The sequence below is a fragment of the Pholis gunnellus genome, assembly GCF_910591455.1.
Source record: "Pholis gunnellus genome assembly, chromosome: 3".
Lineage (NCBI taxonomy): Eukaryota > Metazoa > Chordata > Actinopteri > Perciformes > Pholidae > Pholis > Pholis gunnellus.
This window is the reverse complement of record NC_136529.1, coordinates 16180117-16293146: the sequence shown is the minus strand read 5'-3', so window position 1 is coordinate 16293146 and position 113030 is coordinate 16180117. Positions and strand designations below refer to the sequence as shown.

The window sequence follows — 113030 nt, the reverse complement described above, 5'->3', positions numbered from 1 at the left end:
AAAGAAGGTCATCGATGTCTCGCTTCACTATCTCTCCCTCCTTTTCTCTCCTCTCTCTGTTGCCCCTGTCATCTCTACTGGATGATCCCTCGCTCTCTCTTCCACCCCGGCTGTCTTTCTGTCCTTCGTCACGGGTTGCTGTGTTCCATTTCTTTTATATATTTCTTTTACTCCATCCTGCTCCGTGTTGAACTCGACTCCTCTGGTCTGATTTTATTTGTTCGAGATTCACAGTCCACAGAAAGAAGTATTTGTTAACTGTGAAAGTAAAAGCTGTGAGACAGCTACAGTACAAGAAAGACAAGGGTCCCAGACCAGCCCAGGTTTGTGACTCAGTCCCAGGGAATAAGACATGCTTGCAGCCACCAGACAGAGTTGCCAGATCCATCTCCTGTCATCGTTTAGAGAGGCTGTGACCTCTGAGCAGTGAGAGGATCACCGCTGCTAAATCATTCACAACTCCTTTTTTTTATGTGGGAATGTGAGGGTGTGGGCAGGTGTCTGGACAATTTGGTGGGTTTAAATGAACTGTTGACTGTTTTCACAGCCGTTATCTGGGTTGACAGAAGGCTGCATCTCCTGACAGGTTCTCGCAAATGAATATCAGATTAAATTCTACTATATCACCTCCGGACATCTTATTACAAATCCATCTACAACTGTGGCTGGGTGTAATACAGTGCAAGGTTGGGTGTGCAGTTCACTTTTCTGAAATGATAGGGGAAGTCAATGTTCTGTGAACGAATGTGACCCTGTAAATGTCCATGAACTAAGGAGTCTTCAGTCATGCTAGCAGCTCCGTGAGGCTGTACTCAGGCACAGAGTCCTGCACCGGGGCCACATATCCCGCACATGAGCATGTGTAATGGGTAGAAGATACACTGACATTAATTCTTGGGCATGGGTAAAAATAAACTAAATACTGGCATTAGTTTTCTCTCTGGAGAAATCAGAAGTTATATCAAGCACCTGTGTTTTTTGTGGTCGGGTCCGGATTTTAGTAGCAGGCTGGTTCCAGTACTAAGCTTTGCGAGTGCTGGCGGGTGTGGGTTTGCAAAACTGGACTCGTGCATGACTCACTAACAAGCACATCTTTGAGCTAAATGTTGATGCTAGAATGAAACATCCTCACAATGACATGGTAACACTCCCATCCATATTTGCGGAGCGAGTCCTTTTGTCATCGTTTCTTTTTCTCAATCTTCGCAAGATGCTTTTCATTTTATTTAGTTTTTGTCGTGTTCGTTTTGCACATCCCAGCCATCAGTTGAAATGACACCCAGTACTAGGGGGTCATTTTTTATGGATCCTCATCTTCACTTGCTAAGTGTCTGTTGATATTAGGGATGCAAAAAATAAATTAAAAAGCCTTGCTCAATTATAAATATGAACACATAATGCACTCACGTTGTACATTATCATCATACCTGCTGTAATGTTTTCAGATAGATTTGCACTACAGCCCTTTATACCTCATATCCTTCTCACAGTGCTCTTGTCTCTAAACAGTGATGTGTCAGACCTGCTAACACATACACTGCACACGCATCTCATCACAGTATCATTTCCTTTTTGATTCCTAATCAACAGTGATGGTTTTTGTGCTGTTCTGAGTAACACTTGTAGTGTAAAAAATGAGTGTTATTTCTTGCACTTTTTGGAACTATTATAAAAACTTGTAGCACAATAATGAGGACTATACAATAATGATTATCATAATTATTCTGTCAGGTATTATTTAAGTGTTTCAACTGCATGACATAACAGCATGTGTGTGATGCTCTTCAGCTCTATTCTGGGGCCTCATTACAGAAAAGGAAGTCACTCGTAGCAAAACCTCGAAGTGCATTTGTGATCTGTACGACCACTGGCAGAGCCCCATGCCTCCTTGTTGTAGCATGTCGATCAAATTCAAAATGAATCGCCTTAGCAGTGATATATATAGCCATTAATACATTCCTAATACAATTTTTGTCCTAAAATGGGATTTATTTTCCCTAGATGCAATCAGGAAACACATGTGTTACCAAAAATCCTAAATGTCATCTTAAACTGAGATAAGATAGGGTTTCAGACTTGGGAAGTTTCTGTAATGATGCCCCTGGAGGTTTTCTTATCAGGAAATTGAAACCCCAATCTTTTTCCCGTGGACCAAAAATGAAAACAACTTCGTTATTTAAGTTGTCAGAAGACAGCACAAACTCACTTTTGTTTGTTTAACAATGCCACAGATTCAATACATGACATTTGCAATTTTGCTTCACATCTGTTCCAGACCTGGGTGCGTGTCTCGTTCATCCGGTGCGGTCTCGCTCTGTGTTTCCCATGTTGGAGAGATTCAGAACACAGATTTCCTGGTGGGAGCAGCAGGTTTTTGGGACAGACAAGAGCTTTGATTAATGTTAAGTGGAGGATTTCTGACACAGTTGCTCAATAGGGATTCGGGAGCTACATTTGATCCACGAGTAATGCACTGTACATGGTACTCTTATTCTGTCTCTCTTTCTGTTCACACCGGATTTCCTTCAGCTTAACATGTCACAGCTTATATAGTCACAAACATTACTGATATGTCCGAAGAAGAGGAGGAGCAGACTTTTAAGTAAGCTTTTCAGTATTTTTTTTAAAATAATGTTAAACAGCCATATGTCTATGGCAAAACATCTAATTACAGAGTACCAATACGGATATGAATTGCAGTGATAAATCATTATTTACCGATGTGAGAGGGCTTACTTAACCTTGAAGTGCTGGCAGAATTAAAATGTGGATTTTCAGGGGGAAAACCCACTCAGTATGCTCAACCATGCCGTGGAAGAAGAGCAAGACGCAAGTGCGGGGGGGGGGGGGTAAAAAGGACTGCAAGAGCTGAAGATGGAGATGCAAGTAAAAACGGCAGGAAAGGGAACAGGTGCAGAGAACAACACACAGAAAGACAACAAATTCAGAGACGAGTGGTGTGCTGAGAATCGGTGGAGAAGTAAGTCAGGAGGAGATAAAGGGATGAGATGGAATCAGCAGCTGGGAGGTAAGGGACAGGTAGAGGAGGGATAGTGTGGGGTGGAGGGGAGGAGGGAGGAGAAAACGGGAGAGGGGAGAGGGGAGAGTGGGTGTGCAGAGCACAAGACAGATGACAAATTGTGATTAATAGATGGGGTCCGGGGCAGCAGTGTGGAGCGCAACTCATTAATAGAGAGAATTAGAGAGGCTGTGCAACTCAATCTGCACACTGTCACTCGCAATCAAGGACTATAATCAGATCTGCACATAGAGGTAGATGTACAAGAGGAGGGGGTTCGTGCACATACACACTTTCTTTCCTGCTCTTAAGAGGAATGTCCATAGTAGCATTCAATCCCAGGACCTTAACTATCCTGAACATTTAACCCTGACCAAAACCCAATCATGATTATGGTCTTAACCTTAAACTGAACTTTAAACTGGCTCTTTAAGGAGGTGAGCATTCTCAAAAAGCTATCTCACTGTGGAAATGTCCATAATTAAACATTTAAAACCAAGAACACATTGTTGAATGATGAAGACAATACGGAGGTACCTTATAATGCCTGCTGGATATGAATAAATAAAATATGAATAAAAAAAAACCTCTGACAATGTTGAAGTGAATTCATGAATATATCAGAAATTAAGTTTGGATCTCAGTGGCTAAATTTACTTTTTCAAATCTGCGCCTTGATAGTGATTTTGAACATCATTGTTCTTGGTAATTGTTACAATAAATAGTCAGATGAAGTAAATAACAATATGTGCTTGTATATTTTCTTTCCCCTCCTCATAGAAACGGTGGTATCAGTGGGTCTACAATGCAATAGTCATCCAAACTAAATGAGGAAACAGGTTGTATTGATTGTACCTTGTGGTTAGATTCTTTTGTCAACTACATGACGTCAGACATTGGTTTGTGCAGCTGATAATGTGGCTTTGACTGACAAGAGCCTTGGGAGGCAATAGATATGCTCTGAATACCGAAAAAAGAACGTCTAAGTACGTACGTTTTGTAACAAAAGTAAGGTAAAATAAGTCAAGTTGACTGTTATTTTTGTATTTATTTATTTTTGAGCCATCCACCCACCCACCCCGTTTACTTAGAGGCCGCTCTGCTCACCATTACTCATGATTACATAGGTTATATACAAATTATAATGCATTACTTTCCCCTCGCTCTCATTACTTTCACTTTAGCAGCAGTGTTCTGATTGATCTGAAATTTTCTTTTTTCAGACTCTTTTGGAAGACCAGACAGGAGACCACTACAATATTACACCCTGCTGGAAATAAAGGCATGAATGTGTTCCTCTAAATCTTGCTGGACATAAGACATATAATTGTTGCTATTTGTTTTACCTTGATGTGACTGCTAAAGCTCAGAACACCAATATTTCTAACGTATAACTATAAGCATTGATATGATGAGTCAAAGAGACCATAGTTACTTGGAGAGCTAAATCTGTGTGTTGTCTGTGTAGTATTTGACCTAGCGGTAGCATGCAGGTTATATAACAGCGGCACGAAAAATCTCCACAGGTCATGGTGATCCGCGATTGAGATTACAGTCTCTCAAGAAGTATTTTATGGTCTACACCAGGGGTCCCCAAACTTTTTCCTGTGAGGGCCACATCACTGAACATATCGTTTGACCTAGGGCCCGATCATGGGGGGGGGGGGGGGGGGGGGGGGGTGTGCTACTCGCGTGCCACTCGCAGGTGAGCGACCGTTGCATCGTGCACGCGGATCGGGGCGGAACACAATACAAGCTCCCGTCTCTTCTACTTCTTCTACTCTTCTACTTCTACAGGGTGCGCGCATGACAGCTCTCATCTCGTTCGCCCCCTGGTGGTTGGCTGATTAAAATTCGATTAATTGTGCAGACTGAAAAAAAATCATAATGCGTCTCTGGTATTGTTCAGGGGGCCGGACCAAATGTGGAGGCGGGCCGCATCCGGCCCGCGGGCCGTAGTTTGGGGACCCCTGGTCTACACTATTAAAGGCTCCACTAACATCAAGCAGCACCAAAACTGAAGATTAACCTGAGTCTGTATACGGACACCTTAATTGGTGGAATTAGGATGCAAACATCGCTCTCCTGTCTTAAAGTAACACACTTAACCATCCTCTTTGACTTCCACACTAACAGTCCCACGAAACATGGTGTGGAGAAATGTTTCTATATCCCTTGCCTCGAGGATACACTATAGGGGACATTATATTTGCTGACGAACAAGTTACAGTGGGTCTTCATCGTAAGAGATGTTATAACAATGTCACTTTACCTTCCTGACGCACAGCAGGAGTTATTTTTTTGCACAGACACAAAAGGGTCCATGTCAGGTAAACGTAAAGATAGGTCGCATTTAAAGAAACATCTGGTGAGAACAGTCTCGCAGAAAAATTACTCTTTACACTGGGTAGATGTACGCACACTTTAAACAATCCCATGTCCCACTGTATACAATGTGATGCTATGACCCCTGCATTTCCATTACCCTCGCTGCCTCTCCATTCTCCGTCCTTCTCAGGCTCTTGTTCTGTCATTGTTGCTCGCTCTCTGACCTGTGAGATTGCAGGTCAGGTTAAGCCCTTTCCACAGCCACTTACTTGGCTCACCCAGCGAGATTTGTGTCTCACTGGGTTGATAGCGCCTCCACCTTAAATGAGCTGGTTAATACCATGGTAACCTCTTTGATCACATGCTGACTCTCTGCTCAAGTCTTGATTGGTTTTACTGATTGTTCGAAGCAAAGAGAGTGACTGTCCTGCTGATAAATAACATCTGTCCAGCCTTATCTATGTTATCATGCTGCTGTCTGGAAAACCAGAGTTTTGAATGACTTGGAATGACTCATTCCAACATGTGGAACCTGTTTTTAATGACCATAAATCCAGTAACACAGGAACCTATTGGCCTGCAGAGACCTGAGTTCAAACTGCCGTGTTGGGAAGCTTCAGCAAAGACACGTAACTCTCACCAGCTCCTGGAGTGCTGTTATGGAGTGCTGTTATGGAACAGAGGACAATTTCACCCAAGAGGATATTATGTTTACAATAATGCATAATTGTGATAAAGAATGTATTTATTAAAATCATGCATCAACTTGATATTGTGCCACCAAAGTTTCATATGTGGGTATTGAGAAAAACTGAGAACATCTTCTGAAGACCGTGAGATGCATTTGAAAGCTTTGGAAAGTTTTTCTTGACAAAAAATGATAATAAATCAAAAAAATACTGCAGTCTCTAAAGTGTGTTTTGAATTTCTTGTACTGTCATATATACTGTATATATATATAAATGCTTCCTAAATACCTATATATATATATATATATATATATATATATATACATATATACACACAGATCAATATTTCTAGTACATATAGGGACGTGTACTATATATATACATGTAGCATTTGAATTGTACTTTTCCACTGGTATATATGTACCTTTTAGAGATACAATAAATTGTTCTGTCTGTCTCCTGTTTGATCAGATATCTTCGCATTAAAAAGAGTTTTGCCTCTTGTGGATACACTAGTGTGGTCTATTATCGTTTCAGGTATTCGTGAAATACATTTGAGATTTTGGACTGTATAAATACAATTTACTTTACTTTAAAGGCACTACTGTGATATTACATACGGAGAAAACATCAAACAAAACAGAATTTTACTCACCTGGAAAAATTGAATCTTCTGTTACAGCGTTTGACTTCTATTGTTCTCCTGCTCTGGCTTATTGACAGGGTCGAGTCAGCTGACGTTAGTGTTAACTAAAGCAGCCATGTCCCAACTGAGCCTTGACCCGGTAACCCACTGTTCTTCAGATCTGTTGCTGCCGGAAAGCCTTTATATAAATCAAATCTCTACAGCTTAGACACATGCGGGTCAGAAACGAGATATCAGAGTCAAGGACATGGAAAGAGATGTAACAGATAACTTTGATAATAACCAATTATGAAGTCATATCCATCAGATAAAATTCAGTATTGTACAAATCAAATGAAAAGATCAAACTATTTCTTCCTGTAAACCTGAGCTCTAATTAAACACAGAAGAGGATGACATATTATAGACAAGAACATGATATCATATATCACGAGGAAACAGAGTCAGACAGACATTATCGCTTCACAGCTGATATATTCATCGGCTTAGTTAATATTTCATGGGCTCTAAAAACCTCATTCTCTCTAAATTGTCCTCCCTTCTTGGCAATAATAATTTAAATGCAGGGAGCCTCTCAGTGTGCCACCCATGTGTCAGAGCTCACATGTAAATTATATGAGTATGTGTGCACATATATATGCATATAGGCACTCACACGCATGCCATAAAGGCACATAAAGAAGCACAGCCAGGCATATAGTGGATGTAAGCAAGCAGAGATACCGTAATAGCACATGTGCGTCAATGCAAACAATTATTTTGCTTCTATGATTTGCCAATTTTGCAAAATATAGAAACCACACAGCTTCCTGCTTTCTGGCAAGCAATAGTTATTTTCTTTCTCCAAATGCAAATGTGACCAGTGGCTTGGCATCTGCCTGAGGGCTCAGTCGGCTGACAGTATGCATTCTGGGGAGTGATCTATTGATCCATATTCAATATCTGCTTCACTCTCCTGCTCAGTAAAGTTGGGAGATGAATAAATAAGGAGCAAGACTGACAGTATGCAAGCACTTGTGCCTTAGAGGACAGGGGGAGTTGCTTAAATTGGGGCCTGAGACTAAATGCCCCCAGACCATTATGTCTTTATAAAATGTGAGCACTATATTTCAGGACAACTGTGTTTATAACGTCAAGTGTGGTCCAACAGAAAAGAAATACCTGCTGTATAACAGGCATTAGCATTCCAAAACATAAAAAACAATGCCCAATTTGAGAATGTATTACTTAATAAATGCTACTAATGTAAATTCAGAGAGTGAGAGAAAGGAAGAGAAGAAGAACAGGAGGAGGAAGAGAAGGAGAGGGGGTTGTCAGCAGCGATACATCTTTCATCTCTAACGAGGTCTGAAAGCTAGAAACACAGACATGACAACAACCCTGAGAACACCACTCTTCTCCTTTCACCTTCTCCTTTTCACTTCAACATCCTTCGTGATGAGTGTCAGTCTCACCTCTGTAGCCTACGTTTTGTACCCACACTTCAGTCTCTTAACACCTGCTGTTCGGCCAAACATGGCTCCACAAGAAGCTCCATATCTGATTCATACTTAAAAATCTTTATTTGGCCAAGCAGATGCAGTTCTACGTAGAGTAGTGTGTGGTCTGTTGTCTGGAGCATGGCCCTCATAAAGGATGGATAAGGCAATCCCAACATACATTTTAGAAAAACGCTATTAAAAAAGATTATCCATGTATTACAGTAATTGACCGGTGTAATGCCAAACACTGACACTATATGATTATAATAGCTGTTTTGGGTTCTAACTGTGGTGTAAATAAATCTTTAGTACAAAAAACGTAAAGGTTTGATTAAACTATTAAGCAAATATAGTCATTTTGATTTGTGAAAAGGTCACATGCAGGATAGGAGGGTGAATCACAGTGTGTGTGTGTGTGTGTGTGTGTGTGTGTGTGTGTGTGTGTGTGTGTGTGTGTGTGTGTGTGTGTGTGTGTGCCTGCGTGTGCGTGTGTGTGTGTGTGTGTGTTACGAAGAGAGGGCGGGGGAGCAGTAGTAGGCAGATGCTGAGAGGAGAGACGCAGGACGGAAAATACAACAAGTGAGTGAACTGTTGCACTGCAAATTAAGTCGCTCTGCAGCGGGATTTCTGAAGGGCGAAAGTCTGTAAAAGTAACTCGTTAGAATGTGTGATTTAATTTGAAAGAGCGCTACGCGACTTTGAATTGTAGCCAATCATTAATACTCTTTTTTTAAATTTTATTCACTCCGTGTCTGCTCAGATTGCCTGTGAGCGCTGCTTTTGAGTATTTTGGACGGTGCGCTCCGGCCACCATGCAGGAGTCCTGGATGAGATGCTGCAAGTTTAAATATTAGTGTGAGTTTGAGTCTGTAGCGCAGCGCAACTTCACCCGATGCGACAGTGAAAGCGCTCAGTCTCGGAAGGATTTCGTTCCGGTGTCCTGGACCAGTTTTCCTGCGGCGTTTCCATCTGAACCCGCACCATGAAAAAACACTGAGAACCGCGTAGAAAAGGAAGAACTAGGTAAGCTGATTCGAGTTTTATAAAAGTTTGCTGGTGATATCCTAATTTCCTCTTGCTCTGATTAAATTGATTGCCGTATACAATTAAAGAGACTATTTTTATTAAAAGGGAAATAAAGCCTATATTTGAATATGTTTGCTGTAAAGTCAAGTTTGTAGACCATAATATACAGTAGTAGGCCTGTAATAATAACAACAGTCGACCCCAGTTCGTTTGATTATGATATCACGGTTTCCTATATCTTTTTTTTAATCAGTAATGACAAATATGTTTAAATTAAATACTCATAGTAAAGCTTTGTAATTCCTCTGTATCATGTATTACATTTTTCATTTTATTTATGTTGCTGAATATTAATTTAGATATTCATTAATTACAAAATGAATTTGTTAAATATTTCTTACATTTTCTGATAAAAGTTGATATGTGTTATAGCAAAGAGGTTTTCATTTTGTTAGTGTTTGCATAATTATATGAGTCTGTGTGTGTGTTCTTTCCCTTCTAGATGGTCTCCTGTGCTAAAATTGTCTCTGCTTCATCCAAGATGCCTTTAAAACAAGTTTCCACATTCAATGCAATTTGGCCTGCCCTCCTCTTAGCATTTGCCTTTTTATGACCTGTAACACATTTGGAGCTACTTTGAATGAAGGAGTAGACTGCTGAGATAAATCTAATCCAGGCTCCTACAACAAAAAACAGAGCAGAGATTTAGCAGTTTACTTGTTCTTCTCTTCTCATTCCTCGACAGAAAAGTAAAGCGCCCTTCCCCATATGTGGTGGGTGAGATGAGCTCCAGTGGGAATACTGTAGACCCCACCTGACAGCTCTCTGCCTGATCAACTGTAAGCTTCTCATCAGAGCCTCTACAGGAGCTGGGTAAAACAAAGGTTGCCTAAAATCAACATCTCAACGGTGATGCTCATTTTTGAAAACATATTTAAATACATTTATGTTCTTTTTGTCTCGCTAAATAATATATTATCTTTAGATAGGTTGACAGCCCTCTGACATTGTGAACCAGAAGAAACTGAATAAAAAGGATACAAAACAAATGTTCTGAATACCAAGAAATGGAAAAACCTATTTGTCATTCTCCCCCCTGATTTTCTCCCGTCTGAGACTTGCCTGTCCCACTCCTAGAAGAGTCCCCCGTATCTCTGCCCCGCACAATCACACATTTCTCTCCTCCACCTTCTCAACCCAGTAGTTACTCTATTCAGCCTTCAGCCTGGCCGGCACAACCGTTCCAGCGAAGGGGGAGGAGGACTTCCTCACGCTGGCCGCCTCCCGACTCAGCCGCAAGAAACGTGTCATCGGGGCTGGAGTCGGCGTGGCCATGGTCTTGGTCCTGCTGGTGGCCATTCCCCTATTGGTCCACACCACCAAGGGGGGAGGGTCCGGAGGAGGGGGCACGCACTTCGAGATGCTTGGGAGCTGCAAGATGGTGTGTGACACTTTCACCCCCCCACAGGGAGAGCTGACAGCCGTCTCCCCTCAGCCCCCAGACTTCTCAAACCGCAGGGGTAAACAGGGGTTCAGAGGGAACCCTGGACTTCCTGGTCCTCCAGGTCCTAAAGGGCCCCCCGGAGAGCCCGGCAAGCCCGGCCCACCTGGTCCACCTGGGCCCGGACCTGGAGGCTACGGCCCATCCTTCTACAGTCCCAAAATCGCCTTCTACGCAGGCCTCCGGAAACAACACGAAGGGAGTGAAATACTCAAGTTTGATGATGTTGTGACCAACGTAGGGAACTACTACGAACCGAGCACCGGCAAGTTCACTTGCCCTCTGCCTGGCATCTACTACTTCACCTACCACGTCCTGATGAGAGGAGGTGACGGGACGAGCATGTGGGCTGACCTGAAGAAGAACGGACAGGTGAGTGTGTCTGTGAGTCGTTTGTGTGTATGAAGTGTCCCTCTGATATTGTCATCTGAAACTTTCACCTTTTGAGACAAACTCTCAGTCTGCAGATGTTAACCAAACAAAATGTGCGAAAACCCTTTTCTACAAACATGCACCGAGTGATTGAGTATCACCCTGTGCCACCAACAGCAGTGGACTCAATTACAGCAACTCTTTTAAAACGCAGGGACGACACATATAATATATATATATTATAGTTCAGTCTTCTGAACTGATACTTCCAAAACAGATATAAAACACAAAAGTCACAAAAATAAAACAGTTTTCTAATTTTTCTTTATTTGAACATGGACAATGCACAAGGAACATTAACCTTTTAAAAAGATGAATTTGAATCAACACACACATTTTGACCTCTGCATTCAACCCATCCTCAGCATTCGGAGTAGTGGGCTTCTGTAAAGCAACTTGGGCTTCAGTGTCTTGTTCAAGAACTCTTGGAAAGGAGGAGGCGGAGATCGAAACTCCCCCGTATTTTTTTAACATCTGAGCATTGAGAGCATCATTTGGATGTTTCAGACAAAGAACATTTTAAAGCAAAGTTTCCACAAAACATATCAAAAAGAATCAAAATTCTGTTTTAATTGAGTAGAATTCAAATGAAATGACTCGTGCTGTATCTCACCTCTTGTGTAGAGAAGATCTATCAACCCTCTAATAATACAATTTAATCTGAAAACATTAAAAAAACTTTTTGTTTTCTCAAAGTTGTTAATTTACTTTGGAGGACAAAGAAGAGGAAACAAATGCAGGATGAAAGTAGAAACAGAGATGGGACTAAGAACAACTTACCAAGGAAAACGTAAACTGTAATCAATTGTACAACTTGCACACAAAGGCAGAGAGAGAGAGAGAGAGAGAGAGAGAGAGAGAGAGAGAGAGAGAGAGAGAGAGAGAGAGAGAGAGAGAGAGAGAGTGACAGCCTAGCGATCAAGAGGATAACAATCCTCCATGTCTCAGTGGAACAAAGCTAAAATGCAACAGCTGGCTACTGTCCTCTGAGGAACTCTGACTTTAACACTAATAAATAAACAAGTACAAATGCCTGGCACAAAGCCTTGAATGCTTCCATCTGGAGATCCGTGACAAGCTTGAAGTGCTAAGCCCTCACTCTGTTGAGGAGCCCTGATTCTGACATGTGTGCTGCAGAACAGAAGAGTGACGTCCTGGGGATTACCAGAGAAGAAAGAACATGCTTTGCATTGTTACAAGTCAGACGGCTGAGTGTTTGATGGTACAACAGTCTTTTCTCACAGAATTTACACGGTACATGAACGGACAGCAATTTGCTTCTGAGCAGACCATCAACCCGCTGGGCTGCTGTTCACTGATCTTTCTTTTACGTCTTAGAAGATTTTAGATACAGTGAGTGGGCCAGTACGAATTCAAGTTTTTTTTTTAAAAAGTCCACAGTTTGGACACTGGATATTGCAGTTTGTTGGAGAAAGTATTTTCCATTAGAGTACTCTGGTCTTTGTTATGTGAAAAAACATTTTTTGGTTTTCTTCAATTTTTGAATGCCGACTGTCCTGCAGTCTTCATCACTGGCTCCTGCTAACCCTGGTGTTGGTGTATGGAAAGCTGCAGCCAGACACATGCCATCGTCTGCCGGTTCTTATCACCTGCCATTGATGAGCTTCCAGAGTCCAAGGTGATAACAGTCCGGAATCCAAAGATATTAAGATACTGTACATTTGAAAAGTTGGAAAAAGAGAATGTGAAAACTAAATGAAACAACTAATCAATTTCCATAGTTGTTACATGTGGAACACTTCCAGCAAGGCTGCACAATCCACTGCATCTCTGCATCAAATCACACAGATGTGCCAGCTTTTTAAATCTAAATTATGGTGCAATAGTTCATGAGAAAACTGGGAAAATGTTCAAGATTTTTTACTTTGCAATGATATACATTTCTTTTCAAATTAATTGGCTGTTCCTCGACCCGTGAGTTTACCAGATTGGAAACTGGAAATTGTATATTCTTGAAATATTCTGCAAACTAAAATACTGTAGGAGCAAACAGCTACGGTTAAATAATAAAATGTCAGGTTCAAAATGAGATATTCTACTACTTTGGTTTTATAGACTTCCCAAATACACACATTATTGTATTATAGATCTTTTTTGTGCCTGATCAAGTCCATACAAACAGTTATTTCAAATTGTCATCGATTTGACAGGATGTGCACAAAGTGGAGAGTGAAGAGGACAGACAGTTAAATGCCAGATATAATTGGGGGACTTGGTTTGTTGCGTGCCTTCACAGACATTGTCATTCCTGTCTTCACTTGCTGATAAATCTTTCATAGCCTTTAGATGAGATCTTCTCCCCTCCACCTGTGCCCCTCCTTTTACACACACACGCACACGCACACGCACACGCACACACACACACACACACACACACACACACACACACACACACACACACACACACACACACACACACACACACACACACACACACACACACACACACACAAACTTTTACCGTCCACACTGGCTATTGACTCCTTCCCCATTAATTATCTTTTCCATCAACTAAATTATTTAACCCAATTCAGTGCTGATCTTGCCCTCACAGTTTTATTGCACCTGATGTTTTTTCAGTGAATAGACAAGTGCTCCTCTGAACCAGATAGGTCAATGAGGAAAACCTTGAGAATAGCACAGGAAAAGTTTGTCAATTTAGAGATGCGAACATTTTAAACAATTATTCATTAAAGTAAGTAGGTTACCCAACTGCAAAAGTAATTAATTACATTACTCATTAAATTATAATTTCATTAATCTGCAAAAGCCTCCACTGCTACATCTCATATTCTGTATTGACACATGTAGAAACAGAAAATCTGATATGTTTGTAGCAACTGGCTTATGTGTTTGAGGTTTGTATTCATCATCAACAGCTAGCTTAACGTTAGCCTAACACTACTCGTTAATTAAAGTACTGAAACACGCTTTTTGCGTTACTGCCAAACACAGCTAAACACATTATATCTTGTTTGTTTTTTGTACAAAAATCAAAGTGTAAAGATGATCATTTACCTTTAACACGGGAATTATGTATAAGCTAAGCTAAGCTATCATGTTGCTGGCTCCACAGCTAGGCCTTCATATTTACCATACAGAAATTACAGCAACATTGAAAAGGAAATAAAAAAGAAATACAAATAAGCATATTTCCCAAAATGTCAAACTATTCCTTTAAAACTCGGTATGGCAGTCGATAGTGTGTTTCGCAGCATGGGTGTATGAGTGTAGGTGCATGTGTATGTGTGTATGTATAACAATTGTCAGACTGAGATGCTTTGTGTTAATCAATGTCTTGTCAAAGGGAGCTGAGAATAAGACACATCCCGAGGAGAGATCACTGCAGGGACAGGCAGGAGACAAGTGGGCTGACAGAGAGATGGATGGATATTCACAGGAGAGTGGACATAGGAGGATGAGAGAATATAGGCAACATGAGAGTGTCCTATGTCCTCTGGTGAAGGGAGGAGTTGAGGGGATGGGATAAGACTGACATATATGAAACAAATCAGACTCACGTTGCCAGCTGTTGGCTAAAGAAACGTGTAGCTGATGTGCAAGTTTGCACCAAGTTTGCAGAGATGAATCACTCAATGCAAGGAATCTTCTTCACTCATCGTGTCCCATAACTCATCAAAAGATTGGTGTTGAAGTAGATGACCTTTTCAATGGATATATAATTCACCACCAATATGTACTTTGCCCTTTACAGCGATGAGCATGGATAGGGAGTATGAATATTTATAGCTGGTCCAATATGGGAGAGACTGGGCTGGTCAGTCGCTCGGTCTGTGGTGCCTGCGCACACACACACACACACACACACACACACACCCTATAGTTTTGATGACATCAGTAGTAGCATTTCATCATCTCATCTGCTATTGACTTCATTATGTGGCAGTGGGATTAGGTTGGATCTGACTTGGAAGATGGGACTGGTGGACAAAGCAGTGCCTTGTTAAAGCCCAACACAGTGGCTCAGCCTTAAAAATGTGAGGTGTAAACGTCAGAAGGAAAGATGAATTCAAAGTGGAGCGTAAAGCTTTGGAGTCAAGGTTTGGATTTAGCAGGCAAATGGCTACTTTTAAGATGGCTCTCAAGCGACAAGCAGCACAAACAATGCAGAAACTGATAATGTTATGTGTGTAGAGTACATAAACATGTAGGATCCGAAAGCTAATTAAAAATGTTAATATATCACTTAAAAGTTGTGGTGATGACAAGCTTGGGCTCAATTAGAGGAAATGAGCGGCTCGCCTCCAGTAGGTATAGGTGTGATGTGGCTTCTGTGACAGGTAGAAGTGTCAGACAAGGTGTCAACATGGGCCTCATGTGGCACTTCATTGGACTTGTTTCTTTTTGCCTTTATTTTGTGTGTTGTGTGTTGGTAGAGTAATCATTAATTAAGACACATTTTCTGTGCGGTACATTGCTTTAATATTAGACACAATTATGATGGGGAACATTTTGTGTTAAAGGATAATGGTCCACCCCTTTACACAGCATTTCTTTAAGAGAAAACAGAATGGGTCCTCTCATGTACCCTGCATTTTGCCCTTGTTTCCTCTTCTTGTCTTTTCCTCTAAAAACACACACACATTTATGCGCATGTTCATGCACACGGCTATTATTTGACGACCTGTTTCTGTTATAATGGCTGAGGCCATTATATTCTGCCGACGAAAACGACTTGGCTGGTTGTTACTGTGTTTTGTCGTGTCTTTGTTGTGCTTTCCCTTTTGCCTCCCCATTATACCATTATTTCCTCCTCATCAGGGAAGCAGGATTTCATTTCTTTCATAAACAGCAGTGTTTGATAGTAGCAGAGCTGACATGAATGAAGGCAAAATGCATATTGGATAACCATTTTTAAGTATATCAGAATTAGAGGGATATTAACTTCTTTAAATTACCTTCTGTTTGTGTATCTGTGCACATACCTTTTTTAAAACACACAGAGTTGATAAGAGACAGTAAACAATATATCATAAAGGAATACTAAAATGTAACTCCAGGGCTGAGGCTTTGCGTCTAGCTGGTGCTCTGCAGGTAGACCATCCACAGAACCCATTCATATCCAATTAAGGCATCTCCTCTACCCTCAAAGGTTTCAGTCTAGAGCCAATTAGAGACTTTTTAATCAACATCTTGACACCTTGGGTCTTGAGTGTCATGGCAAAATATTAACATTTAGTATGCCAATTAGTGTGAGTCTGCAGTGCAGCAGAAGGGTTACACGTCGACCTGCATAATAGAAACAGGATACCTCGGGCTGGTACACATGGGCGGAGGACGAGAGAACACAGCGGCTTTAACAAAAAGGGCCATTTCAATTGTCCTTCTTCTATCTCCCAGTTCACCCTTAGAGGTCCCTCAGGTAAGTTTAAGAGACCCGTCTCAATCGCCTCGCTCCGCTCTGAGAGGTCTGTACATCACAGTGAATGAATCCTGTCAGTTTTATTACCAGAGGATCAAGGCATCACTGCAAAACAAAACAAAAATTGAAAAAAATAACACATTACATGGACCACCCCCCCCCCCCCCCCCCCCCCCCTCCGCTCTGAAGCAGGCATGCTTGATCAGTTTGTTATCCAACAGGCTCCCTCCCCATCACTCAAAGCCCCCCTATACATTGGCTTCCTGTGAATCCTGTGCTTTAGACTGTTAAAAGTGCATGCAGCTTGCCACCCGTCTGTGTGTCCTTATCCAAATGTCTGCTTTCACTTACTCTTTTTCACGACGCATCCTTCTTTTCTCCTTACCAGACGCCCTCCTTCCATCAAGAGACAAAGCTGAGACATAAACATTATGAACACAAACTTTGGGTCAATACACATACAAATGTTGAAAATCTTTGGCCACATAAATTTGAAATACAGTATGTCAGCCCTTAAATATGTCACATAAATCAGAAGATCACATCTGAAAATGTAGATTTTATTGAGCATTTAGTAGTGTCTGTGAATTATTTCTATGCTGTCAATTTCCTCTCTCTCGCTCTCTCTCGCTCTCTCTCGCTCTCTCGTCCACCTTCCTCAGTGTCGCTCTCTCCCCATTTAATGTTGCCCCCTAATGAAAAGTGGAGGCAGCGTAATCTTCTCTATTGTCCCGCGGGTCTCCCTTCTCCCCAACAGCAGCAGATCAAGTCAGAACAGCGTTGAGCCAACAGACAGAAATTCACTCCCTTGTCGCTATCAATCTCCGCCAATGTTGACAATAATCCTGATTTGCCTTTCCCTCTTGTTTCCAAAGCCCCGGTGCCTCCTGTGCACTTTAAGAAAACAGGGTTTCACTGTGATTGTAGCTGACAGCCGAAACTGCAGATACATCTGTGCTGGTTTTAGTGTCACAAAGCTCTGCAATGTCAACAGCTCGGGCTCGGTTCAAGAAAATATATTCCACAGTGATGGAGGAAGTATTTAGATCCTTAAAGAAAATACAACAATGTAACAATATCAGTTCACTTTAGTCTTCAATCCAAATCTAAAAAGCACAGATCTCAGTCTTGTACACTTAGAAATAACAAGTATGACCTTAAAGTAAGCACCTTTAAAATAATGGTTAAATTTACCTAGTTTTTTTTCAAAGCAATTGGTTTCCTCAAATTTAAAAAAAAATTAAGATCAGTTTGTCAGATTTGACAGTGACTGCAGTGTATTGTATCACGGTTAAAGTTTGCACAGAAAAATGGCCCCTGTGAATGATATATTACTAATAATCATTAGAGTCTCAATACTGATGCATAAATGCATAAAAAACATTTTACTTTTGTAGCTGGTTGAGGTGGAGCTAGTTTTACCTTATTTACTACAGGTAGTTTAATCTGTATCAGTGATATATCTGAAAAATACTTGTAACTACATCTGTCAGATAAATGTACTGTAGTATACAATCAAAAAACAGTGTGTAGCAAAATGTTTTACTGCAGCACAGTACTTGATTAAATGTGCTAGTTATTGATTGTCCAATTTACAACACTTAAATAACACTCTTTACATATATATATTTCTTTGCAAATTGTCCTTATTTTTGATTTTGTTTAGCTGAATACAACTCAGATGACTGATTTATGATTCATATTCCTTTGTGGCAATGATATGCCACTGTCTTCAAAATATGTGGATAAAATGTGTTAACTGGATTACTATATGGAGGAGAATGCAACCCTGAATTAATCATGAACATAACACATTAAATGTCAGCATCTCGAGTCTAAGTTAACCTACGTGTCTCATAAGGAAGTCAACCATATAAAGCCATAAATAACATTGTGGCCTTTTGGCAGGCAAATATAATTAGCTGATGTTCATGTTTAAAAGGCATTTCAGTGAGGTGGTGTGAATATCACTGCTGAAAATTATATATAACTCTTAAACATGAGTGACACAGGCAGAACCCAGCAGTCCCTTTAATGTGCTGCATGTAGTTTAATCACTAGGATAATAGGATGGATTGTAATAATGTTGTCCATGCACATACAGAGATGAATACCAGTTTTAATTGTAATCTTATACTGTATTCCTAAGTTACAGCAGCCTGGCAGCCTCTAACTGCTGAATTTACCGTCAGGGGAATCCTGCCGCTCAACCATGTAGACAGATGTTGGACGTACAAGATGTCAGATTCTCTTTACTGTTATATTTCTCCTAAACCCTATTAGGTCTCCTCAGGGGAGGTGTTCAGTCCCTTCAGAGAAAAACAGTCCAACAGTATAAAATAACAAAATGTCTCATATACTACGTGGTTTTTCTCAGGTGTTCACTTGAGATTCATAAAAAAACAAAGAGAGACAGAGAGAGAGAGAGAGAGAGAGAGGGAGAGGGAGAGAAAGAGAGGTTGGTGGAGTGTGTGTGTGTGTGTGTTATCCTGACCTCCTGCTAGTGTTTCATGGGCCCATTTGACCACTGTAGCCTATCCTGTGCCCCCATTTATTGTGATTGTATGGAGTTATTGAGGAGTCGGACCTATTAGGCAGGGAGCTGCCATGGCTATCCGACTACCAATTACTGTAGCCTGCAGCCATGTATAGCCCGCCCTGACACATCTGGAGGTAGAGAGGGGCAAGGGATATACTGCGAGGGGAGGAGGGGAAGAAGCCAGGGGGGGAGGGGGGGTCCTCAGGAGACCTGCCACAGCAGCACGCCGTTAATCAATCCGATTTAGACCGGACAGGGACACACTTAGTCGCTGCTCCCGCCAACACTGCCATGGCGGGGGAGAGAAAATGTGTGCGTGACCTGCATCTAATTAGAGTATAAGGACACAAAAAGATGGATAGATGGGTCCAGAATGAAGAGATAGCGATGGGGTAGCGAATGGGAGAGAGGAGATCGAAGGGGCGTGAGGTGTAGGGAGAGACAACAATTAATGGCGTGATGTGAGTTGAATTAAAACAAAGGAAATGTATCGATTAATTTCTGTCTCGAGGAGGGGGATAAAAGTGTTCACCTTCGCTACATTGAAGAAATGGTTGCATGGAGAAATAAATTGAGTTGAATTGATGAAATGGGTGGAAAAAAACGTATCATTTGATGGACGATGGGGAGAGACGGATAGTTTAGTCTTATTTGATTTGTGTAAGTGATGACAAGAGAGTCAGGGTAGCTTAATGACTGGTGGAGATGATGGAACAGTCGGAGCCGAAGACAAGGATGGAGTGAGGGCATCATATTTGCATTCATTAATATGTTTGTGGTTGTGCACTTGATTTTCCTCTATTAAATGGATCTTCTGCTTGAATAGTTGGTGACTTACCCAATGAAAAAAATTGGAATTCAACAGAAACCTCTAAATAATGAAAACGGCTGCCCTATTCGCCATAAAAACAGCTCTTTATCCACATTGAAAGGAAGAAAAGACAATTCTTTGAGTTCGAAACATGAAATTACATTTAGCAACTGTGTGGGTTGTTGCAGGTGTATGACTTCATCCAGATCATAATGAAACCTCTCCTCAATAGCAACATGTAAAGAAGCATTATGATCTTGGAATATGCAGTCATAGTTAGATCTGTGTTCAGCGGTTTCGTATTAATGTTGACTGCTATGTAAACATGTACAGTAATCGTCAGATGTAATGACTTCCACTCAAATGGCTGCTCTTGCCATTGCAGACCCAGCATCATGTTTAATCAGACATCCACACACATAAACCTGTCTAGATGTAGATAAAAGAGTGAAGAATGACTCTCCAGACCGTATTACTTTTTTAAAATTGTGTCAGGCTCCAGGTTCTGTTGTCTTCACACCAGCTAATGCATCTTTAGCCGGTTGGTTTTGACTATCAGCAATTTCTGGATGGCAGACATTAATGCCAGTTTTATGAAGCTCATAATGACAAGCTCTTGTTGTAACTGTGTTATAGGGGTGTTGATTACATTGTTTGGTAATTTCGAGGCTGCGGTGTTGTCCAACTGTCTTTGTCCTTGTCCATGCATTTTGTCCATGTTTAGCATTATATACAGCATTCAATATTTCAGTTTCCTTGTGTTTCTTTGGTGACTTTTGTAAACCTATATTATAATATATATTTGTTAACCTGTTTGACAAATAAGGTGCTAATTAGAATTTAACTCCAGCATTATTTTTAGACACAAACAGGAATGAATGCTAATGTTGTTCCGTCTACTGGATGTGTGTGAAATAGGCAACTGTTTGCTATCAAGTTAAGCACACCAACTTAAAAGGTGAAAATATGCCTCCCTTGCAAAGCTGAATACCTGTGACATAATATTAGCTAATGGCATTGATTACCAATTGTTGTAGTTCAGCTGCAACAAACCAATGTCCATATATCAGCAGCAGCCAGTATGTGTGTGTCTGCACATTCATCGTGTTCGCTGTAATTGCTCGACAATTGAACTGGTCCTCCCTGATGCAATCCTTGCAATCCCTCTCAGCCTCTTCTCTGCAACAGGTGGATCAGGTGTGGGAGCAACAATCCTCTGGAAAAATTGATAGCGGCTAAGAAAGCATGTGCTCTCAGATGGAGGTTTTAGGCCAAAGATCACTGCACATCTCATCTATCTACCCAGTGGACAGGAAAGCATCTGTACTGATGACATTACACCAAGATCACAGAAGGAAACAGGAAATAAAATGGCACAGGTTACATCCAGATAACGTGAGCAGACTGGTTTAGGGTGAGATACTGTGATAAGATGAAATATATAAACCCAATAAATCATCCGCCTATAACAACAACAAAAAACACTGGATTGTCAGTTTCGATTAGAATTATCCGTATTAATCAACCTAGATTAGATCACTGGATTACATAATATTTGCGTTATTCCCGTTGAACACAGACAGTCATATTTCTGCTATGACTTTTCCCTCAACCCAGTAATTAACATTTAGATGGCTGTGGTGAATATTCCTCCATTGCAGGTGATGATTAGTGTTTTAAGTGTTTTAAGAGCAGAGAGGCTTGTGGGAGCAGAGGCTTGTAGAGGCGCATGGATGAGACTAATAAATTGGTTTCCCCCAATGAAAGATTGGCAACTAATCAGTGAAAATTGTTCATCTTAAACATACAGTACCACATATACATGAAAGCAATCAGAAAAAAATTTGATTGTAGTTCTTATTATTAAGTCAATGAACTTTATTGACATAAATGTTCTAAAGCAATGTTAAAGTAAAGAAGAATACATAAAATATAAAATGCCTCAACAGTGTTTCTAAAGTGTGTAGTATGTAGTGGGCATGCTGTGTTATTTTTCCTTGAATAGTTATTACACATTTTTTTAGTGATGAAGTTAAAACATGCTGGTCCAAGCATCAGCATCTGAGCAAAAGAGTACCATATTTTTGTCAGATATCTATAATGAGAGTGGCAGGTGTTCAGTTTGAGCCACTTTTCAGAGCGTTTCTTAAAATACGTTGTTTAATAAAAATGATATCACCACCCCAAATTTAAAATTCTAAACACTGCTCCACATTCCTCCTCTGTCCAACTTTTTCCAACCTCTTTCTCTCTCCAGTCTAGCAGTTTTGTAAAATATGCAGAGGTTCTAACTGGATGCGAAATTGCCATCTGAGTTGCATCTCCAGGGACCTTTGCTATAAAAATCCCTCCCTAATCTCTTCAATAAAGGCTAAAAATGCCCAAGATATATAAATATAGCAGAATATGTTAACTATAAGAAGCTTCAACAAAGACCACAAAACACTTCCTTGATGGTATTTCCTTATTTCTTTCCATCTTTGCATCCGATCGACATCTTTTTTTTTTTGTCCCTGTTTCAGGTGAGGGCCAGTGCAATCGCTCAAGATGCAGATCAGAACTACGACTATGCCTCCAACAGTGTCATCCTGCACCTGGATGTCGGGGATGAAGTGTGCGTACAGCTCGACGGGGGAAAAGTCCACGGCGGAAACACCAACAAATACAGCACCTTCTCTGGCTTCCTCATATACCCTGACTGACAGTATACTCACATTTATATATTCTCTCTCTGTAATCAAGCAAAAAGTTTCCTTTCCTGTCTTCATCTAACACCACCATTCCTCCTTAATGTCATTTGTCATTTCAATACCGTTCAGTACACAAACATGTAATTACACGATCACAGTTAACAAATAGAGAAATTGTGTAATAATGAATAAAGTATAGTATATATTACCAGTTAACATTCACTTCTGACACACACTAGTGTAATCATTATTCTGTGCCATGTACAGTGTGTGTAAGCGTGACAAAAAAAACATGCATACATTGGCTACACACAAAGGCGAGCTCACATGAATCGAACTTCTCCTATCAGTTGTTACACTGAGACCAGATGACCATTTCAGCCACCGGTCTGAAATGGCCTGACATGATCTCTGAATGTAGACTGTAAATCAAAGTGTGTGAACTTGGCTGCAGCCTCTCGCCTTCACTGTGAGATGGATTTCCAGATGAGAAAAGTCATGAATATATTGATCGTAGCTGATAATACAGCCAACACCATAAACATAAAGTGTGTTGTATGTTTGTGTTGATGGCCGTGTGCGAGCATACGTGTGTGTTTACCCTTCTGCTTGTGTTAAAGCATGAAAGCATCACGTTGCTGTTAGTTTCACTTGCACATTCTCCAGCTCCTGTTAAGGGAGGGGCTGTCAAGTTGTTGGTAACAGTCCCTTAACACACACGGTATATCGATACTGAGGTTTAGCTTTGAGATTTTCCCTGAGCCAGAGCTCACGGCAGAGCCTCATCATGTCCCGCTAATGAGCTGAGGCTTCCTCTACAGCCTGTTCAGTCACTCTTGCATCTGGCATCCATAGTTTGCTCTACACGCTTGTTTGCTTTCTTGCAGAGAGTTGGATGAGAAAATGTAAACTCTTTGATATCCGTCTGTTCCCTATAACGCTACGGCCAACAGCTGCTTAGCTTGTAGCATAAGGGCAGGGTCATACCAGAAAAGGAGTTGTACGGTGTGTTGTCCGACCACGCTGGCAATTAAGTGTTTATATCAATCAACAGAATGGTTACACTGGAAGGCTGAGTGTGTGTGTGACGATACGGAGAGACGACTGTTCGTTCTAAACAACAATGTCGGCTCCTGAACTGGTTAGCGTAGATGCTACAATAGCATCATATTTATCAAAACTGGTGAGAATTTATTTATTGAAAGAAGAGCAAAGAATGACTTTGCCGGCCTTTCTCGATTCTCTCGTTTTCGCTCTTCTGCCAGATGGTTGGTCCAATCACCTGCCACGTATTTCTTTGAAAGTGCCTGCCCTTTTTCACAGTTTCCAACAATGGCTTCTCAGATGGTTCTGTGTAAAAAAACATCCAGCGGATCGAATATGTTGTCGTATGGACAGAGCAAGGCTACAGTAGCTGTATCCCCATTTCCAGTCTTTGTGCTAAGCTAAGCTAACAGGCTGCTGGCTGGAGCTTCATAATTACTGAACAGATAAGAGAGTGGCATTGATTTTTTTCATCTAACTCTCTGCATGAAAACAAATAAGCATATCTCACAAAGTGTCAAACTTTTCCTTTAATTTTACTGTGAATATACCCGTGTGAAGATGTTTTTCAAATGCAGGTGACTGTTGTTGTAGGTTTTCTGTGCCTTACACTATCCTTTTCATTTTTATGCATGAGGTACTTGTTGAATCCAGGCGATACGAACAAGCTGATACAAACAGCAATCTGACGACCATTTAAAAAAATATAGATGCTAACTTAGGACGTTCATCTTTGTATGTAACATGAATGTAACTCTGCTGTGAATAAAATCCCCCAAAATGGAGAGCAAGGTTCATTCGGTATGGTGGGAAACATGAGGGAACGAACAACAGAAGCATGTACGGTTCAAACGTTGCATTCAGAATAAATTATAAATATGTTGATGTAACCAAATTAATATATTTAACAATTCTATTTTTTTCATGATATAATGCTTTGACGAATACAATATAATACTCCTTTGAGCACATCTGTTGTAGTTTTAGTGCCATGGAAAGAGTTTCATATTGGCCCAACAAGTGACACAGATCCAACTTTGCAGCCTGGTAGCATGACTGTACCCCGATGAGATTTGGATGTAAACCTTTCTGATCATTCTTGTACTGTGATTGAAAAGCCTTCTCGACGTTGTGTAGTAGTACACAAACATTCCTCCTCTGTGTCATGCTGCATTCTACTGTGTGTGTTTTCTGGCGCTGTTACCTTCGTTCACGAGCAGTGTGGATTCACTGTTGTCACTGTACTTTGCAAGCTGAGTTATGTGTATTTGTTATGTATAAAATCAGCATTTTCTCTGCCCTTGAAGACCATGAAACACAATAAAATGAAAAGAGAATTCAGGATTATTTTGCCGTCGCTAAATAAAACCACTGCTTTCTTTCTTCTTTGTTCTCTTCAAGAACTCAGCAGCTGACATGTTGTGATAAGTTCTCACTGCTCAGGGTGTTTATTTTTTATTGCAAAGATTTCAAGATTTTATCAGCATTTGTCAAATTTATCTGAGGTTCAAATATGAAAACAGCTGACAAATATATTACAGTATTTCCAACAAGAGCAGACAATAAACCTACCTGCCATGTCTTTTTTTTCCTCCATTGATAAAGAATAATATGGTAAACTATCTGACTTTGTGGACATTATTTCATAATTGTTGTTATTTTTTAATAAGGTTTGTGCTCATTTTTTTTCTTTTTTTATGTCAAACTGAATGCTAGAATTACATACATAAAGTAAAAATATACACTTCATGTGCTTCAGATACATGATTCAAATATAATGTTCTAAATATAATTTAGTATATTTTGTGGCCAGCTAAACTTATACATATATCGATGTACAGTATAAATGTCAGTAAACCCAGAAAATGAAGATGTACGATGTCTAACAACTTCTGGCGTCGATACGAATACAGACATTTTTGTCAAATAAGAAGCTAGAAAGTAAATGTGTTTGTTTGCATTTTTTTGCACTAATTAGTCAATAATTAAAGATCTGGTGGAGTTGAGAGAGTCTGTGAAGTTCTACAGATGCACTCAAAAGTGTTGACAGTACGGTTTTACTAACGTGAGTACAGTCTCAGATACATAAAGCTTAGCACTCGGGGCCATAACATATTTCGGGAGAACGTGACTTCGTCCTTTTGACACTTTGTGTGTTGGATCTGATGTAGCTCGCTTTAGAGAAGTAGCTGCCATATAAACATTGACACCACCTCTCTGTTTCAGGTGGTACGGCTGCATTTGTTCCCTGTGCTGTTGTCCCTTTTTAGCTCTGCAGAGGTGTGCTGCATTGTTCAACGAGCTCAACTTATCCTCATACAAATGTTCGGATGCACCTGGACTAAGAATGAAGGAAGTGCTTATTAATTAAAAGCTCCTGGTCCAGCAGCAGAAGGGAGAGGCCTCTGGCGTGGGGACTTCTGGGCTTGCTGCCTCTAAACCTAGGATTTTGAATTGTCTTGTTTGTATATTTTCATGCCAATAAATCCAATGGATCTGATTGTTTTAACGGTGTCTTCTGCGGTTTAGTTGGGTCAGTGGTGGAGTTTTGTTCGCCCCAAAGGGGCTGCCCAAGGGTGGGGAGTAAAATACAGCAACGCCTTTATTAGCGAGTCCACAATTAAAGGTTTGGTTTTCTGAATTGTAGCTTCGAGAAGGGTTGAAGACAAACACTAATTGGACAAATTCTTGTTGCAATATCTGCGTTCAGACAGAATTACAGCGGCAGCAGCTTGTTTTAAGGTAGCTTTCCCATTAAAATACTTGCTTTTCACCTGCTGCTGCTTCTACCCTCTGCAAAGCCACCCAGTGAAAATGAAACACTGCCTGAATGGAGTTCTCACCTCACCAGAATAAAACAAGCAGATGGATCTTTAATTAAAGGTGAGACGTATTCCTATTCTGGAGCAGGAAGTTCTTGCTGGTGCAAATGAGAGGTTGGGAGATGTCGTACTGGTTGGGTTGTGTCTCAGCAGAGTGTCCAGCCTCCACCCCCACCACCACCACCCCTGCCCTCTGAGTCCCACTGCTCCCTCCTCGCAGATTCCAGCGTTAAGTTAATTGGACAGGGAGAGAGGGCTGAGGAGGGAAGCGTTCAGCCCCATTAGCAATCCCTCTGTGGAAGGCTGAGCCGAGAGGATCACAGACTCACAAATAGGAGGATTAAAATAATCAATAGGCTTCACTCTCTCTCCTTCAGCGCAGACGGGTGCACCACACACAACACACACACACACACACACACACACAGACAGCAAATACAAACACACAGGTTGCCTGAGGAATACTAGTTCAAGAAGCACTACTCTCTTCAATGTTGTCTCTGGACTTTCACAAATTAGCCTGGGTCATGTAAGATTCATACACACACACACACACACACACACACACACACACACACACACACACACACACACACACACACTCACACTCACACACACACACACACACACATATTATCTGTTAATGAAGGTTAATTTGAGCCTCTGACTAACTGAGAACCAGTAAAAAGGTCAAAGACATGAAAGCAGTCCGTTGGTTTATATATATATATTTTCCATTTTTTTCTGATCTCTCATGTCTGCTGAATTCTTTTGCTGGATCAACTCATTATGAGGGTACATGGATAACAAAAACTTGCTGTAGTCGTATGATATAATGAATACAGGCTCGGGACTGCTTGTATTTAGGAATTTGTTGTCATATATATTAATATATTTCATTAATATTCTCAATGGGAGCTTTTTTTTGCTTACAGGATTCAGTTAGGATTATAATTATTTGTTTGTTTATATTACTATAATATCAAGTCTGTGATAGAGCACGCATTAGAGGCTGTCACTCCCTTTATCCGTGCAGGTATTGGAAATTACTTTTATGTGTTTTAATATGAATGTATATATTTTTTTACAAAGGTATCTTTTAAATAACATTTTAGATACAAGTGAAAAAAAGTTAAATATGTATTTTGTGTAGCAGAACGATTCATTTTTAGTCTTTCTCATCCTGTTACTCATTTCCCTAAAGACAAAGGGAGGTATAGAACAAGTGCCACACCGTGACTCTCCTCAATTAATCAAAGTAAAATAAATTGGATCAAAATAATTAAATGCATTAATAATAATAAAGAGATAAATAAAATAAGTAGCAAGACAGAATTGTAAAATCCACTTAATATCTTTTAAAGAGAACACTTTATAGTTCAGGTCTCATACAATCAAAATAATGAATTGATTGAAGGCCGAGTGGACGGTACCTCATTCACATGAATACAAATCAAACAGATTATTAGTAAAATGTTGTATTTGTAAATACAATGTGTGCATCCACTGCCACTGAATCACAACCTGATCCTTTAAAACTTATTTTATTATTTCGGTCTTATTTCAATAGTGCAGAATGTATGTTTTCTTTCTTTCTTTTTATTCAAGATTTACAAGTAATAGCTTTATTGGGTCATTTAAATGTTGCAGTCTATTCGAGAAAGTTACAACTAATCAACCATCACTCTCAGCGAGGAAACACAAAGTTACATCTCATCATACTCGTCATGCTTCATACTCAAAATATTCTTTCGGTTGCCACTTACAGTATCCACTAGTGCTGTGAGGTGCATCCAATACCTGTTGATTCTGTAAATTGTTTCATTTTTCAAATGTGTACAGACGCAGCGAGATCTAACGATTTGTTAAATGATATGGATTATAGGCTTTTGTATTTCATTTTTACGAGTTTTAAAATAAGTGTAAACGGAGGCATACAAAAAATGTCCTTATTATTTAATACATAGACCACAGAGAGTGTATTCTGCTTTTCATCTCTTTTAAAATTCCATTTTATTAAATAGGACCTATTATAATACTGCCCACCAGCAGTATTATAGAATTATGTCCACCTCCAAAATGTAAGTACTGCTAACAGGTTGATAATAATGATGATCCAATACTATGGTATGATACAGACAGGAGCCATTCTGCATGATGAGTAGCCTGCTTTTAGTCATGATACTTTAATTAGTAGTGTAGTATTTTTATAATGAGATTTTTAATTATTCTTCTCCACCATGGTGCATGCCGCTGCTTTTCAAATCTCTCACAGCATGCAGAAGTATTATATTTAAAAATCTTTCCCTACATGAGTGCGCAACCTGCTGTACATTGATTGTTATTACGCTCGCCATCAGCTGTAGTACCAGACTTTGGCCGTTGGGCGGCAGGCGACGTTGACTAGTAGTCTGCAGTCAAAGATGGCGGTGCGGAAGAAAGACGGCGGCCCGAATGTAAAATATTTCGAAGCGTCTGATACCGTTTCTCAGTTTGATAATGTCCGCGTCTGGCTGGGAAAGAATTACAAAAAGGTACTGACCGCATGTTTTGTATCCGTGCACGCGGAGCTGTGATTTTTCCCCCCTAAAATGCGGGTACTTACCTATTGGGCAGCGGCAGTGACAAAGAGAGGAGGGAGGGTGCTGCTGAGCGTCCAGCTGTTTGATTCACTCGAGCCGGGGATACAAAAGGATGCTGAGCCAACAGCTGCAACAGATGCAGCCGCTAAAAGCGGCATCCCGATACGTTATTGTAGCTCAACCGATTCAAAAGCAGCACACAATGAGTCCTGCGAGGATGATAGTATGCAAAAGAGGTGACTCTAGCCGGCCAAGCAGCTAGCTAGCTAGTTAGCTAATCGGCTAACGGTAATGCAGCCCAGATCCAGATGTTGGCTGTGTGGCGCGCGCTGACTGAAGCCATGGCCTGTCTGGAATAACATAGACACATTGATTTAACCAAATAACTGCATAATTTCTTTAAGAGCTCGACAACAATAATGATGAAATTAACTATATTCACCATTTAATTCCCATATCACATGTTACATAACATGATTAATAAAGAAGATGCTCCCTCCAGCTTTTTGACATAACTGAGCCGTCAGCAACTATCGGCACACACTAGTTAACTGTTATCTGTCCTCCCTGTGGCTCAGCACTCATTGCCTCTCTGTGTTGATGTCCTCTCAGTACATCCAGGCCGAGCCCCCCACCAACAAGTCTCTGTCCAGCCTGGTGGTCCAGCTGCTCCAGTTCCAGGAGGAGGTGTTCGGTCGACATGTCAGCAACCCTCCGCTCACCAAGCTGCCAGTATGTCTCCTTTATCTGTCATTCACACACACACACACACACACACTTGACTTCACCCCACAGGCATTTTAAACTGTTTTGCGTCTGCAGATGAAGTGTTTTCTGGACTTCAAGTCAGGAGGGGCTCTCTGCCACATCCTGGCTTCTGCCTACAAGTTCAAGAGTGACCAGGGATGGTAAGACTTTCTTTTTAGCTGGAATAAATGTTTACTAAACAAACAAACTGACAATGTACTGTGCTACGTGAGTGCTCTGTACATAGTTAGATTTTGGCTTTGTTGCCGTTTCGTGTGTAACTCCAGTCTAATTTCCTGGTAGGCGCAGGTTTGACTTCCAGAATCCGTCGAGGATGGACCGAAATGTGGAGATGTTCATGACCATTGAGAAGTCTTTAGTGCAAGTGAGTTTGCCACCGAGCTTTTCTCTACGTATGTTTGTAACGCACATTACCTGGACAACCAAAATGCAATCGTAAATGTTTTCAGTTCTATGTTTTGAGGCGTAATAGCCGTGTTTATAGTCCTTTCACGTCACTCACTTTTACAACATTCCCACAATTTGCCACGATTAAAATGGTTGTTTTTAAGAAATCAAGTGTGAGCTCCAGCAGGAGTCAGTTGATTCAAATTTGTGAAGTGTCTGAGAATCAGGCTGCCTGAGCTTTACAGCCATGTGACTTGAGCAGTAATCCTTCTTAATTATTCGTGCAGTTACACTACAAGATCATTCAGCTCCCTTAACCTGGAGAGCTCAACAGCACTGACGCTGAGTTTTAATGGAGATTATATGATATTAAATATGTAGATTGTATATAGATTTCCTGACTATTTGAATTTTGATTTTCACTAATTCACACATCTGCTGCATTTCTTTTAATTTCAGAACAACTGCCTGAGTAGGCCAGTCATCTACCTGAGCTCTGACATAGAGCCAAAGCTGCTTGGGAAACTAAAAGACATCATAAAAAGACATCAGGTGTGTATTTTGTTTTGTTAAAAGTCTCAGTACTACATACAGAAAACACACTCAAAACATATAACCATTTGTTTGTTGCAATCTAAAATAAAACAATATTTCCTCGTGACTTTATCTGCGGCAGGGCTCAGTAACTGAGGACAAGGCCTCCAGCTCCCATGTTGTTGTTCCTATTCCCACCAACCTGGAGGAAGGTGAGGCTTCAGATGTGGTGTTAAACACAGTTTATTGTTTTTATTGTGAATTCTGCTGCAATGAATACATCTGTGCTGATTTCCTTTTCTTTGTGGTCCAGAGGAGTGGGTGCGTCCAGTGATGAAGAGAGATAAGCAAGTGCTGCTCCACTGGGGATATTTTCCTGACAGGTTGGTGCTGAGTTTACAGAGATATGAACACCATTCAACGTTTTACACTTAAATAGAAACATTTTACACTTAACTGTGGATGTATAACACTGTAGAGTGGATCTGCCGATCTCTCTTCAAGCTTACGGTACACCATGGTCTGCCTGAGTTGTTTTTACAAGCCCAAACTTGTAATCTTTTCCCCCTGCCTTGACCTTTGACCTCGTTCCTCTCGCCACTTAGTTATGATACCTGGATCCAAGCCAGTGAGATTGAGGCTGCTGTGGAGGATCCTCCCAGCCCAGAAAAGCCTAGAAAGGTATTTATTTTCTAGTTTGTTGTCTCTCTGTTTTCATGTCATCCATTCCCAATTTTTTTAAATCTGTGTTCTTTATCCTCTCTTAATTTTAACATTCTTAATAAATCCTTTTTTAACATCTGGTTACATACCCCCTAAGTTTAATTAAACATATTTCGCACTGTTAAACTACACCAAATATACAGTATATATATTTGCTGTATTGACTTGTTCCTGCCCTTAATTGAGCCTAAATGACACTTAAGAGTGAGTAACATATTCAAATCAAATATGCTGTTTTTAATGGGTGCATGAGTATTTATGGAAGTTTATTTGATGTCTCAGCCTTTTCTTTATTATACAAACCTGTCAGGGGACTGTAGAGTGTACATAGAGCTGATAGCTCCCTAGTTTGGAAACATAACATAAATTGGCACTTGAAGCCACCGTGCTTACTCTGGCACTTGGCTGAACCATGAATTAAAGGCAGCGTCAGTAGCTCTTATTGAGTCTTCAGAGCATCAACCGCTCAAGGCGCTCAGCACTCACTAGGACATGATAGTCAGAGCAGTGAAGCATTCAAACGTTTGGAGCTGTTTTCACACACACACATCAGCACACTGTGTTAGTTTGCCATCCAGTCACTCTGTTTACTCACAGTCAGAAATGTCGACCACAACTTCAAGATGACTTGATTAAGATTAACCGCATTTGTCTTCATTCAGTGACTGCTCCTTTGGGGTAGTTAAGTCTCTGTAGAATTGTTTTTACGTAAACATTAATCCTTTAACGTTTCCATTGAACTCTTAACAGATTTATTTTCTTTTTAATCCAGCCATTATTGCCCAAATATAATAAAGTTTCAGCCACAAAACCGACATAGGATCCAGAAAGCACCTCCACTAATGTTCCCAGCAGCAGTACTTTTGCTGTGGGTATCCTCAAGATTTAGTGTTTTAATTACATTTCTAGACATGGCATTTTAATCCATGTGTACAAGGTAACATTGTGCCATGTTGAATGACGGATGTGGCTGAAAAGTGTAAAACTATGGAATAAGTTGGTGACATTTCACTCACGGAACGCTCTCTGTTTACAGGTCCATGCCAAGTGGATTTTAGACCTGGACCAGTATAACGAGTGGATGAACGAGGAGGACTATGAAGTGGGCGAGGGCTGCCCTAAGAGGAAGAGGATCTCAGCCAAGACCCTGACAGATGAGGTGACCACTCCTGATGAGCGGAGGGACAAGAAGCCCGGCAGTGCCAAGAAGAGGAAGAGGTCGCCGTCGCCATCCCCCACCCCTCCGCCTCAGGAGAGCAAGAAGAAGAATACCAAAAAAGGGTTGGTAACCAGGCGTGTCTTGATGCAATGATGTCACACTCATCAGCTGTCAGAACCAGTTGTGTCAGAGACATTATGCAGTATTGTAAAATAATGTATTTTGTGTACGTGTGTCTGCGTGGACAGGCCAACGACCCCGTACACCAAGTCTAAACGGGGCCAAAGGGAGGAGGAGCAGGAGGATCCTAGTAAAGACTTGGATGAAGCGTCACCTGTTCCAGCGTCGGAAGAGGGAAACCCACCGAAAACAAGTACACAAATGTTCAAAATATACATAAATAAAACCATATATGATCATAGAATAACCCTCTGTTGTAGTTGTTGTCTGTTACTGGCTGACGTTATACTTTCTTTTTGCAGATAACACCAAGAAGGACTCTGATTCAACTCCAGTCAAGGGAGGAACAGATATGGGTGAGCTTGAAAGTTTTGTGTGTGTCACCTCCATCATGGCCACTTATACCTACTTTTACAAGGAAATGTCCCTTTTCTGTGCAAACAGTGGAAAAGCAACAGGGATCCACTGACGTTTGTTTCAGCAATTTAATCGTGGATCTGGGTTTTTCCCATATTATAACACATTGTTTTTTACAGGACTGTTTGCTCTCACAGCATGGAGGAAAAGTGTGCATTTCAAGCTGTGAATAAGTCCTCTATTCTTTTTGAGTTCATTTTGTGTTAAGTGAATGTCATGTGTCTCTCTGCCCTTGTTTTATATTCACTTACCATTCTTTTGCGATTGGAACAGACGAGCAGGAGGATGAGTCCATGGAAACAACAGGCAAGGTAAGCTAGTTTGTAAAACTGCAGGAAAGTGTGGGGGCAGTGAGCGCAGTAAACCCATACATCAACATGAGCGTGTGTTTAAACAGGAGGAGGAGGAAGGCTCTGCTAGTGTGAAGGGTGAACCGGTGAAAGGCTCGGACCTTCACGAGGACAATGTGACCGAGCAAACTCATCACATTATCATACCGAGCTACGCTGCCTGGTTTGACTACAACAGGTAAGAAAACAATGTTTTAAGTAATCTGATTCCAGATGTTACTGGTGTATTTATAGTGAAAAGTGAGATATGGATGACATGAAAACCAGCATAGTCTCAGCTCTAGAGAGCACATGACAGGAGATGCAACTCAAAAGGTCGAAGTGAGTCATTCATACGTATTTCCGCTGCGAGTCCTCATAATGTCGTAATTGTTTCCCCCCCAGTGTTCATGCCATTGAGCGCAGAGCCCTGCCAGAGTTTTTCAATGGGAAGAACAAATCCAAAACCCCAGAGATGTGAGTATTTGATCTGTACACAAAACAAGATTAGATGTTTTTATGACAGGTTTTATCTGAAGTGTTTATCTGACACACATTTCAAAAAGCAGTCACATATGATACAACAGTATGCACCTCCTTCTTTCAGTTACCTGGCGTACAGGAACTTCATGATTGACACCTACCGGCTGAACCCTCAGGAATATCTGACGTCCACGGCCTGTCGCAGGAACCTGGCAGGAGACGTGTGTGCGATCATGAGGTAGGTTGGAGGCTGAATGTGAATATTTCTACTCAATCCAGAGTTTGTCTGTATATAGACAGTCGCTTGTTGTACACTCTGTGCTTCTTCTGCTGCAGAGTGCACGCCTTCCTGGAGCAGTGGGGCCTGATCAATTACCAGGTTGACTCTGAGAGCCGACCCACACCCATGGGCCCCCCACCCACTTCTCACTTCCACGTCCTGGCAGACACTCCGTCCAGTCTGGTGCCCCTGCAGCCCAAGACGTCCCAGGTCCACATACACTCTCACACACAAACACAAATACAAACATGCACGCACATGCTGTGGGTTGTTTTACACGTGTCCTGTCATTGTGCACCTGTAGACCCCTGCTACCCAGCAGATGATGTCCTTCCCAGATAAAGTGAAGGAGAAACCAGCAGATCTGCAAAACTTTGGGTTGAGGACTGACATGTACAGCAAGAAGACTTGTTCTGCAAAGGTACGCGTCCATGAAAATGCATGAAGGAAGGATTATTTTTAGTACATTTACAATAATTTCCCATATTAACAAAGTGGTGGTGATATTTGTGCACAGAGCAAGAGCACAGCGAGCTCTATGAGGGAGTGGGCGGAGCAAGAAACACTACTACTACTTGAGGTACAAATTAACCTTAAAATCAATTGTGTGAAAATAAGAAAGTAGAAATGCGAAGCTAAATGTAGTCCCCACTTCTCTCAGGGGTTGGAGATGTACAAGGACGACTGGAACAAGGTTTCAGAACATGTGGGCAGCCGTACGCAGGATGAGTGCATCCTGCACTTCCTGCGGCTGCCCATTGAAGACCCTTACTTAGAGGAAAACACGTCGTCCCTGGGACCACTAGCCTACCAGCCCGTACCTTTCAGCCAGGCAGGAAACCCTGTCATGAGCACAGTGGCCTTCCTCGCCTCTGTCGTCGACCCACGCGTTGCCTCGGCTGCAGCCAAATCTGCTCTGGGTGAGAAGGAGCTTGTTTTGAATTGAATTTACTGAATGTTTTGATTTTGAATTGAAATATCCCTGGTCCCTTATTGATTACTGTTTAGTAACCGATGACCTCGATCTGTCTCTCTCCCTCTTAGCGGAGTTTTCTCGTATGAAGGAGGAGGTTCCTGCAGCGCTTGTTGAGGCTCACGTGCGGCGGGTGGAGGAGGCAGCGAGGGTCAGTGGCCGACACGACCCGCTGTACGGCTTGGAGGGTAGTGGCATCGCAGGCACCGGCTTGGAGGAGGGAGACAGACCTGGTAGGAGGGACACACACACATGCAGCATGCAGAATTGTACGGCTGTAGCCAATCAAAGAAAATCTTGCTGCTCTTTCCTCTAGATTAACTCAATGGCCACAGTGCACTGTGCGCTCTACCTGGTAGCCTAAATCAATTGTAAATAAAAATATGAAGCTATAGCCTCATTATTTTATACTTAGCACCTGCCCATATTTATATGGTTTCCATGGAGTGACTTGTCTTCTCTCTAGATGAAAGCAGTGATGAAAGTAAGAGTGAGAGCCAACCAGGTGAAGAGAAGAGGGAGGCCAAGGTAGGATACGTGTTCGATATAACGTCATATTTCTGTTTTGTGAGTTCCGCTGATGAACTGCTGCGAAGCTCATCGTGTCTTGTTTGCTTTCCCATACAGGACAGCAAAGATGGAGCGACTGAGGAAGAGGAGAAACAGGCAGAGAATGGGAAGAAGGAAGAAGAAAGAGGAAGAGAAGCAGAAGGAGAGAGGGAGACGGAGAAAACGGAGTCAGAGATTGGTATGAAAATGCATCTCAGTCAGAAAGAGGAAATGGAGTGTTCTTGACAAAGGAAAAAAAAAGAAATACGCTTTTTTTTGTTCTCAAAGGTGATGGGGAGAAGGCGAAGGACGGAAAAGAGGGCACAGAGGAAGGACAAAGAGAAGCAGAGAGTGAAGGGGAGAGGAAGGCGAAGGTGGAGCGCGACGTTGGAGAGGGGAACCTTGCCACTGCTGCTGCGTCTGCACTCGCTGCTGCTGCAGTCAAAGCCAAGGTAAAGTTCATTATTACTGTATCCTTCATCACCTTTCTATGCCTCCGCGTCTGCAACAGCCATGGCATCACGTTCTTGTGTTGCCTCTCTGTCCGTCTGTGTGTACCTCCTTCTGTCTGTCCCATTCTTGTGAACGCAATATCTCAGGAACTCCTGAAGGGAAATTCTTCAAATTTGGCACAAACGTCCACTTGGACCCACGGATGAAATTATTAGAATTCGGTGGTCAAAGGTCACTATGAACTCACAGAGCACGTGTTTAACCATAATGCAAGAATTCATTATTTTATTACTTTATTTATGACATACTATACTTTGACTTGTTTTGCATCTTTTATGGCATTTATACTTTGAACTTTTTAGCATACTATTCTATGAGTTTTCATGAAAATGTTGACACCCTGTACTTTTTCTTTTTTTATATACTAAACTATGAATTATTTATGATCTGGCTTTTTTACATACAATACTATGACTTATGGTTTTTGTATAACATGCTTTACTGTGACTTTTTAAATTAATTTTTTATGACATACTATACTAAGACCTTTTATTGATGATTTTGTTTTTACATATTCTACTATGACTCACATTTCACATATTGATGACATATAATATTGATGATATGAAATACTTTTTCATGACAAAATATACTATGGCTTTTGTATTTACAATTTTTATGACATACATAATAATGACTTTTTATCCCATTTTCTGACATACTGTACTATGATCTGTTAATTACTTTTTATGCCTTTAATGTTTTATTCGACATACTATACTATTACTTTTTTATGACATTCTTGTATTTTTTTATACATGTTTTTTTGCATGACATACAATACAACGACATTCTTATGACACTTTTTTATGACATACTATACTATGACTTACTATGAATTATTTATGACTTTTTATAAAACACTTTACTATTATTTTTTTATGACATACTTAACACTGATTCTATGCTAATTATGACAATTTCAACAAATTTCTAATTGGATAAAATGATGAAGTGATGTCATTTATTACAGACAGATGTAAACTGCATGGCGGAGGCGTACAACTATGAAGCTGTGATTTTAGTTTTTCTAACTTTCCCATTTTGTTTAATCTAAGTTTCTCCTTCACTTTCTTCGTAGCACCTGGCTGCAGTTGAAGAGAGGAAGATTAAATCTCTCGTGGCTCTGCTGGTGGAGACCCAAATGAAGAAGCTGGAGATTAAACTGCGACACTTTGAAGAACTGGAAACCATAATGGACAGAGAGAGGGAGGCCGTAAGTTAAGGATTCTGGGATATGTAGTATAGAGACTAATTACAGTACAATACCTCTAACCTTTTTACTTTTTGTGTTTGTAGTTGGAGTACCAGCGTCAGCAGCTGCTGGCTGACCGTCAGTCCTTCCACATGGAACAGTTGAAGTATGCCGAGATGAGGGCCCGCCAGCAGCACTTCCAGCAGATTCAGCACCAGCAGCACAGCCAGGCCGCGGGCCCTCATGCCAACCAGGCCGCCCCAGCACCAGCCCCAGCACCCCCGACCGCAAGTCAGCAGGCTCCCAACACACCAGCGCCGCAGCCGGCCCCCAGTCCCGCGCCTCCAGCCTCAGCTTCTGCCCCGGCCCCTGAGTCCCAACCCCCTCAGGGTGCTCACACCTCGCCCCCCTGCCCCCCAGGTGCAACCCCAGCTCCCCACTCAAGCTCCAGCTCCAGCACTACTCCTGTACTCCATGGTGAGTTCAATGTTTGAGCAATATTTTGAACACACGTTTTTAAATACATATGATATTCATTATTTTAGTATATTTGTCTGCTCTCTCATCCCTATTTTTTTTAACTTAGATCTGTATAGCCATTACCATGTATTTGAATAAATACATTTTGGGATGGATGACAATATATAATATACTAAATTCTCAACACATACACTATTAAAGGCTGTGAATTATTTGTCCTGTTAACTTCACTCGAGTATTCAAAACAAGGAGATCATTTTTTGCAAATGTGTCAAAAAGTCATTACATTTTCCGGCTCCTCGCCTGTTTCCCCCCTTACAGAGCCCACCCCCCCTCTTCCTGGGGAAACACTCCACCCCTCAGCTCCAGTCCCAACTCCACAGTGAGAGAATCATACACAGCCTGAGAATCCGAATGACTCTGACCACTTGCCGGTATCATCTGAAATGAAGAAGTCATAAACCGAAGAAGAACACATTTTACATGTTCCGCTCTTTTATTTGTTTGGGTTTTTTTCCAACAGGACAACTGATGCAAGAAAGAAAACATGATAACGTATAAATCGAACCAGCTCTACTTTAACTCTCTGTTGAAGATGATGTCCTTTTTAAATTTAATCTGCCTATGAAGAAAATGTAGTTTCAAACAGAAGCTGTTCGTCCTGTGCGGTCGATTGGACAGCAACATAGCAAGCTTAACACCAGAGTGAACTCAGAGGGTCTCACCAACATGCTGCCAGTCAAGGAAAGAAGAGAAAAGACTCATCTCGCGTTTTCAGTGTTTTGGCAATTGTTGCATTTATTTTCCGCAACAGTTTGACACAGCTTGTGAAGTTGGTGCTTTACAATCTCTCCAGAGTTCCCCCCCCTTGTACTGTAGGTACTAATTACAATATATGTAAGACAAAAATGCACTTTTAAAATGTTTCCCAAGGTCTAATTGAAAGACTCGAAGCATCGATGAAATTTAACTTTAGCACTTATATCATCCTTTTGTTGTCTTAAATACTTTTTCATGCTGAAGGTTTTGAAAACTTGATTGGAAATGTTACTTTTTCCGCTCTATTTGTATTTGTTTTACATGGACAAACAGTCGCTCTACAGGGTCTGGCCTGGACGTCACATGTCTAAAACCAACATCTCTCTCCAGAGAAATGTCTGTAATGAATGAAAACAAACCAGAAGCCAGTTAGAAATACAGTTTGGATGCAGTTTGAGACATTGTACTGTAAAATGGATTTTTTGTTACAAACACATCTCGTGTCGCCCTGTAATGATAACATTTGAAAGTTCTGACAGCATGAAGTTATCATCCTGAGAAGACCTCTTTCAATATATCTTAATAATGTCCCTCCTTTGGACAGCACTTAAGGAACAACATGTCTGCGAGGAGCTTCATGTTTTTCACATCTGGATGAACGAAAGCATCCAGGAGTTTGAGAGGAATGTAGTTTTGTTCAAAAGGAATGATTGAAAGTCTGGCAACGATAAGTATACCAGTGACCGCATGAGTGTTTTATTATCATTTTAACTTTGTGTTAATTGCTCAACCAAAATGTTTTATAATCATGTTTATCTCACATTTATTCAGTGAGCTGTATTGAGGTTGCTTGGGAAATTAAGAAGATTTTTTTAGCGGCTTGTTTTTCGCTGGTGCATTTCAAGTTACACATGGAAGAAATGTGAAGCCTGTCAAAAAACAAGGGAGCTCGCACCTTAAACAGCTGACGATGGAGAATTGTGTCCTTAATATCTGCAACAATATCCTCACTTTTTATCCTATCAATTTTTATATTTTTTACTTTCTGTTTTTCCATATCCTTTCTTTGATATGTCAACATTGTAACTGTATATTATTACATTTGTATCTTATATTTACCCTCTCCACTGTTGTGTATGAATCAGGCAGGTTTGTTGGAACTGTCTTGAGATGTGACTGTGAGCATTTGTGTACGTGAACGCATGCCATTAAGATCTGTAAACAACATTACCGTTCAGTTTTATTTCCAGTGCCATTTGTCGTGTGTCAGAGTTTGAAGAATGGAAAAAAAAACAGGCTTCCTTCTGCACACGACACGTCAGTGTCAGGAATTATAATCCAGTCAGAAGGTGAAACTTTACAGTTAATGTCCGTCAAGCCAGTATTGCAGACCTCACCATAGTTGTGAGCGTGAATGGACTTCTTTTATCTGTGTTATTACTACATTGTGTGGATTTTGTGATATGAAATAAGTGTATGTTCAGTTTCTGTATGTTTTTCACTATGCTGAAGGTAGCAGCTATTGCATTGATTATTATACCGTAGAATCAATTTTTCCTCAGTAAATCATCACATTCTGACTGACAGTTACTCTGGCAGTTTGTATTTAACAAAAGTGCATAACAAAAGGGGTTCAGGTTTTAATTACAAAATGTTGGGGAAAAAAATAAAGATGTGAAGAGGAAGTCATTGTGTGGAGTAGTTTGTTTTATTATTATTATGAATAATTTAGCATTTTAAATTCATCTTGTATGTGTAAAGTCTGCGCCGTTTGTTTACGTTTTCTATGAAGATGCAATTTTTAAATGTCACAAAGAAAGTCATAAAAATGTCATAAAAAAGTACATCATTAAAAGTCATTAACAATTAGAACCATCCCAAGAGATGGTTCATAAGAGATATTATGTATGAGACATTGAAATGAAATATGCACTATGCTTTGTAATGCGATTGCCGATGTGTAATATCGATGCCCTTTAAAGACATTTGAAGACACGGAGACTGAAAGACACTTTGGAAACTAGGATTTTTATTTAATACTGTTAGATGAAACATGTCAGATGATCATATCCATCCAAACAAAAAACATAAACAACAAAAGCTGTTGACAACAAGACTGATGGGTTAATTAAGATGCAATAGGTGAAATCATCAAGGGAACCTTACTACAGAGAGTACCTGCGAGGCTGAAGAATGTTTGTAAAAATGAGATGAAAGGGTTTCTTCACATTACACTGAATAGGCACTTTCGAAATAAATTGAAGATGTCCAAAAAAAAAGAAGAGAAAGGAGACTTGTTGGAGGTAGGATGACGTGGATGGAAGAGTAAGACGAGACAAACAATATAAAAATATTCAGGAATTAAATTAAAGCTGGAAGTGCGTTTCTGAAATCCTCAACCGCTCATCACCATCCGGACGAGTTCTGTCACAAGAGAAACACAGAGAAACACATCAGCATCAAATCTGAAAGCAGTCAGACAAAAGCTGGAAATAACGTTCAACATTTGTCTGTGGGGATGACATTTGTCGTGTACGGCGATATTCTTTTGTTGTAACGAGTTGTTATTGTACATCGAGGCTGTTTTTTCTACTTTATTAAAGAGAGATTAAACAATCCCCTTGGTGTGATTGACGTTCCACCACTTATTATAAATAATACAGAGATATGTTTGTACGACCATTACCTTCTCTTCCAAAGTCCCTGTGATTGCATTACGAATTGAAATTAAATATAGAAGTTTTCTTAGAATTACTGGTATTTGGATCCCAGTAAAATGCATTTACTGTGTTGTCACCTTGTGTAGGCCTGGTGTCTTGTGTTTTTTATGTGACAACATCAGTGCTTGGAGTAAAGCATTTCTCTTTCTTGAACGTGGAGCTCTTCAGCACTAATATTCTGTCATTTGGTGTTGTATTTGTGACAACTGTTGGTCTTGTTATATATCATGCATTTTGCTTGAAATGAACTTCACCCCTTGTAGTTCGCTATTACACCTGAGAATTGTTACCTGCCATCTGACTCTCTGACTACAAACTTCTTTTTAGAAGTCACATTTTAGATTAATCAGATGACACATCATTTCTTTGATTCCTTTATTCCCTAATTGTTCATACGTGTGTTCTATGTGATTCCTTTTTTTTGCTATTATTGAGGATTTGTGGTGCTCCTACGACGGCCGCGTAGTTGTGCCACATTTCCTACTTACTCAGCTTGCACGAAGCAGACAGGTTCACTCCTAATATAAACTTTATACAATTCCCAAAATGCTGTGCAGTGTTTTTTAAGGTCTTGTTATTACATTTCAATATACGCACTATGTATCGGGACATACTGAATCTTTTTCCGACATACTAAATTGTATGGTAGTACGGGTATTGGAACGTACCAATAGAGTCATCTGAGTGCATCTGTCCACACACTGGGCAGTCTTACCTTCATAGTTAATGCAGCCATTGGCGTCTTCGTGTCCCGCTAAAAGAGTTTCCACCTCCTCCTCCGTCATTTTTTCACCTGGCACAAACAAAGATGAATTAAAACCGTAACCATATAAAGGATTCTCTGAGAGGAGACAGCACGCTTACATTGTTCTTGGTACAGGAAAGTGCCTGAAGGGATTTTACTTTGCATGACAAGACGTACACCAGCTGAACTAGATAAGGTTTACTGACAATTCTTTGTGTTTTGCAGGTTTTTGTTGACTTGCCTAGTGTAGTGAGAACATGACGCAGCTCTGCTCCCATCACTGTGCCGTTTCCCTCCTTGTCAAAGACCCGCAGACCTTCTACGATATCCTCAAAGGAACCCTGGTCTTTGCTCTTAGCAATGGCCTGAAGCATGGGCAGGAACTGTTCAAAATCCAACATCTTATAGTTCATCTCTGAAAGGCAATCAGTGACAAATAGTTTACATTCTAAACACCCCCGACACAGTTAGAAAAAGGGTCAATGGAAGTACAAATGCAGTTTTCACAATACCAGAGCTTTCTTCTGAATGCTCATTTATTAATGTACTAAATTATCAGTATTAAAAGAAATGCTGTGTACTGTATGCTCATGTCTGTGCCCCGAACAAGTCACAAAAGGCGTTTCAGCCCATACTGATGCTCTGGTGTTGTAATAAGGGGTTAGAATCAAGGCAACGATAAAGTAGGTTGAATCGGTCTGGTATAGTTGCAGCTGGTGAATCAGAGGCTTGCCTTCTAACTTGGGGTTTCCCAGGACCTTGAGCACCTCAGCATTGACAGGGTTCTGTCCAAGGGCCCGCATAACATCCCCACACTGGCTGTAGGTGATCTTCCCCTCACCCGTCCGGTCAAACAAAAGGAAGGCCTCCTTGAACTCTGATATGGAGACAGAGAGGTAGAACTCATTCAGCTGTACAGCATATAAATAAACTCCAACGTCGGAGACACGAGCAAACACACATATGCATAACACCATGCTTATAACGCTACAGATACAACCGTATGTGTGTACCTTTATTGAATACAGTTGTTTGTGTAGAAGAACAGCTGATACCACAAGTTGTTTTGACATTAGATACAGAGAGTCTCTGCATTTTCCCAGTTGCAACATCCCGACACTGCTGTGTTGGCGCATTTTCGCAAACACTTATCTTAATTACTGTGGTTTATTGATTACGTATTCACCCCACAAATAACACATAATGGCTCTCCGCTACCTGATATTACATGTTAGCAGCTTTTAATATTCGGTTTTCTGGTTTTGGGTATTACTTGGTATCAGCTCAGAAACATACCGTACTCTCATCGCCTACAACAACGGTGTTAGTTGGTGGTTGTTGTTGGAGCAAACTGTTAAACAACACCACCCAGTAGCTATGGTCCTACATCAATGTGTACTATTTGTTCTGACAAACCGCTTTAGTGAGTGCCACAAAAGAATAGTTTAAGTGATATTTGCCTTTAAGTAAGCCAGAAAAATGACGTTTAGGCCAACCCCCGATCCACACATTGCTCTGCTAAAACACAACCTGTCAGCATCAGCATGCAAAAACACAAAGATGCTTCATTAGATTACATGTTTTTTTGCAGGTTAGTACAGCATTCTGTGGCACTACTCGTGATGAATTCAAGTAGTATTTGTTCGGTGTAAGTCGTGACAGCCATTGAGCCTCACACACACTTATAAAGTGTCCAGTGTGTGTTGAGCTCAGTCTGTCAGTTACCTGAAGGAGTGCAGCGCTTTGCAGAGACAACAGTCGAGCTACAGGGTCAGAGTGACGAATTTATGAAGCTGTAACGTCATTTAAAATATGAAGGCGATGATATGTGGCTGTATAACCGGAACCGTTAAAAGGATAAAAATCCCTTTTGGTCATCAGACGTTAACGTTGACTCACCCATGATCTGGTCCTCTGTGAAGTCAGACTGCTTGAGGCGGGGGTTAAAGCGGCACAAGGGGAACAACAGACCGGCGTTAGTGTAATGTGCAAATGCTTCAAGTTAATCCTCCATTAATGCTACCGTACAGTAAAGAAAGGGATTGTGGCTAAAGGCTTAACGTTAGAATGAGTGAAGCAGGCCAGGAGAGATACGCAGCTAGCTGAACGTTGACTTAACGTTATAGTGGTTTTCACAATCAATGAATTAAGGACGACGTTGTCCTGGAGTACACATCTTTTAACAGCAGTTGTGTTTTTATAAATCAGCCCGGAGTAATACATTTACTCACCATGTCGGTTTTGAGGTCGTTGGATGAGAGACGGGCGAGGGTCTCGTATCTTCTCTAAGCTAATGAGGAGGACACCGGCTAGCTGTCGGTCATCAGCGCATCTGATGACGTCACTGCACAACAGCCAATCATATGCCCGGGTTTAAGGGATGCAGTTACACATATATATACAGTATATATACATAGATACAGTATGTGTAACTGCATAGATATATATGGTATGTTGTATGGTTGTAGATAATTACAATGCCCTTATTATGGGGAAAAATTGCTTTATAAAATTGCAGATACAAATGTTGATGCGGTGTCGTGATTAAACTTAATGTTTACCTTATTGTTCATATGACACTAATCAAAGTTACTGTGAGGAACCTTTAACTGGTTATTTAAGTCTTAATTTAATACTTTTGTTTCTGTATGACCTACATAACGGGAGGCCACTAATGACCATCTGCAAGAAGATGCGCCATTTTTTTATAGTTATTCTTAATGCTAGTCATCAATGCCACCAGGTTGCACGTGAGAACCAGAACCAGGACTGGTCGGGGCAGACTGTCAGACCCTGCTGCAGTAAAATTGAAGCTTTTCTAAAAAGGGACAGTGGAACTCGGAAACACTTTTGTCCTCAAGGACAACTAAAAACCACCACAAAATGAAGCTTCCTTATAATAGTTTTAACGAGAAAGTTTAAAACTGGCACACCATACTACAAAGTTGGCTGACCTCTGCATTACATCATGCAAAAAGTGAAAAATACATTATATTTAGTACTTTGTTAATGGTCACATGATGCGGTATGATTCAGCCATGATGTAAAACTAGAGAGAGGAGAGCATCGTCTGATAGTGCTGGGTCTTGTGTTCCAAAAGTTTGCAGCTCTAATGGAGAAAGCTGACCAGAGAGATTCAGTGGACCTGTGCTGTACTACACACTGACCTTTGGTAGATGCTCGTTGGTCTGAGGTATTCTGAGTCAAGTGTGGAAAAATCAGTAGTCAGAAGCAAGTCAGTGGGTTACCTGATTAAGAGGATGTTCATGTGGATCTTATATTTAAAAGTACTGAGAAGCATAAACAAATGAATATGGACTAAGATTTACAGGATAAAAACTGAAAAAGGATTTATTGTTGATTTGGTAATTTCATCAGGCACCAGTGCTGGTAGACCTACATATTCTGCTTTCACATGTACAATGACACTTTGTGACTGTCTGAAAGTTCAACAATAAATGGGTAGTTGAATTTCATCTTAACATTAAATAAAGACACATGACAAATTCTTTTGGATGAATGATTACCCTCCCTTCATTTAGCTTCTTCACTGTCTGTCTCGCCACACTGAAATCGGACAAAGTCCAGCACTTGAGCCTGTTGACCTCTGAGGAACTGTGCAACGGTCCTGCTGGGGTCTCCCAAGAAGGTCTGAGGCAGCAGACGTGTCTCACTTTCACCACAAGGCAGGTCATCCATGTTGCCCAGGGACACAGGGGCCTCTCCCACGATATGCTGTCCCAGCTTACGTCCCAGAACTTCCCATTCTCCCTTCTCTCCGGCCTGAAATACGACCAGGGCGCCGTACCGACCCATGGCCACCTCAGTCTGGCCACGCACACCACCGTGTACATACGAGCCAATGTGCCACTCAGCTGGGACATCCACCATCACCGCCCGCCTCACTGACATGTTCTCACCGAGGCGACCTGAGAGGAAAGAGGGGAAACATGTTTTAATGAACTGATTTCTGGCTTTTGAGGGCCCCTTCTCTGCGTCTCCATTGACAGAGGGCATAAAAAAATGTTGTCATGCGTCGCAGGGACAACATGCAGCAAAAGGCCGCAGATGTATTATTTATTCAGGAACAGTAGCTGCGATATGCCTGGGCTATACAAAGACAATATAAATCCCCAACAATAATCGTGCAACACATTCATAAAGAATAAATCTTAAAATGCTGGTTGAAGGAGCGCAGGAGGGACATGTGTTTTAAACTAAAACAACAGTGTTTTAGAGATTAATTGAACTGTGTAATTAATGGAAGAAACTTCCAGAAATGTTCATACTGACCAATCGTGACAGCCACCCGATCAGAAAGTGAAGCTCCTTCATCCACACCGAGTTTGTTTAACTCATCACCTGCCAGGACACTCTAGAAACAAATGTAGTATGTGAGCAGAATCAAAGCAGAGCAAAGGACACAACACTGGTGCGTCCTGACATCCCGAGTGTTGTATTCAGTGGTATGCATGCAGTCATATATTCCTTCTCATCAGCATCCACCTCCTGAAGACTTGTATACATTAAGAACCATTGCAGTTCTGTCTAGATAATTATGTCAAATCACTGATGACAGAAACAAAATCATTTCTGTTAATGTAGTTTTATTTCCTATTATGTAGCAACATTATATTAATATAAAGCCACATCAGTATATCCGTCCTCAATGTTTACCTTAACATAGCCTGTCTTGCTTTGGGTTTTCTTACGGTGGTGAGCCATGGTGGCAAATGCCACATCCTTAACCAGCTGTTGGAACTTCTCATTACGGGCAACAAAGTCTGTCTCACAGTTAACCTGCAGAAAAAACACAAGAGGAAACACAACAGATATTGCTGAATGCCACATCCAACAAAACAAGAAAAGGATCAACTTCAGTGATTGTGCTGGTAATTAACCGCTGTATCGCTGGCCTTACCTCCACCATAACTGCAGCTGTATCTTGAATAAACAGGCCAACCAGTCCCTCTTTGGCTTTGCGACCCTGCAGCTTGTTCGCTTTGCTCCAGCCCTCCTTCTGGGCCTGCTCATTCAGCCAGGTCTCTGCCTGAATGATTGCAAATGACATCAACAACACAGTCGCACAGCTAGTTGTGCCAGTAGTCACCATATAGATATAATGTTGTCGCACACGTGTGTTGTGAGTGCAGGTTGGGATTGAGAGGGGGGGGGGGGGTTAGGTTACCTGTGCTATGTCATTGTCAAACTTCTCCAGTGCTTTCTTGCAGTTAATGAAAGTGTAGCCGGTGTTTTTCCTCAGTTTCATCAGGAGAGCTTTCTCAGCTGCCAGAAGCCGACAGCCTGTGTGTAACGACTGTACATGCTGGCAAATACTGATCTGAGGAAGACAGAAGGTGTAACACACAGTGACTATACAACTTCCGAAAGCCCAGTGACCTAGGCCTACTCTGTCTTTAGTAGACAGTCACATATACATCTTTAAGTCAACAAATGCCATTTTTAGAAAACATATTCTACAGAGATATATAGCCACAATGACGTTCAACCATGCATGAAATAGAACCGAAACTGGCCCAGTAACGTTGAGCTGGTGAATCAGAAAGTGAGGAAGCTAACTAACACGCCAGCTTATGACAGCTCGAGCTCCAGGTAAAATGATAAAAACATGACCAAGTGTAAAGCTCAATGTACTCACCTTTGCAAAGTCTCTCGTGACTGTTCTGAATAAAAAGGTTAACGACATCTTTAAACCCCGTAAACGCGAACTGACTTATAAAAGCTCAGCATGTCATTGAAGTTCACGCTGTGTAAGGAAGCCGAGGAGGGACAAAATTATTCTTCGTAGAGTCTCGTATTACTGCGCAGCGCCCTCCACAGTTTGGGAGAAGCCTACAGTTGTTTAACGTCCTGCCCTATTCTGAACCTCACAGTACTGCAATGGTACGCTAGATGTTGATATTCTCAGTAGTCTTATGTAACTAATTAGGCTACAGTTAATCCAATATTGTTCTTTTTACAGTTCAATTTTGAGGTTCTTGAATATTTCCATTTAGTGGTATTTTATACTTAATTATCTTAATTAATATTTCTGTTTATTATGTAATATTCTGTATATTGTATTTTATATTATATTGACAAGTTATCAAGCAAAGTCTGAACCACAGTTAATGTAGACATCTGCAACATGATAACCTAGAACCGAGATCTTAATATTTGTTGTGTATTATAGAATCTTTTATAAATTAACTTTATCTTACAACAGTGATATTGGTAAACCTAAATAATATTCAAAACGGCATGGATGGTGTCCCCCTTTCTCCACCGTTTCTGACTCACTAACCTAATCTGTAAAGTGTTTGGGGGAAATTCAATTTTCAGTTTCATCCATTGTTATTTGAGACAATAGTGAGTGAAATTGCACTGACAGAAAGGCAGCTCTTCCCAAGAGAAACTGCATTACTGTTGTTATACTACTGTTAGCTCTCTTATTGTTTAAAAACAGAAAATCAATTGTCAAGTGCTTTGACATTGTCTATTTGACAGCACCTGAAAGCCTCAGAATATAATAGGCCTATACATTTCACTGTATACTCTACAGTTTGCATTACTTTAAGAGCCTATATGCATCGTTGATGTCTGGTTATTTACCGTGTGAGCAATTGACCTCAACATGACATGGGACGCTGAAGCGGGTGAGCTATTTTGAGTGTTCTGAGCTTGCAAAAATCCTGTGAAATACAGCATCTGGTCACTCTGGTCGGGGACATAAGAATTCTCATGTGTAGACGTATTTTTTAAATCAAAATTTAATTTTGTATTGGACAACATAGCTTTAAAATGCAAAAGGCTAAAAGAAACATTTAGCTTAACAGTTTCAATGTAACAGGAATTATAATAAAAAATAGTTAGAAATCTAAGATAACTGTCACTATCACAGCTCACATAAAACCTTGATATATTGAGACATTAAAGCACTGCATCTGTGCTAAGCAGGTGTGTAGTTTCACAGAGATGAGATACAGCAGACCAAAAGTTTATTTACACTTAAAAAAAAAATCTTTATAAGAGGTTCTGTTCTACAACATATCAATCACTAATCCTTTACAAATGGTCATTACCATTATGAACAATAGCTTTTAAAAAAATGTAAATGTCACACCTGACGACACATTTTATCCACTAGACACGATCATGGTGAAGTGATTGACCTCCTGACTTATGGGCTGGTTCAGTGCGAGTGTTACGTTTGGATTGGTCACGTGAAACTTGCTATAAAAGGAGGACCATGATAGGTCAGCTCACTTTGTTTTCAGGTTGCAGCTGAGCCAAGATGAAGGTCATTGCTGTCTTGGCACTTTGGGTAACCCTGTTCCACCAGGGATACAGCTGTAAGATATCTATTTCTGCTCCATTAACACCATAACCCATTATTACAGGTTTATGTATAACCATGTAATACATTTACAAGTAGGACTGTCATTAAGAAACTAATCTGTCCTGTTGATTCTCAGACTCATGTCAGGGTCGGTGTGGTCATGGAACAAACAATAATTTGTCCTGTCAGTGTCACTCTTCCTGTGAGGACTTCAGTGACTGTTGTTCTGACTACGTTGAACTATGTAAAGGTAAGTGACAAAAGCTTATTTTATAAATAATCCATAACACATCGCAGACTTCCGAAGAACTATATCACAAGTCTGTTTCTTTACCTTCTAGCTGGAGCCACATCTTGTGAAGGCAGATGTGGTGAGAAATACAACAGTCAGAACGAGTGCCACTGCAACTCCAAGTGTGCCCAGCACAAAAACTGCTGCAGCAACTACGCAGACCTCTGTAACAGTAAGACTAACCACGTGTTGCCTATAGCTGTTCTAGCCACACAGTATATCACAACTGATAGCTAGTTTCTAGCTGTTTGTGTTCCCTGAGCAGCTCCTCCACTTATGACACCTGGTCACTTTCCCAGGGTGGACACTGAATCTAATCAGCCCACTGCTACTGCACTGGAGATCAGTTTCTCAATCAGACATCTGAGTTGTCAGCAGTTCTGCCAGAAAGAGATTAGCCGTCAATACTTCTCAGAAAGTTTAATTTGTATAACAGAAAAGTCCAAAAATAAATACAAACAGCTTCAGAATCAAAGAGGTCAAATTATCTAATATTTCACAAAAAGCAAAGATTACAGAAAAGTCCAAAAATAAATACAAATCATGGTTCAGAACTTTTCTTTCTCCAATTAATCATCTCAGGACCCCTCAGATTTATCTTGTGACCCTTTGTAGGGGCCTGACCCCTAGGTTGGGAACCACTGGACTATTACCTAACTGTACATGAAGTACTTTAAATGAGCCCCACTTCTACCAGCTACAACGGCAAAATACTTACGGATTAATGCATGTTAGGTATCTCTTAAGGTACATTTTGTTGATAATAATTACTTGAGTAGAGTTTTAAATGAAGACATTTTACTCGTAATGGAGTATTTTTACATTGTGGTATTGGTATTTTTACTTAATTAAAGGATCTGAATACTTCCTCCATCAGTGGTGGCTTGAGTGACCCACCTCTCTTTATCAAATCTTCTTTCAGTTTTTGACCAGCAGGTGTCGCTGGTGTGCTATAAAACTCTGATCTTAACTTAACCTGCTCCCTTCTTCTACAGTAATAATACCAAGTGGTAGAGGAAGTACTAAGATCCTCTACTTAGATAAAAGTAGTATTAGTGTTGTATAAATATATTCCATTACAAGACTTACTTTCAAAAAATTACTCAAGGAGTAGTACATAAGTATTACCAACACAAACTATTGTATACACTGTAGGGATGTTTACTAATACATGTATAATAATCTATTGTATCTTAAAACAATATTCCCCATTAAATGTATCTACTGATTACGGTCTGTTTGTAGTTTATGTGAAATCTTAATTTGAAAAAACGGCCCGCTTGATTAAAATCTGGGATGTAATACCCCATCACATATTTATGCTCATTGGACTTTGGGTCTAACCCTCCACCGTAAATCCCATTGTTAAAACTTTAACTAATAGCTATAGAATAAGTGTAAGTACAGTAGTATACTCTGAAATGTTGTAGAGTAGAAGTAAAGCATAAAACGGAAGTAAGTTGAATAATAATTAATAACTTTCCACCACACTGTGCTATAGAAATGCAGAAATCACTGTTCCAGGTTAACAACACTAACATGATGGGGCATGTCATCCCCGTCTCTTTTATCTAATAAAAAGGCAGAATTAACACTAACATGATAAAGTTATTATCTGTGTGTGTTTGTGACGTTCTGCAGGTGACGGAGGAGGTGGAGATGGAGGTAGTGAGATCACTGATGCTCAGATCAAGGCTCTCTCTGAGACGCTCTTTGCTCTGGATTCAAACAAGGCCTCAGCCTCAGAGTTGATCATTGAGCCTCAGGCTCTGGTGCCCAGCTATGAGACGGGCTACAAAGACGATCTGTCCTCTAAACCGTGAGGAGACGATCTTATTAGCACAGCGCTCTCTTCTTCTTGATCTTGATGTAAAGTATTTATCCCCTGTTTTTGTGTCATTTTGTGTTTGTGCTTCCAGCTTGTTCCGATACCTGAATGAGAAGGCTCTGTTCTCCAGACCCACCTACGCTGCTCTCATTGCTGTGCTGGACAACTACAACAGGATGACTGGACAGACAGAGGACTTCAGTGCTCAGCAGCTGGCTGAGCAGGAAACCTTCCTCAAGGAGACCATGTCCAACACTGAGCTGGGCAGAGAGCTGTTTGCGTTCCTCTACACCAAGGGTAACTAGGTCCACATGTAATAGTACACATCCACATTCAGCTCTGTTCACCTATTAATGCTGCTGTAGCGAAATGATGTCCCCTTGTGGGATTATAAAGTCTATCTATCAAAGTTAATACTAAAAGACTTAGGCTATAATGTTGCCATGGGGACAGTGAGTTAGCTGTGGGCTACAATTTGATCCCAGTTTATTTTTTATAATATATATATCAACTTAAATTGTATTTATTGACATGACTACATACAATACAATGTTGCCAAAGCATTACATGTTGCTGTCATATTGGCACCATTTAAAATATGCCAAATTAGCTATTAGCAGTTTCTGTTTGCAGTGTACACATGGATGTGAAGACAACTATTAAAAGATTACTTTGATTGTGATTTGAAGTGTGATGAAAGTTTTACAGTTAATCATTTTTCAATGATTTCTAATCATGTATGGGTGTGCATTTGGGATTGATATGCCTGTTTAGAACGGGCCGAATACTTGGCCTGTGGTGTTGCGGCTCATACAAACAATTACACACACAACACTACACTTCCTTGAGTCCTCAGCAATACACGTGCATTGACACTGTGGAAATGCAGTCTTACTCACGGGGGAAAGAAACGCCCAGGTCGCAAAACCTGGCTGAAATACACTCAATTCAGTTCTGCTTCCAGTTGTCTGATCGTGTTGACTCCAGGGAAGGCAGTAACGTTACTATATCCACTCTCCAGCAGCAACAGGAAGTGCAGTACATTTAAGTCAGGCCGACGACAAGCTTTCATTTTTCAATGTTGACACCTCTCGTGTCCAAATTGTACCAAATTCAACACATAATTCCTGTGGGTCCCCAGCAATACAACTGCCAAGTGTAAAGTAGATCGAATGAACGGTTGTCGAGATATGCAAATACCCATATAAACAGACAGACAGACAGTGATTCCTTGTTGGATGTTATTTTGTATTTTAAGGCGTCTATGCGTCAGAGAAAGAGTTCATTCAGGACCTGAAGATGATGTGGTTTGGTCTGTACTCGCGCAACAACAACAGGAAGGACTCCAGCGGCTTTGAACACATCTTTGCAGGTTTGGACGGAGCAGATTTCTTTCAAACACCACAGATGTTTTACAGATTTTCTTTGTGATTATTTAAAAAAAACGCCTTCCGTCATAGGAGAGGTCAAAGGAGGAAAGGTGTCTGGTTTCCACAACTGGATCCAGTTTTACCTTCTCGAGAAAAGAGGAAAGCTGAACTACTACAGCCACAGCTTCAATGGGCCCGTAAGCATCACAATGTAGACCTCAATATGTTGATTTAAACTGTGACGTGTTCGGCACTCCCTTCACTTTCCCTCTTTCCTTCTTTTCACCTGCTTTCAGTGGACTTCCTACCCTGATGTCATTGGGATGCAGTTCATGTGGGAGGGCTACTTCAAGCAGGTCGGTTCTGCAGTCATTGGCTGCAGTCCTGAATTCGACTTTGCCTTGTACAGCCTTTGCTACATCACTCGCCCTGGAGAACAGTGAGTTTACCTACATGTCCTGTGATGTTTTCCAGCATGTGATTTTTTCCGATTCACATTTTCTCTTGTCCATCCAGGTGTCGTCTGAGCCTGGGAGGGAAGGAGCTCATTATCCAAACTTACACATGGGACAATTCTTCCTATGGTGGTGGAAAGAAGTACATCGGCTCTGCCTTTCCTGCAACCCCCAGAAACTGAGGCTGCCATCTAATAAAACATAAGCCACTCACAGAGGAGTCCGTTTGTGTTTCATTACTCGTGGTGCAAACACTTCATAGTAATATCCCCAGTAAGAGGTATTCATCAATGTAATTAAACGTATCAAATGTAAAAATATGTGCTGACATAAATGTATCGCAACAGCTTATATTTTCACTCTTAAAATGTTTCTATAAATCAGGAATAAAATGGACAAACAATATATATCTTCACATATTGTTTCCTTTCATAAGTGGCTCACTCTGACACATGCATATCCACTTGCATAAAGAAAACAGTAAAGCAGACAGTCGATTAATCTGCAGTGTAACCTCTCGTGAACAGTCTTACAGACCAAGAGAATGTGGTGTTCTCCCAGGGGCACGATCAAACTGTGCCTAATGGGGCAAGAAATGGGCGTTTACACACCCTGAGCTAGCACAATACTGACACCAACCCTTCAGTAGTGAGAGCATGTGTGCATCTGACACAATTGCTTATTGTCTTGTATAACAGCTAAACAAAAAAACAAAATGCAGTCTTTAGCAGTATGAACTATAGAAACAAAAAGACATTAACGGATCCTGTTCTGCTTGACCTGCTTCAAACAGTAGCCACCAGCTAAACCTGTTCTTATCAGCTGTCCATAAAGCTGTGTGTATAACTCCCCAGTGTGGGGTTAAGAGTGTGTGTGTGTGTGTGTGTCCGTCCAGCTGGGATGGGGGTTGATTTTACTCTTTCACTCATCTAGGGTGACTAACAGGATGAATTCTGGTCTGCCGACAGAACAGGGGGACACACTTGCTGCCCTGTTTGAAGAAAGTATTACAGGAGATGGATCTGCCACTGATCCCATTGTCCACCAGTCTGTGTGCATTCATGCAAAACAAGAGCACAAGACCAGTCGGCTCGCAGGAAAAATGCGGCCTTCAGCGATTTATCTGATTTGGGCCTCACATGCAGTCAAAGTGTTGCAGCAACAATAAAGTTAGCCCAGGGAAGAATTTCGCCCGAGCATATTACATTTTCTGAGCTGGTGACTCTAGAAATTAGAAGAGTAAATCTTCTCTCTTTTCACACTGCCTTCCTTTCAAGACCCCGGTGGAATCAAATTAAACCACAGTGGGGCAAATAAAAGAAAAAAAAGATTCAATTGTTTCTTTTGTCAGTCACACAACTTCATAATCGAATTATAGCTGGCCACCCGCCAGCGTGTCCTCGCATCTCCCCCAAATGGGCTTCTCCTGGCAGATCTCATGGGCCACCTGACTTTTGTTTTGTAATTATATTATCCCGCTCTCCCTTTAGCGTGTTGTGGCTAATGGCTGCGCGGGCTAGCCCAGCTGCACATGCAGAAACAAAGCTGCTTATGGGGCCAGACAATGGACCCGTGGAAAAAGGGACGCCTGAAGGCGGTCAACCAATGAGCACGCACAACAGGGGGCCAACAGAGGGTTTAGGGAAGGGTTAAGGGGGTTTAGGGGTTCAGGCAGAGGGGGTGGCTATTTTACCCAGTAGTGGGGTCCATCAATGAGATGGTTCGTAGGAGGACACATGGTCAACATCACCCCCGTCTCCTCAGGGTCGGTGCTGGGCTGGAGGGAGGTTCAAGTTTTGGCTTAAATGCCGGCCATTTCTAAAGTTGATGGGGGACCATGAAATACAGAGCAACGTTCATTCTCTAGAGTTTTGTGTGTGCTTTCCAAACAATTTGATGACCGTATTATCATTTGAAGTGGATACACACACGCAGAGTGAGAGATACAATCTTGATCCATTGAAATCACCATGTCATAGTATCGCTGCAATTAAAATATATCCAAGGCTGCTGATATTATTGGAAGAAGAAAATTATTTGAATTACTTCGGTATGCAATCTACCCACTTCCCTAAATATGAACTACACAAACACACACTGACATACACTCACTCCTTATGCTGTGGCGTTGACATCTCTCAGAGGACTTCCAGTATGACAGATGGACAAGGCCCATTTACCCCCACTGTCACAAACAGATACACTGGGGATTCATGGGAAGGTCTTGTTTGTGTGTGTACTGGAGTGAAGTTTTATCCGTCCTTCATATTATGATTATAATAAACTCGATTCCCATCTCACGAACATACCTTGTTAAGGTGAGGCAGTGTCCTCTGAGCAATGTGAACATACTGAGTGAGCTGAGCAGCCAGTGGAGGATATATGAGCATCTGAGCCACAGAAAAATAAGAGATGTGTTTCAGAGAAGGCCATCTGCAACAGAGCTTCATCATGTGAGGTCAGCACTGAGGGACCTGGGGACACATGGCATACATACAGTATTACACTTGAGCACCACTTGTGGAAGATGAAGACTGGGTGATATATAGAGTAAGTGGGTCAAACTGAAAAGAAAGATGATGTAGGTGGAAGAGCAGTTTTGTCATGACAGATGTTGTATTTAGCAGGTTGGGGTGCAACTCACACCCCTAAGACAAAATAAAATACAAAGTCTAATTTATTTTGGTATCACAGTGTTATGAGTGTACGCAACGGGGACACAAGGCCTCAGCTATCATATTCCCCTGCTAGTCCCACTCTTGGGATGCCCGAGGCCCGGCTCGGCTATTCCCATTTCAGGCTGCAGGTGTGGAATAGGAAAGGCAGAGACCCGCAGGGAGGAGCAGTGGGGAAGGTGGTCGACCTGGGAATGAACGGAGAATGAGAAGAACACTGGGCGTGCAGATTACCTCGGAACCTAACTCAAGCCTCTCTGTTTGAGCATAAGGTGCTCTGTTTCTAAATCATGCAAACTATCTGCCTCCCTGTTCCCTGGTCAGCGAGGGTCAACAAGATATCCTGTTGTTGCTCACTTCTTTGTCACAGAACTTTAGTGTGGTTCAGGGACAGATTGACCAAAATTATGATTCAGAATTTAATGTATCCTTACACTTGAATTAGTGTGTGTGTGTGTGTGTATGCCAAATCTACAACCTAAATTAAGTTTATTATTTTAGGCAAATGTAATAGATAATAGTTGAATGGTCCACTGACACAAGCCTTATGGTTGTGGCTTAACAAGTAAACTAAGAAGGACATGGGATTATTCTACTAAGAAGTATAAATTAGGCCTGTTAAGACACAGTTATCTTTAGTACACAGTCCATACACAGTATTCCCCTTTTGAATACTTTGTAAGTATACGTTTCTCAAATGAGAGCAATGTCATAGCGATAGACAATCCTCACATCCACCGTTGTTAAACTGCTCCAAAACATGAGAATCTTTCACATATTGTTTAATCCTTGACTGGTTGTTTAGGCCCCTGCTGAATGTTACAAGAGCCAACACTCCACACACGTTTTCTTTCTTGGTCAGTACAAAGCCTCAGATATTATTGATGTGTTTGTGTGAATGAGATGTGTTTCAGTTGGCAATTTGATCAACAAGTGCAAGTTTAAAGTTTGATTTGATGATCAAATTATCCGATAAGCCTTTAAAGCCTTTGACAAATCAACCTTTGGTACTTTTGGCATATGTAAAATATAAAGAAAATCAAAAACATATACATACATCATTATATCAGGATGATACAGCTATTTGCCTTTTGTGGTGGAATGTAACCAAGTACATAAGTACACTTCAAAAAGGGAAAACTTCAACATTTTTACATATCAAAGTGTATTTACAGGTTTTAGGGAATATTACTGTTTATGTGAAAAAAGTTGTATAAACCCCTTTGTGGCTGCAAAGAGAGCTGTCTGATAAATGGACTTAAGTGATGTCACTTGAGTCAGCATCAGTTGCGGCTTCATGATTGAAACATTAAAAAAAATCCGGGGGTGTGGATTTAGAAAGAAATGATCTAACCTCTGACCTGCCCCTCATGGTCTGACAGTATTGTAGGACTGCAATGCTAATCGGCGGAGTACTCTAATAAGTTGAGTATTTACATTTTATGCAACTCTATACTTCTACTCCACTTTATTTCAGATATATACATGTACTTTTTACTCCACTATATTTGGCAGCTGTAGTGTAAATACAACAGTATTCTAAAAAGGTCTTTTAACCAAAAACGATGGCATCACCATTTCCAGTTAGCACCGTTATTCACGGTTATTGTGCAGATTCAGATTTGAGACCTTAAGATCAGTATATAAATGTTTTTAAATTCTAATAATCCATAATAACATTATAGTATTAAAGAGTGAATTAGCATATAAATTACGTTTACTTTTGATATGCCTACTTATTGAACATTGAAGCAGGGACACTGCTGATACTGTAGCTGCACACCTCATGTGACCAAACTTACCCCGTCTGGTCAGAGCTGCCTCTTGGGCGAGATGAACTTGTTCAACAGCCTGTCTCCGCAGTGCAGAGGGATGGATGGCTGGAATAGGGGATGGAGCAAACACCTGCTCACACGCAACTTCAAGCTGTCACATACAGTTAGGCTCAGCCGACTGAGCGCGTCTCTCCTCCGTTCAATGCAACCGTGCGGCGGATTTGGCGGCCGCCCTCGCAAAGCAACAAAGGCCCGGGCCTCTCCTGTTTGTCTGGAGAGTTTCTGTGAGCTTATGCACATCTCCCTGACCCCACCCCCGCCCGCGACGAGTGGAGCTTCAGGGGCTTGAGCCACGGGCCGGCCACGCGCGAGCTCAAGCGCGTCAACGGAAATCGGATGGGGGAGAGAGGAGGAGCTTTAACGCGGAGGTTAAAACCCAGAGCCCCCGCAGAGTGACCCACACTGAGACTCTGTGGGACAGCTCTGCACCGGGAGACACCACACACAGACACTTCACCGCTGTTTGACAGTAGACAGAGAGACCAAACTGTGAAATAAAATTATAATCTGCCAACTTCCTGAGGAGGTCCCGGGACACATCAACACTGGTATGTTTCAAAGACGTTTTCAAAAATTGTTTAAGTAATTTATGGCGCCTGGAAGAGTTTATAGGACTCGTTTGTGTGTGTATCAGCTATATGTTTTCAGTATTCCTAGGATTTTCAACTAAAACACCACAAGTCAACAGGCATTGGCTGAATCCGATGAAAACATACTTAGAGAAGGCTTATTCTTATACGCTTTAGTAGACATTTCGCAAATAGCAGTTCAAGCACGCAATTTTGAGGCGAGGCATTAATATTTCTGCGTTTGGAAATGTCTGATTTCGATTCAATCTCAGTCGTCTGTCACTGATCTGGGACCGTCGATGTTTCATTTAATCCCATGGTCGTCGCTTCATCCACGGAGAAAATCCTGCGATGCCCCAGATTGAAGTCCTGCAGTGACTTTATCTCGCTGGGGGCATTATCAGTTCACAAGTTGACCAGGATTAACCAGAGAGAGGGGGGAGAAACTGAATAAAAACACATAATGTATGTATGAAAATGCAAAGAGGCATCATTCAAAGGTAGCCTATACAGCACTAGTTTAATTTGTCTCCATGCGCATTCCTGTGCCGGTCGATCACTCAGCACCAAAACCTGTGTCAAGAGGGAACTGTCCGGTGCTGAAACAGTTTGAGGACTGCTGAGAGAGAGTCACGGTTTACAAAATACTTATTATTATTACTACTATAGTTATCATTGGTGGATGAGATTACACTCACTGGCTCAGGATAAATCCTTTACAGAGTCATATAGCCAGAACTTTAGAAATACCAAAGTCCCCTGAAGCTGATGCATACAAATATGACCGACACCAAAAAGAAGGATTTTAAACGTTCCTTTTATTTTTATTTTTATAAATTCGTATTCCTCCAACTGTTAACTATATTTTCTGTAAATTTGAATTGCTTACTCGAAGGACAATGTGAGGTGTAGGAATACAAAATCCTTCATTTTTTATTTCCCTCAAAGTAATCACATTTAAACTCTAGTCTTAAAATACTGAAATCTTTACAAAACGATGTTTATGTTTTAATTTTATGTAAGTATCCTGTTTGTTGCACACAAAGAAATCTAATTCCCAGAAAAAAAAATAATGAGGACTTGACCTCAGTGTTCTCACAGCTGTATCTCTCCTGATCCTTTGCCTTGTCATAATTCTTTATCACAAACAAGTCAGGACAGAGAAACTATTCAGCCAACTGATTTATGAACAGCATCCTGAATAATACCAATCATTCTGCCTGGTGTTAACCTGACATTGTGGTAGTTTTCCACATAATTCTAGCATTACTGGCTACAGCAGTCATAGACAGCATCAAGAATTTACAGTTGTTTTAGTCTAGTGGTCTATTCTTCAGAAGTGGACAAAGTATGATATCCTTTAACTAAAAGTATAGCTGCAATATTTTAATGCATCATTGTTTGGTTGTAGTTAGGTGAGTTGGTAATTTAACGTATTGTATGACAACACATATTTTATAAAGTTGTCATTATGTATCAAGAATCTAAAGATACGCAGTAGCTTGTAGGTGAGAAAAGAACAATATTTTCCTCTTTTAAGTAATGGAGTAGAATAAAATAGAAATACATAAGTAAAGTGCAAATAACTGCCATTCTTTTGCTGTGGTTGTAAGTGTTGATTGAATGTTTTCTTTTTTATTGCATATGTGTTTGACAAAGATGTTGTCTTGTTTCTAGAGTACCATGATGATTAAACCATATGTGAGACAAGGCGAGGGGGAGGAGGCCGTCAGCCCTCTGCAGTGGATGGATGGAGACATGAGCTCACCTGACGGAGACGCATCAGTCTCATCACACGGCTACAGAGATGATGGAGTGAACCAACAGGACAGGGAGATGGGGAGTGAGGATGCACAGGAGGACGAGGAGGACGAGGAGGAGGGACAGGAGGATGAAAACGAGTCCAAGCGACGCGGGCCCAAGAAAAAGCGGATGACAAAGGCCCGGCAGGAGCGATTCCGTGCGAGACGTGTAAAGGCTAATGCAAGGGAGCGTTCGCGTATGCACGGTCTAAATGATGCGCTGGAGAGCCTGCGAACCATCATGCCATGTCACTCCAAAACACAGAAACTGTCTAAGATCGAGACGTTACGGCTGGCCCGCAACTACATCTGCGCTCTGTCCGAGGCCCTGGAGGGGGGCCTCTCCACAGAGAGCAGGGCCTTCATGGAGACACTGTGTAAGGGCCTCTCACAGCCCACCAGCAACCTGTTGGCTGGCTGCTTGCAGCTGGGACCAGCCTCTGGCGCTGGGATGAGGCCCGAGGACAGACACAGAGTCCGGCCAGCCCCTGCTCCTCTCGGTGGCGTGGTGAGCTACTCCTCTCCAGGACTGCCAAGTCCGCCGTATGGCACTTTTGACTCTGCTCACCTGCTTCACCTGAGGGCCATGAAAGGAGGAGCGTACGAGAATCACTCGCCAAATGAGTATAATGCCGGAGGAGTAGGGACCCCTCCGTACGATGGCCCCCCTACACCACCTCTGAGCATCAGCAGTAACCTGATGCCCAAACAGGAGCCTTCACCTCACTACCCACCCTCTCACCACTACTCCCCCTCCCCTGTGGACCAGGGCCTGTATCAGACTCAGACCGGCTATAACGGACACTTAGAGGGGCCCTATGACTCCTACCATCCACAGCACATGCCCCCCCGACAGATAACCTCCGTCTACAGAGACTAAGACGGGTCAGGAGAGTGGACTCTGTTTCACCCATCAATTCAACCTGCTCGTCTTCACTCTTTGATCCTTCATGAACACTGACTGAAGGATCGGTCTCTCCCAGTAGACAGTCTGCTCGTAGAGGAACTGTAGAAAAAACCAGATGTCCTGTTACTGTGATACAAGCACTTCTAATTTAGCTTTCGTAACATCAGATATTCTACATAAATTAAAGGTATTTTTTATTTATTCTCTAATTTAATACAGTGTATATGGACTTTGTTCTGATGTGCAGGTGTGTGTCTGGTTTTCCTTTTGTACATATTTATGGCCAAAACCTCTCTTTGTTTGCTACTTACACTGTTTATCTCCTATATTACTTTTGTGTCCTTTTCTTTGTTTATTACAGTATTTCATGTTTGGCACTCATGCACAACATATTCAGAGGTAGATTTTCCTTACGCTATGTGGTTGATCTTTGGAAGCTGTTGTCTACAGAAGGAGGATGTTTTGATCAAACAAAGGTCAAGAAGCAAAAATGTCATTCTCAGGTTAATATTATGAAAAGTAATGTATAATTTTCAACAAATTTTCATTTGGATTCAATGTCTTTTTTCTTCGTCTTTTTCATTTGTGATGTCTTTTGGAAAATGTGATGTTATTAAAATATTTTCAAAGTCAATCAGTCCATGGATGTTGTGTTTACTTTCCAACAGACAGACAGACAGACAGACGGATAGATGGATAGATGGATAGATGGATAGATGCATAGATATATATATCTATATATATATATATATATATATATATATATATATATATATATATATATATATATATAGATATATATATATATATATAGATAGATAGATAGACAGACAGACAGACAGACAGACAGACAGACAGACAGACAGACAGACAGACTCATATAACAAAATCAATTCATTATCACCAGAGCGAGCGACTTTCTTTCTCATTTTTCTGCACAGATCTCTGTGGTTTAGCTTCACTAATCCGTTGGCCGTCTTTTAATGAAAGGGTGGATGTGCGAGGCAGGATTGTAAGATAAAGATTTATGATTAACATGGCTGCCCGGCCATGCAGGAGTTCTTCTTCACTGAGACAGGGACAGCATAATCCTGTCCTGACATCCACTCAGACCACAACTTAACACTCACACATGTAATAAACACATGTCTGTACATTTACACCGTTGACCTTTCATATATATACTGTACACATACATTCAGGAACATAAAAAATGTGTAATACTGTATCTAGATAAAGATTTATTTGGTTGGAGATACCCGACTTGAATCTGATAATTGAAAAGTAATAGAAAAACATTAACTGATAAAAGGTTGAAAAGAGAAAATTATAGAGCAACTGACTGAGAATAAAATATAAAAAAGATAGGTAACTGTCGAAGTGGAGACAACAATGAAAAAAATACCAAAGATCTGATCTAAGAGCAGCCACTTGTGTTGATTCTTGGTCCAGGCTGGTCAGTTTGAGGACCACCCACTGAGAGGTCAGTTAGAGGGGGTCACAAGGTCACACTGGGTCATGGCTCAATGGTGGGAATGGGTCATGGTCGCCAGTTGAATCATCTTTCTTCTGGTCAACTCATCTTCCGGTTTAGTTCTGGACAAACCGTTCACCCCAGCTTTCCATTTAGAACAGTGAGTGTTTGGTAAGTATGATGTTAGAGGTTGTATTATGGATGAAATGTTCATAATCCTGATAAACATGCCGACGAACATCCCACGCTTGACCTGCGCTGAGAGAAATATATCACTTTGTTTTCACAAGGATTAGTATAAGCCTGTGTGTGTTTGTAGTGCATTTGCACTAGAAACCAGGGGAACCAGGGACTAACCTTGTAGGGGAAGGATGAATAACAAAAACAGGGCATCTCTCTGCTCTTTGATGGCACACACTATCCTCAGACAGGACGTCTGACCCTGGATATGTGAGATATTCCTTATTTATCCACATGATAGATGATAGACCGTTGATAGACCAATGTTTTATGGGAGAAAAAAGATTTGCCATTTCAAAAGGCCACTTTTTCCCCCAAGACAAACAAAGGTCTGAATTCGCCCTTTTTGACCCTTGACCCCTCTGACTGTGACTCAAGATGATCGAAATGAGCCCATGATGGCAGCAGAGATGTTTCATGTGCTACTACTATCTCACTTCTGTAAAAGCCATTTTTAATCTCAGCGAGGCACATTCCTTGTTCAAGGAACCTTTTGGTAATATCTTATTTTACAGGTCCATCATTTTCAAATAATTTGCTAAACAAATTCTAATTAGTTTCCTGGCATTTTGGTGCTAATCATACAGTAGGAAAAATAAAGATAATGTTCAAGTGTAACTAAGTCTTTTAGTCAGTGCACAGGTCATCTGAACATACACACATGTTACATTTAGCTACAGCTATACATACAATTCAAGATGTATGGAGAATAAAGTTTCCAATAATAAATTCACAGTTACTTGGGCTTCAATGAGAACTTCTTTCAAGGAAATGTATATGTTTCCTATAAGCGTTACTTAGCTCTGGGAAATTATGAACCCATAAAATAAAGCATTAAATCGTTTTTTCTTTCATATTGCAGCTTCTTACAACCTGATTATTATCTGCAAGTCAACTACATAACATATTTCCAGTGTATGTGTTGGATATGTATGTTTGTGTGCATAATGCGTCTGTGAAACACACAGAAAAACATTGTGCGTGCACGGCTGCCTTATTTGGGATAAAACAGTATTAAGCAGCTGATCGGAGCTCAGTGTCTGAATGGTTGCATTAACTCACTAATCCTGAAGGGAGAGGGGCAGTCGGGGCAGCAGCTCATCATCTCCTCTGCAGCACAACAGTACGCAGCTATTGTGCACTTAGTCCACAACAAAGCATCCGATGGAGCTAAAGACTCACTCAGGGACTAAGAAAAGTATCTTAATTCAAAGGAAATGCAGGAAAAAGTAACATCCTCTCCTGTTTATGCTCAAGAGGAGAGCTTTGACTATCGCAGATGCATTTGTTAGTAACTGCTCTATGAATGAGGAGAGTAGAATAACACTGCCACCAAGTGGTGAAAGCTTTTTGTGAAATAGAATCATCAGCTGGATGAGAGATGAGCATTTGGCCACTAAGTGTCACTGTTACACAACCGGCTGTAACTGTGAAGTCTGACTGAGGCCTTCTTCTAACACGATCCTTCACTGCTTGGCTTTTCTGAACTTGATGTGTGATTGAAATTCAGTTATCAGTTAAACACAATCTGCTGGAAAAACCTAACAGCCTCTTTAGTGTTCAAATTAAACATTTGACATTTAATTTGCATGAGGTAGAAACGAAATAAAAACGGAAAACATTATGTGAAATTTCATCTGCTAAACACAGCGTGCTGGCAGAGTGAGTGAGGAGTGGGAATAAAATTAACCTATTTACATGTAAACTGGTTGATGGAGTGTGTTTGGATCAGAATAATCAGGCTAATGAAGGTACCTGGGGACTCGGTTCAATCAGAAATCTGCATGCTGTCCTCTCTATCCAGCTAGCGATCATATAAAGCTCTGTTATTATTTACCGTGAAAGGACATGGAAAAGGATTAATCAAGGAAATCTGACTGATTAAATCTTCAAAGGCGGCACTGAAGAGCAAGGGCTAATAGGAAAGAGGGATGTGGTCGGTGCTTTTATCCTTGAGGTGGAAAACAACCAAGAACAAAAGCAGACAGTGCTCTGCATGACTGCTGGCAAAGTGGGCTGAAAAGGAGCCAAAAGCAATGTTGGAATACAACACAACCGGCTCTATTTGAAGTATAACTTTTATTTGGGCTAAATCTCATTGTTTGATCAATTGAATTTGTTTTTTTTGTGATATATGCCTTTATAGATAATGAGACAAGTGATTCTGGGTTTTCTGCAAAATCTAGAATCAACCACACAATTGTATTAGTTGCATCATAAATGACGAGAAAAACTAAATATCTCAATATTAATTTTCCAATTTATGAAAAAATGTGTGGGCAATCAAGTACTATAGTATATATTTAGTATGAATTTATCTCATTTATACTTCAACTCCACTATGAGTGTGAAACCCTTTGATGCTTTTACACTATTTCTCTGACAGCTATAGATATTGATCTTACTAATAGTAATTTAACTTACAAAACAGATGAACATGTTCTAGTGTCTCAAGTTCATGAACAAGAAAAGAAGTGCAAGTACAGGAGGGAGATCATACAACAAGTTGGATAATGAAAGGCAAAAATGTCAGATCCGTCCTTATTTTTCCAAAAACGTGTACAATAACCAAAAATACATTTCTATGATAATGTCAGGAAAATATAGCTTTTTCTTGATTGATCTGTATCTCTTAAATAACAATTCTGGGTTAATATTTGTAATGACGGTCAGTACTTCTAGGGAAGACAGTAAAGTATATACATGTATATAATGTAATGTAATGTATAATGATGAACCAGTTCCTGATCTTCTAAAGCAAGTGAATGAGAATAGAAATCCTGTCTGTCTCAATGTATAATATATCAATATATGGATTCATAATTATCTGAGACAAATGCCAATAGGGCAAAAAAAACATGTGAACTGAGAGTGGTAAAAAATGTAACTGCATTGTTGTGTCCCACTGTAGTTTAATTAGCTGGTTGAATGAGTTGTTTCGTCATCCAAACAGCGCCACATGTTGAGGGGACCGGAGAACACATAAACATTGATGAGCCATTTATCACAGACAGAGGAAGAGGAAAGCAACATCCTGCATTTCTCTGCCGGATGTAATGGTGAGTGTTCTTGTACAAATTGTATTGCAGAGAGAGAGAGAGAGAGAGAGAGAGAGAGAGAGAGAGAGAGAGAGAGAGAACGGTTTAGAGAAGAGCGACCCTGAGGGGGAGGAATCAGTGTGTGTGTGTGTGTGTGTGTGTGTGTGTGTGTGTGTGTGTGTGTGTGTGTGTGTGTGTGTGTGTGTGTGTGTGTAACTGTATCCCCCTGGTGAAATGTGCTTACTGCTCCAGTTTGCTGTCCTTCCTCACTGTCCCTTAACCTAACCCCTGCACGGCATGTTGCCAGAGGGTGTTTGTGTGTGTCCATAATATGCAAATGAAATAAAAGTGAAGGCGTCTGCCTCAAATTAGACGAGGTTATGAGTTTACATGGACATCTCTTTCTCTCTCAGAAGTGTCACAGAGGGATCCTGCCAAGCCAAGCTTTTACTGCTAGCATTAAACACAGTTTTTTTTTTTTTTTACTCATTTACACAAGAGCACTTCACATAGCCTACTGAATGCCATTAAGATGTTCATATAGCTTTAATGGCCTGTACTTAACCCCACAGTTATCCACCATATTCTGTAAGGTGAGTTGTAAATTGCAGGAGGCAGAGTAGAGTTGACTTCTTCTTCACAGGACTTTTAGCAATATCAGAACTAGGCTGACATTTACTCGACATTGCGCCCTGCGTCAGTCTCACCTCAAGCTTCGGCTCCAGCTCCTCCACCTAATACTCTCCTGCCTCCGTGAAACAACCCGTGTAAGCACATTTATGATATCCCATCTGAATTTATACTTACTGGCAGCGGAGTGGAATCGACGTGCTAGCACACAGGAGGCCAACGGTATCATGTTTGTGGATTTAGTGTGACTGTGTTCATCTCACAGCCATCCACATTTTAATTTCGTCATCCAAACTATTCCAGCACTTCACTTTGGGTGATGACATGCGTAATTGGGGACTGAGAGGCTGAGAGTGTTTTGGATCAGCGTTTTAAAGAACTTACCTTCTGATGTTTGACGCTTTTCTCTGTGCGATGTCACTGTAGAAAAGGAACTGCATCTAGAGGCTGTTAAAACAAGTTGGGGGTATATGACTGAGTGCATTTTCATTTCATTTTTTATTACCAGCAATAATAAAGGAAAATGTAAAATGAAAGGAGTTCATTAGAGTCTTATAATAGTGGGCAGAATGTAAAATGTCAAATGACTGTGTAAGGAAAGAGGTGTCACTCTAAGTGAGATAATTATCACCCAACTCTGCAGTTCCCCTCCTCAACTCTACGGCGCATTTATGTCTTTAAGCTCAATGTTTTGATTTTACAGCCTAAAACTTTACTGTTTTGATTGACTCTTGCCACTTTCCTAGGCGTCATTTTCATCCTCAGCAGGCTGCTGTTTTTACCGTTCACTACCTGCCCAGGAACCACAGTGGAAATGTAAAGTCAGCGACTAGATGGTGAACTAAGTGGAGCATTGAGCAGCTACAGAGCCAGATATTTCCCCCAGGAGATGGTTGAGACAAAAACAGAGCTAATAGACGGTGAATATTGGACTTTACGGTTGCTCAGATGTGTAAAAAAATTGGGTTGAAGAAATTGATATATATGCTGTTGTAAAAAATGTTCTAGATAATCAATTGAGAAACAGGATAAGGATGAAATAAGCAGACATGAATTTCTGTTTGCTGCTTAAATCGAGCAAAACAAAGAAATAATAATAATAAAATAATAAAAAATTAAATATTTAATACCGTAAATTATGAAGGTTAGCTACCACAGTATAACAAAACACAGTGTGATATGTTGTATTTATATGTTGTGTCTGTGCCTTTGCATTGTTGAATTTCTAGAACATCTTAATAACTCAAGATATTTTACTTGTAAATTATTGGTAACATAAAACAAATTTGCTGTCACACAAAAAAATGTATCACTTTTAATCCACTTCACTCTGTGACCTTTCTGCCAAATTTGCATAATCAAAACACCAAAAGGAAGACCAAGAAAACTAATTGCATGCAATTGCAGTTTTAGAACCTATCGCACCCCCCCCCCCCCCCCCTCAGATATACAGCAGCATTGAACCATGGTTTGATAGTTGTGTGACTAAGGCACACTTTGTCTGTTGTTTATTCGAGCCATTTAGCATATATGAGAAAGAAACCTGTTGGGCAGAGTCATTTGTGTGGGAATCCCTTTCCAAATCAAACAAAAAAAGAAACAACATCTGCCTGGAAGCCATTTGTTTCATCCGCCAACCATATTTCCCTCTGCTTCACCATGTCAACATTTGCTTCCTCTCCTTCATGCCTCTCAAGTTTCAACGGCTTGCCACCTTCCTGCTCCTCAACAACACACGCACTCCAATTCCTTGATTCGTCTGATCTTCCACCCGTCGCAGGGTACCCCTCCTCTCTGTCCTGCCCCTCCTTTTACTTACACTCTCTCTCTCTCTCTCTGCCTGTATCTCCCTCCTGCCACAGTTGTCCTCACATATTAGGTTCCACCGTCCGAAGAGGCAGAATTGGCCTCTGGAATCTCGTGCACTTGTTTCTTTTGCTGCCTGGAACGAGCATACGGCAGGAAGAAGAAAAAAAAAAACTCATAAAGAAAACAGAGAAACAGTAGAATAGATTAAAATAAATCTGAAAAGAGAAAGAGGCTGTGAGGAAGATGAAGAAGCTGAACATCAAGCCGCCTGCTGTTTGATGCAGCTACGCTGAGCATTTCCCTCTCCGCTCTACAGCTGACTGGTGCAAGGTCTGCTCTCATGCCGCTCAGTACTACTTTATTTATCTCGTCACAGTAACTTGAGCGTACTTTTACTAATTCCACTCAAAGAGGACCTCTGTCTACATTACTTTATGCTGGCTGACACACTGACGTTTGGACTCTCTACCGGAATTTGGAGCTTGTAAAGAACAGAGGCGACCAATGTGGGTCTCAGGTAAGATTATCACCGACTACTGAGCGATGCAAAACCACCCACAACTCTGAGCATTCCTCCTTTGATCACCTTAAAATGAACCAAGAGGTGGATAAGCCATGGATCCCCTCATTATTGCAATATTCTGAGCAGAAACAAAGAGCGAGTGACAGTCTTCGACGAAGCTTTGAAGGTTTCCCTCTTTGATGAAAGTTAGGGCAGTCTCTAACAAACGTCAGCACTCAGTGTCAGACAAGAGTTTGCACTTAGACCTGGTCTGACCCCCGACCTTTTACATACATCATTCATTGGTATGATGCAGGGAAGGAATGATGGAAGAAGGGAGGGTGAAGGAGGGAAAAGAGAGAAAGAGTTTAGGCCTAAATAAAGAGGGCACTGTCTATGCACTTTCTGACATTCCTGGCCAAATTGTTCTCTTATCGGCATCACAGCAGGATGGAAGAGTTTGGCAGACGCAGGAGGAATAATGAGCAATGTGTGATGAAGGGCACAAAGTTTTCTGTGTTAGAAGCTTAAGATTCAAATGTGCTGGAAACCTATATTCAATGCAATACAAGGAAGGAATGTCGTCCAAGGAAGACCTGTAGTTGGTTGAAACGGGGCTAATAACATTACAGAGAGTTGTGATTTCTTCGTCCTCTTTTGCAAGATTCAAGCAATTGTCCAGTGGCTTAACAGAAAAAGTTTGGTGATTAGTTTAAGTTTAACTAAAAAACACTGAACCTTTACCAGGTCATATGCACATGTTGTATGTCTGGACTTAAAAAAGAAGCAAATTAAGTACAAAAGGAATTCATCAGATGTCGGGAATAAGTCATTAGTGCCTTTCATAAAGAATTAATATTATATATTATATATATTATATATTATATATATATAATAATATATAATTAATATACAATTAATATTGTTAAATCCCTCCCTGTAAACATGACATCCGTGAAAATGTTCCTATATTTGATAAAATATCTACTTACTAGCTTTTCCTGGGGCTTTTTCATCGTCTTCTTCCGTACATGGAATTGACTCATGTGATCATGTGACATTGAACCCAGTCATGTGATTAGAGGTGGTCCTATGGGGGGGGGGATTGTAACGCCTGTCTCTGATGTAGTTAAAAGCTCCAGAAAAAACTAGTTAGAGGATCCTTAAGTTTTTTCTAACGTCAAGAATAAACGTTCACACTCAAATTTCAAAAATAAAACTGCAGTTAAATTTATAATAAATGAAAGTTTTCTAACATGTATTTCTGAGGATGTTCTGCTTTATCTGTTTAGCAAACTACAATATTTAGAGGGACGATTACCAGCAAGAAAAGTGCATATTGTTAGTTGATTCGCAGCTTAGCTCATAGTTTTCATTCCGTCAACGATTTGTTTTCATGACAAATTGACAACAATAGACATTTACAAATGCTCAAAAACATAAAATGTGTTATCTTCACCGGGAGAACCATGCAATCGGTCACATGAGCGTCTGTGTGTGGGTGTGCTCCTCTGTAACAACAAGTTTGCTGCAGCAAACTGCATAACAGTTTGTGTTGCCAGTTATGGCTGAATGCTCACGGACCTTTCCTGATTGCGATGACTCATGCTTTCTCAAAACACATTTGATTACCTGTTTATCTGCCACTGCAATTGACTGCCTGCTGGCCAGCGGTTTGCTGTGTGTTTGGCTAACAGCTAACAGAACTACACTGCTGTACTTCTTCGCAACTCATAGCTGCTAAGACGGCAGATTTAATTTAGTTTTTAGCAAGATTGAGTTGTCTGTGTATGGATGTGTGGAGTCCAATCTAGCAAACTTTATTTTAACTCCTGAAGTGCATTGAACAGCCGCTCTGCTCGGTGCCCGTCGCTGCCCTCACTCTGCCAGGACCGGAGAAAAACACTGTCAGAGTTTTCTGCTTTTAAAGTGTGTTTAGACCTGAGCCTAAGTCCAGATGCTCTGACCACAAAGCACGTAAAACGAGTAAAAAAAAGTCACAGCATTGAGTTAAAATATTCTTATCCGTTTGTCAAGAAGTAGTTCCCATAATTTGAATGTGCAGTGCAATATTCAATCATACTTGTCATGCAGGATAGAATATGGAAGTAAGTTAAAAAAGTTGCTTTCATCTCCTCACCTGTTTGGCCACTTTAACCTGTAAGTTTATGATTTAACACAATGCTTAAAGTTTAGGCCGTTTTACGTTGTTACACATAAAACGAAGACTTCATTAAATGTTGGCAGGACTCCTCAGGACTCACTGCTAACGATCAAGGCTAAAATTAGAGTTCAACAAGCCTGTCGACACATTTATGGCCTCCTGGGACAGAATGTAGGAATGACAGGATGATTGAGGTCACGTGCACATAATCACACGCGCGCACATACACACACAGAGCTACTGACTGTACAGTACTGCGCACTGCTTACAACCCATCATACCACCTTGAATCATCATACTTTTTTATGCAAGAGGAACGTTTATTTTTGAGTGACAAGAGGAAAATACTCCACCTCTACTGTATATACTCTGTACTGTACTGCTGAACATGGTTAGACTGTTCACCACAGAGCAAGCTGCAGCATTAGCATACATTCAACTACTGTCCAAAATAGTCAAAAACGAGTCCATATTTCAAAAACACAGATTCTCTTTGCAAAATGTTATTTTAATTTCTATTTCCTGTACAAGTTTTAAGTTTCAACAACTTTATTATTATACCACATTATGCTTTGCTTTGAAAAATAAGAGCTCAGTCCAAAACCCTGACTAGAAGCTATACATCAATCAGCTTTTTTTCAACTGTCTTATAAACAAGCCACGATGTAGCCATTAAGGCAGGGTTTGGCAAATAGCAGGCAACCAGTTGGACAAACAAAAGCCAAACTATACTCTTTTACAGTTCGACACCTCCACTCATTCCTTTATAGACTGCGGTAACCTGAGCCGCGAGTTCAAAACTCTGGTATCCCCGTTCTCCTCGCTCAGAGGCCATCCTTACCTCGATAACACTACTTTCGGAGCAACAGAAATCATGGCGGCTGACGGCACCACTGTTTTGCATTCTGCGGCCCACGTTACTGCAGTTTCACAAACGTGTAGTAAACTACGGTGGCGTTCTGGTAATGTGAGAAAAGATCCCCCGAAATGCTACACACTGGCCGCTTAAGTGCTCTGTTATCTATCAACGTGGCAATAACATCTTTTAACCCAAACGCAGGTTTTCTTTCTCTGAGAAGTGTTTTAATTAGTGAACATCTTAGAGCCTTACCAAGCATCACTAAAGAGACACACATGCAGAACGGTGTGTCACCCGAGTCCAGTGGTCCGATTACAGTTTCCCATGGTGACATCCATTAAAGTCATGCTGTGTCTGCCCCTTCACCCTCAGACAGCCACATTAGCACCTGGCCCATTGGCCACAACAATACACCTACCTGCATTATTCAGCCCGACTCAACTAATGAGGGAACCTTATCCCTCTCTCTCACACACACACACACACACACACACACACACACACACACACACACACACACACACACACACACACACACCATCCTGGGTTCACACAAACTTAAACACACACATCATTATCTGATTCACTGTATGTATTTATTTACTATAAATTATGCAGGAGTAGATCACTTCATGTTGCTTAAAGCTGGAGGTCATGCTGCATTATCTTGTGGGAAAAAGTTTGATGAAGTCTTGAATATACATCAGCTTTGAACACATTGAGCTAAGTAGTAAGTATTAACTAAGCAAGCTTAGATTTTGAGCATATTCAGCACTCTGCTTGTCAAACAGCTGTCTGCGTGCTCCTTCATCCTCCTGCTCCATCACATCTTCCACATTTCCTCTCTTTACACTTTCCTCCTCAGTCAGTCTGTGTTATCCTCAATCTCTCCTGCCCTCCCTCCAATGCTTCATCGAGTCTCTCGAGCTGTCAATCTCCATCGCTCTTCTCTGTCTGCTTTTTTTTGTTTTGCTCCGTTCAAATAGTGGAAAGGCAACTACAGTTTGAACTCAAAATTGAACACCCAACCCTCAAACACACAGGTAGAAAGGGAGACCAGAGCATACATCCAGCCTCATATGGGGGGATGGGGGGGTGTTGTGAGGGCAGGCGCGTGTTTCACATGCAGTCGGTGTGAGGCACGAGGCAGAGGGAGACGAGGAGAGACATAAGAGAGAAAAAAACCCGTCAATAGTAAACAACAGAAAAAAGGGTGACAGAAGGAGAGGGTGAGCAGAATCGACAGCAGCATTATCACTCTGCCTCCTCATTCAAACACCCCAAGAAAATGCTCAGCACCGACTGCTCTCATTGGCCAAGCCTTCGGCCAATCGCGGCACAGGAATGCAAGGTGCCTTTAGGTTATACCCAACCACAAAATAAAGGAGAGAGAGAGGGAGGGAGAGAGAGAGAGAGAGAGAGAGAGAGAGACAGAGAGAGAGAGAGAGAGAGAGCGAGAGAGAGGCTGTGCTGCAGAGGTTCATTCAGTGAAGCAGGGCTCCATCTCAGCTGTATTCTCTGGTGTTCTTCCTGCTGGAGTGAATATATAACAGTGAATATATTACAGGCTTCCTTGCAGTAAATTGAGTGCGTGTTGTGTTGCAGTCGGGGCTGCTGCTGTGCTCCTCCTCTGGCAACAGCTGGCTGAGCAAGAGACGCGTGTCAAGATCTGAAGGAGAAGCATCTCATGTGGACGAGGGGAACGGAAGAGACACAGCGTAGGGATGCAAAGTGAAGGTTGTGATGTTGGGACGTCTTTTTTTGTCTCACTCTGAGTTTTGAGAGCCAGAGAAGTGGATGCTTCAGGTTTGAGTCACATCCGTAGCTGATCGAGGGAGAGAGCAGTCAAGCAAGAGGAAAACGTTCGAAAGAGAAGTTGATGGTGGACATCTACAGGATGATCTTGGGTAAGACTAAATCAGCATCTCTCTTTGCTCATATTGATCCGATTGATTCGTTTCTCCTGTTACATTCCTCTTCTGCCAAGGTGATCACTCATCTCTGGCACAAACTTTTGGCTGCATACCCTGCTGTCGCCAACTTAGACGCGTCTTAGATGATGCGTTTACTTGATCATTTAGTCATGATTAAGAAAAAAAAGACCAGTGAATGATAAAAGCGTTGTCCTCCTGTTGCCCTCATAAAACGTCATTCTTATTAATTTGTGTGTTAATGAATCCTGCAGTAATCACTTTTATAATGTACGCATATGCACATGACTGTCTCTAGAGTTCATGTCCTATTTGCACATACACGAAATAGCATTAAAAGAAATGCAAAATAGACAGAAAAGTTCAAAAGGCCACATGCGTATACAGTGGACCTTCCTTAAAAATAGCTTTTATAGCTTCAAAAACACTGAAACAAATCTTTTAGTTAAAATGTAGCAAAATAGAAGATGCAACAAATTTAACTTTGACTTGACCTTAGACCAGTCAAAGACTATAATTTATATAGATACAGTAATATGTAAATGAGGTTAACTTTTTTTTAAAAGCATTTAGTTATTTTAGTTTAAGCATGTTGATGTTTATCAATATATAAATAATATATTAATATTACAGAAGTAGCTGCTCCTTGTGTTCTGTCTTATTAAATTAAATACACAAGGGGGCATTATTGCAGAATTAACCTAATAACATGCACATCGTGTACAGGATCTTTATTAAAAGACTAAAGTGTGGATTCTTTAGATTCATTTATTTTTTATCAACATGACGCAGTCCTAAACAGTTGACTTTCACATTTTCAGTTTCAACATCTTGTCATTTTCTGAATATTAATGTTTGCTTCTTGTCTTAAATTTGATTAACTACAATGACCTTGTTCAATGTACGTCTGTGTTAACTAAACATTTGACTACTTTATTTTTGTTTGCTTGTTCTTGCCCCTGCTTGAGTCTTCCTGTGATCTGAGTGTGAGTTTGAGCTCGTGGTAATCCCTCCCCAGAGCTGAAGCTTTAACTCTGTATGCATTAGACACTAAACACACTGACACCAGATCACAACAACATGGGACGATTGGGTTTTCTACACTGTATTAGTTTCCTTTAACTGAGATAGAGATGTAAGTCCAGAGACCGAAATAGTGTCCATGAAAGGCGATGACGGGGAGTGTTGACGGGAATAGATGGAGGAGCAAACACGGAGAAAAAGTCTACTCTCCGTCTATCCATCAGCAGAGAAATCTCTCCATCCACCGACATCTAAATACTGTATTTCTTTAATGAAAGGCCAAATTCAAACACGTCGACACAATCAGCACTGGAGTATGAAAGAAATGTGCTAAAGCAGGCTCATCTCTCTCGGTGCAGAACAGTGTGGAACGCAGTCCAGTAACTTAGTGATTTCTATGATGAATATTTCAGACCTAGAGGTTTGAGGTCTTTATTTATTTAAAAATGGGCCAAAGCTTCTTCTAGTCTGACGCAAAGACCTCACTCAGCACTATGAAAAAAACATCCGTGGCTTGCATCAGTGTTCACTCAACCAGTGTGAAGCAATCCATACACACAAAATCTCCCCACTCATCAATGTCCTCCAAAAGAATCACAGGTGCATGTTGGCTCTGATAAACAACGTGACCTTTGAATCGAGGCAATTCAGCGAGGGATGAAAAGTATTGACATTTAAAAGAGAGAAATGCGCCCGTCACTCTGTATGTTTGACAAACTGACACATATCTCATACGTCTGTGAAGCCGGAAACTAAGTCAAGGAACAAACCAGCAAGAAGGGAAGGTCAAATAACTCTAAAGCTCTATAGTTATATATACAGTCTGTCTGACTATATAGAGCATTTGTCATTTATTCATTCATAAAACAACCTGTTTATCTACAACAACCTAAAGAGACTATGTGACTATTATCTGTTAAACATAACGGAAAAAGATGATTAACTATTATTAGCAACCCAAAACCTCTTATTGGGTGGATGGACGGGTAAACAAAGCACGTCGGACACAGGACACGTTTTCCATTCACTACCGACAGTCAACATCAACCGTGACCACAATCTTCATCTGAGCTTACGCTGGGATCAGACTACATGATCCTGATATTGGCCCAATAGAGCATCTGGGCCACCTCATGATGTCACCAAAAAAAAAAAAAATAGAATCAAAGTGTCCTAAGACCCAACAGCACAGTGTGGTCCTCTGCACACAACTGTAAATATGGTGAAGAGAAAGATGGATGACGTTGATGCTATCAGGACGATCTGGGAAAGCAATCGCCACTCCTTTTCAATTACCTACAGTGTGCACGTCCTGCAAGCTGTGAAACACAGCGAGCTGTGATTGGTCAGGGCATGTGCAGGCTACAACATGTAGTTTACTGTTACTCTGAGTCAGGGCATCGCCAAAGTTATTACAATTCATCCTATGGGGGACATGGATGTGACAAGTGAATTCAGCCAAACGTTGAGACATTTTCCTCAAAACAAATGTTTTGAGATATTTCTGTCATCAGGGTTAATCCTCTGCGTAATCTGGATATCTGGACCATGAGAATCCAACCAATAGTTGTAAAAATGATGTGTATTCTGATCCCGGCATTAACCAACTAGGTTAACAATCACATCAATCATAACAGTCCTACGGGACTGTATCAAGAGTTTTGGAAGGCACACTATCTTGTCCTGCTCATATGGGTCACAATATGTCCATATATGTTGTTTTGGAAGGCAATGACAAAGACATATTTGTCATTTAGTTTGGAGGACTAGCTGACCATAACTATAAAATTAGAAGGCCTTGAAACCTGCTGCACAAAACCCTTGTGTAATTTACTAGTTTCAAGGATGCCAAAAATGGCAAGAGGGCACATAGGCTGAGCATAAAGTCTCTTTGTTGTTCTCTAGGTATGCAGACCACAGCTGCATAGGCCACCAGCCTGACTCTAACCCTGCACAAACCAAGACCAAGCTATAGCATAAAACCACACTCTGGCCGTCAGCTCCCAAAATGTAGCCTGTAATTTCATTTTCTGCGGGGAAAAACACAATATACTATATGTAGATCAGCTGCATATATTCTCTTTTTGTTCTATTTTGATTTTTCTGTCTATTGAAGATCAAGTGCGAATTGCGTTTGTGTGCTCTCTATTGTTTACAATCATAAGGACATGCACCTGGCTTCTGTTCGTCTGATGCCATTGTTCTGTGTGTGTGTTCACCCTTTTGCACATGTGCCTTTGTGTGTTTGCTTGTGTACTTTACTTGCTCAGGTTTCTGTAGGTCTGTATCTGCAGTGGTGTGCTCTGCCAGCTCCCAGCAGGTGTGTAAATGGTTTGACACACAGCATAATGATGTGGGGCAGGACTGCAGGTCATGTTGACACGGTGGATCTCTTAATGGTTCTTACTTCGCTCTGTATGGTTTCATGCGGTAGCGCTCTCAGTTTGCCTCAAACTGTGCTACATCATGACCGCTGTGTAATGAAAGAGAAAGTTGGCAGCCAGGTTCAGGTTGTTCCGATGCCTCCCCAAAGAGGTGAAGCCTGAAAGGAGCTACAGACAGATATTCACAAGCCTCTTTATGAAACAAAGCTCTCCAGGATCCAGCGTGGTAACATTCACGCAACTCAAAGCCACAGATGGATTATATTAATATATCTGAGAAGTTTAATAAATATACTGCTAAAATAATTCTTTACTATCTAACGTCCTTTCTGTAGCTTAAAGGGAAATTCCGGTATTTGTAAACCTAGTGTTGACCTTAATATTTTCGTCTATTGTGACTACTGCTTATGATAATATTTTAGTCAATGTGGATTGAGGCAAGCTGAGCTAACCTTCGACAGACTAAAACTAGACTTACAGTAACACTAGTCTTTGTGTGTTAAGTCAGAATGCAAGGCAACATTTAGACGTGGCATGATTACATATGAAGCTCATGGAAAGAAGCAAGTGAACAGATGCAAAGCCTACACTGCACGAACTGAGGCAAAGCTCAGCATGAGTTGGAAAATGTTTAACCAGTCCCCCAAATTAAACAACATAACCTGCTATTTGTCCATGCGCTTCAGAACGACACATAGCAGCCTTTTCTGATCTGATAAACATTTGGTTATGGAAAGATCGTGATCATGATTTTTTGTCTGACGGATGGAAAAGGGAAACTAACAGCGACCTCCTGTGTTAAAGTCCAATGTTTTGTTGACTCATCCATCCATCTTAAGCTCCTCCTTATGTAGACGTTGTCATAACAACATTACCTGACTTGCTCCTGTCATAGTTACTACGGTCTCTGGCTTTAGCGGTTGAGCGAAAACTGATATTGTTTTGGTGCCCTTGCTGAAACAACTGATGTTATCATTCTTAGTATCGAACTGTTTTAACTAGAGCAAGTCTTTATGAGAAAAATGTGGAAGTGTCCAACATGTATGAGAGTTAACATGTAGCATGTGTATGTGCTCTGATTTACTTTTATATTTTACACATCTCTTATCTATCAGTTTGTATATGTTACATTAATACTAGTCCATATAATGGTTATTTGATCATATGGTCCTGTAAGGTATTTGTATTTAGCTTGGTTTATTATTATTACTATCAATATCATGAGATAATGTTGTGTATGTTTGAGGTGGAGGAAGGGAGGGAGGGAAAGGGAGATGGGGATTCTTTTGTTAATATAATTGCAAAAAAATGAACCATTCATGACCCGTCTTCCTAACTTAATGTCTTAGTATTTGTGTAAAAACAAGACATGACATGTAGACAACCTACGGGGAGGGCAACAAAATAACCCAAAAGTGTTCATTCGGATGTGACATTTTGCATGTGACAGCCAAAGGTTAACCCTTACAAGACACTTTGACGATGTTACCATGAGATTTACAATATGTAAACAGTAGAGTATATAGTTCAAACTGTGTGGAGAACAACTGCTTTCTTCAGTTAACAGATGGCATTTTCTTTCTGTACATTAACCTGCAGGTTAACATGGCTCTTTACCTCCTCTGGTCACCTTGGACTCACCTCAAAACATGCGGCTCCCTCCCCCTCCTCCATGCTTTCCTTCCCTTTCCACCTCATCTACCCCATCGTCCAGACCTCTTTTCCTCGCTCAATCAACTTGATCCACTAAGCACGACGGCCATCATTCCCTTCCAAGCTCCTCTTTGCTTGTCATTTCCATTTCCTTGCCAATCAGGGAGTTTCCACCTCTTTGTAAGGTTTCATAATCCGACACTATGGAAAGACAGACATCATTTTTCAGGAAAAAAAAGCTGTTAACAGGGAAAAGTCCAAACACAGCAATGTACTACCATCATTACATAATGATTTAAATATTAATGAGAGCAGTGTAAAATCTGTAGGGGAAAACCCAAGTCTTCATTAATTGCAAATACTGCATGAAATCAGAGCGCAGAGCTGGCTGATCTCAAGAGAAAAACATAAAAACAGACGCACACATTTCCAGTAAAAGAGGACTTCTGAGAGTTCTCTGGGAGGTGGCATTTAAGCCTGGTCGCTGGGGCGCAGAGCATCTATCATTAAAACAAAGCGCAGACTGAAATCAACTGTGTTCTCCTCCCCCAGAACTCGCCTCTCCTCTTAACTGTGCTCTCTCCTCACTGTCCAGATCTCACACAGACAAACACATTAATCAGCGTGGAGCCTATACGTTACTTCTTTTAGAGCGTCGCTCATTCAAACTACCAACGTTTGTGTGTGTGTGTGTGTGTGTGTGTGCGTGTGTGTGTGTGTGTGTATTGTTGCCTGTCCCCGGCTTAGGTTGAAATAGCTGCCTTTGACTTGAGGGTAAGCTGAGCTGCAGTAAATTGGATTTCATGCTCAGTCCTTCACAGCAGCAGTATGCGACACTAAGACGATGCCATCTTCCCTCCTGCAATCACGACAAAGTTAGCACTCTGTTCCTTAAAAGGTTAGATCCTCCAACACAGTTACATTCCATTTACACCACCAGGGAGAGAGCTGATTTAACAAATCCTTTCAAGTGTTTATTTTGCAGAGAACTTGTTATAAGGTCACCTGATACCAAAATGTGGCAGCGCAGCACTCCTTCCACAAATCAACGAATAGGCGTCACAACTCATTTGAACAGACGACGATCGTAAACACACTAATGGTGTCATCTGCTACCAAATGGTGATCAGTTCATTTTTTCACATTGCCTTGTGCACAAAACCTGGGGCAAAGACAAACAAGAACACAGTGGATCCAGTGGTTTTTGGGTTAACAGACCCGCCGCTGCCACAGAGTTGTCTCTGCTGCAGTGACAATGACAGGGTTTTGTCAGGGGATGCTGGCTAATCTGCCACATGAAGCTCATTTCAGAGTCTTCTGTGCACAGCAGCCCATTTAGATGCAGATGTGAGGCGGCTGGCATCGTGTGCCAAGCCGCCGGTCTTCCTGGAGTGTGGAGCGGGAACTGGCTGCATTTCTTTTTTTCTTTTCTCTTTTTTCGGTGGGACCCTGCAGTGCTTCTGCCTCTCGTCAGACATCATTCTGTTAGACAGCATGTCACCCAGTCTCCTGTCCCATCATGGAGCACAAAGATGGAGGCAGCCAGGGAATACAGAGAGGCTTCAGCGACGTCACTGACATTGACATTACCTCTGTGATCATTAAACCTAAATTGGCTAAATGAATTGCCAATTTGAGAGGCCTTAGTCACAGCATATTGGAGTGTGCATGCCTGTGTGTGCACACGTCGGGGTTTGTGAAATCCACTGTGATGATAAGATTGTGTCTCTGGTTGTTGTTTTTTTCTCTCTCTCTGCGTCTCTTCATTTCTGTCCAACTACCTCTCTCTCACAATCTACACAAAAATTCAATAAGCTATTACACAGACATTGATCTTTTTCTCGCCCCAAACATTTGCATTAGAAAAAAAAGACAGTAAGATTAGAGGCCGGGTGAAATAGCGCTGTCTGTTCATTTTACTGGAGAGAAGGAGCAATAGAGGGAGAGGTCTGGATTTATAGAGTTTGGCATCACTTTAACACTTTAAAGCTCCTCAGAATGTGTCCAATCAATGTGCACCCTCCCTGCGTGGTCGCCGTTGAGGAGTCGTGGCGTACGCTTATCTGATGTCATTGTAAATCACTCAGGAAGAGGGTAGGTCAGGGGCTGTTACTGCTACACTCACACCGCATCAAGCTGCTGTGGGGTGGTGCAGAAAATGACCCTGAAAACACTGAGTGCCAGTGTTAAATACATCCCTCTATTGTGAGCGTCTGCACCGCAAATGCAGATTTATAAGTAACAGACATGACCTTTAAATTGTTATTTGGCGTAAAATGAGCTGCGGATTTACCAGAAGCGTGTCAGTAATACGCTTCACTAACCAAAGAGGAAGCACAATGATGATACCTCAGAGCTAATCCATAAAGCTGAAACTTGATTGTCCCACTACATGCTTTGTTAACCACATGTTTAATTGTCTCTCAGACATTTTCTGCTGTTTTATTCATAGTTGCCCAAAACTGCAGTTCACAGAATGGCCACTTGAGGCTGGCTCTTAAAGTGGGTCAATCCCCACGGACCCCAATTTAAAAATGTCAAACTTTACAGCAGAAATAAAAATGTTTAGAGCCTGGTACGAAAAAAAAAATGTTTTGGTCTCTAGCTAATTTCCACATTCACTGTACGGTTTGTGAATTTAAATATAACTCATCCATTTGAATTATATCAAGGCTCTAAGGCAGGGGTCCCCAAACTACGGCCCGCGGGCCGGATGCGGCCCGCCTCCACATTTGGTCCGGCCCCCTGAACAATACCAGAGACGCATTATGATTTTTTTTCAGTCTGCACAATTAATCGAATTTTAATCAGCCAACCACCAGGGGGCGAACGAGACGAGAGCTGTCATGCGCGCACCCTGTAGAAGTAGAAGAGTAGAAGAAGTAGAAGAGACGGGAGCTTGTATCGCGCACGGCGGTGTTCCGCCCCGATCTGCGTGCACGATGCAACGATCGCTCACCTGCGAGTGGCACGCGAGTAGCACCCCCCCCCCCCCCCATGATCGGGCCCTAGGTCAAACGATATGTTCAGTGATGTGGCCCTCACAGGAAAAAGTTTGGGGACCCCTGCTCTAAGGCATAATAGAGGTGGGTGCTGTCACAGGTCACTAGCTGCTAGCTGTCTGCTCTGCTTTATCACCCAAGCCCAGCTCATCTCCACTGATGATCCACCGCTTTGTTGAGCGGAGACACCAACTTTGAGCGTCTTCAGAAACACAAGGGGGACATTACGGAGACTACGTCAATAGTTTACACATTGCATGCCATGAACGTGAGCACTGCAATGTATATTTTGAGTCACTCCCACATGCACTGTAATACTCAACAGCTCGCTGAAAATATTCCCCAACAAAAACATGATTTGTTCCTGTTTGACTAACGTATTCTACGGACTACAGTGCCCAGCAAGTATTTATCTGTGGCATGATTTTAAATATCTACATCAACACATGGCCTTGGGGCTGTGGCCACTGACAGGATGGGGAAGTCAGAAAGTATTAAGATGGACTAACACATTGTTAGTTTGGGTCTTTTCATGGGATTTGTTGTCTTCAAAAATAGAATATCACCATCTCTATCCTTTACAGCTTTAAACACAGGAATACAAAATACATCAAACTTTCTATGATACTTATTTTGCACTCATTCCTTTGTGATATCTGGTGTTGACCCTTCACTCATGCCTGCATGTTCATATGTTGGTGTGAACTAAGGTGTGTTATTACCGCTGGTTTTTCACGCAGCACAAACCTTGCTGTGGTTGGTTTGGAGAGGTGATAATGGCCGCCATGTGAGCGGTGCGCTTCATTGCATGTCTGAAGGACATTTAAACCATGACCTCCACTTGTATACGTTATTTCCCTTCTACCTTCTGAAGTCCCCACTTACCATGCGGGATATGCAAAGCAGCCACACACACACATGACAATATAGCTACAGCTGAGCTTCAGCTGCCACAGCCTCCCAAGGACTAAGGCAGTCTGAGGAGGAATGCCAGAAGGAGAGACTTTCCCCTCCATCTATTTCTGATCCTGACAGCACATTCTTTACGTCTCCCCTGCTGTCAGTGAAAGGAGCCTCCTCTGCTGTTCCCAAAATAGCCTTTTCTTCGCCTCATTTTGACAAGTGACCAGTTTTTCTTTTCAAATATAACAAAATTGTTAAGTAGTCATCACAAAGCGTTGGCAGTAAAGGATGACGATTGCATATAATCTCAAAAGAAAAGATTATACAAATTCTCTGAAGCATCCTGCTGGTTTTTTTACGCTAAATAAAGAGAACTACAGGAAGCGGAGTGGAGAGGAGAGAGCAAAACAGAAAGAGGATGAGGAGGAAGAGGAACAAAACAGTGAAAGGAACTGGTGCTGGAGTGAGGAGAAGCACAGACGAGGGATACAGAGCCAGGCAGACAGAATAAGGGACCATGAAATGTGGATAGAAAACTGTGCTTGGCGAGAGAGAGACAGAGGGAGAAATGGAGAAAAGGCGGATATCTGCAGCACCCCAGCTGCGAGGCTTAAGGAGCTTAGCCTTCCTGCCCATCAAATAAGACTCCTCAAGTGCAGGCATTCACCACTGCTGAGCTACTGCTGAGAGAAAAGTGAGCAAGAGAGGTGGAGAGAGGAGAGGTGTGGGTGGGTAGTGGGGCTCAACATGGGAAATGTATGCAGAGGGGAGTATTATATTCATTTTAATGGTGTTTTTAGTTAAAACTGGTTTTACAGCAGGCACTATATGTATATTATACATTTAATGAAAAAAGTTTGACATTTTGGAACAAAACTTGGTTCTTGCCAGGGGTGGACAACGGCCAATCATATCTATGAACCCCTTTGGGCTTAAGTGCCTTCATTACAGTAAATAGCGCAGCTGCCAAAAAAATGGTTGAGACAAATTGTAAGGGAGGCGCAGAGAAATTACAGGCCGTAAAAAGACCTTCAGGAAGCATGGTCGGGGCATCTAGTGCTACGGCCCAGAATGTTTTAAGAATAGTCACGGACTTCTCAGACCCTTTTAGCAACCTTTTAGTAAAAATAACAAAGACTGGAAACAGGGGGAAACCGCTATCAATCATTTTTACACTTCACTTTTTGTACAGAATTACCAGACAAGATATAACATGTTAATTAGTGACCTTTAGAGGTGCTGCGAGGAAGATTTTGTTACCATCGGGCACAGCCAAGCCAGAGCCATCTGTCTCCCTGTCATGACAGTTGTATCTAACGCAAGAAAGCGTGTATTTCCCTAAATGTTGAACTATTCCTTTAAGAAAATATTTAATTAAATGTGGTAGCTGTAATCATCTCCTCACTAACAAACTGATTCTCATCATTATCGTCTATAAGGAGGAACGCTTGATCGGATGTATCAATTTTATGCTTTTTTCATTTTTTAATCTCTCATTTCCGCATCTGCGCTTCTACCACAGGAAGTGTAAACCGACCGGGGCCGGTCCCTGCCTTCCTCAGGAGCCCATCTGTCATCCCAACCCCGCTGGACATGAAGCCCTTCCTCCAGTTCCCCATGGAGTCGCCTCACCCGGCCAGCATCGGCCTCTTCCACAACTTCAATACAGTGAGTGCCCACCGGCATACCTGCACAAACACACACGAGCACAAATGGCGTCTGGGATTTGTTATCACCTTGTTTCACTTAACAGAAGACAGCTGGTATTGTGATTTTGCAGAATTGTCTCCTGAGTGAGGACAAGTGATAAAGTGTTGAGGATTTATACTGCATAATCCAAAATGATAAGGTGACAGCTGTGACAGCTGTTTACTTTTTATTCAGCTGAGTGACTTTCAGCATAATTGAGGAAATGCCCAGGCGAGTGTTTTACTGCAATAAAATAAGTTACAGCTAATCAATTGTATAACAGGCACAGGGCTGGATTCTCCACAGTCAGCATTTTCTGTGGCTCCTTCTCATTTCTAGATTGGGTTTCATGTGAAGGTCAGCATGGCGACAAACAGGGAAGCATCTGCACCGCACATGCAAACACAGTATCATCAAGCTTTTCTTCAAGCGCTCAGACAAAATGACCTTTGCGCAGGTCAATCATTCATCCTGCTTCTGCGAGGACTTTTGAGTGTGTCCACTAAAGCCAGAGCACCTCAATCCAAATCACTCTGTCAGCGCAGTCTAAGACACCGCTGTCATCCAGTGATAGAAGGCTGCAGCTCAGTGAGTCCTTATTTAAAGCAGCCTCCTCGTCCATAGAGACTGGAAGGACACGGAGAAGGGAAACTGCCAAAAAACACTCTTTTATTACTGCATTTTATTGTTTCAAACACAGTTATGCTCCAGTTCGGCCAGAAAGTCTTTGGAGTGTTGGACTTCAGTGAGTTACCAAGAGAGCTTATATCAGATCTGACTCACCAGGATTACAGGTCATTTTCTTAAGATTCTCGGGAGTATACTGTAGGTCTCAACTTCTTGCATTGAGACAGAAGCTGCAGAGGGAGAGAGTGAGACACTGTTGAGTTCAAACGCTCCAGAGGAAAATACATTAACTGTAAGGCTGAAGTTTAATGTGCATCGTATTAGTCTCTGTGTCAGTTACTCAGTTTAGGAAAGACATATGACTCTGAAGTTATAATTATTTATATTTCCAATACATCAAAGCCAATCTTGATGCCATTTATTGTATTTCTTTCAAGCCATATCCATTAAATGTGTTATTTAGTAGTTTTCATTGTTATTATCCACCCTCCATTGCACACACATACACCAAGGATTCATAGGAAACAATGCACGCACATCCTGGACCTGATCTGGAGCACACAATTCAATCATGAGTCATTGTTACAATATCAGATGAAAATGAATTATCTTCTTCCCTGTTAATCATACTGAACTGCAATTTTGCATTACTTCATGATTCAGTTTGCGCTCATATAATAATACATTTATTTATTATGAATAACTTTGCTGTTTTCTGTGTGGGAGGGAATGTTAGTTTTCCCACACCGATCAGTAGCAAGCGACATATCTGTTGCACATCTTTTTCAGCTGAAACAGAAGCTGCAAGACTGCTTGATGGGAGCAGTTAACAATTTTCAAGTCAAGTGAAGTTTAAAATCTAAGCTGATATTTCTTTAAGTAGACTTCCAAAGGCCTGCAGCTGCGTGGATCTCATCTATTCTTGTCAATATTGTCGTGGCTCAGGCAGAGATGCCGTCCCCTATTTAAATTCTGCCTACAAAGCTGTGATTGGCTCAGTGTTTTCTCTTACCGGGGCCGACAAATAGCTGTCAAAGAACACAACAGCAGATTTAGAGGTCTGGAACATTTTAATCTTTAGTCTTCTTTATTAAAAAACTTGAAGCGATGAATCCTTTCAGCATACAGTTAAAGTGTTAAACCGATAAATGAGTTGCTCTTCCTCTAAGGAAGCCTCTCAAGATGTGTTTGCTACTGCCAGCGGTCAATTACGTGACATTTCAAACAGAACTATGGGACCTGTGGTATTAAAACACATTCGTTGTTTCCACCAAATCCACCAAGACTGAAATCTTAAGGATTTTAACTTAAAAAATGAATGAAAAAATGTGAGATGATCTGTGTTTTAGATATCGGATATTTAAGAATGAAGCTGTAAATAAGCCCAGATATTCATGTGACACACAGTGTACATTTCTGGTTCAACAAAAGCTCCACTGTTTGAGGGAGCAGAGAGTAAAAGAGCAGACAGAAAGCAGACTAATAGGTTAATGAGGTCATAACAGTAGGGACAGAAGTATAGAAAGAGATCATGATGAGAACAGGTGGTGAAAGAATGGCAGCAAAAGACACACAGAGAGGCACAGGGAGAGATAGACATGGAGAACATCCACCAATAAGAGAAGGACATGACAATGATAGAGGGGTTTTTGTTTTAACCAAAGCTTGTTGACACACACACACATCGGGACACAGATAATAATTCACTTTGATACAAACACACACAAACTGTCATGAATTCACCAACAGACAATGTTGGAACAAATGTACCATGTAAACAACAAACTTGGAGGTGTTACAGAGGGGTGTACATAGCCAGATTAGTGTGTTAGCGAGGTATATTGAGCCTAAAGCCAGAGTTTCCTTTGACATGAAAGTGGCCTTGTGCTGCAGACCTAACCTGGTCCGGATCACTTTATGTTCCAAGTTTTTGATTGAAATCGGCTAAAAAGAGCCTTTCACTAATCAACTCTTTTGGAAATAGCCTTACTCATATAGTCAATAGCCAATCTATGAGCAGTACAGATTCAGATAAATGCAAGCTTGTTGAGCTTACATTAGCAATGCCACCAAAGGAAGCCATGCAATCACAGTTGCACAAACTCAATGCATTGCATTGCGAGCCCATTTTGTCGCACCAAACAAGCCCCCAGAGCCTGATGAAGAAACCCTGGGTTAACGGGCAAGCTGATAACCACCATAGTGGTACCCATTATCTCTGACTAGGGCTTTAAGTTTTTTCGAGCAAGCTCAGGCAAAGAAAGCCTGGCTCTGTCAAAATTGCTTCATGGTAAACCCCTCAGGTCTCCACATGAAAAACAGGAAACAAGAGAGAGGTGAACTGGAGAAACGAGCTAGAGACAGGAGCAAAAAAAAAAAAAAAGCACGCTAAAGTCATAAATATTCCGAACAATGCATTCAAACAGGGTTAAGTTTTCAGACCAATTATACCATTTCCCCTGGTGTGCATGGAGCTTGAGAGTGTAAACAGTCTCTCATTTGGCAGCAGACGTTCACAGTCTGAGCAGGAGATGAGAGGCAGAGTAAAACCGCAGCGTGCTTTTGGCTACTTAATGAGGGCAACACCCAGCGCTGTGGTTGTTGAACCCAGAGAGCTCACACGAGTCCATTCAAGCCATCTAAAAACGTGGCGTATATCTGTGTTTGATCTATGAATCACAGGCTTGGTTGTTTATTTGGAAAAAAAAGTTACAGGCTGATATTTAAATTTGGCATTTAATATGAGATATTTTTAGGTCCACGACTTTCTCCTATTTTAACTCTTTAATTGTGACGACCCTCCCACTTGCCAGGCTGTGGGCCGGCTCGCTGATGGTTTACTGGTGGGAGGAGCTGGGACAATCACCTGCACCAACCAGCCAAGCTGAATTCAGCCTCCAGGAAGGCTTAAAAGACAGCCCTTCTGGGAGTCTAGCTCTCTATCTCACAGCAGGGCCTGCTGCACCAGCCTCATGTGTTGTTCGTTATACGTCAGTTGAGCAGCTAAATAAACTATATTTGGGTTAAGATCTCTGTGTGGCATCCCTTTTTGTTGCCAGCCTTGAGCCAAGTGGTAACACATTTCTGCAGTTTTATAACTCAGTGTACTGATTATTCAAATGCATCAAAATGTGAAATAAAATTTCCTGCAGCCAAATTTGATTGCTTTTCTCGCAAAAGGGCCCTAAAGTCCCTTCTAATCTAAAATAAATGTTTATCTCTTATCAAGGTGCTTCACAGAAAATATCTCAATTGATTTGTATAATATTCTGGTATGATGTTTTGAAAAGCAGAGGTTTTATAGCACAGTTTTGGAGATAGGGGCTCTGTAATTAGGCCCTTCTATACCCCGGCATGAATTAAAGCGTTTGAACGGCACCCAAGAACTCCAGCTGCTGCTGTGAAAACACACATCCTCCTGTCCACATCAATCACTGCTCCCTCTTCAATTCACTCTTTTTTATCTCACAGCTTTCTCCCCCTTCAGCGGCTCCCCCTGTCATTCACCTGCACCTTTCCTTTAACACCTTTCTCTCTCATCCACAATCACTGGACTGCCGTTAGGAGAACAATGGAAACACTGCCCTCAGCTTCTCCTGTGTTGAATCTTTGATGTGACCTCTGGGTTATCTGTCCCCAGATGGACCCCGTCCAGAAAGCTGTGATGACGCACACCTTCGGGCCACCTATGGTGAAGACAAAGCGGCCAATAATCTCCTGTAACGTCTGTCAAATACGCTTCAACTCAGAGGTATGAAACCTTAAACACTTCAAATGAAGGATCCGCTTTTATAGCAGCTGGCACAGCGGGTCTGTCAAGCTTTGGATTCCTAAAAAATGCCAAAGCAGTGTGCATGCGGTAGTATGAGTGATGTTTGGCATTAAAAGAGTTTGGAGGACCTTGTCTCTCTTATAGCCTTTACAAAACCAAAAGCACATACGCAAAAAGTGTAGGAAATGAACTAAAGTATGTCTATCTGCCAAATGTTAGCTGCAATGTTGGCATGTCCGGCTAACTAACTAACTACTGACAGTAAAAACCAAGCATGGCATTAATGATGTGCTTGGTTTCTACTGTCAGTCAATAATTGGCTAACCACCAAGTCCTTCTCCAGCTGAGCCGAAAGAGAGCAACAGCTGACTTCCTGTTGGCTCTTCTCACACATCAATGGGATAAAATAATCTAATCGTACAGCTAGACTTTCCAAATGTTATTGAAATGAATGGATACAATTCTGAGAATGAAAAGAATACCCTCATTTTTCTAATTTAAAGCTCCCAAAATCAACCGTTGCTTGCTAAAAATGAGAATGAGAAAATAACCAAGCATTATGAGTGGTAAATCTGCAGCCGTTTTAATTGTAGACTGCATATGGGAACAAGCGTAGAAACAGTATGGGGGGGGGGGGGGGTCAAACCGTCACAGAGCACTGCACCTGCACTCTTGTCGAATTAAATTATGACCTAAAAAGTTAGCTGGCTGAAGTCAAAGTTATTTGGTGATTGACTGTACAGCTGGAGCAGGTGAGAACTTCAGAGTTTCTCAGCTCCAATTTTAGCCTGTCCAGGAAGGAGGGTGGGGGGGACTGAGAAAATCCCTGCCTGCTTAATGTATTCTTTGACTGTCCAGTATCATTGTTGATGTCCTTCTGCACTCCAGTATCAAAAGCGTATGGGGATGTTGTGTCAAAAGCAACTAAAAGGACAGCAAGCAAGTTTCAGAAAGTTTGCAAAACCTTTATTTTAAGTGTACAGAGATTTTGTTGGTCAGGCTAGAAAAGCATATTTCAGGTGAGTATAATGAGTGTTTTTTAAATCCACTCTGATATGGTTTAATGGAGGGGTGTGAGACGTGTGAGGGTGAACCACAGCTAACACAAGCTTGTCCTCAGAGCTAACTTAAAGCTGATGGAGCACATTTTCTGCATTTCACTCTTGACAGACGGTACTATGCCAACATGAGGCAGAGGGACCGAAATAAAAGAGGCCAGAAGATGTAAAACTCTAGAGGAATGACTTGAGTGTCCCCATTAAAGAGGCAGCAGTGTTAACTGAAGTTGAAAAGCAAATAGCTCATAATGTGGACATCCAAAACCCAGCTACTGGATGTCATGACTGATGTGTTAAGAGTCAAGTACTGGGCCTTTTATAGTGTGTATGTGTTTGTAAGTACACATGTACAGAGGACCTATCTTAATGGTCAGAGACTCTTTCATTGCACGGAGAAATAAGAAATTAGATAGCACATTTCTGATCACACTGCCTCTGAAAATCTATCTACAGGAAAAACTGCGTGACCTCTCATATTATGCCACAGGAAAACAGCCCACAATAAATTCTGTAGTTAGTTCTATGAGAAGTGAAAAAAGACAAATTTCCTGAGCTGAATTTGTTATGCAGTCCCAACTAATTATCTGAGTTTGACTCATGTGTATTCGTCAACATCAAAAGGTTTTTACAATAAAAAGAACACTGATATTTCTGACCTACACTGTAACCTCTAACCTAAACACGAGTGGAAATCAAGCAAAAGCCTGACATACAAGCCTGGCTAAAAATATAAATGCATTCCAGTGATGAAGCGCTAAATACTTGCACTCTAAATGCAATAGTGTATAAAGGACACAGGCAGGGAGAGGAGTCATCTGAAACTTGTGTAACTCTGTGAGGGGCCACTTAATTATATCTCCCCTGCTCAGACTTGCATGTTCTCACATAGTCTACATGAGCATGGAATACAGAACATGAGTGGGGGCTGCTTACAGCATGTTCATATTTACGTACCGTTTGGGTAAATGTGGGAAAATGCATGTGTATGTATGAGAGTGCTGGTGTCACGTCTGTGAGATGCAGTGGGATGTCTAATACTGAGCCACCTGTTTGTTCCGCCTGCTGTTTTACTTGTGAGCCTCGGTGTGCATCTGCTCCGCTGCAGCTCTCCAGCACTTTACACAGTAACCTGAGAGACTGGGAGCTTAAAGCACGGTGGACATTCTTTAATAATGAAGGAATACTCTGCTTACAGTACGGTACTTGGCTTACTCGCGCTGTCTGGGCTGCGCTGCAGCAGTTCAAAGGCAGACAAAACACTCATTATTTTTCATCAAGTCTTCTTCAGGTCATACGAAACCCAGAGTACATTAACAAGACCAACATTTATCTTTTGTGTTCATGTGTGAGGGAGGCAGGGGTTAAATGGGATTTCTCGAGTACTTACACAAAGTGAAAGAGGCAGATTGATTGATGGCGGATTGATTGATAGCGTCAATCAGACCAAGGTGCTTCTCACTGCTACTACGCTGCAGCTACTACACATGTGGCAATCATAACAATGCAATTCATTTCTGGCCACAGAGGACAGATTAGCCTGCCAGTGTTTAGCTCAGCTCTGCTGCAAGGCTGACGTCACACCATGCTGCATTAGCCATCGTCACCACTGCAGTACCATACTGGACACCTCTCTCTCTCTCTTTCTTTCTCTTCTTGTTCTTCTCGGGCCCAAACCAAACCTTGCTTCATTCATGTCTCCGTCTGTTCAGCAAGGGGGTTTGCTCACCATTTTCCTGTTTTCATTTTTCTGCTTCCCCCTCTGTGGGGTATACAGTGTCATCTGTCCCCTCTCCTTCTCTCCACCTTCTTCCCATCCCCTCTTCCTGTCGCCGCTGCCAGTACCCCGTACAGTAGATTTTCTAGACCCAGTCTCTCTGCTTTCTGTGCCTTTGTTGCTTTATAGATAAAACATCAAAGCACATCCTGCTTAGAGAGAAAAAGGATTTCAGGGACATTCACTTGCTCTCATTTTCTCCCTCTTAAATCCCATCTCTGCTTCTTCATTCATCTTAATTCCCATTTTCATGGGCTCTTTCGCAGCTTCTCTCAGTCCATTTCACCTACTATGCCCAACATCATTTATATTTTATTATTCTTCACTCTCCTCAAGATCGGATGCGTTAATCTCGTTTACATCCAATTGTTTCTACTGCGTCCCACCGCCACCTCCGAGCCTGTCAAGTCTTTTATGCTTGAATTGATGGAACACCTTCATTGATTTCCTAAGATCTGACACTGAAGGTCACAGGAAGAGTGAAAGTATCAAAGCTCAAGCAGAAGTAAAAACAACTGGGTGTTGCAGAATGGGAGAGGAAAATAAGAATGGCAGCACAAAGTGTGAACTGCAAAGAGAAAGAAGGAGCATTAAATATGTCTTTCGAGCTCTCTGCTGTCATTTGTTTGTGGAGTTGTAGGGCTTCATCTCCTTGTCTAATTGCAGGGCTTTGGGTCGCAGCAGTCAGAGGAGTTGGGTTACACAGGCAGAGCTATATCTGCCTTTCTGTCATCACCAATCAGGATGAGGGCTATTTGGGTAACTAACATTGCCAGTTAATACCTCAGGCTTACTGATACATCGTGGACACGTCCCAGTGGTCCCTTTGCCTCAGTGAAGCATCCCAAAGCCGCAGAGTCCCAAACATTTAGGCCTACTACCGGTCACGCACCTTATGCAGGTCCCTCGGCCTTGTTATTGACATAATGAAACCTATCTTATTCTGTATTACTGAATTAGTGAGGAGCTTACAAGAACTACAGCTCCCTCTTTCCTTTGATTTCATCAGATGCTGACATGCACATATCTGGACTTGAAGGGTAACTCCGATTTCCCAGCCCAGTATCTCTAGGAGTTATTTCTGTATTGGATGTTTCTGCACCTGTCCAATGCCAATGTTCATTGACAATGGTGTAATTACAGATTGTAAATATATTGAATGGCTATTGCTAAAAAAATTACATAGTATAAAAATAGTATAAAAAATAGGGTTTAATTTCATGAAAATCTTAATGATCACAACTTTAACACATAACTCGTCAACCAATACCTTAACTCTGATAAACTGAAACCCAAAGTCTACAAACGTACTGAAGATTTACCGAAAGGTCCATTCTCTTCATATTTCCCATTTCCTGACTTTACACCGATCCTCTTAAGTGCAATCAGACAAGGACAAGCAGAGAAACACACACTTATGGTCTTCTTGATTTGCTCCATTTCTTTCTCTAGGCAGCTGACAACTGACACTGGTTACCCACTGCCCTCCAGTCCATTTTAAATAATCCCACACTTAATAATCACCATGAGCCAGTTCAGTGATTACACCAGTAGCGAAGGAAGACGAGAATATTCTGGAGGGCTAATCTTCCCTGACAGCCTCGTCAGCACATCAGACCTGCAAACCACAAGGCTCAACAGCCCTTTACTGTAATGCACAGAAAATGCAGGGTGCCAGAATATGTTTCAGAATTTGTGAGTAAATATTGATTTATCCTGGGGAACAAAAAAGAATAGGGGTTTGCTTAGTTAAATATGTAATAACTCAGTTACTCTAATGGGTTATGACACACATTCATACAACCACAGTCTTTAAATGATGGTAGCTCAGCTGCAGATCTTTGGAGTTGATGTAGGTGTTTGGTTCATTTCCTGATAACTGGTTTTGAATGTGTTCAGTGAAATCTTTTTGCATTTACTTGGTAATGAACATCTGAAAAGCCTATCTTCAGCTATTAAATTCAACTGCTTATGACTGTACAACTAATCAGACAAACAAGAACAAATAAGACAAACATGCAAATATAAATCTGACTGGCAACAGAAAAGGGCATATAAATATCAGTCCATGTGTCAGTGTGTGTTCACTGCCAACATGGTGATCAAAATGAAATGTTCCGTTAAAAATGGAAATCTCAAAATCAAAAAATCAAATCAAATCAAATTCATGTAAACCTCTGATGTATCTTGTTATTTTGCCAGAGCCAGGCTGAGGCTCACTACAAGGGGAACCGCCATGCTCGGAGGGTGAAGGGCATCGAGACATCCAAGACAGCTCGTCTCCAAGAGGGCGACAAGCAGCACCCTCCCCTTACTGCTTCACCCTCCCCAACAGGCCCCTCGCCATCTAGCCCTGAGCCTGATCCTAATAAGCAGGGTGAGCATCACCTGTGACATATAATGTTACACACACACACACACACATACACAAATCTGTCACAAAATAGTGAAGATGCACAACACAGCTGTTGTGTAGAGTGATTGGATAGAAACTAACCAGAGAGCAGTGTTGGTGCCCCGGTTTCTTCTAAGAAATGTAGTCTTAATATGATTTAATGAGAACTTGCAAATCTGATCACCAGAAAAGAAAAAAACTTTTATTCCAACAACCTTCGTACATTTCTCTGATCTATACAGATCCAAAGATCTGACTTCATCACACAGTTATATATAGAGTTGATCTATGACAGTAGAAAAAAAACACAGATGTTAAAATTACACAGGTGTGTATTCGTCCTCAGAGAGGCAAAGTTATTTTCACACGACAGGGTTGAAGAGTTAATTGTATGGTTGACTTTCCACAAATGATTCACTAACCTGAAAACTTTGTGCTGTTTACAGATGACATCCAATCCTGTCTCAACTCTAACAAGTCACCTCTGACCCCTAGTCGCCTTCCAACACCCACACTGAGCTCAGATGCAGGGTGTCCCCTCTTGACTTCTGTCAGCACACCTTTGCCATCCTCTCCGTCCCCCACCGTGGCCCTCGGCACCCATCCTGCAGATCCAGCAGCGGCTGGTCTTCCCGAAACCCCGTCCCCAGCACCCAGCACTTCTTCAGGGGAGTCAGAGGAAGAGAAAGCCAAGAAGCTTCTCTACTGTTCCCTGTGCAAAGTAGCTGTTAATTCCCTCTCACAACTGGAGGCACATAACAAAGGTAGGTTAACTCCAACACGGCTCTGTGGGAGTGCACATATTCGTAGGTCCTTTACACCACAGAGTATGCACAATCTTGGAGAGAAATATAAACCTTTACAAACGACAGCATTATGCACTCTTAAAAGTAAATTCAGAAACCCTGAAGCATGGCCTTTTTAAAAGTTATGCATTTCATCTGCATTTTAAAGATGGTGCATTGGTGCCACTTAGTGGTAGGATTGCCTGGTTAAAGCATTGCATGGTGTAGATAAGTGATCTCGCCTCCTACCACCTACTACACTAAATATTGTCGCACGCCGTAAATGCAACTACAGGAATACCCTCCTATCTGAAATGGATATCATGACATTAACAGCTTTAGAGTGTGTTCACTTTTTAACAAATGTGCACCAACAGTCTCACTACAAGGTACCTTTGGTAGCTGTTCTGGAGGTCACATGATCCTCTTTACCACTTTAAGGACACCTCCATGTTTGCTTAGGTTCAAAGATCATTCTTGGTAGCATGGCCTTAATGGCCAACACAGACTATACCCTTCTTATCATTGTTTCCAGGTACCAAACACAAAACCATTCTGGAGGCTCGGAGTGGACTGGGACCCATTAAAGCATACCCGCGTCTTGGTCCTAAACCCAGCCTAGAGCAGGGAGGGGAGCTGTCTTCTGACCCCAACACTGAGGAACGCACCTTCCACTGTGAGATCTGCAACGTCAGAGTCAACTCAGAGCTGCAGCTTAAACAGGTGAGAAAACCCACACAAAGATCCAAAGACCCTGAGTGATCCTAGGTTTCCAGCAATCCCAAAATCCAATAACACTGCTTTCTCATGTTATGTTTCAGCACATATCTAGCCGGAGGCATCGGGATGGAGTTGCAGGGAAACCAAATCCTCTTCTCAGTCGGCACAAGAAGCGCACAGACTTTATGGTAGAAACTCAGTTTTTCTCCCATATTGCATAGTCCATATTTCTTATGTTTGGGTTTTAGGAGAACTCTTGCATGCATAAATAAATCTACTTCCTTTTTTCCTTAATCTTTCTCAAAGGAACTTCCAAAAACTTTGGGGGCCGGACTTTTACCAAATCCTCTGGCTGTTGCCGCAGCGATGGCAGCCGCAGCCTCCTCCAATCACCTGGCACTACGTGCTCCTTGCCCAACGTCCCACCCCCTTCACCAACACCATCACCACCTCCTACAGGGAACACCCCTCAGCCTGCTGAGGCCCGCCCCAGGTCCCATCCGCACCACGCATGGGCCAATCCTCTTCACTCCTTACTGACGGTGAGAGAATGAGGACGAATCAGGAAGAAGCACACTGTGAAGTGGAGGCCTGCAACCATGTGCCATCAAGAGCCAAATCAGCTGGTGTGGCTCCAGCTGCTGTTTCATTATAGCCTAATAAAAACAGTGAACATATGACTCTTCATGGTGCATACTGCGGTTGCAGACCACTACTGTTACGTTAACAGGGAGAAGCAGAGATAACGAATCTCAGACATTTCAAAGAGACTGTATGTTTCCATCCTTTTCAGTTTCCCCTTTATCACTCAACTATCTGCCAATCATCGCGTAGACTCTGCAGGTAGTTTGAAGAGGAACTTCAAAACAAGTTTCTATCAAGCATGGACTTCTTTGACCATCCTCCAATCTGCAACTCACTAATTATCTTCATCTAACATAATGATCCACTGTATCTGACTCAAAACCCTACCTCTCTCATGTTTTAAGTGTTCACCTCTGCAAGGATTCATTACATATCCAAAGCCTCAATGTAATCAAAAACACACCCGCTGGGTTAGATATAGTAGTTGCCTCTGATGTTAGCTGGTACCATAATGTAGCTGTCACAGTATAGTGGATTATACCACTGTAATGTTTTGTTTTTGAGGCCTATAAAGAGAAAAGGTACCATCATTTCCCATACCATTTCTGCAGTTACTGGTAAACATTTTTCTGTACTGTATGACAACATTTTCACAGTCGGCCTCATGTCCTATTTTTACCTCTGTCGGACAGAAACAGGAAGTCAAAGAGGAACAGCAAAAGGGAGGGAATTACGTCTTATGTCTTAATTAAAAATGCTCTGATGTGTACGTCAACCACATTTACAGTTTGGTAAAGGTAAACAATAAGAATAGAATGAGCAGAAGCACCAGTGCCGTTCTTCATTCTTTAGTGAAGGTCAAGATGTAACCGTCTCCAATTAAATAGTTCCCCGGATGATTCACCAGATTCTTTCTGAATGGCCACTGACAATACTGTGCATTAATTCCCTAAAAGCACATAGGTAAGAGTCTATGGTGAAAAATGTACATGTACAATGGCTCAAATACATTTAAAATCATGATCTATCATTTTCATCTGCACCTCACTGCGCAACACAGACAGGTTTCAGTGTCTTCATGAAATAGTTTCAACACTGTGAGCACAGCGGGGAAATGTATGACTTTAGTAGCAGGTCTTTGTGTGCACATTTTATTTTACAGACATCACAATCCCATACGAGGTGTGTGGAGAACAGTGGGATGTTAGACACCAGCAATATGTTACAGAAGGAAAAGGACCACATACTGTATACACAGATGAGTAGTTGTATGCAAAAAAAACAACACAAAATGGTAGTAATATAGGCTTGTAGTGAGATAAAAATGTTTAGTTTGTCTGCTCTGCCTTGTGTACTTCGAACCTACATGACCCCGAACTTTCCCTGTAAAACCGTCACGATGGCTTGTGAAACATTAGGGGGGCGCTTTAGGAAACGGAAACTGTAGCAATATTTTAAGCACTCCTGCTAACTTCTCTCGTGAACTGCAATAAAAACAAAATGTCTACAAATGTATGAATTGTTGTCTAGGAGAAGTGTATTGAAACATTACTGTAAATGTAGTTTATTTAAAAAATGAGAAAAGGTACATGTTGGGGCTTCCTAATTGTTAACTTAAGACAAAATCATGTATAACATTAAACTGAGTTTATGGTTGTAAACAATGTTGACTGGTGATTTTTTTTCTTTTTTTCCAAATGTAATGAAATAACAATAAATCACAAATGCAGTAGTTTAGTAACATGATAACGTGAGTCATGTTTATTTCAAGTTGCTTTCTCTTTTGACATACTGTACACTTCTAAAGTAATAAGTGACTCACAACCACCAAACTATTTGTGGTCAGAAGTTGATTTCAGTTTTTACAGTTTGGTGCAGTGTGCAAACAAACAATGAGGTATGACAGTTAAAAATACAGAGCCTAGGCAACTAAAGAAAAGAAAAGAGGATGCACATAAAACAACACACAAACAAGAAGCCTGACAATTAGAGGATGAGATCACCGCAGAAAATGACTTACGCTACACATAAAATATTTACCACAGCAAACTTGATGAGTTCAAGCCATAACAGGGATACCCTCTCATCTCAGCTTAATACAACTGATAACATCCAGCCTACAACTTTAGATTTTGTGGAAATTAAATTAGTCACTGACAATTCCAGTACTTGTTCTGCATTTGCAGTATGTCTGGAATTTCACACTTTGACTGGTACAAAATGGTCTTTTTTTACTTCTGTGACAGAAACAGGAAGTCTGAGTGCAGCAGGAGAATTGTAAAAAGTGTGTCGCATTCAGTCTCATATGTTCATCACTTATTCATCATCGCAGTTTCAGTGAAGAAGTAATTCCCGCTGGACCACGATCAATGATTGCCCAGGAAAATACAATGAATGTGGAATGTGGAAATAATGAGCAAAAAAACAAAACAATGTACTCTAGTATCTTCAGTGTAACTTTAGTTAATGTGTAACTGTTCCAACTCAAATGGTTTCCCTGATGACTCCCTAGATTATTTCCCAAATGACCCACAATAACCAGGCGTCGATCACAACAATAAAACAACTGTGTGTGTCTCTTTAGTGATTTGTATATATGGAAATGATAAATGGATAGTTGAACAGAAAGGTCTCAGTGTCTTTTAATGGAGCAGTCCCAACAGCACAGAGGGACACGGTACTGTATGATTACAGTAACTGTATAATAGCAGCAGGTATTTGTATTGCATGCACATTTTTGCTATCAGAAACTCATACAGTGAGTGTGAAAACACTTGGAATTAAAACATCAACGTAACGGTTCAGAATAGCCTATACACTAGACCTGTGTGATATTTGCTCATACAAATTACACACTTGACCTGACCACAAACACAAACTTCTTTCACTTTCATAAATGTGTCACAAGCATTGTTAGGTAGTTTGAGTAGAGATTTGTTTTATATATAAATCATATGTCACAAAGTATTTTAGTTGTACAGGTACTCCAATATTTGTTGATGTGGGTACACAACACATGTTAAACATAGTAATGATCAAAATAGTTGATCTACTGAGGCAAAGTCCTGTTCTGTTTGGACATACAGTCCCTTGTGATAAGTGACTTAAGCATACATAAGCAATACATAACAAATGTCAAATATAATGTAAATGTAAAAAAATATTTTTCACTAATATAATAGTTTTTAAGAAACTATACAAGATCTTGCTTACCTAATTTAAATATGAACTGGAAACCCCGACGTTATGCCATTTCATTGTGTAGACGGAACTTGAGCAACACAAAAAAAGAAAAGATTCACATGAAATGTAACGTCAGCAGGAAGCCAGACATTCAATCCACTAGATCACTGCAGAGACCGGCAGAAATCTTCCGATTTTAAGGTGAGAAATTCATGATTGTTTTGTTTTAAAATAGGGGCTTTTATTTGCCTTACATCTAATATAAAAATATTTATATTTATATATATATATATATATACATTTATATATATATATATATATATATAATATAATAATTTATCTGAAATCCCTTTGAGGTTTGTTATTGTATGTGTAATCAATGTTAAATTCTTGGCAGTATAACATTACTAATATGCTTTATTGTATGCAATGTTTTACTGTTTGATTCATAATCTATATGCAGAATTCAGCCGATACATATAATACCTAATAATGGCTAATGAGAATTCATTTGTGCTTGGCAGACAAGCAACTGTATTTCAGTTGTATATGACATTAATAATAATTGATTGTCAATTATCCTAAAACTGCAGAAAAAAACCTTGAAAATGATTTTATACTTAAAACGGCTCACAAAAGTATCATGAAACGAGGTCTTTGTTCAACAGGAAGTGGTAGATATTTAGACCACATTTAACTTCCCTTTTCACCTGTGGCACCATCGACACCACAAAGAGGGGTGGGGAGGACTGGCTTTCTGTATGAGTTTAGCTTTCCGGCAGCACATTACAAAGACGCTAACCTTCTTTCTGAATCCTGTTAGTTGACAGAATGCTGATGAACCACACAAACCACACAGAGGATGACCTCTTCTCCTGCTACAGTCCTTCAGTCGTTGGTTACCGGTACTTTGCGGTGCTGTGGGGATGTGTTGTGACCATCACTGGTACGGTGGGGAACCTGATGACCATTCTGGCCTTCGCCTTAGACCCACGTCTGAGGACTCGCTTCAATGTGCTCATCGTCAACCTGGCCTCAGCTGATCTCCTGTACTGCACCATATTGCAGCCCATATCAGTGGACTCTTATCTACACCTCAGGTGGCGCTGTGGTCAGCTCTGGTGCAGTATCTTCGGCCTGCTCCTCTTCCTCTCCAACTCTGTCTCCATTATCACCCTCTGCATGGTAGCAGTAGGCCGATATCTCCTGGTCACAAAAAGGGCCGTGTTTGACCGTGTCTTCTCTGATCGTGGTCTTATTTCACTCCTGATCTCAGCCTGGGCACTGGGCCTGGCCAGCTTTGGCCCACTTTGGCCTGTTTATGTGTTCGTGCCGCAGGTGTGCACATGCAGCTTCCATCGCACCAGGGGTCGTCCCTACAGCACCATCCTGCTCTTTTTCTACTTTTTTGTTGGTTTGGGCTGTGTTGGCGTTTTCTACCTCCTCATCTACAGACGTGTCCAGATTGCCTCACATGCTCTGCTCCGCTACAGGCCAAGTCGCCGGTCCTCCAGAAAGAGACCAGCTTCTTCAGCACAAGGGACTGATGATAGTGGTGTAGAGAGTGGCATGGCAAAGACATGTAGCTTTGAGATGAGCAGCCAGGCGGATCTAGACAAAAATACGGATGAGATAACTTGTGAAAAATCCTCCGAATCTGTCCAGAGGTCTGCCATGGCCCCAAGTTCATCAGCAATCAGGTCCCCCCCTGCTATCGTCCCAGCAGCACCTTTACCCACACCTGCTTCCACCACTGCAGCGCCCTCCTCCCACTCAGGAACTTCAGGAGATGATGACGAATTTAAGCGCGTGACACGCATGTGCTTCACTGTTTTTCTGTGTTTTGTGTTCTGCTTTGTCCCCTTCCTGTTGCTCAACATAGCCGACAAACATAACCGCGCCCCGCAGGTACTGCACATGTTCTGTGCAAACCTCACCTGGCTGAACAGCTGCATCAACCCTGTGCTCTACGCTGTCATGAACCGACAATTTCGACAGGCCTACCATGTGTTGCTCAACAGGGCTGTGGCACCATTTACCTGCCTCTGGACCTGGTGGTCACCTCTGAGATCCTAAACTCCTGGGGCTTAAACTTGCTTAACGTAAACCCAGTTTGATATTATTCTCGTGAAGCAACAGCCATAGTGCAGCTTACATTCCACCACTATCAACTTTTAGGTTGCTTTTCTATGTTACATTTATGTTGCATTTAGAGATGCACCAATACTGACATCGGATATCAGCTCGATACTGACTCAATAGCTCGATCGGGTATTGGTGATAATGGGGCAATCTGGTATCGGATACTATTATTTTAATAAATAACGATTTAATACATTTATATCTATGTATTTATTTGTTATATTATGTTTTACAAAGTTAGAAAAGCAAGTCTGATGTTGCCTTAGACAGGCTGTAAAATAATGATCCCAGTCCCTTCCACACAGTGAGGCATACAGCTTAATAATCAAACACTGGTATCGGTATCGATAGCTGTCGGGAATGGAAAAGTCAGATTAGTGATCTCTAGTTGAGTTACCAAAATTCCAGGCTCCATTATTTCACAGTCCTTATTTTTTTTACAGTAATGTACAAGATTACATTATGTGTTTATGTAACAATTGAATGTATGTTATGTATGGAATAAATTATATTTTGTAATACATAATCCTCACAGGTGCATTCAGAATGTTGAATTAGTCAATGGTGTCAGGTGTCATAGATGTCAATTAAGTCATATGAGAAACCATCAATGTTACAAAATCAGCACAGGATGTTCCTCTGTAACGCAACATGCCTTATATCAGTAATTCAGGAACTTCTGACTGTGTCTCAACTCTGTATTAAATGCTGACAGTACAAGACTGATGATGAATAGTGTTCAGGTGGTCTGGTCTTTAGTGTGGCATGTGGGTGGAGTGTGCTTGTGTTTGCATGTTTGAGTTGTGTCAAGGCATTCACTTATTGACGATACCGAGAAAGGCAAATAACATTCATACTCATGTCCACACTCCACCCTCACGAGGTGATTCATCTTTCAAGAAGACTAACACAAGAGGACATCAAGGCTGGAACACTTGTTACACCCATGAAAACTAAGTGAGTCATACTTATTACAATATTTTGTCAGAAACTTAACTGGTCAGTAAGTGCAAATCAAAAATTAAAATTGGACTTTTATGTAGAATTTTGAAGTCCAGGGATCACAAAGGTCATTCATCCTAACGTTGGACCATATTCCATTTAGAAATGTAAATAACGTAAACGTTAGTCGTGAAAATGAAGTACTTGGGGTAGTGCTCGCTTGCAACTAGAGGTAACTTAATAACATTACTGACAGATGATGCTTAACTAACCAGCCAACGACTGATAGTTTACCACATTAACGGCTGATAACAGCAGCCAGCTAACTGACAAGAATCAACAACGTTACAGAGAAATTTCACCGATCAACGTTTCAAGTTGTTTCTGGTCAGCTGCTCTTTTAGACCTTGTTGTGTCTTCATAAACTCCTGAGATGTGTATCTGGTTCTTTAGCTTGCTAGTTGTCCGCTTTTCATCGTGATGGTTTGCTGAGACAGCTGTCTGGTTGGTGAAGGTGAATAAAACTCGACCATAATGTGAACTACATAGAGATAAAAATATGTTTTAGTGTTATAAGAGAACCTAAAATCTTAGTAGAGCCACATATTTTGGTTTTATTTAAACAATGAATGCATTTTTAATATACAAGTTTGATAAGATTTGGTGTTTGGCAGTCTGAAAGTCTATGAATTCAATCTGCATTAACAAGACACAGTGAACATTATATAAAAAATATTTCTCATTAATTTACATTTCATTTAATGAACGAAACATACAATCAAATGATTTCCCTTTTTATTGGTGACGAAGTTACATTTTTGATTTAAATGAGCAGGTTGATATAAAAAGCATACAAGTGCCATGTGTCAGAACAATGTATCACAAGCTGCAGGTGGCAACAATACAGTGAACTCAAAGGAACTCACATCAAACATTAAAACAATAAATTATGTGCAGTCTGCGCAACATACTCTGCCTACATGGTCGGGTCTACATCATTCCTTAGATGTCTTATCTTAAAGTAACAGCTGCATGATATTTGAGTTGTGTAATACAAGAGCCTGGGACACTAATGGAGTGGATATTAGTCCAGCTAATTCAACTATCTCTCTTTTGTGTCTTCAAATAGTATCATTAACAATAATACAACATGATAAAAGGGAATTATAAAGGTTATCTTCCAATGATTTCAAGGTGCAGAGCTTCATTCAAATCCAGATTGAAAAAGCTAAAATCTGAATTAACGGAGGGGCTGTCAAGTATTTCAGAATAAAATTGCCAACTATTATGTTCACAGTAGACTTGCTATGTATGCAACATAACATTGGTGTTGTAATGCAAGTAGCTACAAGTAAAGCTGATGCTGAATGATACAGTGGTTTGGCTAAATATACAAAACAGAGGCTTATTGGAAAATGCTTCCACAGGTTTGTGGGGGCAGGCAATTAAATCCTGGAAGAACGAAATCAGGCTCATCTTGCAAGATGTCGGAAGCAAAGAGGTTGGGGTTGGTGAGATACATCAGTAGCTCATCGTCTGTGCCTGCGACCGAGTCAGACAGCATGGGATCAGGGCGATAGGTTTCCAGAGGTGACTGCAGTGAATGAGGACTCCCGTCTGGTTCTGAGAGCAGAGTAAAGGACAAGAGAAAGATCATGTTTCTACTGCCGTGGCCGTGTTATCTATTTGTGGAAGTGCTTTCACAAAAATGTGATGTGCGATGCAACCCACCAACAGACAAAAAGAAAGTACAGACTGATGCTGTAGGATTTGATTTTGCACAAGATTCTCGTGAATTGCATGCAGGCGTGGTACTTTTTTAATAACTCAATTAAAAGCAGTGACTGCCTTTTAGAAGTCATAAAGGAACAGTTCAGCATGTATACTTACTCCCTTTCTGTCAGAGTTAAAAGAGAAGATCGATACCACTCTCATATCTGTCCGTTAAATATAAGCAAACAGCAAACAGCTGGTTAGCTTAGCTCGAAGCCTGGAAACAGGGAATCAACTCGCCTGGCTCCGTCAAATATGATAAGAAATCTGCCAACCAGCAACTCCAAAGTTCACCGATTAATATGTTAAGCTTCATGTTTCTGAGCAGTTGCCAGACGACCAGAGGAGACACCAGGAAGTTACTGTTTTAACATGTTGGATTCTTTATGGATTTAATAAAATAAAAATTACTTTTATAATCAGTGAGTTTAAAAGGAGCTGGTAGATGGATTTTATTACCATTTGAAAAAGCGTATCCCCCAAATTTCCCCGAACTTTTACTTTCACCAAAATGGTTCATAGATCTGCAGCTTGAAACGCCATCACTGCCACAATTATTATATTATATTATCTTTGATTTTATGATTAATCATTACTGCTGGTATTCTCTAACCTATGGCTATGTGCTGTTTCTATTTCACAACGTCTTTCCATCGATTTTACTCCTTACACCAAGCAAAGTGTTAAAGAATTCAAGCATCAGAAGGTAGAATCAAAAAGCTATAAACAATGAAATAAATGTGTTAGTGACAGCTCTGCTCAAACCACTCATCGGCAGATCACATGTTTAGTAGAGCAGACTACTGTACATGTGCATGCAGTAGAAGCAGCCCACAGCCCCACGGGGTACAAGTTACAAGTTCAACAGTTTCATAGCTGACTAGACAGCATCTTCCCCAATGATTCCCCACAGCGCAGGGTCAAAACAGAGAGGGCAACACAGAGCTCTGTGACGAAGGGAGAGGGATTGGTTTGGATGAGGTTTTCAGCTGGATGGGACAGCAAGGAGAGCCATGACTCACCCGCTGTCTCTCCACACAGGGCATTCATCGGCTCCGAGCCTTCACCCTGTACCATGTCAGAGGACATGGGTGACCTAGCCTCCAGTGATTTCCTACATGACCAATGACAAACAGTCATTACAACCAGTTGCTCATGACATTAAAAAAAAAGGGGGGGGGTGGGAACACTACTTCTCAGATGAAGCAAGTGCATTTTTAGTTTGCAGTTGTTGTTGTTTCTGTATATTAAAAAAAGAGCACATTTAGAATATATAGGATTATTAAGTATTATTCTAAAAAGCAAGATGCTGTGAACCACCTGGAGGGAAAAAAAGAATACACTTACTCCTTTGAAACAAACACCAGCTTGGTTTTGATGTACTTTATGTAAGGACTGTCACCTGGAAGAGAATCAGTTTAGAAATTAATGTGTCATATTTATCCCAAACAACATCAATATATTGTCATTGTACTCAAGCGAAAACATTTGATGCCCTTACTTCCACACTTCTCAGAGTAGTATTTTCCAAAAGCCTCGTCTTTAGGGGTGTTGGGATACAGGTAGAGAAGAGGACACTCTGGGATATTCTCAGCTTCAAAGATCTGGAAATTCCTGATGATTTCTTGGAAGGGAATCTGGCAGAGATCCACCTTGGTGAAGGGCTGGACTGTCTTCACATCAGGCTCACCTACGATAGACAGAGGATGATAGCATCTGATGTTTATACTCGATGTGTCTACCAAGCAACAATTTGAGACAATATTTTAGAATCATTAGGAAATAAAAAAATATGTCACCAGTTATGGTGATTTCCACCCAGGAGAAGGTGATTCCCCCAATGACACTTTCACTGAAGCGCAACAAGAAGGTGCCTCTCTGTTTCTTCTTCAGGAGGGACTTCTCTTTGCCTTTGCTCACAAAACCCATGATGAGGCTACAGTAGAGAAAAAAACATCATACATAAAACAAGGAACTACTTCTATTTTCCAGTAATTAAAGGCATTAAACCCTGATTTGACTAAAACATACCCATCCCTCCACAGGTCTTCAAGGTACATTTTCACCATCATCAAGATGCCATCAAACCACACCCAGAACGTGTCAGGAGAATTTTCCTGTAACAAAGGGTGTGGAAAAGGTCATCAATTCACACCTATTGTATATTCCAGAACAATAGACTGAGGCTGTAATGCTCATTGTAAAAGGAACACAAACTGTACGGTGGATAAAAGGTGCACAGCTTGTCTTTGATCCTAATCAGTCACAGTGAATTAAAAGCAAAAAGTGGTCGTGACTGTAAGCTAACATGCTCACATTGTTAACATGCTGAGGTTTAGCAGGTTATTAGTTTACTATGTCTGGTAGCTTACATACATATTAGCACGAAACACAAAATACATGATGGGACTCTCATTCGTTTTTCAGGTATTTGGTCATAAACCAACAAACTGACATTTTGACCTGCTGGTGGCGCTAGAGGAAGAATTATGGGATCACTAAAGTACGGACAATTTGTCGACATTTCACTCAAGTGATGCCAGAGGGAAAAATCGGGGATCACAAATATGGAGATATTATGAGTCGAGTGGTTAAGGTTAATGCTGAAAACTATTTTCTAACATTCAGAATTCTTACCTTGGTGAATTTTGACCAAGCTACTTTGCAGGTCTCATAATTCTGCTGCTTTCCTGGTGAGATGGAGAATAAATGAAGCATTATGCAACCGTCACTCACAATAATAAAACATGCATACAAGGCCATGGAAGACAGTGAATTACAGCGGGCAATCCTTCTGATCATAATCTGATTCAAATCAATAAGTCCTGCTGGGTGTCATCATTATTACGATGATACTGTTGACAAACTTTTCCACAAAGAAGTAATGTACAATAACTATAAACAGCTGTCGTAAATATGATGAAGTTGTGACATCCAAAAAGGCCAAGAAACGGCAATTCAACGTTTTCACACCAAGGCCTCTAGAGCTTAGAAGTGTTGCTGAGGCTTGAGTTATTTGTTTTATCTTTAAATGTAAAGCCACTCAGTCTGACAGATGCATTGAGGTAACTAGTGTCAAAATCGGACAGACAGAACAACCACAAAAAAACAAGCAAAAGCAAGCAGCTGAAGCAGAACATCGAAGCAACATTTACCAAAGAGTCTGTGTGCAATCATCTCCAGCTGAGCCTCATTCAGACCACGTTTAGTGGCAGAGAGAAACTGCCAACTCAACATCTCTCCAAACTGCAGCCAAGCGGCTGCAGGAGAGTTGGCAAAGAACACGACATCCTGGAGAAACAGACGCACATTAACAAATATATACGCGATAACATTTCTAATAGCACCGTAAAATGTGTTAGTCTCTCAGGGACCTCTCACCTTTGTGTCCACACTGAGCAGGTTGAACCAGAGGACGGACGCCCAGGCGCTCTGCTGCTGGCTGGAGTTGGAGATGATGACCACCGGGATTGAGGAGGCCTAAGTTGGGTGGTAAGGAACGATAACATGCATTTAGGTCATATTACCATGAAGAAGAGAATAAAATCAACGACGTAATGCTTAGTTTGTATAGAGAGCACATGTAGTCGTAGAAGAAGAAAGGAAGCAGAGGAAACTCCACCTGCAGCTCAACTGACAAGCCTTTCATCTCAAATACAGTGTCAAAGTAGATGATGTGCAGCTCCTCCGTGACACTGAGAGAAATCTGTCAACACCAAAGAAACACACACACACGCGGTTCATTATTTGCTCGTTCACATCTCCTTGAATTATGACTGGAGTTAAGCTGTGAGCACAGATGATATCTTCAGGACCGCTAACATCTACTCACATCACTGACTCCTTTGCCGCCACCTCCAGACTTCTGCTCCTTCAGAGTCTACAGACAAATAAGAGTACTCAAAATAAATCAAACAGCAATATTAACCATCTGAGATTGAAGACATTGTCGTTAAAAGTTTTCGTCTTAATCACTACAGTTTAGCTTCTGGAGACTGATTAATGTGTGCACTTGAAAGTGTCGACAGTTAAATATTTATCCCTCAGATGTCGCAATAATTAAAGGCTTTTTATCTTATTGTTGATAAGAGTTTTATCTGTTGTCATTACATATTTATTCTCTTTTTAAATCATTATCACTCACGAGATGTCTGAAGTCTGCTACCATGCCTCCACTCTGGCTCTCTGCCATGTTCAAGGCCTTGGTTTTGGTCCCAAGGACATTAAAACGCCGATATCTGCAAACATACAAGGTTTTGTAAAAACAAACTCACATCAAATGCTAAAGTTGAACACAGTTCTTCTTGAAATACCACTTGACATGGCAGACTAAGTTATACAAAACAAACACTCACCCTTTGATCTGAGGAGCCTCCCTAAGTTCAAGAGGGAGATAAACAGAGCAGTGAAGTCAGGAACTAAAGCTGCAGGTTTGCTGTGTGTGGTGAAAGTAACTGAAACTTAAAGGAGGAACCTCACCTGTCCATGGACACATCCACTTTCATGGAGTGGTTCAGCTCAGGGAACTTAACAAGAAGCCTGAAAACATTAAATCAGGTGTAAGATTTTAGAAATATTAAAAGGCTGAATAAGTAGGATTTGACGATTGCAAGTTTTTTAACACAGAACTCAAAGTTGGCCCCGCTTTCTTGGCTCAAGGACGCCAGAAGCACACGGCCCCCACCGACTGCGGCTAGTGGGCCAACCCAAGATTCACTCCTGTTTTTGGAAAAAGCTTTGTTCCTTTGACGTTTCGCCTCACTGTATTTGCATTTTTTCTTAGCTTCCTCTTCATCTGGCACCTGGTCGTTTCGTTGTTAAATAAGATAATACTGTATTATCTGCAAATACTCACACTTCTAGTCAGCCATGCGTCAATCCTCAACCTCATAAGATACTTTATAACAAAACGTGAAAAAGGAGCACTCTCAAGGTTACAGAACATTTTAACAAAATAAGTTTGAGGGATCAAAGTCACAGATCGGAAGACTATAACAGAAGGCTTTGGAGAGAAGCATAAAATTATCATTGTTCTCATGGTCATCGTGTTCATATTAGATCAGCACTGCTGTAATGTTTACGTGGTGATTAAAACCCACTGCAGCCAGTAAACTGAGTTTAGGGGGGTTTAGCTCCACTGCAGCCCTTTGTTTGGGTACAGGTAGATTGAGTCGCTTCAGGTCAGCGGACGGACATGCATGTATATATAGATTAGGTAAAACATGTACTAAAATTTAAATAAATAGATAGCATCATAGTGGCACACTGACCTGGTCTTGACAGAGAACTGGACGTTTGTGCGGAGCACCAGGGGTCCTTTCCCCTGAGGCATGGAGGGCTGAGTCTCCACCACAAAGGAACTTCAAGAAACAGACAATAATGTCATGAAATCTAAACAGAACACTATAAGAGGTCAAGAGAGTGTATGAAGGTGTGTCCTAAAAGAGAGACCTCTTGAGTAAGTCTTTTAGAAGAGCATCGGCTCTCTTCTGCATTGTGGGTTTTTGGGCCTTCACCGGGTCGTTTCCATAGGACACTTTTCCCACCAGCTCATCCAGCTTACCAAAAAACTCCCGCACCTGGAACAGACACACTGCCACACAGGTGAACCTACAAGACAAGAGGAAAAGAGCAGAAGTGATGATGTCCACACTAGTATTAAGAAAAGAAGAAAAAAAAACAAGAATAAGAGAAAACACCAACAAATGAAGACCGTGAGTTAGAGCTGCTCCCGCCTCGTCGATTAGTCGAATAATTGGTTGTTTTCTTTAGTTGATTCCTCGTTTTTCATGCTGAATAACTGACTTGTGAGCACATCTCTAGTTAACGCAAGTTGCTTTTGTGTGATTCTTTGTGCAGAAGCTCAGTTTCACAGATCTCTCGATTAAATCAAGTAATCGATTAGTCGTCAAAAGAGTGTTAGTCGACTATATATTTCCTTAGTCGAGGACAGCCCTAACACCAATAAAATAGTGATTTTTTTCATATACAAAAGGACCATTGATAAAACAGTTACAGTAAACGTTAAAGATTAAAACTGATGTGAAGCAGGTGGAGATGAACATACCACTTCTCCAGCTGATCCAGACAAACATTGTCTGGAGCACCAATGCAGACCTTCTGCTGCCTCCTCTGCCACTCGACCAGCTCCTTCTTCACCAATATATCGATGAGGTCATCAGTCCTGTCCAGGATCTTATTTAGGTCTGACAGGGCGCTCTAAGAACATGATTGTGTGACACAAAAATTATTATTATTATTTTTTTAATCAGGAAAATAATTGGCCTAAGGAGAGATGAAGGTGTTAATTAAGAATATTGATAACTTCGTACCTTTCTACATTCATCCAGTCTGTTGATAAGTGACTGAAAAACATGACTTTGTTCCTTCTTCACCGCCTCATCTACCACAGCTGCGTAAACGTTTCCACAGTGGATCACGGTTTCCATACAAGACAAAAGAGAGCATGTAGCTGTGATTCGGGCCTCTTTATTACTCATCCGAAGAGAACATTGTCACAGCATGGAAATTTAACCAGAACTTTTTAATCTGCATACCTTCCAATTTATAGGTTTGGAATTTAAAATCAAACTCGTCCTGCTGCTCCTCCAGACAGAACATTGTATGATCCATGCACTATATCCCAAAAGTCCAGAGAATAATGAAAAAGAAATGGATGAACAGTGATATCTTTCAATTACAAATCACAACAAAGTGGCATAAAGCAACATAATCTGCACCTGCACTTCATTCCGGAGGCCAGCGATTTTACGCTCAAGGTCCTGCTGGCTGCTGGTCTCCATGGCTTCTTGCACTACATGCAAACGCCGGACCTGAGAAAAGCAAAGGAGTGGGAGGAGCAGGTATCGAGATAAAGAGCCTTTCTCATGTGAAACTGGGAAATATTGTTTTCAGTGCAAAGGGTAAGTGTGAGTGAAAGTGGCAGTTAAAAACAATACGGTGGAAAATATTGGTGGAGAACCACACACTGAGTCCTGAAGTTTGTTTTCAGCAGATGCGGCACTTTTTAAATAAAGGCAAATACATTTTTTCAGAACAACTGTAAACGGACAAAATGTAAAACGGAAATTCTTTGAACATATCCTTATAATTATAGTTATAAGTTATGAATTAAGAAACAGTACACATCCACTCTTGCTGGCTGGCTAAGTGACCATGTGGTAAAATATCAGGTGACAATTGCAATTGTTTATTCTAGAGCAATGTGTTATTGTTACATGTGCATTGAAATGTTGTAAAAGCAGAAGGGTGTTTCCCATCTATTCTGTCACAACACATTGATGAAATGTTCCCTTAACCTGCTCAGTCAGATCAACACTCTGCAGGATTTCCTTCTCTTTTTCCAAAAACCAGAGGATTGTGTTTGCCAAGGCACACGGGTCATCCAGGTACCTCTGTGTGGAGAGAGAGATCAGATGGAGATCAGAGTCAACGCCTTATGCTCCTAAAATAAAGATGTTAATTAAAACAATGGTGCTTTTGTTCTCCACTAATACCACCCAGACAAACCTGAAAGTTCTGTTTATAGCGTCTAATGTTGTGCTGCATTAAGAATGACTCCTCCTGGACAAAGCGACTGTGCTGTATATCCAGATTCTCCAGCAGGACCTGGAACAGCGCCATCGCCAAGTCATGGTCCCGTGCTGCTCGTTGCCTAAAGAACAAAATAACAAGAAACAACTAGCTTTACAAACAGGGTCATCTTTGAAAGGTATAATGTGGGTTGAATGAGATGCTGCCTCACCACTCCTGCTTCTCTATCCAGGCTGACAGGTAGTGCCTCACATCCATAGGCAGAGCATCCCTGTCGTAGAGCTCATGTAGCTGCTGTGGGTAAGGAGCAGGCAGATCCCTCAGTCGGTCCCACTGAGCCATCCTAACACCAACATGCACACAAACAGCACACCACAGTTACTGAGTGTGCACTAAAAGACAGCGCCATTACATTTCAAGGTGACAGGTTCAAAACAAGTCTGTAATCAACAGTTGAAGGAGTAAAGTGCACACTCTTCGATAACAGAGGACCGGTGACTGATGACTGTACCGGGGCTGCAAATGGTGTTATTTAATATAACGTTACTTTATTTGTATGTTACGTTAGCTTGTTTTTGGACAAACTGTCAGTCAACAGCGTAGACAGGGCCCTTTAGTAACAACATATTTGCTTACCTCGCTTTATGCTGTCAGACAGAGTCCACTTAGAAATGTCTTAGTAACTAACGCTAGCGAACTGATCGTTTAAAACAGGCGCATAGCTATCTCTATTCTTGCGTTACTAGCTAGTTAGTTGTAGCTGCTGCTAGACGTTTGTAAAACAAAACAACTTCCAAGCAGGCAAGCGTGTGAATGTCATTTCCTTAATATTTTCCTCGCATAGCTCTGTTTCATTGGCTATCTGGTTATCCCTCCCAAGTGGTTCTTCTCAAACGAACCATGGGCACCATTTTGGCTCTGACGCAATTGCCGTTAAAGCACTCGAGAGCCGAAATGTCCGGGGCAAGGTAAATCAGTTTCCTGGTGAGCGCAGAGCTAACCGCTCATTGGTCAAGCCGGTCACAGGACAGCGCGTGCTGTTGGTACATTGCTCACGTCAATCTGCAGCGAGGGGCGTGGTGAGCAAAATAGAAACTTATGGCTCCGGCTGAAGATTTCCCGAGAAATGAGGTTGTGAA

The 113030-nt window shown here is 41.2% G+C and overlaps 9 protein-coding genes across 9 annotated transcripts; 6 read left to right on the top strand and 3 right to left on the bottom strand.

Annotated features, from left to right (window-relative positions):
* Nucleotides 1–10519: 10519 nt before the first annotated feature.
* c1ql4b (complement component 1, q subcomponent-like 4b) lies at nt 10520–22578 on the top strand (the record flags this gene model as incomplete). The annotated part of the gene is made up of 2 exons (XM_079184545.1): nt 10520–11062; nt 22399–22578. Exons 1-2 carry the CDS (start codon nt 10523–10525, stop codon nt 22576–22578), a joined length of 720 nt encoding a protein of 239 aa, XP_079040671.1. The 5' UTR covers nt 10520–10522.
* Nucleotides 22579–28855: 6277 nt separating this feature from the next.
* On the top strand, nt 28856–40420 carry smarcc2 (SWI/SNF related BAF chromatin remodeling complex subunit C2; the record flags this gene model as incomplete). Its single annotated transcript, XM_079156995.1, has 26 exons — nt 28856–28966; nt 29627–29746; nt 29837–29922; nt 30065–30146; nt 30629–30721; nt 30846–30915; nt 31017–31086; nt 31309–31384; nt 32463–32707; nt 32834–32958; nt 33068–33121; nt 33456–33493; nt 33580–33710; nt 33917–33988; nt 34119–34232; nt 34331–34484; nt 34579–34695; nt 34792–34854; nt 34936–35194; nt 35319–35480; nt 35714–35775; nt 35875–35995; nt 36085–36248; nt 37391–37525; nt 37609–37981; nt 38306–40420. The coding sequence occupies 26 exons, from the start codon at nt 28856–28858 to the stop codon at nt 38368–38370; spliced, it is 3162 nt and encodes a 1053-aa protein (XP_079013121.1). The 3' UTR covers nt 38371–40420.
* A 331-nt stretch (nt 40421–40751) lies between these two features.
* On the bottom strand, nt 40752–44506 carry myl6 (myosin, light chain 6, alkali, smooth muscle and non-muscle). Its single transcript, XM_079184260.1, has 6 exons — nt 44440–44506; nt 44108–44135; nt 42942–43085; nt 42450–42623; nt 42179–42256; nt 40752–41167 (listed from the first exon to the last, which is right to left on the bottom strand). Exons 1-6 carry the CDS (start codon nt 44440–44442, stop codon nt 41139–41141), a joined length of 456 nt encoding a protein of 151 aa, XP_079040386.1. The 5' UTR covers nt 44443–44506; the 3' UTR covers nt 40752–41138.
* Nucleotides 44507–45571: 1065 nt separating this feature from the next.
* Nucleotides 45572–47974, bottom strand: tsfm (Ts translation elongation factor, mitochondrial). The gene is made up of 6 exons (XM_079186528.1): nt 47868–47974; nt 47397–47549; nt 47130–47258; nt 46886–47008; nt 46502–46583; nt 45572–46137 (listed from the first exon to the last, which is right to left on the bottom strand). The coding sequence occupies exons 1-6, from the start codon at nt 47913–47915 to the stop codon at nt 45743–45745; spliced, it is 930 nt and encodes a 309-aa protein (XP_079042654.1). The 5' UTR covers nt 47916–47974; the 3' UTR covers nt 45572–45742.
* A 1484-nt stretch (nt 47975–49458) lies between these two features.
* Nucleotides 49459–53907, top strand: endou (endonuclease, polyU-specific). Its single transcript, XM_079156771.1, has 9 exons — nt 49459–49560; nt 49684–49797; nt 49889–50011; nt 51481–51658; nt 51759–51964; nt 52926–53039; nt 53128–53234; nt 53334–53476; nt 53554–53907. Exons 1-9 carry the CDS (start codon nt 49503–49505, stop codon nt 53672–53674), a joined length of 1164 nt encoding a protein of 387 aa, XP_079012897.1. The 5' UTR covers nt 49459–49502; the 3' UTR covers nt 53675–53907.
* Nucleotides 53908–60254: 6347 nt separating this feature from the next.
* Nucleotides 60255–61253, top strand: LOC306715679 (neurogenic differentiation factor 4-like; the record flags this gene model as incomplete). Its single annotated transcript, XM_079186126.1, has 1 exon — nt 60255–61253. The coding sequence occupies one exon, from the start codon at nt 60255–60257 to the stop codon at nt 61251–61253; it is 999 nt and encodes a 332-aa protein (XP_079042252.1).
* A 12449-nt stretch (nt 61254–73702) lies between these two features.
* On the top strand, nt 73703–96252 carry LOC306694129 (zinc finger protein 385A-like; the record flags this gene model as incomplete). The annotated part of the gene is made up of 8 exons (XM_079156855.1): nt 73703–73903; nt 84415–84560; nt 88849–88959; nt 94015–94189; nt 94654–94971; nt 95528–95715; nt 95814–95900; nt 96019–96252. Exons 1-8 carry the CDS (start codon nt 73876–73878, stop codon nt 96250–96252), a joined length of 1287 nt encoding a protein of 428 aa, XP_079012981.1. The 5' UTR covers nt 73703–73875.
* Nucleotides 96253–100311: 4059 nt separating this feature from the next.
* gpr84 (G protein-coupled receptor 84) lies at nt 100312–101556 on the top strand (the record flags this gene model as incomplete). The annotated part of the gene is made up of 1 exon (XM_079186082.1): nt 100312–101556. One exon carries the CDS (start codon nt 100312–100314, stop codon nt 101554–101556), a length of 1245 nt encoding a protein of 414 aa, XP_079042208.1.
* A 1794-nt stretch (nt 101557–103350) lies between these two features.
* stat2 (signal transducer and activator of transcription 2) lies at nt 103351–112710 on the bottom strand. The gene is made up of 24 exons (XM_079183675.1): nt 112528–112710; nt 112103–112234; nt 111868–112012; nt 111657–111752; nt 111078–111170; nt 110895–110973; nt 110670–110749; nt 110405–110556; nt 109789–109947; nt 109608–109697; nt 108817–108876; nt 108693–108713; nt 108482–108575; nt 108170–108217; nt 107960–108043; nt 107719–107817; nt 107493–107628; nt 106975–107027; nt 106369–106454; nt 106137–106273; nt 105839–106027; nt 105685–105739; nt 105360–105451; nt 103351–104187 (listed from the first exon to the last, which is right to left on the bottom strand). The coding sequence occupies exons 2-24, from the start codon at nt 112231–112233 to the stop codon at nt 103970–103972; spliced, it is 2397 nt and encodes a 798-aa protein (XP_079039801.1). The 5' UTR covers nt 112234; nt 112528–112710; the 3' UTR covers nt 103351–103969.
* Between the last annotated feature and the right edge of the window lie 320 nt (nt 112711–113030).

What these genes read in the sequence shown, in the direction of transcription:
- endou (XM_079156771.1), top strand. Translation starts at nt 49,503, where the DNA reads ATGAAGGTCATTGCTGTCTTGGCACTTTGGGTAACCCTGTTCCACCAG. An exon ending in TGCGTTCCTCTACACCAAGG is followed by an intron (nt 51,965 to 52,925) that starts GTAACTAGGTCC and finishes TTGTATTTTAAG; the next exon opens with GCGTCTATGCGTCAGAGAAA. An exon ending in ATCACTCGCCCTGGAGAACA is followed by an intron (nt 53,477 to 53,553) that starts GTGAGTTTACCT and finishes TTGTCCATCCAG; the next exon opens with GTGTCGTCTGAGCCTGGGAG.
- myl6 (XM_079184260.1), bottom strand. An exon ending in CACAGAGGACCAGATCATGG is followed by an intron (nt 43,086 to 44,107) that starts GTGAGTCAACGT and finishes TCTCCATATCAG; the next exon opens with AGTTCAAGGAGGCCTTCCTT. An exon ending in TGGCTGCATTAACTATGAAG is followed by an intron (nt 41,168 to 42,178) that starts GTAAGACTGCCC and finishes CTCTTGTGACAG; the next exon opens with AACTCGTCCGGATGGTGATG.
- stat2 (XM_079183675.1), bottom strand. Translation starts at nt 112,233, where the DNA reads ATGGCTCAGTGGGACCGACTGAGGGATCTGCCTGCTCCTTACCCACAG. An exon ending in CTGGATCAGCTGGAGAAGTG is followed by an intron (nt 109,948 to 110,404) that starts GTATGTTCATCT and finishes CTTGTCTTGTAG; the next exon opens with GTTCACCTGTGTGGCAGTGT. An exon ending in GCGGCAAAGGAGTCAGTGAT is followed by an intron (nt 108,044 to 108,169) that starts GTGAGTAGATGT and finishes TGGTGTTGACAG; the next exon opens with ATTTCTCTCAGTGTCACGGA.
- tsfm (XM_079186528.1), bottom strand. Translation starts at nt 47,915, where the DNA reads ATGTCGTTAACCTTTTTATTCAGAACAGTCACGAGAGACTTTGCAAAG. An exon ending in TTGACAATGACATAGCACAG is followed by an intron (nt 47,259 to 47,396) that starts GTAACCTAACCC and finishes GCAATCATTCAG; the next exon opens with GCAGAGACCTGGCTGAATGA. An exon ending in CAGCTGCAGTTATGGTGGAG is followed by an intron (nt 47,009 to 47,129) that starts GTAAGGCCAGCG and finishes TTTTTTCTGCAG; the next exon opens with GTTAACTGTGAGACAGACTT.